Below are 112,754 nucleotides of genomic sequence, written 5' to 3' on the forward strand. Positions count from 1 at the left end.
TAGCTTGCCCCCACAGGACCACCACAGAGCAGGTATTATTTAGGTGGTGGATCATTCTCAGCACTGCAGTGACACTGACATGGTGGAGGTGTGTTAGTGTGTGTTGTGCTGGTATGAGTGGATCAGACACAGCAGCGCTGCTGGAGTTTTGAAATACCGTGTCCACTCACTGTCCACTCTGTTAGACACTCCTACCTAGTTGGTCCACCTTGTAGATGTAAAGTCAGAGACGATCGCTCATCTATTGCTGCTGTTTGAGTTGGTCATCTTCTAGACCTTCATCAGTGGACACAGGACACTGCCCATGGGGTGCTGTTGGCTGGATATTTTTGGTTGGTGGACTATTGTCAGTCCAGCAGTGACAGTGAGGAGCGATTGTCTCTGACTCTACATGGTGGACCTAGGTAGGAGTGTCTAATAGAGTGGACAGTGAGTGGACACGGTATTTAAAAACTCCAGCAGAACACACCACCACCATGTCAGTGTTACTGCAGTGCTGAGAATGATCTACCACCTAAATAATACCTGCTCTGTAGTGGTACTGTGGGGGTCCTGATCATTGAAGAACAGGGTGAAAGCAGGTTAAAACAGTATGCAGAGAAACATGTGGACTACAGTCAGTAATTGTAGAATTACAAAGTGCTTCTATATGGTAAGTGGAGCTGATAAAATGGACAGTAAGTGTAGAAACAAGGAGGTGGTTTTAATGTTATGGCTGATCGGTGTATTGCTCAATCAATTATGACAAGTTGTCCAGGTCCAGTGGAAGCAAAGCTGCCCCACACCATCACGTTACCACATCACGATGTTCTTAAGGAGAATGCCGTGTTGGGTCTACGCCAGATGTAATGGGACACGTCTTGAATAAGGTAAGGTCAAAGCCCTTGGATTGGATTGGCGTCCTTGTTCAGTGCTTACCAATAAATTGCTGCCTTGCCAAGTTATTCCTGGACCTGGAACTTGTGGAACTGGAAATGATAAAAGTAGTAAACCGTGGGAGAGGCAGTGCTATTTAGGCATGCTAGAGCAGCTAGGCACCAAGCTCCTTCTCAAGCAAGGAACCTTTTGAAGGGGTGTGTCCAGAAACAAAGCTCTAACTGCTATAAGCTCTAACCTATGCATATCTCCTGAGCTTTAGGTCACAAACTGACTGATGGACTTTTTCCTTCAGGATTTTCCCAAAAGTCTTGTGGGTCATCTAGATGTCAAGCCTTTGTGTTCTTTTTGGTCAGCAGTTGTTTGCACCTTGGCTGCCCAGTGTCTTTCTTAGTTTAGAATTGTGTACATTGACCCTAACTGAGGCAACTGAGGCACGCAGTTTTTTATATGTTCGTCAGGGTTCTTGTGTGAGTTGTTGATGAGTTCTTGGTGAAATTTTGGTAGACCAGTGACTCCAGCATTGATAAGCATTGGTGGTTCACCACTTTTCCTAGTTGTTTCCATTTGTGGATAATTCATTAGCTAAAGGAGCAATTACGTACTTGCTGTTGGAGGATCTTAAGGATAAGTTGGTGACCAGAGATCCACCAACCTTAATGGAGTACCTCCAAGAAACCATCATCAGCTTAAATAACTGATGGGTAATGGAAGGCATTGGAAGGAGGGTCCAGCAGGACAATAACTACCAAAATGTCTGCTTCCATCATCCTTTTCTTCTCAAACTATCCTAATTGATACAGAGGAGACCAAGCAGCTTATCTTCTCCACCACTACGCCCAGCCCAACTTGATGTGCAACCTCCCAGCCACCAAAACAGAGCCTAATTTAAAAGTAAGGGGGTCCGTCCAATGTAGAGGGACCTGTGACAGACCAGAAACCCACCCCCTGAACCTCAGGAGTGTTTTTAAAGCCCAGCTGGGTAACCACGTTGAGAAGATATCCTTCTTTCTCAGTAGGGTTTCGGCCTACTGTTGATCCTGGGGTTTCCCTGGCTTCAACAACATAACCCCAGGATCAACTGGTGCACCTGCTCTGTCTTCCTATGGGCACCTATCTGTCAGAGAACTTGACTCAGGTGGACCTGAAATTTGTTGATGCCCCCCCTGGAGTATACACTGATCAGCCATAACATTAAAACCACATCCTTGTTTCTACACTTACTGTCCATTTTATCAGCCCCACTTACCATATAGAAGCACTTTGAAGTTCTACAACTACTGACTGTTGTCCATCTGTTTCTCTACATACCTTTTTTAATCTGCTTAACCCTGTTCGTCAATGGTTAGGACCCCCCACAGGACCACTACAGAGCAGGTATTATTTAGGTGGTGGATCATTCTCAGCACTGCACTGACACTGACATGGTGGTGGTGTGTTAGTGTGTGTTGTGCTGGTATGAGTGGATCAGACACAGCAGCGCTGCTGGAGTTTTTAAATACCGTGTCCACTCCCTGTCCACTCTATTAGACACTCCTACCTAGTTGGTCCACCTTGTCGATGTAAAGTCAGAGACGATCGCTCATCTATTGTAGCTGTTTGAGTTGTTCATCTTCTAGACCTTCATCAGTGGTCACAGGACGCTGCCCAGGGGGCGCTGTTGTCTGGATGTTTTTGGTTGGTGGACTGTTGTCAGTCCAGCAGTGACAGTGATCCACTCATACCAGCACAACACACACTAACACACCACCACCATGTTAGTGTTACTGCAGTGCTGAGAATGATACCACCTAAATAATACCTGCTCTGTGGTGGTCCTGTGGGGGTCCTGAATATTGAAGAACAACATGAAAGGGGGGTAAGGTAAAAGGCTATTTTATAAATGTGGAACATCATTAACTGCACGAGCTGTAATTTATAACCAGGTCAAGTTTAATGCATTATAAATGACCGCAGATGAAGCATAGCCTGCACAGCTGTTTAAAAGCTCTGGATCCCGGTCCGGTCTCCACGTCGAAGCCTGCTGAAAACGAATGCAGTACAGGGGAACGAATTTATTTAAAGAATTTCTGCCCGCGATCAGCACCTCTAACGATTCAGAATGAAAGCTGGAATGTATGACGTCCGTTTGGCTGGCCTTTAAATCATATGGAAAAGTTGTGTTTTCCTTCAAAATGCCAGCGCTCATGTGTAAAATAACTGTCCCGAAGACTTGATCTGACACATCCTTCCCAATCAAGTCGAGGCACGAAGACTTTTGCAACACTGATATTCTGACTAACAGGCCTAAGGCTGATACACTGTAACCAGGGTTGAGGTTTGGGAATAGCGACTGTACCGAGAAAGAAAATCGTCCTGACTGTAAAAAAAAAAAAAAAAAAAAGAGAGGTTTGGAATTTCACACGGGATTAAATTAGATACTGTAAAAATGTTTTGATGTGGAGATTTAAAAGTGCGAGCATGTATGTCAGCCAAACGCACACCAGTCAATCTTGTTGAGAGGTTTTAATTACCGCACGTCATGAACTTGTGTTTCTTTTTGTGGAAGAGTTACAGCTATGCTGTCTGTTTCATCTGCACACCGCACACATCACACACAAGTCAACGTGCAGCCAAGACCAACACCTCCAGGCTAAGAAATACAAATTATTCTGCACGACTACTACATTGTGCATCAACAAACATCTACACTACTCTCTCTCTCTCTCTGGCATTTGCAAGCTTTTACCTTAGTGCACATATTCCACACAATGAAACTGCATGTGTATTCTTAGTTCTGAGCCAAAATTGCTTGGTGAATCTCGTCCAGAAGATTAAGGAGATCATATAAAAAATGAGATGTGATGTGAGCGTACTGTATAATGGAATATGCAGTTCCTTATCCAGTGCGACTTACGGAGGAGCTTCCAACATGCTACCATAGTCAGACATCCTAAGTTGCAAAAACTCATTTTAGGGAGGTACCCCCGGACCCGGACCTCGACCCCCCAAAAAAAAAAAAAAAAAAAAAAAAAAACCTCTCGCACACACCAAAGTATGTGGGAGATAATAGAACTTTTAGGAGCTGCTAACTGAGCGACTAAGCTAACTGTTCGCGTCACAAACACATTAATGTGTACTACATAGTGCACTAGATAGTGTGAAAGATAATAGATTTATGTTCCCTACATAGTGTACTAGATGTGGGCCAGTGATAGCTCAGTGGTTAAGGTACTGGGCTTGTAAACAGAAGGTTGCCGGTTCAAGCCCCGCCACCACCAAGTTGCCACTGTTGGGTCCCTGAGCAAGGCCCTTAACCCTCAATTGCTCATTGTGTAAGTCGCTTTGGATAAAAGCGTCTGCTAAATGCTGAAAATGTAAATGTAAATGTACTAGATTGTATATTAGAAAATAATTTATGTTCCTTACTTAGTGCACTAGATAGTGTACTAGATAATAGACTTATGTTTCTTACATAATGCTTTAGGTAGTGTATTAGTTAACGGATTTAGGTTCCCTACATAGTGCACAAAATTTTATATCAGATAATGGATTTATGTTCCCTACATAGTGCACTAGATAACATTTTAGATATGAATTTATGTTCCCTACGTAGTGCACTAGATAGTGAATTAGACAATTGGTTTGTTTCCTACACAGTGCATTAAATTGTATATCAGATCACGGATTTATGTTCCCTACATAGTGCACTAGATAGTATTTTAGATATGAATATGTTGCCTATGTAGTGCACTAGATAGTGAATTAGACAATTGGTTTATGTTCCCTACACAGTGCACTAGATTGAATATAAGATCACGGATTTATGTTCCCTACATAGTGCACTAGACAGTATATTAGACAATTGATTTATGTTCCCTACACAGTGCGCTAGATTGTATATCAGATAACGGATTTAATACGCGTGCGCGTTTGTGTGCGCTCTTGGCCGCTCGTTCTAGATTCCGGGAGATTTTATCTGACTTGCGGGCATCAGGGAGCCGCTATGTATATGCGGGAGACTACCGGAACTTCCGGGACACTTGGGATGTCTGCATACTCTAGTTTAAGTAGACAACAGTCCAAGAACACAAATCTGCTGCTTTTTTTTTTGCAATAAATGAATAAGAGCGTTAGTATGTAAGTAAGTAAGTACAAGTCAGCTTAAGTGCTTAATAAAGAGGTGGGTATTTAAAGACAGCGGACAGACAAGGGAAGTTCGTTCCACCACTTGGCTTGGGTGCAAGAGCCTTGATGCTTGTCTTCCTTGAGTCCTGGGTGGAGGATCAAGTCGAGCAAGACTAGTGGCTCGGAGGTTGTGTGGTACAGCGCATGGTTTGATTAGACCTCAAAGGTAGCTTGGGGCTGCTCCATTTTTGGCTTTGTACGTGAGCATCAGTGTTTTAAACTGAATGTGTGCAGCTACAGGAAGCCAGTGAAGAGAACCCAGCAGTGGGGTGATGTGGCAGTGTTTAGGTTGGTTAAAAACCAGACGGGCAGCTGTATTTTGAATGAGTTGGGTTTAATAGTGGACATAGGAGCACCTACCAGGAGGGAGTTGCAGTAGTCCAGCTGTGAGATTACAAGTGACTGGACAAGAATCTGAGTGGCTTCCATGGAGAGAAATGTCCAAATCGTCTTGATTTTGTAGAGGCAGAACCGTCACGATCTTGTCATGTTGGCTACATGAGAAGAGAAGGTCAACAGGATCTAAAGCTTTGAGTGTCCACACTGGCCTCAATAACCTTGAAACCGAATACACTTGGCACAATCATGAGCCTGCTTAGAGCATCTGGACATGGTAGACATGGTAGGAAAGGTCCGAATCACTTTATAAGAGCTTTAAAATGGATTGACCATCTCTGTAGGACTCAACAAATCAGGTCTTTATGGCAGAGTAACATGATGGTAGCCACTGTAAAAGACTTATGATAGGCATTACTGTATTATTACCATGTTAGTGTTGTTGCAAAATGGTTCGTGGTGGTCTTATGTGCTACAGTGGGTGACTAGGATGGACTACAGTTAGTAAATCTATACCCAATGTTTATGCGTGCAAGGTGTAGCTTATAAAATACCCAATGGTATACGTAATAAAATGCTCAGAGTGTATATAGTACAAACACATCTCAGGTATCAGCTAACTAACAATAAATGATGCTGTTTAAAGGGGATGAGTAATTTAACTGAAGGTCTTTTCTTCTCCACAGTTATTCAAAAATGTCAGACAGATGTTCCTTTTTCCATACTGTACATATTTTATTTCATATGCATAACACTGGATTACATTAGCAGCTGTCCGTATATCTTTGCACAACTAATGGATGTCTATTATGCTCCGCTGCTCATTTTTCCACACATAAATACCTGTGTGGGTCCAATCGCTCTTACATCCAGGGGATTTACCGCGGTCTAAGACTATCAGTGGAATATTTTCGGGAAATTCGCTCCGCATTGGGCCAAGAGGCCCCAGAAGAAGGAAGGCAAATAGGAGCTGAGGTAGAAAGTCAGTCCAAAAGGAGAGACCGTGAAGGGAGATGGATCTCTCCGGTGCTCATTTAGAACCGGTGCAGAGGAGTCTAAAGGCAGCAATGAGGGATCGTGAGGAACTGAAGAAAGCCATCGAGCAGAGTGACCGGCTGCTGTCCCGTGTACACCAGCTGGAGGAGGAGAACGCCGAGCTACGCGAGGAAAAGAATGAAGCTTTCATTAGGATTCGTTCTGTAAGTCTACTGGGATTCTAGCATCTTCTGTACCTGAGGATATGTCACTCAGGTTTCCTAATTTTGGCTTCAGCTGAACATCACTCTTATTTTCTTAAGCTTTGCATTGCCAAGATCTCTAATAACGTTACGCTACAGTTTATTAATTGTTCAGTTATACTAAAATCCACAGTTAAGCATCTTGGCATAATACTGATCATTATGATTATTAATACACATCAAGGCAAGATGTGAGGATAAGGCTCACCTCAGCATTTAAAGTCAGTAGGAGAGATGTGAAATCTAACCCTAGTTTAGATTTAATACCACATGTAACTGTAAACTGTGAATATTCAGGAACAAAGCATAACAATATGGTTCTATATGTAAAAAAAACCATTCATTTTAGCCTTATAAATGACTTTTTTTTTGTTTTACGAACCACATAATCCTGATCAATGGATCAGTTGCGATGGGTCCAACCCCCCGAACACTACTGTAGTACTGTAACACATTCACTCTCAAACATTTACTCAATTAGGAGCAATTTTAGGATCAATAATGTAATAATGACATTGTACTAAATGTAATCAAATTAATAAATTATTTATCCTATGAGGACGGTGGTACTGTAGGTCCACACAAAATACTGGGTGTAACGTGGTGGCTGAGGAATGAATTCAGCATCGAGCCACGTTGGGAGTCGTTTCCTTCTGAGTTGACACTTTTGGCCGTCAGAGGGGGCACAGAGGTGCAGATGATGGATGTGTCGGTTTCTTTTGATTGACCTTTCAAGTGGAAGTCTTTTAGTATGTCACACTTTCCTCTTTAGCAAACCTGCTTTTCTCTGGAACCTTGATACCAAACTGCTTGGTACAGTCCGTTTTTTCACTGGGTCTGATGCCAGCACACTTGGCTCTTTTACTACAGTACTTTTAGTGGTACTTCAATGGAACCACCCTAGGAGAGCAGATTGCCCTCATGTAAATCCATGTTATGCATGGGTTGCACCTTTTGGTGTGGTCGGGGTTCTGCTCATGCATTGCCAGACCCAGCTGATTCTGCAAGTTCCTTTCTTTCAGCTGGACAGACAAGGCAAGCTGCTGTGTTGTGGCAGCCGGTTCTCAGTTCTGCACCGTCCCTGTTCTATCCACTTTTTCCATTGCGGGCTGCAGATTTTTTTACTTTGTTTACTATATTTATTGTGATCGCCCCCTTTTTGTCAGTATTATTCTACCGTCTTGCGCTTGGATTTATTTTCTATTCTTGCAGGTTTGGGGGAACGACCCCGCCCCATTACAGAGAGAACTAGCCAGTACATGAATCTAGCAGTGTTATTCATATCAAAAAGATACCAATATGAGCTGCTCGCTTGCCATCTGGGTGCGAGTTATCGTGCCATATGAGCGGCTTTCTTCTCTTCTAAAATGAAACAAACAAACAAAAGTGAGAAAGAAACATAAAAGAATGGACAAACTCAAATAGTTTACCAGCCATTACAAAAATCCTGAAGGTTTAATGGCATTACTGGGGTTGCAAATGAGAGCTGACTGTCTGAGCAGGTCTTTGTTGTCTGTGCTGTCTGTGGGTGTAATATTCAGCTTCATGAACAGCCGGCTGAAATATTAGAGAGGAGAATAAAATAGATGGCATTGTTGATGGCATGAACATTCAGTAGATGGACGTACGCCATTGCTTAGTGTAGGATTAATGATGACGGTTATTTATTAAATATAATACTGCTTAGTTCATGCTCGGTTCTTTACTTGCTTTGATCTTTATCAGATTTTACCCCTTTTATCTGAATTTTGATCGATTTTAACTGACCAGAAATAACAAGGCGTGACATGTTATGACTGGTAATGCGTTCGAACAAAAGGACACATTCAAACGCATGTTCAATCTGCTTTGTTTTCCCTTCAGAGATGAATAGCATGACATTTCTTTCACGCCTGATGTAGACAAGAATTCTTTTCTTGTTCTTTTTTTCTAAGAGGGCAGAGCCTGTACTTCTGGCTAATTTATTTTGATGACACCGGCCTTGAATGCTTTTATAATCTAAGCCTGGCTGTTAATGATGAAAAGCTGAACATTTAAAGTGTGAAAGAAACGGTTCATCCTGCACCTCCCTTTTGAGAAAGCTTTTGGATACAAGACAACACCTGTTTTTCAGCAGGAAGGAACCATCAACTCGAACAAAAAGAGGGAACCGCGAGGTGTCATCCGTGCCATAAATTTACAGACGTTTGTATCATTGTCTTAGCATGAACGCAGAACTTGAAGGGCTGAGAGAAGAAGAGTGGTGAGCCTACACTAGAAAGTGTGTGGACAAAACCAAAGGAAGGAAGGAACAATTTGGCACCAAGGCTTTGGGAGGTCCAGGAACTGTGTACAGGTGTATTCTGGGAAATGGAGGCTGTATGTCTTAGTCAGACTGAAGCTTTACCTTTAAGCCGTCGGAGCCGTCATTCTTTCTCGGATGATTCGGAGGGAGGTTGTGAAGCCCAGGAAGAGCCAGAGCAAGAGGAACTGGACTGGGATAACTTTAGTACATCCATGCAGCATCGCCAGGTCTGTGAGTTTGTACAGTTTAAGAAGGTCAGAAGAGGTTGAGCTAAACGAGGGCTGTTTGAGTAATTATTATCCTGCATTGTGTTTATATTATGTGTCACATTTACAGTGATATTTAGCACTTTTAATGTATTTTAGTGGCGCACAGCCACAGCAAGAAGGCCCTGAGTTAGGTTCCCAGGGTCCTTTCTGTGTGGAGTTTGCATGTTCTTTCTGCAGTCCAAAGACTTGCAGTCAGGCCAACTGGAGCTGTTGGCAACTTGTTGGGAATAGAATTGGACTGGCAACCTGTTGGGGGTGGTTCCTACCTTTCATTCAATAAATCAGACCCACTGTGATGCTGACCAGGATGAAGTGCTGATAGACAGTGAATAAATTAATAAATTAACCTATTTGTATTTAAAAGCGTAGCATATTATTACAAATAATTAACAGGTTCATGATTTGTGAACGTCAAAAAATAAATAACTAATAAAATAAACTGTATAAGCGTTTAAGCCTAAGATGATGTATAAAATTCAATTAATTTTTAACATATACAAAACCCTAATTTAAAACTGTTTACAGTCATAAAGACAGTCATACATAACACAAAAACAAAAATAATTACCTGTTTCTAGGATCTTTTTGTATATATGAGCAATATTTAATATTTAATATTTAATTAAATATATATATTGAAATTTATAATTTTAGATTTATATGTATATAAATATTTAATATTTAAATAAATATATTTAATATTATATTTAATATTTAGTTTTTATATAAATATTTCTATTGAAATATATAATTTTAGATTTATATTTATATAAATATTTAATATTTAAATAAATACATTTAATATTATATTTAATATTTAGTATTTATATAAATATTTATATTGAAATATATAATTTTATATTTATATTTATATAAATATTTAATATTTAAATAAATATATTTAATATTATATTTAATATTTCTATTAAAATATGTACTCCAAAAATGCTGTTTGGTGGGTAATGAATATAAAACTGTTTCAATTTGAAGTGGGCTATATAAGAGTTGGTGATTGGGAGGGGAGCTAGAGCCTATCCCAGCTTTTCAATGGGCGCAAGGCACAAAGTAACACCCTGGACGGGGGTGCCAGTCCATCGCAGGGCAGACACACACCCACCCATTCACTTATAGGGCGATCCAATTAACCTGACTGCATGTTTTTGGACTGTGGGAGGAAACCAGAGCTCCCGGAGGAAACCCACGCAGACAGGGGGAGAACATGTAAACTCCACCCAGATTGAATCCATCCTGCATTGTTTTTGGTGTACCACTGTCCTGCTATCTTATATTTGTCTCCAAAAGCTTTAACACAATGTCATAGTTGTCATATGGTCAATTACCATGTACCATGTGGTCCCATGTTATAGGATAGATAAATAACTTTATGGTTGATAGATCTTCTGTGTTAATGTGTAGGATACATTTAGTTTTATATGTCACAATTCTATCAGTTTTTGGTTCATTTAAATTGAAGTATATTTGACTGATCAGGCTAAAGCTTTACTGAGTTCAAAACGTCAAGACAAAGTAACTCCATCTGCATCCAGTTCGACTAGTTTTATTAAAAGATTAGCGTCTTTGTACAACTGGATTAGGTTCATTATATTCTACTTCTGTCATAACATGCTACAGCGTTATTATCAACAATGAGGGCCAAGAACTCAGCACTGGAGTGTTCTGTTCTAATCCTCAGGTTCTATTTATCATACGGCCATGTTGTGTTCAGTTCACAAAACATATCTTATGATTTATGGGAATGTTTATTTAAAACACACAGTAAATGATCATCTGCATTGTCATATTGTTCATTTATTTACCCTTGAAAGAGGGTTGCTGATCGCTGTGTTGATGTACTTTACATGTTAGCTAGTTACCTTGATAGTGTGTTAACCTTCTTTCTCATTTTAATCACACAGTACAGTGGTTAGCCTAATGTTAGCTAGCTTGATATTTTGTTTACCTTCTTATTTTAATCACACAATACAATTGTGAGCCCCATATCGCTACTTTGATAGTGTGTTTACAATATCAATTACACAGTACAGTGGTTATCCTCATGTTATCTAGCTTGCTGGTATGTTTACCTTCTCAATTACACAGTACAATAGTTAGCCTCGTGTTATCTAGCTTGATCAATTACACAGTACAGTGGTTATCCTCATGTTAGCTAGCTTGATATTGTGTTTAACTTCTTATATTAATTACCCAGTACAATTGTTACCCTCACATTAGCTAGCGTGACAGTATTTTTATCTTTTCATTTAAATCACCCAGTACAATGTCAGCCCTGTATCAGCTATGTTAATGTATTTACCTTCACAGTACAATTGTTAGCCTCATTTCGCTACCAACCCAATTACACAGTACATTTGTCAGCCTCGGGTTAGCTAGCTTAGCACCAGCGAAGTTCCCTGAAAGACACAAAGTCAAGTGAAAGGCAGGTTTCCTAACAGAGGAGCTGGCAAATCTGTGAGGAAGAAACCATGATAAATAGAAACACTTCCACCTGAGGTGATGCTCATTGAGGTGCAGAGGAACTAATACACTATTCATCTGCACCTCCATGCCCCCTCTGCCAGCCATATTTGGGAAGGCTTGTTACAATCTTGTCTGTCCTTTTCTCATCTGTCATTCTGTTTATTATTTTTGTCTTTGTTCATCCCCCCTTTTTTGGTTTTCCTTCCCTACCTTTCTCCTGTCTTATCTCCATGACTAACTGACTGACTAAATATCCCCATTTCCCAGCTTGTCTTGATTTTCTTTTCCTTCTATTGAACTTCATCCATTTAGTCTTTTTTTAATTTTTTCTCTTTATCTACTTTTCCTTTCTCACTTTCTTCACATCTGTATTCAACTTACTATATCTGTCTGCCTTCTTTTCTCTTTATTGACCTATTTTTCTCCTCTTCACTCTTGCATTCTATGTACCTCTTTTATTTTTTCTTGCCCCCCCCTTCACCTCTGCTGTTTTTCATCCTCATTCCTTTCCCTTTGCTTTTTTATTCAGTCTTTTCTTTCTCCTGTATATCCTTTTTAATACCTTGTCTTATTATCCTTCCACCCTCCTCTTCTTCTTGAACCCTTTTCTTTTCCTGATGCCCTCGTTTTGCCTCTGACTCCATTTGTTTTGTCCTCCTTTAGTACTTAATTTACTTCTTTTCACTTCCTCCCCTTTGCATTCTAATTTTTTTTTATCTCCTCCTCCTGCAGGAACAGGAGGCCCTGCATCAGGCCGAGCAACGTTGTGCACAGCTGGCTCAGGCCAGGCATGACTTGGAGGCTCAGGTAGCACAGCTGGAATTGCGGGTGGAGCAGGAGGAGGACGTTAACTCTCAGCTTACTTTGCAGCACCATTCGCTGGAGGCCGAGTGCTGCAGCCTACGCCAGGACCTGGACGAGCTGGAGAACACACTGAATGCAGTGGAGAGGGGCAAGCAGGTGATTCAGCACCACATAATACCTTCTTACACATGTATGTTGTCATGTTTTAGCAGTAAAGACATGTGCTGATTTTATTTACAACATATAATGGGCGCACCAGCCATGGAGATTGGCAGGGGGCATAATTTACAGAATCATGCCTATCTGCCATACCATTTATAGCCAGATAACTGACGTGCTGGTTTCCCTTAACTCGCAGTCACTTGCTTTTCATCGAGGGTTAATTCGCTCCAGGTGGAGGGATGTAAATTTAAATCATGCTTTCTGTGTTAAGCAGTGTTGGTTACTAAGTTGGCAGCCTGACTTTCTTTCTAAAACTGTGATGCCGGGCTGAGTCTGGTCCGGTTCTCTGCCAGCTTACATATGTAACAAAATACTTGGCATGACAGTAAGAAAGTACATACTGATTTGTGATTTGTCTGGTCCGGTTTCTTCCCACAGTCCAAAGACATGCAGTCTTGGAGACTGTATAACTGGAGATACAAAATTACCCTAGGTGTGAGTGTTTTTGCCCTGTGATGGACTGGCAACCTGTCCGAGGTGTTTCCTACCCTATGCCAAGTAAACTGGACCCACCATGAAATAGAATAAAGCAATGGTAAAACAGGCAATGAGTGAATGAGTTAATGTAGCATGTTGTCTGTTCTGTTTAGCTACAGTAGCTACCTGAAGTCTACTGCAATTACTATATTGCAGTCAAAGACTTTTTGAACCTTGCTGCTCCACCCTCAAATTATTTTCTACTCACGTTCACATTTTATGGTTTCTTTGATCAAATTACTATAATAAAAATAATAATTTAATTTTTTTTGTTGTTTTCATGCAGCAGTTAAAGTCAGGTTTAACATTTAAGGGTTTAAAAATGCTTTGATGTCAAATTGGAGGAAAATGACTTCTAATTGTAGGATGGAAGTACCGGTGAGGCTTCTTCTCTGCCCACTTTTTTCAAAGATTTAACATAAACATATACATCCACACAAACACATGCACATGCTGTGTCTGATCCACTCATACCAGCACAACACACACTAACACACCACCACCATGTCAGTGTCACTGCAGTGCTGAGAATGATCCACCATCTAAATAATACCTGCTCTGTGGTGGTCCTGTGGTGGTCCTGACCATTAGGGTGAAAGCAGGCTAAAAAAGCATGCAGAGAAACAGATGGACTACAGTCAGTAATTGTAGAACTACAAAGTGCTCCTATATGGTAAGTGGAGCTGATAAAATGGACAGTGTACACTCGTATAGATAGTCTGATTAATATTAGATTGACTATGTTTGATATGTGATGCCATGTTTGGCTTAAAACATTGGGTTGGTGGATAGCACTGCCACCTCACAGCAAGAAGGTCCCGGGTTCGATTCCAAGATGAAGCAATCCGGGTCCTTTCTGTGTGAGTTTTTTCTGGGTGCTCTGGTTTCCTCCCACAGTCCAAAGACATGCAGTCGGGTCAATTGGTCCTACTAAAAAGGTGACTTGTAACTGCTCCATCTTAAATTATAATAAGTCGTTGACACAAAGTGCTTGTAATTCGAATTGTCACTTCATTCTGTCCATTCCTTAATGTTGACATGAATATTCACTACTCCTTCTAGAATTCTGATTTAGCTGTGAGGAAGCTGACGGAGGAGCTCTCGCAGGGAGAATTACAGGTACAGAACTATCAGAAAGACAAGGAGCACTGGGTGGAGCTTGGCCAGGTATGAGCCTTCTTCTTAATCTATAAACTCTCTATGTACTGTATATAACTCATAACACCTACAAAAAACATACAGTAATATTTACTAACAACGTCTGCTGAGGAGGCTTTGTTTTGTCTGGTTTGGATGTTTTACTTAATAGATGCTATTTTTAGACATTGTTTTTGCTAGCTCAGCAGTTATAAGTCAAGTCTAGTTATCTGTAGGTCACAGGTTCAAGCCCTGCCAAAAGCAGACTGCCACAGATCAGACCCCTGATCACAGCCCTTAACCCATCACTTCTTGGAATGGCTTCAGTCACAGTGGCAAGTTATAGGGACAGTGGTAGCCTAGTGGGTAGAGCTTTGGGCTATCAACCGGAAGATTGGCGGTTCAAATCCAGGCTCTGCTATGCAGCCACTGTTGGGTCCTTGAGCAAGGCCCTTAACCCTGTCCCGTACGATGGCTGACCCTGCGCTCTGACCCCAGCTTCCAATATATGTATATATGACAAATAAAGTATATCTTCTTCTTCTTCTAAGTTGTTAAATGCCTGATACATTGATACACACCCCTACTCACTAACACAAGAACTCTACCTCAGCTGTCTGGTAATAAGACTCGGTTCACTTCAAATCTAGCATATTTGTGCATCTGCTGCTAACTGTACTAAATTGCACCACTATTGTACCTGTTGCTATTGGACAGCTGGACTGTCCAGGTACACCTTATATGCTGCTTCTCTAAGAATGATGTATTATTGCACTGCAAAAAGAATTGCGCTTGCCACGTTGCACATTGGTCAAATAATAAATGTTCTCTTATTCTATATAGTCCATGTTTCTACCATAGCAACATTCTACGTATATTTCTATATTTTCTTGTTTGTATTAAGGTGAGAGAGAAACGATATCTCAGTTCTACTGTATGTCTTGGACATGTAGTGAACTGACAATAAAAAAATCTTGAATCTTGAACATTCATTCAGCATCCGCTACTGTATATTAATGACCAAATCTGGAAGTTGTTTGAAGGCTGGAAATTATTTGTGAAAATTTACAAGCCCTGTCCCATTATGACTGTGTCCCTGTACACAACAGAAGGGCTATAAAGACATTGTAGACTTGATGAGTTTGGTGTGGAGGAACTCCAAAAATCTGCACAGAACCCTGAAACCCCATCAAACACCCTGAATAACATCCTACATTAATGGATCCTATATATCATTGCCTGATCTCAAGTCTCAAGTCCCACAGATATACTTAATTATCTTGGGCAAAGCACAAACATTTGGACATATAATTGAGGAGAACTGGTACACATTAACATTATTAATAAAGCTCTTTGATGTACATATTTAAACTCATCGTGGCTATTGTGAACAGCACAGATGGGCTTATAAAATCGTTCTTAATACAAACCAAATTGTAAGTCTGCTAAATGCTGACCATAAATAAAGCCTGTTTGTTTGAACCAGTGAGGACGCAGCACACAAAATAAAATTGGCTTCCTGTAGTGGGTAATTTAGCTTAATTCTGAGTTTATCCAAGTTTATCTCACAAAATTGGCCATTAGTCTGCTGAGTGGGAATAGACCGGATTAAAGGGGGGTGAGGTCTTTAACGCTGGCTAAAGATAGTAGCCTGAGACACCTGAACAGAAATGGAGGAACGCGGCGATCAGTGTGTGTACACGAGACTGGGTTCACACACCAATCCAAAGTATGCAGAATAATAATGGGTCAGTAGGCTGGGCACGTGTATACCCTCCATACTAATGCTAATTGGCTACCCTAAACTGGGACAGAAAGGAAGAAAATGGCACTAAACCATCTCACAGGGACATTGTAGCCTAGTGGTTAAGATATTGGACTTGTAATCAGAAGGTGGCTGGTTCAAGCTCCACCACTGCCAGGTTGCTGCTGTTGGGTCCTTGAGCAAGGCCCTTAACCCTCAATTGCTTAGACCAGTGTTTCCCAACCTTTTGGAGCCACGGCACATATTTCACATTCGAAAAATCACAAGGCACACCACCAAGAAGTTGTACTGCCCTCTAGTGGAAGAGAATGTAACTGTTCTGCCTGTCACTACACACCAGAGTACCAATCAGGTGAAATTGGATAATCTTCCACGGCAAACCTGATGATTTCTCACGGCACACTTAAGTGCCGCGGCACAGTGGTTGGGAAACACTGGCTTAGACTGTATACTGTCACAGTACTGTAAGTCGCTTTGAATAAAGGCGTCTGCTAAATGCCGTAAATGTAAATGCATCCCTGTAAAGACCTTTTATCCCTGGATCTAAGAAATGAAGAATCGATTTGGTCCAATTTGACGTTTATTTCTTCAAGCCTGGTTTGCTCAGATGTTTTAATTTAGACCTAGACTTGGAATTTGCAATAAAAGGATTCGATTATTCTATCAAGCTGTAAACTTCCTCAGACAAAATCCATAGCTTAGATGAAGACACACAATCCAGCTGTGGATCAAAGATAGTTGGTTTGAGAGTCGCAGATGAGATTTTACTGCTTCATATGCTTTGCAGACCCTCAACCGGGTTTTATTTCGCAGAAAGCCACCGAGGACCTGCGCTTCGAGGAGGAGAAAGTAAACCTCCTGACTAAAGACAAAGCAAAGCTGCAGGTACACGTCGAGCAGGTGAGTACAACCACGTATATTAAAATTAAGCTACAATTGTCTGCCAGCTGTCCGTCAGTGTGTGTGCTGAGTGAATGAATCACTCATTACTCACATGTCATGTCATGTCTTTCTTATTGATTGCAGACGGTTGAGTAATTAGGTTATTCTTTCCAGCCTTGTAGCCTGTGTCTTGCATTACAGCGTAACGACCGCACTGGGACCGAAACATATGCTGGAGTTGCATGAAGGCTGGCAGGGCTGAATGTGTCATGTGTGGCCTTTCTGTGTGTATTAGCTGGAGTACCAGCTAGAGCAGGAGAGGAAGCAGTGCACAGAGCTGGAGAGAAGCAGGAGGAAACTGGAGGGAGACAGTAAGAGCAACATGGAGAACCTTAAAGAGTTGGGAAGTATGAGGGCCAATCTGCAGGAGCTCATTAAGAAGTGAGTCTTTTAGCTGCTTCTTTTTTTAACCAGATCAATACTTATACCAACCACGACTGAATAGTACTAGCTATTACAGTAGAATGTATAAAATAGGCCTATGCAGGGATTATTAACTACCCTTTTTGCTTTATATATTCATATTTTGTGTTTTTAGGTGAGATAAATGGGGGGGGGGGGGGGGGGGGGGGACTTTAATACCACTGTACTAAGAGCTACCATGTGGATGAACAGCTATAACACTTGCAAAATGGCTGGGCAAAACTTGGCTATACACAGATCAGCCATAACATCAAAACCACCTCCTTCTTTCTACACTCATTGTCCATTTTATCAGCTCCACTTACCATATAGAAGCACTTTGTCATTCTACAATTACTGACTGTAATCCATCTGTTCCTCTGCATGCTACAGGTATTATGTAGGTGGTGGATCATTCTCAGCACTGCACCAGTGTGTGTTGTTCCGTGTCCACTCACTGTCCACTCTATTAGACACTCCTACCTAGTTGGTCCACCTTGTAGACGTAAAGTCAGAGACGATCGCTCATCTATTGCTGCTGTTTGAGTCGGTCGTCTTCTAGACCTTCATCAGTGGTCACAGGGCGCCGCCCACGGGGCTGGATATTTTTGGTTGGTGGACTATTCTCAATCCAGCAGTGACAGTGAGGTTTTTATCCACTCATACCAGATGAGAATGATCCACCACCTAAATAATACCTGCTCTGTGGTGGTCCTGACCATTGAAAAACAGGGTGAAAGCGGGCTATCAAAGCATGCAGAGGAACAGATGGACTACAGTCAGTAATTGTAGAAGTACAAAGTGCTTCTATGTGGTAAGTGGAGCTGAGAAAATGGACAGTGAGTGTAGAAACAAGGAGGTGGTTTTAATGTTATGGCTGATTGGTCTGTATTTTAAAGAAGCATTGATTGTTATGACAAATGAGACTTGAAATGAGATTTCTTGTATAAATCCAATACTGTGGTGACTAATACTAAAAGCACACAGACCTACAAATCTTACTGGCATGACGTTCCAAAGTAAACAGACCTGCAGTGTCCAAACCTGTTGCTCTGACTTGAGCGTTATGTGAAACTGATATGGAAATAAATGAAAGTGACCTTTATGGCAGGTAATGCCTGTTGCATTAAGCTCTTGTGGATGTTTATCTAGGTTTATGTTAGTGCTCAGGTGGGGCTTATGTAGCCCTATAAGTACTATGAATAGGTAACATGTTAGAATGTAATAATTGTAGTTAGTTTTTAACTCAAAGCTTATTGCAGTTTCCTATAGTAAACCTAAAAAAAAAGGAATCTTTGTGCACAAACAGATGTTGGATGTCGATGTCTCAGTTGTACAAAGAAACAGATGTTGGGATGCCTTGTAGTCACTATAACATGATCACTGCTCAGAGCGCCGCTATCTAAGCTTTGATGAGTTGAAGGCCTTTAGGCTCTCAGATCTGTTCAGGCTTGTTAGTATTCACTTCCCAAAGCAATAAAAAGCCCCACAATGCTCTGTACATACCAAGAATGCAAAAGCAGGGAACTAAATCCAGTGGGAAATGTGATGTTACACATTATAATCAATGGTTATGCTAAAATACTGTCACAGATATTACACAATGTACTTTAATATAAGGTGTCTTGTTTCTACACTAACTGTCCATTTTATCAGCTTCACTTACCATATAGGAGCACTTTGTAGTTCTACAATTACTGACTGTAGTCCACCTGTTTCTCTACATACTTTGTTAGCCACCTTTCACCCTATTCTTCAATGGACCACCACAGGACCACCACAGAGCAGGTATTATTTAGGTGGTGGATCATTCTCAGCACTGCAGTGACACTGACATGGTGGTGGTGTGTTAGTGTGTTTTGTGCTGGTATGAGTGGAGTTTTTAAATACCGTGTCCACTCACTGTCCACTCTGTTAGACACTCCTACCTAGTTGGTCCACCTTGTAGGTGTAAAGTCAGAGATGATCGCTCATCTATTGCTGCTGTTTGAGTTGGTCATCTTCTAGACCTTCATCTATGGTCAGTTGCGCTGCTGTGTCTGATCCACTTATACCAGCACAACACACACTAACACACCACCACCATGTCATGTCAGTGCAGTGCTGAGAATGACCCACCACCTACATAATACCTGCTCTGTGGTGGTCCTGGGAGAGTCCTGACCATTGAAGAACAGCATGAAAGGGGGGTAACAAAGCATGCAGAGAAACAGATAGACTACAGTTAGTAATTGTAGAAGTACAAAGTGCTTTTACATGGTAAGTGGAGCTGATAAAATGGACAGTGACCTAGCATTATCTGGTATTCTTTCATTTAGATCATATCATATTATCATTCTCTTTGTCCCGGTTTCTCTCCCCGTCTGCGCGTCCTGTCAGGAGAGATGTGGAGATTACTGCCACCAGCAGCCGGCTGGAGGCCGAGGAGGCACTGAGTGCAGGCCTTCAGAAGAAGAATAAGGATTTGCAGGTGAGGAGTGTGGGGGATAAGCGAGCATTCCAGTCTTTCAGCACCGCTAGAGTCACGAACTCTGATTTGTGAGGCTTAATCTCTCAATGCTCCCCTACTGCTCTGAAATGGCAAAAACATCCCCACGATCTTTCAGATGTAAACCCCAAGACCCCTAATCTGCCTAGCTTTACTAGACCTACAAAATAGACAGGTCAAATATTTATTTCAGAAATAAAATATAAAAACACACTCTTTTTATATTTTGTAGATGTAAGAATGGACTTACGTTTACAGAATGAACTGATATCTGAAGGAAAAAAATAGATTTTGGCTTGCTAGGTTTAAGCCGTTTCTCATTTTCAGCAACAGCTGGTTTGCATCTGGTTTGGTTTGACTATTCATGTAGTTTAATCATATATTAAAAGACTAATTAGCAGTCATGCGAGATGTCTCCTCTTATTCATTCAAGTTTAGGAACTTTTTAGTTCACATGTTTATTTTATCAGAGTAAAACCAGTTGCACTAAATGCTGTGTCAGGTTTATTAGCATTTCATTGCCTGTGCATCATTTATTTGTTCCAATTTGAGTGTTTTGTGATTAAATATTACTAAATTTATTTAGATTTTCATATTCATACGCTTTATATTCAACCATTTTCACCATTTGTCAGCATCTATTAAACTCAAAAGCTCATCCGATGCTAATAAGTTGGCGGTGATACAGCTACACCTTTAGTAAATGTCATGCTAACCCTGGACCTCAGTTCTGAGGTCTTTACACAGATGTTTAATGGGGTTGGGATCAGAACTGGAAGGCACGGTGGCTAAGTGGATAGCACTGTCGCCTCACAGCAAGAAGGTCCTGGGTTCGATCCACAGGTAGGGCGGTCCTGGTCCTTACTGTGCGGAGTTTGCATGTTCTCGAGTCAGGTTAATTGGAGATACTGAATGAGTGTGTGTATGTGTGTGTCTGCCCTGCGATGGACTGGTGTCCCGACCAGGGTGTTACTGTGTGCCTTGCGACCCTGATTGAATAAGCGGTTAAGACAGTGAGTGAGTGGGGGCCTGCCGGCTAGGCTGAGCGGCCACATGAACAACGATTGGCCTGTTGTTTAGATATGGGTGGGACTAAGCCGGATGGGGTCTCTCTCTCATGACCGGTGCAATTACGACCTCTGCTGGCTGATTGATGGCGCCTGCACAGCGATGAGAAAAGAGTGCTCTCAGGGTGTGTCTCTCCGTACACAACGCTGAGCTGCACTGCACTCGTCAAAGTGTTGGTGATAAGATGCATACGGCTGCTGCCCACGTGTCAGAGGTGGGCGTGGGTTAGCTTCGTTCTCCTCAATCAGAGCAGGGATCGGCATCGGTGGAGAGGAAGCGTGACGCAATCGGGCAATTGGACGAACTAAAAGGGAGAAAAGGGGGGGGGGGGTAAATAAAAAAAGAAAGTAAGTGAGTGAGCGGGATCAGAACTTTGACTTGGCCACTGAATAACATAATTATTACCACAATTTACTGTTGCTCTGACTGTGGTTTAGGTCATTGTCTTGCTAAAGGACAAACCAATTATACAATTTAGGCTTTTTTGCAATTGGGCAGCAGGTTGTTTGGGTCAAAATGCCCCTTAATTGCTAGGATACACCATATTTTACAGTGGTAATGGTATAACCTGGCTGCCTTGTTAGGCTTTCTAGGGAGTCTTGGCACTCGCTAAGATCTGGAGGCCTTAAGTCCAAAATTTCAGCTCTGTTAGCTATCACTGGACCAGACGCCTACTTAGACATGATTGGCTATGTCTTAGGGTGGGAGGACTGAAGGGATTCCTCACAGCTGATGCAATTATGTCCTATGCTGGCTGGTCGAAGGTGCCTGGACGGACGTGGGGAATAATGGAGATCAGTGCGTGACTTTCAGTACACGATACTGATCCCTGTTTCAACCTGTCTCATGCAGGTGAAAAGAAGCGGTTCTACAGCAGTAGAGCTAAGTAAAGATATAACTGTGTAATTAGATATGACCAGATTGGGAGATAAAGGGTAAAATGCATAAATAGAATACAAATCGGGGAGACTTCAAAGCATTATATGGGGGGTTTTGATTTGGTTGATTGATAAATATGGCCTTTGCTGATATTCCGTCCAACTGAGCGCAATCGGTGTATTTCTACACCTGAGGACAAGATAGACACCGAGATCGAGAAAGGAACATCCCACGTGGCTGGATGTGTACGATACCTTTCCTGATCAGGAGGATTTTCCCCCGACTCTAAACACAGAGCCTCTTTGTCTGCGAGCGCAGAGCCGAAACGGGATCCCAGCGTCAGCTAAGGTGGACGTGTTTTCACGTTTAGCCCGGGCATTATCCTCATCACACAATGCAGGCTTTATGGACTGCTCTCGATTAATCACGGTTTAGGGTGGACCTAGAGGGCTCAACAGGTAAGCTGGTTTGACAGGAGCCCCACCACTGTGTTTTGTTAGTGGATGGAACGATCACACCCGTTCAGGTGGAGTTTTTTTTTTTGTTGCCGTGTCAATACAATAAAGCTACTTATTTTCTGCACTTACGTTTGGCGGCTGTTCAGATTAAAGTTGAAGTTCAAGAGGCTTTATTGTCATTTCAGTTCAGTATACAATGTTCCTCCAGGACCGGGGTGCAACCCAGAAAACAAAGGCAAACGACACAATATAAACAGTACATTAATAAAAGAGGCAATAAGACACGCCAGAACCTAAGACAAGTGTACTGTTACCAAACATGAGCCATGATATTCCAAAACAAGAAGTAATTATGTTATCGTGGAGAAGATATTTATCTCGTTATGGACCGCTGCGCCATCCGAGCGCCCATCTGCGATTTGTTAATTCTCTTTATTCTATTTATTTGACTGAAGCAAGCAAGATGAACCTGAGATATTTCATGTTTTATCTGCTCAGCTTCATTTTATTTTTTAAGACTTGTGCATTTTATACTTAAATTATAGGCACAATGTCTTTTAGCCAATGATTTTAGACATTTCCTATTATTTCCTAATCATAAATGCAAGAGCGGTTTAAGGATAATGTGAGGTATCTGTCCAGGGATGATAATAGTAACGATATTTGTGCGTTCTTTATCTTTTTACTGGAGGATCTCAAAGCCAGTTGTACTGACGGTGGTGTTTAAGTTGTTTACTCTGTCAGATTTGGTTGTAAGCGGCATTCAGTGGCTTTAGTTTGTAGTTTTATACTACTTTTGAGTTGCTTTGGCTGTATGGTATTAGTAAGTGAGTATTTTTAGGGTGCTGTTGATTATTTTAACACTCTATTGGACCTATTGGACATTCTTGAGGTACTTCAGGAGCAGCAGTTTGTGTATGGTGGGTTAAGAGTAGCAGGAGTACAGACTCAGAGGGGGTGTGGAGTTCTTTGCAGTGGAATGAAGCGAGTTGTGTGAATGTGCCTCTGAGTTGATTCCTGCTCGGCCATGGCTGTGCTCTCTGCTGAGGTTCTGCGCTGGCATGTGAGTTTCCACTGATTTTTTTTACTTAATGGCATATAATAATTCATGCTCTGTGGGTTGTACATGGAGCTTGCAGGCATTAAGTATTCTGGTTTGATTAAGTTGTTCTGCTGCAAATGAGTCAAGCTTGATTGTTGAATGTGTGTGTGTACTGTATATTGGTGCATGTATGTGTGTATTTATGTGTTTGCATGGGTGGATCCATATGTCTGTGCATGTATGCACATGCATCCTCGTTGCTCACTGTAGGTTTTCAGGATCCATGTTATGGAATAAACATCCTTCAGCTACACAGATTTACACAATATTTCCTACATAGATGCAAGATGATAACACAAGTCACAGTGTGCCACAGGGCAAAAATTGTTCACCACTTTAATTACATAACAGGTATTACCCTAGAGCATACCTCCCATACTGAACATCTGTAATGTATTTTCAGTATTACAGGAACTATTCAGGTAAATTAGGCTATACGATACAGGTAGTTTTGGGAGCTGGTTGTTCCAAATTGTTACAGCACATTATCTACAGTGTATTCAGAAAGTATTCATACCCCTTGATTGGGTTGTGGATTTAATTTTAAATGGACATCGGTGCTATTTTTACTCATCATTTTATAACCCATAAAGTTCTTTGAAAATTAATTTAAATTATCTTATTAAATATGTACCTTTTTAAGGTACATAGGTAATTTTAAACTCTCTCTCTCTATATATAGTATGAATATTTTACGTTTTTTTAGCTGTTTGTTGGTTTGGTATTCATGGCAATAATTAATTAATATGCTGTTTTATGTTCTGTTGTTGTATAGTGTCCTTCAGTATCTTTGAAGGTGCTTATTATTATTACTATTATTATTACTATTATTATTATTATTATTACTATTGTTATTATTATTATTTTTACTATTATTATTATTATTATTATTATTATTATTATTACTATTATTATTATTATTAGTAGTAGTAGTAGTAGTAGTATTCATAGCTCGATGGCAGCAGTTACAGCTGCCAGTTTTCTTGTATACCTCTCTACAAGCTTTGCACACTCGTATTTAGTCAGTTTATCCCATTCATCAAAGCAGATCCTCTCAAGCTCTGTCAGGATGGGTGGCGAGCATCTCTGAACTAAAGTCCTACAGTCATCCCTTAGTTCTTCCCAATCAGCTTTTCAGAAGCACCCCTATCGCATGATGTAGCCACCACCAGGATGGTATCAGCCATCATCTATTCATCTCACAGACCAAAGAATCTTTGTTATGTTGCCATGAGTCTTTTACATACCCTTTAGCAAACTCTAAAAGCATTTTAAAGCAATTCTGTTCAAAAATGTCTGTTCAAAGCTCCGGTCATCCCGCCCTAGCAGACATGGTGGCCGATTAGTAACTGCTAGAGAATGTATATCCCTTGCAACAAGTGCAGTCCAATTGATTTGTAGTCACATTTCATGATTAAGTGTACAGTATATTAATGGGTAAAAATGACAATTATTAAACCTTAATTAATTCTCCATGACTTATTAGACAAGAATTGTTGTTGTATTTTTTTAAATATCATTAGCAAATTAACATCAAACTTACTCCAAACAAATTACTCCATGGTGTAGCCACTGGCATGCAGAACTAAGATTACATCTACAAGAATACCTAACCACAACACTGTCACCATCATGTAGAAAGCTGTTCAAACTGTGTAAGACACAATACACTACAAATGTTTGGCAAAGACTAAACATTTATGCTAAAACAGAAAATAGTTTCCTACCAGACTTTCATTCTGAAGTAAGATAAACTGAAGCAGATGTAGTAAACTCACAAATCAGAACAGTATGTGTTAGACTGCGTTGTCTCGCACTAGCGCTGATTGACTTTTTGGTCGATGACGTGTCATTGTTTAATTTGATTGGGTGTTTTGAGAATTCTAAGGGAATATCTTGCTTGAAATATCTATAATATTTGTTTCTAATCTGTAGGTGCGTATTGAGGAACTGGAGGAAGAGCTGGAGGCAGAAAGAGCCATGAGAGCGAAGGTAACTGTACTTGTTCGGTTTGTTGTATTCCATTCCGTCTATATCCCTGATGACACGACATATTCATGTAGGGTATTGATTAATTATATAGGATTATATAGGCTCAGGCGTCTCTTCCGCCAGTCAGGGTCCTTACACAGCGTATGAAGACCCACCCACCCACACATAGTCCGGCCCCCACCCTGCAGATACAGTGGCCAAATAGTATCTGCTGCAGGCACTGCCAATTATGCCCGCCGGATGGTGCCCAGCCGACCGGTAGCAACACCGAGTTTCGAACCGAGGAGTTCACAATCTCGGTACTGGTGTGCTAGCGGAATATCCCTCTGCGCCACCTGGGCGCTGGGTTTTCTAATATTTTGATGATATTGGGTTGCCCAGTACAGCTCAGACCGAAAGTACAAACCAAATACCCCCCCCCCCCCCCCCCCCCCCGCCCTTCAAAAAAAAGATCACTTGATTGCATCACCTAAGCAAAAAATAGAAAACAAAAGGTACAAGTCATTGCTGTTAAGATGGTGCAAGCAGGTCTTGGGTTCCATTCACAAGTGGAGCGGTTTGGGTCCCTTCTGTATGGAGTTTGCATGTTCTTCCAGTGTCTGCATGTGTGGGTTTCCTTTGAGAGCTCCGGTGTCCAAAGACCAAGTCCAAAGGGGGTGTTTGCCATGTGATGGACTGGCAACCTGTCTGGGGTGTTTCCTTATGCCATATCGTACCCAAGGGTTTGTTGAGTTGACCTGTTTTAGGCACACCCATTGCTAACAGCTGGATAAGATCAATGGTATGGCCACTCAGGTACGCTAGCACACCAGAGTTGGGGTTTCGAATACATCGTATCGAATCTCAGCTCTGCCCTTCCGACTGGGCTGGGCGGCTGCATGAACAACGATTGCCTGTTGTTCACAGGGTTAGAGGGTAGAAAGTCGGATCATAGGTCCTCATAACTGGTGCGATTGCGGCCCCTGCTGGCTGACTGATGGCGCCTGCACAGGGCTGAGGAATAATGCTGATGGAGGTGTGGCCCTCCGTACACAGTGCCGGTCAAGTGTATGAACTCGACTCGTACGGGTGAAAAATGCAGTCTGTACTGACTGCGTGCCGGAGGGGGCGCAAGTCAGTTGAGAGGCGTCCTCAGTCAGCGGTGAAGGGTCGATAAATAGAAGAAAAAAAAAAGATCAATGGTATGAAATAATGTAAATGCTTTCAATTTTGTGGCATCAGTATGGGGAAGGTACTTTCCAGTTTATTAAAAAAAAGGCAAGATTTAACAAGCTTATGTTTAAAAGCTCACACAAAGCCCTTAAAACACTTGGGATTACTTGGAATTCGGTAGTAATTGGAATGACAAAAATATATACATAAATATCTACAAATAAAACGTTTCTCTTGACTCTCTTGTTGCAAGGACATGTTTTTTGACAGACGCTTGATGTGCGTTAAGTAGAAGAGTTGCATGCCTCTGGGCTGCCTGACATGTCTCCTCACTAGGTGGTATTTTTAAGTAAAGCAGTGCTCTGCTGTTCCTCCAAAGTGTGAACTGTCATGCACAGACATGCACACCTTTATCTCTTCATGACTAGCTTTGCCTCCACAGACCCCTTCAGACTCTCTCAGGACCTCCCTTAGCACATATTTACACAGTCCTGGCATTGTTCTCCGTTCACTGATAAAATCACAAGGGGCAGACATCATCGGAGTCCAAAGATTTTTGGAAAAGCGATTCCTGTTCCACACGTACGCACACGGGCAAGATAGAGATTCATCCCACTGTCGACGTGTATAGAATTACAGCCTTAAATCTGCTTTTTGATTCACTGTAAAATATACACTGATCAGCCATAACATTAAAACCACCTCCTTGTTTCTACACTTACTGTCCATTTTATCAGCTCCACTTACCATATAGAAGCACTTTGTAGTTCTACAATTACTGACTGTAGTCCATCTGTTTCTCTACATGCTTTGTTACCCCCCGTTCATGCTGTTCTTCAATGGTCAGGACCTCCACAGGACCACTACAGAGCAGGTATTATTTAGGTGGTGGATCATTCTCAGCACTGCAGTGACACTGACATTGTGGTGGTGTGTTAGTGTGTGTTGTGCTGGTATGAGTGTCCACTCACTGTCCACTCTATTAGACACTCCTACCTAGTCGGTCCACCTTGTAAATGTAAAGTCAGAGACGATCGCTCATCTATTGCTGCTGTTTGAGTTGGTCATCTTCTAGACCTTCATCAGTGCTGCTGGCTGGATATTTTTGATTGGTGGACTATTCTCAGTCCAGCAGTGACAGCGCTGCTGTGTCTGATCCACTCATACCAGCACAACACACACTAACACACCACCACCATGTCAGTGTCACTGCAGTTCTGAGAATGACCCACCACCCAAATAATACCTGCTCTGTGGTGGTCCTGTGGGGGTCCTGATCATTGAAGAACAGGGTGAAAGCAGGCTAACAAAGCATGCAGAGAAACAGATGGACTACAGTCAGTAATTGTAGAACTACAAAGTGCTTCTATATGGTAAGTGGAGCTGATAAAATGGACAGTGTTTTTATCTCCCAACCCATTTTACATACAAATAAAAGTCATAAGCTAGAATCATTTCTATTCGTTTTTAGTAACTACCTCATCCTAGTCTTACATCCGAGTCGTTTTGGGTCTAGCACCAGACACCCCAGACAATCCATTGTGCACAACTTGGGATTTATATTTGACAGGGAGCTATATATTTAGAAATACGTCTTTAATTTTGTCATTAAAGACCATTAAAAAGGAATCTGTGTTCACTTAAAATGAATCAAAAACACAAATGCCAACAATTTACGATTATTCATCCTTCTTGTCGAGTACCATGTTAAGTCGCAGATGGCAGCAATTACTGTCTTTTAAAATCAATCTTAATACAGATGTGAGATGGGTTTTAGATTAGGACTCTTGACTGGGCTGCTCAAGGGCACACGTGTTGTTCATTTTGACCAACTTAAATTGTGTACTGTATTGTAATCCAAACCCTGACCAGGTTTCCAGTCCCTGTTACTAAAGAAAAAAACAGTTATGATTGTGGCTCCCTCACTCAAGTTCAACTCTAGACTTCCAAGTTGTTGTAAAGAGGCTTCTACAGTATATTGTAACACTTAGGTCAGTTATAGCCACTGACATGGTGTAAACATGGTTATTCACAGTAATAATTACTGTCAGTAGCCATTTAAGTTGCAGTGTAAGCAATGTGACATAGGCAGTGAGGTTGTACTTTCATATTTTCTCTATATCATCATGCTATACTGAACTATATGTTTAATAAATGTGAGTCTAGATGCTTTTTAGGTGCTTCTTTATGATTATATTTCCAACTAGTCCCACCACTGTTGTCACAGTGAGTCTGATTCATTGGGCAAAAGGTAGGAAACATCCCAGACAGATCACTAGTCCATTACCAGACAGACACACACACACACACACACACACACACACACACATACATACGCACACCTAGGGCAATTTTTAGTAGCTCAAACTAACATGACTGCACATCTTTGGACTTGTGAGAGTCCATGTGGACTGTTGCAAACCCACATGGACACAGAGGACATACAAACTTCACACAGAAAGGACCCTGACCACCACAGGGAATTGAACCATATAGAAGCACTTTGTAGTTCTACAATTACTGACTGTAGCCCATCTGTTTCTCTGCATGCTTTGTTAGCCCCCTTTCATGCTGTTCTTCAATGGTCAGGACCCCCACAGGACCACCACAGAGCAGGTATTATTTGGGTGGTGGTATCATTCTCAGCGCCGCAGTGACACTGACATGGTGGTGGTGTGTTAGTGTGTGTTGTGCTGGTATGAGTAGATAAGACACCTCACTGTCACTGCTGGACTGAGAAAAGTCCACCAACCAAAAATATCCAGCCAACAGCGCCCCATGAGCAGCGTCCTGTGACCACTGATGAAAGTCTAGAAGATTCAAACAGCAGTAATAGATGAGCGATCGTCTCTGACTTTACATCTACAAGGTGGACCAAGTAGCTAGGAGTGTCTAATGGACAGTGGACAGTGAGTGAACACGGTATTTGAAAACTGCAGCACATACCAGCACAACACACACTAACACACCACCACCATGTCAACATGTCTGTAATGGTCCTGTGGGGGTCCTGACCATTGAAGAACAGGATCAGATGGACTACAGTCAGTAATTGTAGAACTAAAAAGTGCTTCTATATGGTAAGTGGAGCTGAAAATGGACAGTGAGTAATAATGCTAACAGGTATATAAAATCAGGTTTGTGTTCGAATATTGTGTCATCAGTTTGGGAAAGGACCTTTCCTGTTCCACTATAACTGTATACACAAGCAAAGTCCAGAGACTCACAACCCCATATCAATGCCAGAATAGGATGTCCAACAAGCTGGTGTCCACATACTGTTGGTTTCATGTGAGTTGTATCATATTATATACGTGTTAGGGTCTTATTTCTGCACTAAACATGCACGCTGAATATGGGACACCCCACATTTGCATTTTGAAGTGCACTTAATCTATTTGGAAGCACAATAAGTGTCATTCTGTGGTTTTAAACAGTGTCATGTGGTTTCTAATACTGCTCGTAATGAGTAATAATCCTTACTTCTATCACCAGCAACATTTCTACCTAAGGTTGTCTGTACAATCATAATCCCTAATGTCTCACATGTACACACATGGAAACCAGATGTCATTAACATAATATCTAAGACATGTCTGTCTTAAAATTTCATGCTGAGCCGCACACGCCCCTGTACTGTTCTCCACATGTTACACTTAATCCATTAACGACAAGCACAGCCTTTTATTGTTCTGTCACATAAAGCTGAGTGGTCTGAAGAAATCAAACAGAGGAGTAAAAAATGTGTGTAAACAAGACAAAATAGCTCTATATGTGTACGTCTGTGGTACGTTTACTGAGGAAATAACAAAGCGTATGTTCACACTTTCAGGTGGAAAAGCAGCGGGCTGACCTGGCCCGAGAGCTGGACGATGTGACGGATCGACTAGAGGAAGCAGGAGGCGCAACAGCCTCTCAGGTGCACTTATAAATCAATATACATATACATATACATATACGCTATGGTATTCATTGCATGAATTGACTTTTTTTCACTCACCCGGTCTGTTGTAGATGGACACGATTAAAAAGCGTGAGACGGAGCTCCAGAGGCTGAAGCGAGAGCTGGACGAGTGCTCCACGCAGGCCGACGCCATGGCGGCTACTCTGCGGAAGAGGCACGGCGACGCTCTGGCTGAGCTGAGCGAGCAGTGTGAGGGTCTGCAGAGGACCCGGGCCAAGCTGGAGAAGGAAAAGCAGAACCTGTTACTGGAGGTGGACGACCTAGCGGCTTCATTGGACACCCTGCAGAAGGCCAAGGTAGAAAACCAGAACACAACCTATGTTTTTTATGTATTATATCAGGATTTTTAAGGCTTAATATTTACATTTACATATATGGCGGATGCTTTTATCCAAAGTGACTTACAATTATGACTGAACATGATTTGAGAAATTGAGGGTTCAGGACCTTACTCAAAGGCCCAACAGTGGCAACTTGGCGGTGATGGGGCTTGAACCGGCAAGCTTACTTCTGATTACTAGTACAATACCTTAACCACTGAACTACAATTGCCCAATATGAGTTAAGCCTGCTAATTGGGTAAGGTGGTATGATTAGAGAACTTGTTTTTTCAGACTGGGGCCATCAGTTTACCATAACGTGTCCAATTACCCTGATTGTGTCCTCTATACTGATTCGACCCTTCACCGCTGACTGAGGACGCCTCTCAACTGACATACGCCCCCCTCCACAGTCAGTACAGACTGCATTTTTACACCTGCACGAGTCGAGTTCATACACCGACGGGCACTGTGTACGGAGGGCCACACCCCCATCAGCATTATTCCTCAGCCCTGTGCAGGCGCCATCAGTCAGTCAGCAGGGGCCGCAGTTGCACCAGTTATGAGGATCTATGACATCTACAACAGCCAATCGTTGTCCATGCAGCCGCCCAGCCCAGTCGGAAGGCAGAGCTGGGAAACCCCAACTGTGGTGCGCTAGCGTACTTTACCGCTGCGCCACCTGAGCGGCTAGGTGGACATAATCTTAATGCAGATTCAATGCTAATATTGTTGCCGCACTAATTGTAAGGATACACCGTGACCCTAAGTAGGATAAAGCGATACTAAAACAGACAATAAATGAATGAAAATAATATAAAATATAATTAAAAACTTAAGTCATAAACTACTGCTCAAATGTTTTGGAACACCCCAATTCTTTCTGTTTTATTGATATTTTTATTAAAGTTTATTCTTATATACTTGCAAAGGGTTGTGTCATATGTCAAAGACATTCAAGCAAAAATAATTAGTCCTTTATAATTTATAATTACTGATCTGTACAGTTTAAGATATTAATTTGTAGGTCATGGTGGTTTAACTGGTTTATTATTTTTTGAAATGCTAAACATCATCTGCTTGTCCTGTCTTATTTTGGTCGGTTTTTCATGCATTTTGGCGGATTTTGAAAAGGTTTTTGGCTGGAAACCACTGTTGCAATCTGGCAACCCTGGTGCTAACGGCAGTAACCCTGCATTTAATGTTACTTTTAATAAACTAAAATGCAAATGTGTAAAAAGTGTGGTTTAACTTTCCACCACTAAGTAGCAGCATTCGATTTAAGAAGGAATTTCTCATAAAAAACCTTGTCTACTTCTTAAGAGGCTGTTTTTGTTTAAGGTTATTGGTGTAAAGTGAGAAATGTACTATGATATCAATATTAGCTTAAGTACACTCCAGTTTGCACACAACAAATCAACTTCTTACCATGAATACCCCTCCATTATTTAAATCATAATACTAAAGTCTCTCTGTTTTTCTTTTGGGTTGCCGTTGAACTCTTCTCTATTACAAACCTGTGTGGATAAAAGTGTGGATACTTGTGTATGATTAGCCTAGCCCTTTTATTAACCTAGTGCAGCCTGAGCCACACAGACAGCCTCAGTAATGCAGACCGGGTGAACTCCAGGCTCTCTGATCAAAGCTTACACCATGCTTTGTGATCTTGTGTAATACCAGGCGTCCACTGACACGCAGCTGAAGAAAGTGGAGGACTTGCTGTCGGAGTCCAACCTGAGGAATGAGGATCTGCAGAAGGCCCTGACCGAGGTCACTGTGGCCAAGAACAGATTCACAGGTGGGTGAATAATGAGGAAAAGCTTCTGCATTTGGTGAAAATCTGAATTGTTCTGTGCTTATAAGTGTCGTATGTTAATATGAGACTAATAAGTCTATATTCAAATACACTGTTAGGTGTTAAGTTAAAATGTATGTTATGTTACCCATCTATATACACCGTTCAGTCATAACATTAAAACCACCTCCTTGTTTCTACACTCTGTAGTCCATCTGTTTCTCTGCATGCTTTGTTAGCCCCCTTTCATGCTGTTCTTCAATGATCAGGACCCCCACAGGACCACCACAGAGCAGGTATTATATAGGTGGTGGATCATTCTCAGAACTGCAGTGACACTGACATGGTGGTGGTGTGTTAGTATGAGTGGATCGGACACAGCAGCACTGCTGGAGTTTTTAAACACCTCACTGTCACTGCTGGACTGAGAATAGTCCACCAATCAAAAACATCCAGCCAACTCAAACAGTAGCAACAGATGAGCGATCGTCTCTGACTGTACATCTACAAGGTGGCCCGACTAGGTAGGAGTGTCTAATAGAGTGGACAGTGAGTGGACACGGTATTTTAAAACTCCAGCAGCACAACACACACTAACACACCACCACCATGTCAGTATCACTGCAGTGCTGAGAATACCTGCTCTGTAGTGGTCCTGACCATTGAAGAACAGCATGAAAGGGGGGTAACAAAGCAGGCAGAGAAACAGATGGACTACAGTCAGTAATTGTAGAACTTCAAAGTGCTTCTATATGGTAAGTGGAGCTGATAAAATGGATTTAATGTTATGGTTGATCAGTGTATAGTCTCATACCCTAAAATCAGTTGAAGATATGAACCGGCAGTCACATTTTCTTAAGCCTTACCTTATTGTAACAATATATTATAAGAGGGTGGTGGTCTTTATTAGCATATAAGGCAGACTACTAGTATATCCTTGCACTCTATGACAGTAGTAAAGGTTTATAGATGTTCATTAGCCATTTTAGCCATTGCTTTAACAATTTAAACAATTTAAATTATTATTATCCAACATAACCGTTCCATAATGATCCATAACTACATAATGTAGTTCTGCTAATGGCACATTTGGTGGTACTGCTCATGTTTAGTTTTCTTTAAAAATGGTACAGTACTGTGTTCTTTATTTGTGTCAGCTGTATTAAAGATTCACTGAAAAGAGTCAGTAACAGGAGCTTTTTGCTGTCATAATTCAGCGGACAATAATGAGCTGAGCAGACAAATGGAAGAGACAGAAACCAGATTCAGCCAGACAAACCGTGTGAAAAGTCTGCTGACGGTCCAGCACGAGGAGCTGAAGAAACAGTACGAGGAAGAGGTCAAGGTGGGTTCTTTTACCTACTTATATACTGTATTGAGATTTAGCAAGGATAAAGTCTATAATATTGTTTATACTTTGCAAATAATAGGCTCAGATATGGACAAATTAAATATTTTAGTGATGTACTTTTCAGACAGACAGACAAACAGTGTGTGATGCTTCTATTTAGCATTTTGATGAATTGAATACAAATGGTTTTCTATTACAAATGATCAAAAAGGCATCTCTTAATATCTTTTTAGGTCTTTAATTTGTACGTTTATGGTGTGTTTTGGGTCTGCACTATAAATCCTTCTCCACTAAGATAACGCATGTCTCTAAAGAATGGATAAGTACTTTGTCATGTTATAGTTGATTTTGAAAACATCAAAACATCACCAGTCATAAATATACCCACTACCGTCCTTCACTGTGGTATCAATTACCGTGATCTCCTTACATAAACATTTCTGTTATTGCTATAAATCTTAAACTTGGATTCCTCAATAAATAAGACTTTTTCCAGTCATGTATATGATCCCATGCAGAGCATTTATCCTAGACCCTACTACTTGTCCTTTGAGACTCCTACTGTGCTGCCTTCTGTTGATAAGTGTATTGCTGATTGCAGTTATTCTATACTTGTGCAGAAATTGCTGCTCTGTCTCTCAAGGAATAAAGCTTTACGTATTGGTTTTGCAATTTTGTGGTCATTGTTAGAACTTCGGATCTTCAGCAGTAAAGTTTTATTAACACATACAGACGTAAGGGTGCAGGCATATTTTTTGGGAAAACTTTATCTATCCCAAAAATAAGGAAATGAGAGATTTTGGAAGGGTTGGGGGTCATTAGGAAATTGGGAATTGGGAATAGAGAATAGGGAATTGTCTGATGAACAAACTTTGAGTGGGATGGAGACAAAAGGATGTTTGTGATTTTAGAGAATAATTTCCGTATCCAAAAGGTGTGAGGAGGAGAAGGGTAACACAGGATACAGGATGAAGGGTTCAATCAGAAAGGGTCATTTTAATACCCCAAAAAATTTGAGGAGATGAGGGGCATGTAGGAGAGAGAGTCAGTTTTGGTCTGACTAATTTTGCTTTGCTTTGCATTCCTGACACAATCACCCACAATGCAACTGTTGTGCTTAAATCCTGAAGTAAGGCCCTAGTTAAATTGGTAAAAATGGCTATAAATGTATTAAACATTTGTCATCTGAGCTTGTTTAACAAAAGCAAACCACACAACAGGCTAAGTGAATGCTAGTCACCAAGTCTGGATTTGATCACCAAGTCAATTCTGTTGTTAGGAGCAGCTTTTACCAGCTCAGAGTAATCTCAAAAATCAAGGCATTTTTACCAGCTAAAGCCCTGAAACAGGTCATCCATGCTTTTATATCTTCTAGAATTGATTATTGTAATTCATTGTATCTGGGTATATGCAAGAAATCATTGTCACGTCTGCAGCTTGTACAAAATGCTGCTGCTAGAATGTAAGGGACCACATTACTCCGGTTCTGGCTTCTCTTCACTGGCTTCCTGTTTCCTGCAGGATCCAATTTAAAATTCTTTTGTTTGTTTTTAAGGCATTACATGGGCAAGCTCCATCATATGTTTCAGAGTTACTTAGTTCTTACTCGGGATCTAGGTCTCTGAGATCTTCAGACCAGTTACTGCTGGCTGTTCTTCGGTCACGACTGAAGCTGAAGGGTGATCGTGCCTTCTCAGTTGCTGCTCCTAAGTTATGGAATAGCCTACCACTGAATATTAGGTCTGCTCCCTCTCTTACAGTCTTTAAATCAAGACTGAAAACACACTTTTTTAAATTGTCATTTGATTCTTAAGTGTTGTGCAATCTTGTTAAGTATTTATTTATGTTTTAATTTTTTACATTGCTCTGTATTTTATGTTTGTATTGTACAGCACTTTGGTTGACTCTGTCGTTTTAAATGTGCTTTATAAATAAATTTTACTTACTTACTAGTCCAAAGTATTTACCTATAAGATGGCGAAGTACAAAAAACACTAGCATTCACTACTACAACACTACTATAGAATAATAGAGACACTATGAAAGGTAATGCTGAGGATAATTCACTATAAATAAACCAAACATCTAATAACCCACAAAACAGACATGGAACTAAATCCTGGTCTAAATGCTAAGCTAATAGAATAATAAACCCTGTGCATAAAGCTAACAGAACCTCTACATATAGACTAATGGAAGACGTGTAATGTGAAAAGAGTCTACTGGAGTGGAGGGTATTATAAAGTAAAGGTCTTCTTTATAGTCGCTTCTGTTAGTCGCTCTGGATAAGAGCGTCTGCTAAATGCAGAAAATGTAAATGTAAAGGTAATCAGGTCTGGGATGAGCTTCAGGTAAGGATGATCAGGTGATATAGGGATGGTCATGTGACATGTTGCACAGGTGATATGACATGCAGGGCCTGATGGGACTTGTAGTTTTACACTTGTGCTTTAATATAAAGGATAAAACTCCCTCTGATCTTGGCACAAATTAATCAACATGGTCCATTTTACACGTGTGCTTTATTTAACTTAACATACATTTATAAAAATGCAGTATTTCACTCAAATTATGCTGTTTATATGGTTTGTAATGAAAACATGACATTAAAATAGGAGTATTTTCACTATTGCTCCCGACTGTAGTTTTAAAGGATTGGGTATTTATTAACAAGAAAACATAATAATACAAATTAATTGCATTATTATAGTTATGTTGGCATAGCAATTTGATATTAGGTAATAAATCCCAGTTGTGTCTATGCAAGACAAATAGGGACCAGTTCACAAGCAATTAACCAGCATGCATATTGTTGTATTTAACATCATAGTATGGTAAAGGTTATATAGTAGAATAAACCGAGTACTGGGGAGTCCTGGAATCATGATGACAGCAAGACATTTAGGTGTACCATACAGTACAGATCTGTGCATAGTCATTTATACCTAAAGCCATAATTAATTAATGTATTTCTTTTTACCTTTGTGTGTTTGTGAATGTATAGAACAAAGCAGCTCTGAGCAGCAGTTTGTTGGCAGCCCGGCAGGAATGCGAGTCGTTAAAGGAGCATCTGGAGGAGGAACAGGAGAGCAAAGTGGAGCTTCAGCGTCTCGTCTCCAAGCTTAACAGTGATGTTACGCACTGGAGGAGCCGCCACGAGGCCGACGTCATTCAGCACGGCGATGAACTAGAGGAGGCCAAGTACAGAACCGACACAAACACTCAAACATACAAAATACTGTACTGTGTACAAAGCAAGTCAGGTCAAGTCAGAATTATTTACATAGCGCTTTTTACAATAGACATTGTCTCAAAGCAACTTTACAGAATCCAGGACCAACAGACCAAAGACACCTACTGAGCAAGCCAAGGGCAACAGTGACAAGGAAAAACTCCCTTAAAATTACAGGAAGAAACCCTGAGAGGAACCAGACTCAGCAAGGACCCATCTTCCTTGGGTGGTCTGGAGGATACTTTAAATAAATATGATTTACACAAATCATACAGACACAAAATGAAATTGAACTGAAAGTTATAACTAGCAAAAAATAATAGGAGTTCTTCATTGTTCAGTCCAGTCTGTCATGAAATCCGTTGTAAGTTCTGGACATTTTTGGTGCAAACACGGCAGGACCCGTCACATCTAGTAGGAGCAGCATTGTTGACACTGCAGTCTCGACTTGCAGTCTTTAATCTCGAGAGGGTAAACAGGTTTACGAACGACAGTAACCCAACATCCCTGATCACCATAAGTTTCTATGACCAAGAACCCCCAAGCTCCAAGAACCCCCAAGCTCTGCACCTTTGTCTGTATTTGGGGTGGGAACAAAGCAATGTTTGTAAAACATGGTTTGAGGTGGAGGAACTTTACAGACCCCTGACCTTAACTTTATCAAACCTTTAGGACATTTCGGAGCATTGGTTTCTTGTACTTGTACTTGTGGAATGCTCTTCTAAAATTAAGAAGAAGAAATTTATAGCTACAAAATAAGAGTTTGGGGTGCAAGGGTTTTGGAAGGGGACCACATACTTTGGTCATATAGTGTAGTTAATAAACAGACCTAAATATACTAAAACAAAGGGCTCAGCAATGTGTTTTGGTCCTTATTCATAGTATTGAAAGAACCTATTGAAAGATTTATTAAAACTAGTCAAACAGGCTGTAGATGAACACAACATGAATAGGGCTACACCATAAACTGTATTATAATCTCCATCACAGTTGTGTTCTTGTCGTCTTTTTCAACATGCTGGTGTGTTTTTTTGCAGGAAAAAACTCTTAACCCGGCTGCAGGAGGCTGAAGAAGCAGTTGAAGCCACCCAGACCAAGTGCTCAGGCCTGGAAAAGACCAAACAAAGGCTGCAGTGTGAGGTGGAGGAGCTCTGTGCTGACCTAGAGAAGGTAAATAAGTACACCACGATTATCTGAATGTTATCTAAATGCTGACAGAATGTTGTAACGTTACGTATTTTTCATTGAAGGAAATGTCCTTTCATCAGTTACCCTTAGTATTACCTGACTTTACTCTTTAATGCCTCATGTATGAGTGTAGTGCAGTGGTAAAACAATGGAGTCAAGCAGTTAGACCCAAAAGTTGATGTTCGGATCTCGACTGTGCCATCGATCTTGCTCGGCATCCAACAGAAACAGTTGGCGGTGTCTTTGGGAGGGAGGGCAGACAGGGGGTTTCCTGTCTGCCACTGCCAAAGATTAGCGGTACTCTCTGGGCGCAGTAAAGCTTTTTGTGTGGCATTACCGCCAACTGGTGGATAAAAAGAGGCGGTCCGGGTCCTTTCTCAGAGGAGTTTGCATGTTCTCCGCGTGTCTGTGTGGGTTTCCTCCGGGAGCTCTGGTTTCCTCCCACAGTCCAAAAACATGCAGTCAGGTTAATTGGAGACACTGAATTGCCCCATAGGTGAATGGGTGTGTGTACGTGTGTCATGCACCCCGTCTAAAGTGTTACTGTGTGCCTTGCGCCCATTGAAAAGCTGGGATAGGCCGCTCAGGTGGCGCAGCGGTAAAAACACAAGCTGGAACCAGAGCTGGGATCTCAAATACATCATATTGAATCTCAGCTCTGCCTGCCCGGCTAAGGCTGAGCGGCCAGATGAACAACGATTGGCCTGTTGTTCAGAAATGGGCGGGACTAAGCCGGATGGGGTCTCTCTCTCTCGTAACTGGTGCAATTGCGACCTCTGCTGGCTGATTGATGGCGCCTGCACAGAGATGAGAAAAGAGTGCTCTCAGGGTGCGTCTCTCTGTACACAACGCTGAGCTGCACTGCACTCGTCAAAGTGTAGGTGATAAGATGAATACGGCATGCTGCCCACGTGTCGGAGGGGGTGTGGGTTAGCTTCGTTCTCCTCAATCAGAGCAGGGATTGGCATTGGTGGAGAGGAAGCATGACGCAATCGGGCAATTGGACGCGCTAAAAAGGGAGAAAAAAGGATATATATATATACCCCTCCGCAACCCTAACTAAATAAGCGGTTAAGACAGTGAGTGAGTGGGTGAGTGAGTGACTTATGGCACCATATTTTGCATCGCATTCTTTTTGGCGACCTTTACCCTCCCTCAGACACAGCCATTAGTGTTTGTCGAGTGGCCAAATTAATTTGAGTCTTGAGTCTGTCACACCTTCACATAAATGTCTTGTTGAGTACCTGTATGTTTTGCATTACGACACTTCAGGCCAACAATGCAGCAGCGTCGCTGGATAAAAAGCAGCGCATGCTGGACAAGCAGCTGGGAGACTGGAGACAGAAATGCGAGGAGCTCTTGGCCGAGGTAGAAAGCTGTCAGAAAGAGGGCAGGCAGCATGCTGCGGAGCTCTTTAAACTCAAAACGGCCTACGAAGAGTCTGTGGAGCAGAACGAGGCGCTGCGCAGGGAGAACAAGGCCTTCCAAGGTAACACAGATAGCGACTAAGACTAATCAGACAACGCTCAATACAGGCTGTGGTTTGGCCCTGATACCTCACACTAGCCTGTGGAGACAAACAGGCATAAATACAAACACATAACAAGACACAAGTGCAACAAATGAACATAATCAGGGGGAACTGAAAATGGGTGTTTAAACAAGCAGTTGTATCCTAGCGGTTAAGGTAGTGGACTAATAATCAGAAGGTTGCCAGTTCAAGTCCCACCACTGCCAGGTTGTCACTGTTGCTCCCTTGAGGAGCAAGGCCCTTAACCCTCAATTGCTTAGATTGTACAGTATACTGTCACAGTACTGTTGGTCCCTTTGGATAAAAGTGTCTGCTAGGCGCCCAGGTGGTGCAGCGGAATATTCCTCGGTTCAAAACTCGGCATTGCCACCATCTGGCAGCGGGCATAATTGGCAGTTCCTGCAGAGACAAAAATTGGCCACTGTGTCTGCTGGGTGGGGAAATGACCGGACTATGGGGGTGGGGTCTTCAAAACGCTGTGCAAGGACAGACAGATGCAGCGGGATGTTCCGCTAGCACACCAGCGCCGAGATTCTGAACTCCTCTGTCCGAAACTCGGCATTGCCACCGGTCGGCTGGGCGCCATCTAGCGGGCATAATTGGCAGTACCTGCAGCAGACAAAAATTGGCCACCGTGTCTGCTGGGTGGGGAAATGACCGGACTATGGGGGTGGGTTCTTCAAACGCTGTGCAAGGACAGATAGTCGCAACGGGATATTTCGCTAGCACACCAGCACCGAGATTCTGGACTCCTCGGTTCGAAACTCGGCATTGCCACCGGTCGGCTGGGCTCCATCTAGCGGGCATAATTGGGAGTGCCTGCAGCAGACAAAAATTGGCCACCGTGTCTGCTGGGTGGGGAAATGACCGGACTATGGGGGTGGGGTCTTCATACGCTGTGCAAGGAAGGACAAATAGAGAGGCACCTGTGCAGAAGCACAGGCGTAAAGAAGGGCTCTGCTAGGACTGCACACTAGTCGGAGGGCACATGAGCAGCAATATACCCTCCTCAAACGCAATCATGATACCCCTGATACCGCTCACTGGTCTGTGGAGACAAACAGGCTTAAATACAAACACATAACAAGACACAAAAGCAACAAATTAACATAATCAAGAGGAACTGAAAACAGGTGTATAAAGACAAACAGGTGGGAAACACAAAAAAACAGGACTAAGACCAGTGCAAGGTACTGACAAGTGTTTCCTATCCGTGGCTCAGTGACCCTGAACAGGATGGAGCGGTGGTAAAACAGACAATTTGGAAGGGATTTCAACCATACCATACCACATCATATCATATCTGTTTTATGAAGTAGAAATTCAGTGTTCAATCGTACAAAATGCAGAAAATAAGACGACTGGATAACATGACTCCGTAAGTGAAGTGTGAGGTATTATGTATCATTGCTCTTCAGAGGAAATGGCTGATCTCACTGACCAACTTTCTGACGGCGGAAAGAGCGTTCACGAGCTCCAGAAAATGAAAAAAAAGATCGAGATGGAAAAAGAGGAACTGCAGGCCTCGCTGGAGGAGTCAGAGGCAGCTTTAGAGGTAAAATAATGAATACTGGCCTTTTAAATACTGTTTACACTTTGGTTACATTCATGACAGGAACGGTAGTTACTCATTACACAAGGTTCATCAGTTCTCAAGGTTATATCAAACGCAAGGTCTCCAATTCATCTCACTTGCACGTCTTTGGACTGTGGGAGGAATCCGGAGCACCCGGAGGAAACCCGCGCAGACACGGGGAGAACATGCAAACTCCACACAGAAAGGACCAGGACCGCCCCACTTGGGGATCGAACCCAGGACCTTCTTGCTGTGAGGCGACAGTGCTACCCACTTAGCCATCATGCCATGTACTGTAAATACTAAACAGGTAAATAGAATAAAGATGGCTTTAGATAACATCATAATGTGTGGGAAAGGTTGCTGTTGTTAAAGAGCACTAAAATAGCAATGTTGTCATGTTTATACACCAATGAGGCATAACATTATGACCACCTTTCTAATATTGTATTGGTCCCCCTTTTGCTGCAACAAACTGTGATGCACTGTGTATTCTGACACCTTTCTATCAGAACCAGCATTAACTTCAATCTGAGCTACAGTAGCTCGTCTGTTGGATCGGATCACATGGGCCAGCCGTCGCTCCCCACGTGCATCAATGAGCCCTGGCCGCCCATGATCCTGTCGCCGGTTTACCACTGATACTGACGACTGCAGATCGGGAACACCCCACAAGAGCTGCGGTTTTGGAGATGCTCTGACCAAGTCGTCTAGCCAAACTCGCCCAAATCCTCACGCTCGCCCATTTTTCCTGCTCTTAACACATTAACTTTGAGGATAAAATGTTCACTTGCTGCCTAATATATCCCACCTACTAACAGGTGCCGTGATGAAGAGATAATCAGTGTTATTCACTTCACCTCAGAGGTCAGTGGTCATTATGTTATGCCTGGTTGGTGTATGTGTTTATATATTTAAAAAATCACGGCAGTGTTGGGATACAGACTAGATACCTGAGCAGAGCTTGGAACGTCAGAGCCTTAAACTGTTCACTCACCCATGTTTACATGAGTTTAAGCCTTTGATCCCAAACTATTACAATCAACTGAATCAAATTAATAATTATGTTTGTCTTCCAAACCTGCATAAAATCAGACAATCAGACACAGAGGAATACATGCATCACATATTTACCTATTTACATCAATGTTTAGGTACATTTTTAATGAGAGGAAGAACATTGAAGTACCCATGACAATTGAAAGCACTTCCTCGACCAGGCTTGTAAATCACTGCTGGTTAGCAGACAGATGTTTCTGAACACTAAGACAGATTGTGTCTGGACTCGTCACATTCTTGTTTATCTTACTGATACTCTGGCAGGCTGAGGAGACTAAGGTGCTTCGGCTGCAGCTGGAAGTCTCTCAGGCCAAAGCAGATATTGAACGCAGACTGCAAGAGAAGGAGGAGGAAATGGAGGCAGCCAGGTAGAACATTTATATTATTATTAATGCTGCAGTATATTTGGGGAATTTGGAAACCTCTGTACTTAAAGAGGTTACGATGTTACCTGAAGATGAACCTTTTATTACACCACTTGGTGCTGGGTGGTGCAGCAGTAAATTACTGCTGGAACCCAGAGCCTCAATCCCTCAGCGGTGCTATCGGCCAGCCAGGTGTATACATTGGCCATGTCTTGTCCCAGAAATGTACAAGCACTCAAAAGGGTACAAGACTATCTCCAAATATCTTGGCATCCCGGCTCCAACAGTTCACAATGTCATCGTGAAGTTTGCTACTCATGGAACCAGTCAAGAACCTTCCGGACTTCTGCCGCTCAGGTGGTGCGGCGGTAAAACACGCGCTGAACACCAGAGCTGGGTTCTCGAATACGTCGTGTCGTATCGAATCTCAGCTCTGCCTGCCGGCTGGGCTGAGGAACCACGTGAACTACGATTGGCCTGTTGTTCAGATAGGGGTGGGATATTAAAGCCGGAGAGGGTCTTTCTCATAGCTGATTGATGGCGCCTGCACAGAGATGGGAAAAGAGTGCTGTCAGGGTGTGTCTCTCTGTACACAGTGCTGATCCGCACTGCACTCGTCAAAGTGTAGCTGACGAGATGCATACGGCGGCTGCCCATGTGTCGGAGGGGGCGTGGGTTAGCTTTGTTCTCCTCGATCAGAGCGGGGATCGGCATTGGTAAAGAGGAAGCATGACGCAATCGGGCAATTGGACGCGCTAAAAGGGAGAAAAACCTTCCAGACTTCCAACATGGTGGAAAGAGGAACCGTACAAAAGGTGGTTCTAAATGTGGCAATGAAACCACTTAGGGCGTATAAAGAACAAAACAACCTTCTATGGGTGAAGGTGTGGTTAGTGTGGGTAGACTGGGACATGATGCAAAATATCCACATCATCAAAACATGCAGCAAAACTATAATGTCTGATGTTGTTATGCAAACCTTTGCTATTACCTGTATCTAAGAGACATGCTCTATACTTAGGAAGAGCCACCAGCGGGCGCTGGAGTCGCTGCAGGCCAGCCTGGACGTGGAGGTCAAGGGTCGAATGGACGGAGCTCGTATAAAGAAAAAGATGGAAAGTGATTTAAGTGATCTGGAGTTACAGGTGGACGTACTGAACAAGAACAACGCCGAACTGACGAAAACGGTCAAAAAAATGCAGCAACAAATTAAGGTAGGACATTGTCTGGTCAGGGTCACGGTGGGTCTGACTCACTGGGCGAAACCCAGGAAACGTCCTGGACAGGTCACCAGTCCATCACCGGCCACACAAACACACATTCGCACTAAGGGCAGTTTAGGAGCTCAGTTTGGCTGCATGTCTTTGGACCTGTGGAGGGAAACCGGAGCACTTGGAGGAAACCAACACACACACACAGAACATGCAAACTCCACAAAGAAAGCACCCGGGGAATCGAACCCAGATCCTTCTTGCAGTGAGGCGATAGCGCTACCCACAGCACCATTATGCCACCCAATTCTAGAATTAAACCAGCCAGGCCGCTCAGGTGGCGCAGCGGTAAAAACACACGCTGCAACCAGACTGGGATCTCGAATACATCGTATCGTATCGAATCTCAGCTCTGCCTTGCCGGCTGAAGAACGATTGGTCGGTTGTTCAGGGGGGGCGGGACTAAGGCGGATATGGGTCTCTCTCTGTCAGAAGGGTGCAGTTACGACCTCTGCCGGCTGATTAGAGGCGCCTGCACAGAGATGGGGAATGAGTGCTCTTAGGGTGTGTCTCTCCATACACTTTTTATGTTGTTAGCTTTATAGTTAAGTCTGGAGAGCTAGCTGTCTAATCTGGCACGGTGCCACAGCAGGTAGTGTGGGTGCTGTAGTGCACCAAAGTTCCTGGGTTCAAACCTCGTCTCAAATCACTATCAGTAAAGACTGGCATACTCTCCTCTTGTTCACCTCGGTGTTCAAAAACATGCAGAACATTAATAATTTGCTCTAAATTACCCCTAGACATGGGTGCAATGCAGTTCAAAGGATTGCTCCCTTGTCGGTGGTGTATTTATGCCATGTGTCCACCTTAATTAAGATGAAGCGGTCAGTGGGGCTGCTCAGGTGGCGCAGCGGTAAAAACACGTGCTGCGACCAGAGCTGGATTCCGGATACATGGTATCGAATCCAGCTCTGCCTTACCGGCTCGAGACCGAGTGCCTACATGAACAACGATTGGCCGGTTGTTCAGTTGGGGGGCGGGACAAGGGGCCGGAAGTGTTCTCTCTGTCAGAATGGTGCAGTTACGACCTTTGCCGGCTGATTAGAGGCGCCTGCACAAGAGATGAGGTAGGAGTGCTCTTAGGGTGTGTCTCTCCGCATGCAACGCTTAGGTGGCGCAACACTCGTCAATGTGTGGGTGAAAAAAATGCAGGCGGCCGCTGCTCACGTTTCGGAAGGGGATGTGGGTTAGCTTCGATCTCCTCGGTCAGGGCAGGGTTCGGCACAGACAGAGAGGAGGCACGATGCAAATTGGATAATTGGACGCGGGGAGAAAAGGGGAGAAAATGCTATGATATGAGATCCACTGCTTAACTTCGACCCCTTGACAGCGATATGACGTTCCACTCTCTGAGGACTGGTGTCTCCTCAGGACCTGCAGGTGCAGCTGGAGGAGGAGGCGCGGGTGCAGGAGGAGCTGAGAGAGGAGCAGGCTCTGCTCGAGCGACGCTGCACTCTGCTGGTCACCGAGAGCGAGGAAAGCCGCACCGGACTCGAGACGGCGGAGAGGGCACGCAAGACACTGGAGACCGAACTGCACGATGCCACTGAGAAATACAATGATATTAACAACCAGGTGGAGTTCCAAACCTTCGGTCTGGAAAATTGAATAAAAGAACGCAACGCTTTACCACGTTTTCACTTCATATGTTTATGTTTTTGCACATTACAGTTACAGTCAGCCTGCACGGGGAAGCGTAAACTGGAGGTGGATCTACAGCAGCTTACACAAGAGCATGAAGAGCTACAGAATGAACTGAGAGGAGGCAACGATAAGATGAAGAAAGCTGTGTGTGAGGTATTGTGTTGCAGAATCTCAAACTCGGATGACATTGGTATTGCTCTGTACGTTTTATCAACCCCCTTTACCCCATATATACCATATATACCCCCTTTCACCATATATATTTAAAAGGGACCATAAAGGACCCCAAAAACTAGGTGTTCTTGGGTGGAGAAACATTGCTGGAACATTAATTAAGACCAGAACAATACAAAATATCATATCATGTCATTGCACTGCTGGTCATCTGGTCATTCGGGGTCTGGTCAAATGAGGTATGGGGGTGTGACAAAGTGACTTGGCCTCCAAATTCCCCAGATCTCAATTCAATCGAGCATCTGTGGGACGTGCTGGACACACAAGTCCGATCCATGGAGGCCCCACGTCACAACTTACAGGAGTTCAAGGATCTGCTGCTGACATCTTGGTGCCAGATACCACAGCACACCTTCAGGGGTCTGGTGGAGTCCATGCCTCGACGGGTCAGGGCTGTTTTGGCAGCATAATGTTAGGAAGGTGGTCATAATGTTATGCCTAACAGTATGTGCACCTGAAACAGGCTGTCCTGCATAAACCTTCGACCCATTTCACTGATGGATAGGAGGAGATCAGCAGGTTTAATTTCCTTTCTTCGTGTAGACGGCGCGTGTGGCGGAGGAGCTGAGGGTGGAGCAGGAGCACAGCATGCATCTGGAGCGGGTGAAGAAAGGCCTGGAGGCTCAGCTCAAAGACATGACCGTCAGACTGGACGAGGCCGAACAGCTGGCCATGAAAGGCGGCAAGAAGATCATCCAGAAACTAGAGGGCCGGGTAAATCACGGATATCCATCCTGAAATCTGTCTCCGTTCCTGCTCTTTTTGTCACAGTCGAGTTGATACCTGGTGGGTCCTTCCTCTGTGTTTTGATCCCGCAGGCGAAGGAGCTGGAGCTGGATTTGGAATCGGAGCAGAAGAAGTACGCCGAGGCGGTGAAGACGCTCAGGAAAAATGAACGCCGCTTGAAGGAACTCCTCTTCCAGTCTGAGGAGGACCAGAAAAACCAGCTGAGGATGCAGGAGCTGATGGAACGGCTGCAGGTCAAAATGAAAACCTACAAGCGACAAGTGGAAGAGGCGGTATGGACCCACCTACTATTCAAATTATTTTGAAGGTTTTGGAGTGTCTAATGGCATTGTGCTGTGATCTGCTCCAATCTATCAAAAAGCCATTACTGAGTTCCAAAAGCCTTAAAGACCGAGAACCATGTGATCACCATGTCATCAGCTTAGTGCAAACAATACAATTCTAAAGCTCTGATTGGTTGAAAAGGCCATCAACTTCCATGAATGGCACATACCAAAACTCTCAAGAACTCTGAACCCTCTGATTCATTCATTCAGAGAGTCATTTGTTCAAAAAGAGTCATTACAGCTGAGTCGACTGATTGGTTAAAAAACGCCATCTTTCAACTTTCAAAAACCCTGAACCCTCTGATTCAGTCAGAAAGAGAGTCATTTGTTCAAAAAGAGTCATTCAAGAGTCATTACAGCCGAGTCGACTGACTGGTTAAAAACGCCTTCTTTCAACTTCCAAAAAGCCTTTGATTCAGTCAGAAAGAGAGTCATTTGTTCAAAAAGAGTCATTTAAAAGTCATTACAGCTGAGTCGATTGATTGCTTAAAAATGCCATCTTTCAACTTCCAAAAACCCTGAACCCTCTGATTCAGTCAGAAAGAGAGTCATTTGTTCAAAAAGAGTCATTCAAGAGTCATTACAGCTGAGTCGACTGCTTAAAAATGCCATCTTTCAACTTCCAAAAACCCCTAACCCTCTGATTCTGCGAGGGTGTCCAAAGAATGCAGGCTTGTGAGTTGATAAAAAACACTGAACCCTCTGATTCATTCATTCAAAGAGTCATTCGTTCAAAAAGAGTCATTCAAGAGTCATTACAGCCGAGTCGACTGATTGGTTAAAAACGCCATCTTTCAACTTCCAAAACCCTGAACCCTCTGATTCATTTATTCAGAGAGTCATTTGTTCAAAAAGAGTCATTCAAGAGTCATTACAGCCGAGTCGACTGATTGGTTAAAAACGCCATCTTTCAACTTCCAAAAACCCTGAACCCTCTGATTCATTCAGACAGAGAGTAATTTGTTCAAAAAGCGTCATTACAGCTGAGTCGACTGATTGGTTAAAAAATGCCATCTTTCAACTTCCATGAATGGCACATACCAAAACTCTTAAGAATGCAGGCTTGTGGGGCCGCACGGTGGCTAAGTGGCAGTCGCCTCACAGCAAGGTGGTCCTGGGTTCGACCCCTCAGGTGGGGCGGCCCGGGTCCTTTCTGTGTGGAGTTTGCATTCTCCCCGTGTCTGCGTGGGTTTCCTCCGGGTGCTCCGGTTTCCTCCTACAGTCCAAAGAATGCAGGCTTGTGAGTTGATAAAAAACACTGAACCCTCTGATTCATTCAGAAACAGAGTCATTTGTTCAAAAAGAGTCATTTCTGAGTCATCACAGCCGAGTCGACTGATTGGTTGAAAAACGGCATCTTTCAACTTCCAAAAACCATGAACGCTCTGATTCATTCATTCAGAGAGTCATTCGTTCAAAAAGAGTCATTCAAGAGTCATTACAGCCGAGTCGACTGATTGGTTAAAAACGCCATCTTTCAACTTCCAAAACCCATGAACGCTCTGATTCACTCATTTAGAGAGTCATTTGTTCAAAAAGAGTCATTCAAGAGTCATCACAGCAGAGTCGACTGATTGGTTGAAAAACGGCATCTTTCAACTTCCAAAAACCCTGAACCATCTGATTCAGTCAGAAAGAGAGTCATTCGTTCAAAAAGAGTCATTTAAGAGTCATTACAGCCGAGTCGACTGATTGGTTAAATAAACGCCATCTTTCAACTTCCAAAACGCCTGAACGCTCTGATTCACTCATTTAGAGAGTCATTTGTTTAAAAAGAGTCATTCAAGAGTCATTACAGCTGAGTCGACTGATTGGTTAAAAAAATGCCATCTTTCAACTTCCAAAACCCATGAACGCTCTGATTCACTCATTTAGAGAGTCATTTGTTTAAAAAGAGTCATTCAAGAGTCATTACAGCTGATTCGACTGATTGGTTAAAAAACGCCATCTTTCAACTTCCAAAAACCCTGAACGCTCTGATTCACTCATTTAGAGAGTCATTTGTTTAAAAAGAGTAATTCAAGAGTCATTACAGCTGATTCGACTGATTGGTTAAAAAATGCCATCTTTCAACTTCCAAAAACCCTGAACGCTCTGATTCACTCATTTAGAGAGTCATTTGTTTAAAAAGAGTCATTCAAGAGTCATTACAGCCGAGTCGACTGATTGGTTAAAAACGCCATCTTTCAACTTCCAAAACCCATGAACGCTCTGATTCACTCATTTAGAGAGTCATTTGTTTAAAAAGAGTAATTCAAGAGTCATTACAGCCGAGTCGACTGATTGGTTAAAAAACGCCATCTTTCAACTTCCAAAACCCATGAACGCTCTGATTCACTCATTTAGAGAGTCATTTGTTTAAAAAGAGTCATTCAAGAGTCATTACAGCTGATTCGACTGATTGGTTAAAAAACGCCATCTTTCAACTTCCAAAACCCATGAACGCTCTGATTCACTCATTTAGAGAGTCATTTGTTTAAAAAGAGTCATTCAAGAGTCATTACAGCTGATTCGACTGATTGGTTAAAAAACGCCATCTTTCAACTTCCAAAACCCATGAACGCTCTGATTCACTCATTTAGAGAGTCATTCGTTCAAAAAGAGTCATTCAAGAGTCATTACAGCTGAGTCGACTGATTGGTTAAAAAATGCCATCTTTCAACTTTCAAAAACCCTGAACGCTCTGATTCACTCATTTAGAGAGTCATTTGTTTAAAAAGAGTCATTCAAGAGTCATTACAGCTGATTCGACTGATTGGTTAAAAAATGCCATCTTTCAACTTCCAAAAACCCTGAACCCTCTGATTCACTCATTTAGAGAGTCATTTGTTTAAAAAGAGTCATTCAAGAGTCATTACAGCTGATTCGACTGATTGGTTAAAAAACGCCATCTTTCAACTTCCAAAACCCATGAACGCTCTGATTCACTCATTTAGAGAGTCATTTGTTTAAAAAGAGTCATTCAAGAGTCATTACAGCTGATTCGACTGATTGGTTAAAAAACGCCATCTTTCAACTTCCAAAAACCCTGAACGCTCTGATTCACTCATTTAGAGAGTCATTTGTTTAAAAAGAGTCATTCAAGAGTCATTACAGCCGAGTCGACTGATTGGTTAAAAACGCCATCTTTCAACTTCCAAAAACCCTCTGATTCAGTCAGAAAGAGAGTCATTTGTTCAAAAAGAGTCATTCAAGAGTCATTACAGCCGAGTCGACTGATTGGTTAAAAACGCCATCTTTCAACTTCCAAAAACCCTCTGATTCAGTCAGAAAGAGAGTCATTGGTCAAAAAGAGCCATTTAAGAGTCATTACAGCTGAGTTGACTGCGCTCTGAATCATTGCTTTGTGTGTAAAGATGGATTAAGCGTAGTATATTGTGTATTCATCATCAGGCGTCAGTAATTGAGACCATAAAAAGCAACGTTACACATATCTGTGCAGGAGGAGCAGTCCAACACGAACCTGGCGAAGTACAGGAAGACGGTGCACGAGCTGGACGACGCAGAGGAACGAGCCGATATAGCCGAGACCGCTCTTACTAAATTCAGGACCAAAAACAGAGGAAGCACCAAGGGCTACTCTTCAGTACGTCTGATCGTATCAATCATTTCTTGGCACACGTCTTGTAGACTTTACTTATACCACACTGACCTGTTTTTTAAAAATATTTCCTGCAGGGTTATAGCACTCCGTACGCTGGGGTGGTGAGGTCCCCCAGCTCTGTGGGTTCCGAGGGTCGAGGAGAAAAGATCCTCACTGACGATGACGAATCTGTTACTTCTCTTATCCCCACCTATCTCAACTCGCTTAAGAAACTTATGATTGATTAGGATCTTTTTTGAACCAACAATTGATGTTTATTATAATGTTTATATTTCCAGTATTATTTTTTTACATTATGGTGGCATTTTGAAATATATGATGAAGTCCTTAAGTAATGGGACAGTGATTGTCAGGTCTTGCTGTTTGCTTTGTACTCTTGCTGACTGGGTAAAAAAATAAAACATTCCACAATGCCATTCTTACATCTGTATTTATTTCTGTATTTATCATGTAGAAATACACACATCAGGCATAACATTATGACCACCTTCCTGATATTGTATTGCTGCAACCTGTGATGCACTGTGTATTCTGACACCTTTCTATCAGAACCAGCATTCACCTCTTCAGCAATCTGAGCTACAGTAGCTCGTCTGTTGGATCCCTTCGCTCCCTACGTGCATCAATGCCCCTGTCGCTGGTTTACCACTGTTCCTTCCTTGGATCACTTTTGATAGATACTGACCACTGAACACCCCACAAGAGCTGCAGTTTTGGAGATGCTCTGACCCAGTCGTCTAGCCATCACAATTTGGCCCTCGTCAAACTCGCTCAGATCCTCACGCTCGCCCATTTTTCCTGCTTCTAACATCAACTTTGAGGATAAATTGTTCACGTACGGCCTAATATACCCCCCCCCCCCCCCCCCACTACCAGGTGTCATGATGAGATAATCAGTGTTATTCACTTCACCTGTCAGTGGTCATAATGTTATGCCTGGTCGGTGTAATAGCCAAGTTACTTGTGCATCATTAATCAAATGCCTTATCATTGTATAATATATATTTTTTTAAATGATCATTCCATTTATTGAAGATAGAGACTATTTTAAAACCTGTATCATCCAGGTGAGAAAGTAATAACTGGTTGTGCCACCCTTTGGCAACCCTTTTAACAACTGCCATCAACAGTTTGTATTAACATACAATGAGCCTTTGACATCACAGTGAAGGTTTTTTTTATCCCGACCTTCTTTGCAGAATTGTTTTAATTTAATAAAGCTACATAGATATTAATAACTTGAGTTTTGAGTTAAAACGTGGCATCAAGTGCTGCTTTTTGGAACCTTCCAGTCACTCAGACCTTCTGAAACCTCCAAGTGTCAGTAATCACTAATCATGCCAATCATTGGATAATTTTGTAGCAAGTACTCTGAACAACATTCTTCTTTCAACAGTTTTATGGTGTTACTTGGGTCTTTTTAATGTTAAAAGTAGTTTGATAATCTGACACATACATGTGATCTTGAATGCTGGCATCTTAGATCCAACTTCAGTTTTTCAAATGGGAAGGTAGGTGTGTTACATCAGACTGGTAGAGAATTTCACCAGCAACACACAGGACAACACTGGACTTCATGTTAACTTGTGTGGAAATGCCACTTTCATGTAACAGATTTAAAATTTTTCTAACTACAGTAAATTATTGAAAGGCTTTGGCTTTATTCTTTTGACATAATGCATACTGTATTATGAGCCAAAAAAATGGGACGCAGAGAAAATAATAATAATAATATATTAATATAATATAATATAATATAATAATGTAATATAATATAATATAATTAATATAATGTAATGTACTATAAAATAATATAATATAATATAATATAATTAATATAATATAATAGGGCAAGCCATAGCCTAGTGGTTAGGGTACTGGACTAGTAATCAAAAGGTTGCTGGTTCAAGCCTCACCACTGGCAGGTTGCTGCTGTTGGGCCCTTGAGCAAGGCCCTTAACCCTCAATTGCAGTACAGTAATGCTGTATACTGTAACTGTACTGTAAGTCACTGTAAATGTAAACGTAATAATTCAATAAACTTTTACGCAAACGCCCCCTTGTGGAGGCTTTATGTCACATCTTATATACAATTTAAAAAGGCATTAAAGTATTCAAATAATCCAATAGAAATCCAAGTAGAAAATAACAAAACCCTGTACAATTACTTTATTATTATTATTATTATTATTATTATAAACATTTAATTAACCTTTTATACCTTTAATTTATCTTTTATACAGTATTTTTAATTAATTAATTTCTGGAATAATAAAGAATAAGAATTCATTAAAATAGTACAAAAATATGTATTGTTTTATAAATGTAAAAGTATATCTTCCTTAATTCTACATATGCAGTCTTATTAACAGAATTTATTGCAGATAGTAAAGTGTATTTTTAATATTACATTTAATACATTGTAAAGTAAAATTAAATGTAAAGCATCGTTTAAAACATATATCAGGTATTATATTATATTATATTTACAGTATTAAATACAGTTGATTTTGTAGTAAATGTTACATTTTATACATAAGCAGGAATGTACAGTACACAAAAATTACAGTGCAAGTTAGGAAACAAACAGAATAAAGGTCGTTAAGAAAATTAAGACGTTTGGTATAAAACTATACACATAGATTACTATCTGTACCCTTTTACTTTCTACACAATGCATTCATGTCTTTTTCATTTAACAGAAGTCAATGGAATTATTTAAAAATAATAGTCATTTACTAGAAAGATGGAAACCAGATCAGAAAATCAACAAACGAAGAAAGGTGTTGAGTCTTTGTAATTTGACATATTAAGACTGATGTAAGCAGCGGAAGCTCAGCACACAGTTACATTTGTGTGTCCAAAACGTTCTGAATCTTAATGTAAGGACTGATACAGGCCGTTTATCCCCAGTCAGTTTAAAATACTTTACTGTTATGAATTACCTTACCCTGAGATTATAAAAGATGACAGATAAACTACACGACCAAAAGTATTTGGACACCTGACCATGACGTTGCTGGACATCTAATTTCAAAACCAAATGGTCTATAACCCCTGACCTTTTGAATGATCGGGAACATCCATTAGGGCAACATCAGTGCCCAGCCATACTAATGCTCTTTTGACTGAATGGGCACAAATTCCCATGGACGTACTTCAGCCTTGTGAGAAGCCTCTTCAGAACAGTTGCTGTTATTATAGCTGAAAAGATGACATACTTTAATAGCATTTATTTTTGAAATGCGATGTCTAACAGGTTCATGGTCAGGTGTCCAAATATTTTGGGCCATATGGTGTGTATATAAAATGACACAAACTGGTTTGCTTAAGGTCTTAACATGTTTAAAAGCATTTCTTCAACCTATGTATAACCTAAACTAGGCAGAAACTTTGTAATACATTAAATACAAAGTAATCATAAAACTTTAATCATCATACTGTTTTAATTAAAGGTCTGATGATGAGAAGTTTTGTATTATTAATGTGTAATCAGATCATCCAGTACTTTTTATTTGTAGAAATATAAAGTAGTTCAGTTAAAGTTATGAATCGTATATTTATAGCTAAAATTACAAACACCCTGGAAAGAAATATGAATAAAAACATACTACAAATATGTATTTTGCAAATACGTTTGCTCCAACAACTGGCCTTAGACCTCCAGTGAGATCAAGTGAGTTCATACAGATGTGGTGACCCCTGACTGTTAGGCTCAGTGTATATAATAAGTAGTATATTATGTCCTGAGTAAAATTCTATACATAATTATTAGGGTTGTACAAATTCATTGTGACACATTGTGTTACTATTAAAATATTTGATCGTGAATTTTCACTATTATTGAGTGCATTATCTATGGCAGGTATTTTATAATGCAACTGCACTGTTTGGACACTAGATGTCGCACTTTACTAGGACTTATTTAAACATACACTTAAATAACGGCCCCCGCACCCTATCTAGCATCCCTATCAAGTGTAGAAGATTTTTGAGATTCAGCCTTTGGTCTTAAATTGTAAACAACAGTGCCTGCATTTGTTATGAAGTACGTTGTGTTATTTTTTAGTTATATTCGTTACTTAATATTTAACTTTCAGCCACATAATGCAGCAATGCACAAACACATCGCATTATTAAATTCACTTATTCGTACCAAAACTTTAATTATGCTGAATAATATATGTATATTTGTATGTTCTATTTGATTCCTTAGCTATTTAAAAAAATATATACTTTCATGTTTCATTTTAACCGCTGCTTCATCCTGGTCAGGGCGTGATGCAGTAACACACCTCGGACAGGATGCTAATTCTCCCCCACCCCTTCCCAGCAGCAGAGGGAAAATGTAATTTACCACAGAGCCACCCGTGAGCCCAATGTATAATTTTTTATAATTAAATACGTACATTAATCACACCAGAGCTGGGATTTAGAATGCATCGTATAGAATCCCAGCTCTGTCATCCGGCTGGCCAACGATTTGCTGTTGTTCACGGTTCCTCATAACTGGTGCAATTACGACCTCTGCTGGCTGACTGATGGGCACCTGCTCGAGGCTGATCCGCATATGAACTCGCCTCGCGCAGATGAAAAGAAGCAGTCGGTACTGCATGCGTGTCGGAGGGGGCGTGCGTCCCTCAGTCAGCAGTGGAGGGTTGTATCGATAGAGGTGAAGCGTACCGCAATCGGGGTTATATGATACGACTAGATTAGGGGAGAAAATTGGGGTAAAAAATGGGAGAAAAAGAGAAAATATATATATATATATATATATATATATATATATATATATATATATATATATATATATATATATATATATATATATATATATATATATATATACACTAATAATGGTATTGTTTATTCTCACTCACTCACTCACTTTCTTAACCGCTTATCCAATCAGGGTAGCGGGGGGGTGCTGGAGCCTATCCCAGCTTTTCAATAGGCGCAAGGCACACAGTAACACCCTGGACGGGGCGCCAGTCCATCACATGGCAGACACACATACACACACACACACACCCATTTACCTATAGGGCAATTCAGTGTCTCCAATTAACCTGACTGCATGTTTCTGGACTGTGCGAGGAATACCGGAGCTCCCGGAGGAAACCCACACAGACACGGGGAGAACATGCAAACTCCAAACAAAAGGGACCCGGACCGCTCCATCTCGGAATCAAAACCAGGTTCTTTTTGATATAAGGCAACAGTGCTACCCCACTTTTTTTCCCTCTTAATCTAGTCCTATCCAATTACCCAACTGCATTATGCTTACTCTCTACTGATGCTGATCTCCACTTCTGATTGAGGGGAGCGAGACTCACACGCGCCCTCCGACACGTGCCGCCCTATTGTTTATCCTGTAGAATTCAATTAAAATAAACTCGATATGTGACCTAATTGTATCATAACACCCCTAATATGTAAGTATAAATGATTAGTAGTAAATTAAAGTGCCATAGCCTGTGGTATTAAAACGTTTCTCAGTCATCTGTGGACTTAGTTCTGCTAAATAGAATTAATCTACTGATAAGGTTCTAGAAATGCATAGGAAAAGACTTCTTACGCAACATATAACACGTCCAGTTATCTTAACTCGCTAATATTAAACATGGATGATTAAATGCTATTAAGATCATTTGTGCATCCATGTTTCTGAAAGTGAGATGAAGAAACATTTTTAGCATGTCAGCATCCAATCACAGCCATCGTTGGTTAAAGATCTTCTTTGGGTAGAAGAGTTTCATCTTTTTAAAGAAAGCAGTCCAGTTTACTCACTCCCCTTCCATGGTGATTTACCTTCATGTTCCTTGCATGTCCACCTCTTGTCCATGCCAGAATCTGTATCAGATATCCATGTTCACTGGTCTCAGTTCTCCAGTCTTGTTCTCCTCGACCCACAGCTCTATGTCTTTGGTCGGATCCACAATCTGAAGCAGTTTGTCGACAGGCTCTATGGTCTGGACATAAAAGGCGTAATTGATATACAGTGACTTTCAGAATAATTGCCCAGCATCCCCCCACGACACCTTTTCTCCTCTACTTTGCCCCCTCTACTTTTTTATACTCTATTTAAAATAAATTACATCACTTTTATACAGTCACCTTCCATTGATGCAGCGCTGCTTTCGCATCATCATCACATGAAAATCTTCCTCCCCTTAAAGCTTCTTTGATCGTCCAAAAAGGTGAAAATCAGATGGAGCTAAATCCGGACTATGAGCATCTCTCATAGTCTCTCTTAGACTCAATTTATAAGAAACTAAAAGCTATTTTTCCCCCAAACTTAATAGTGGTGTAAAAACGGGACTGGAATGCTTATGGAATTCCCCAAAAGTATGTAGACACGACATAAGCTTGTTAGCTTGTTGAAGACCCCATTCAAAAACCACAGTCATTAATACAGACGTAACTCCCTCCCCTTTGTGGCTATGGCAGCCTCCATATTACTGGAAAGTCCACTAGACACTTTCAGATTCAGACAAATAAGCATTTGTGAGGTCACGGCTCACGATTGGCATTCCAATTCATACCAGAGTTGAGGTCCAGGTTCTTTGCAGGCCACTAAAGTTCCTCTACGACAAGCTTATCGAACATTGTCTTTACGGGTTGTGCCTTGTGCACTGGGGTACAGTTATGCTGGAAGAGGTTGCTAAACTTAAGGGCCAGTAATAGCTCAGTGGTTAAGGTACTGGACTAGTAAACAGAAGGTTGCCGGTTCAAGCCCCGCCACCACCAAGTTGCCACTGTTGGGTCCCTGAGCAAGGCCCTTGACCCTCAATTGCTCATCGTGTAAGTCGCTTTGGATAAAAGCGTCTGCTAAATGCTGAAAATGTAAATGTAAATGTAAACTCAACAACTATAAGGGGTGTCCACATACTTTGGGTCATATAAAATATGTTGTGGATCAATGGTTTCATTAAAGTTTTATCCTTTTGGCAAAGGTGGGCTTATGTTTATTTAAATTATCCAGGTACTTCATGGAGTCCATTATGCCATGTATCCTAACAAGGGTCCCAAAGCCTTTGGAGTAAAACATTCCCAAAATCTGCACAACGGAGCCGAGTTGAGGTCCAGGTCCTTTGCAGGCCACTAAAGTTCCTCCACAACAAGCTTATCAAATATTGTCTTGTGCACAGAGGTACAGTTATGCTGGAAGAGGAACAGACCTTGCTAAAATATGTTTATTTAAATTATCCAGGTACTTCATGGAGTCCATTACGCCATGTGTCCTAACAAGGGTCCCAAAGCCTTGCACAATGGAGGTGAGTTGAGGTCCGGGTTCTTTGCAGGCCACTGAAGTTCCTCCACAACAAACTTACTCCCTTGTGCACCGGGGTACAGTTATGCTGGAAGAGGAACAGACCTTGCCCAAACTATAAGTTATGTTAGCAATGACTGCAGTGGGAATTGTGGCTGAAATCAATAACTATATGGGGTGTCCACATACTTTGGGTCATATAAAATATGTTGTGGTTTCATTAAAGTTGTATCCTTTTGGTAAAGGTGGACTTATCCAGGTACTTCATGGAGTCCATAATGCCATGTATCCTAACAAGGGTCTCGAAGCCTTTAAAGTAAAGACTTTTCCAAAATCCATCCAGAATGCATCCCAGTGCAGATATGGTTCTTTCCATATAGGGCGAAGTTGATCTAATTAACCAGACTGAGCTAGTGGAAGCTTTGGGCTATTATTCAGAGAGTTTGAACCCCAGCTCTGCCATGAAGCCACTGTTGGACACTTGAGCAAGACCCTTATCCCTCTCGGCTCCTGGGGTGGCGAATAATGGCAGACCCAGCGCTCTGACCGCTCTGGGATATGTGAAAACAGAAATTCTGTTGTACTGTATATATGACAAATAAAAGCATTCTATATACTAAGGTTGGCATTAATCATGTGATACGTTTTCATTACATTTATGACAAATTGACAATCGCATCTTCAAGATGCTTCGAGACTTACACTTTGATTGAACATGTCTGTCTCGTGCCGCAGCGTCGTGTACTGGCAAAGGTGTTTTCTGATCATCTCGATGCGCTCCATCTCCAGTCTCTCCAGCTCCTGCACATTCAGCCCATCCACAGATAATCACTAATACAGTGTAATACAGACATCCCAAGTCTCCCAGAAGTTCCGGGGGTCTGCCGCATATACACAGCGGCTCCCTGATGCCCGCAAGTCAGATCAAATCTCCCGGAATCTAGAACGAGCGGCCGAGAGCGGGCACACACACACGCAGGCGACACAGACTTTTTCCCCCATCGCGTATTAAATCCGTTATCTGATATACAATCTAGCGCACTGTGTAGGGAACATAAATCAATTGTCTAATATACTGTCTAGTGCACTATGTAGGGAACATAAATCCGTTATCTGATACAGTGTATCACAAAAGTGAGTACACACCTCACATTTCTGCAGATATTTAAGTATATCTTTTCATGGGACAACACTGACAAAATGACACTTTGACACAATGAAAAGTAGTCTGTGTGCAGCTTATATAACAGTGTAAATTTATTCTTCCCTCAAAATAACTCAATATACAGCCATTAATGTCTAAACCACCGGCAACAAAAGTGAGTACACCCCTTAGTGAAAGTTCCTGAAGTGTCAATATTTTGTGTGGCCACCATTATTTCCCAGAACTTCCTTAACTCTCCTGGGCATGGAGTTTACCAGAGCTTCACAGGTTGCCACTGGAATGCTTTTCCACTCCTCCATGACGACATCACAGAGCTGGCGGATATTCGAGACTTTGCGCTCCTCCACCTTCCGCTTGAGGATGCCCCAAAGATGTTCTATTGGGTTTAGGTCTGGAGACATGCTTGGCCAGTCCATCACCTTTACCCTCAGCCTCTTCAATAAAGCAGTGGTCGTCTTAGAGGTGTGTTTGGGGTCATTATCATGCTGGAACACTGCCCTGCGACCCAGTTTCCGAAGGGAGGGGATCATGCTCTGCTTCAGTATTTCACAGTACATATTGGAGTTCATGTGTCCCTCAATGAAATGTAACTCCCCAACACCTGCTGCACTCATGCAGCCCCACACCATGGCATTCCCACCACCATGCTTGACTGTAGGCATGACACACTTATCTTTGTACTCCTCACCTGATTGCCGCCACACATGCTTGAGACCATCTGAACCAAACAAATTAATCTTGGTCTCATCAGACCATAGGACATGGTTCCAGTAATCCATGTCCTTTGTTGACATGTCTTCAGCAAACTGTTTGCGGGCTTTCTTGTGTAGAGACTTCAGAAGAGGCTTCCTTCTGGGGTGACAGCCATGCAGACCAATTTGATGTAGTGTGCGGCGTATGGTCTGAGCACTGACAGGCTGACCCCCCACCTTTTCAATCTCTGCAGCAATGCTGACAGCACTCCTGCGCCTATCTTTCAAAGACAGCAGTTGGATGTGACGCTGAGCACGTGCACTCAGCTTCTTTGGACGACCAACACGAGGTCTGTTCTGAGTGGACCCTGCTCTTTTAAAACGCTGGATGATCTTGGCCACTGTGCTGCAGCTCAGTTTCAGGGTGTTGGCAATCTTCTTGTAGCCTTGGCCATCTTCATGTAGCGCAACAATTCGTCTTTTAAGATCCTCAGAGAGTTCTTTGCCATGAGGTGCCATGTTGGAACTTTCAGTGACCAGTATGAGAGAGTGTGAGAGCTGTACTACTAAATTGAACACACCTGCTCCCTATGCACACCTGAGACCTAGTAACACTAACGAGTCACATGACATTTTGGAAGGAAAATGACAAGCAGTGCTCAATTTGGACATTTAGGGGTGTAGTCTCTTAGGGGTGTACTCACTTTTGTTGCCGGTGGTTTAGACATTAATGGCTGTATATTGAGTTATTTTGAGGGAAGAATAAATTTACACTGTTATATAAGCTGCACACAGACTACTTTTCATTGTGTCAAAGTGTCATTTTGTCAGTGTTGTCCCATGAAAAGATATACTTAAATATCTGCAGAAATGTGAGGGGTGTACTCACTTTTGTGATACACTGTATACAATCTAGCGCACTATGTAGGGAACATAATTACTTATGTAAAACACTATCTAGTGCACTATGTGAGGAACACAAATCATCACCTAGATATACTTTCTAGTGCACTATGTAGTGAACATGAATGTGTTATCTAATACACTATCTAGGGAACATAAATCCGTGATCTGATATCCAATCTAGTGCACTGTGTAGGGAACATGAACCAATTGTCTAATTCACTATCTAGTGCACTACGTAGGGAACATAAATTCATATCTAAAATACTATCGAGTGCACTATGTAGGGAACATAAATCCGTTATCTGATATACAATTTAGTGCACTATGTAGGGAACCTAAATCCGTTAACTAACACCCTACCTAAAGCATTATGTAAGAAACATAAGTCTATTATCTAGTACACTATGTAGTGCACTAAGTAAGGAACATAAATTCTTTTCTAATATACAATCTAGTGCACTATGTAGGGAACATAAATCTATTATCTTTCACACTATCTAGTGCACTATGTAGTACACATTCATGTGTTTGTGACGCGAACAGTTAGTTTAGTAGCTCAGTTAGCAGCTCCTAAATGTTCTGTTATCACCCATATCCTTTGGTGTGTGCGAGAGGTTTATAGCTTTTTTTGGGGGGGCTTGGGGAACTTGGGGGGTCGGGGTCCGGGGGTACCGCCCTGAAATGAGTTTTTGCAACTTGGGATGTCTGGTAATTATGTTTCATAATCAATAACGTTGTAGGTGAGGAGTCTTACCAGACTTGTAGTGACCATTTCTTCAAACCATTTTGACTGAGACTGATTACACAGGTCAACACATCGCACCAGATCATCACCTGTGGTAAGAAAACATCCAACCAGTCATATTATATTTACGGCATTTAGCAGACGCTTTTATCCAAAGTGACTTTCAATTTTCACAATCTAAGCAATTGAGGGTTGAGGCTTGCTCAAGGGCCCAACAGTGGCAACTTGGTGATGGTGGGGTTTGAACTGGCAACCTTATTACTAGTCCAGTACCTTAACCACTGAGCTAGCTCTTATATAAATAATGACTTTCCAAGAACCACCATTATTTCAGACATTAAATTTAATACCATATAGCAGCGATCCCCAACCTTTTTTGCACCACAGACCGGTGGTGGCAGGAGGATTTAAAATAGAATAACAATACTACTCACAAGTGATGTAAAATCAGTGGGAACCCTGAGTATTTTTCACTGAACGGGATGCTCCCACCTAGGGGTGATAGGAGACAATAACACCCGAAGTGTGTTGGAAAAGGAAGCAGTGTTTATATTGCACACTGACGGTACCGGTCCGTGCCCGGGTGGTTGGGGACCACTGCCATAAAGGCCTACCCTTTTCAATTATAATATAAAACACCTTAAAACCACCGATCTAGATCATCACTACATACAAGAATATACAGGCAGTTCATGAAGATCACAATTGTAGTTTGAATTGCTTAGTTTGTTTAGATGGGCTTTGGATCTTTCTCCAAAGCCCATTTTGAAAGATCTTGAAGATCTAACCAAGGCCCGGATTAAGCTTCCTGTCAGATTCCCTGAATCTTTTTACAATATTATGTATGGTAGATGGTAAAACCCCTTACTTATTTGCAATCTTGTGTTGATAAACGTTTTTTTTTTTTTAACTAAATGACAATTCTCTCATTAAACCTAACACAAAGTGGTAAGCTGGGACCAATTTTTGCTTCTAAGGACTGAGCTTTTTGTGGAACCTCCTTTTATACTCGATCAATTCGCCGTATTATATTCGTATATTTGTTACGTATAACTGGAAAGTAGTTTGATTTGTTTTGCACAGGCTTTACATAGGCTACATTATCAAACAGATGTGTCTAAAGATGACCGGTACTTGACATTTTGTAGATAGCACGCACATATCTAACTTTATATGTGTTAAATCTTATCAGGTGACAAAACACACACCCTCGACTTGACCGTAACTGACCTGCTTGTGTGGATTTCCTGCGGGCCTTTTTTATGTCCTCCTCGGTCTTAGTGTTCAGTTTGGTCTCCAGCTGTTGAGTTTTGACCTCCAGGTCCTTCTGCCGCTCTGCAAGTGCTTTACGTGCCTTTCGGGACACGCAGGAAATAAGTTTGGTTTACTGCGTATGCTTATTCACCAGTCAATTGAACACTTATGGCTCTTATTGAGTTATTTGGATTCGCAATGCTCGATTTACATGCATGTCAGTGCTTTCCTGGGTTGTTTGTGTAATGACCACCAATGTTAGATTGATTTGTCAGTGTTGGTTTGTTTACAGATGTTAACTATTCTGGCACAGATACTTGTGTACTCTGTCTCATGGTCATGCATGGAGGGCAGGGGTGTAGGTTTATTTTTAGAGATTGGATCAGCTCCAGGGCCATAAAGCAGTCTAATGCTCTGGGAAACAGAGTGAAACTTTGTTAAAGCATGAGAATTCCAGAAATTCTAGAAGACTCCTGACTTTGACAAACAGGACAGACTTTTCCAGGGCTGGCAAATTAATACAACTGTACCTTTTCCACGGCGGCATATCGACTGGCCAGTTGCTTCCTGAGATCTGAAATCTTGTGGTCAAACTTCTTTATGTCCTTCTTAAAGTTCTCTCGATATGTAACGATGGGTTTTTCCACCTCACTCTGAAGCTGTAAAGTAAAAAGCAACAGATAGTCCACGTTAACATCTACAGTATCGTTTTATGACCGTAGCATTAGGCCAGAGGTCTTCTTAATAGCAACCCTCTTATGGGGAGTCTAACAGGATTCACAATCTGAAGCAGCAGGGAGCTTTATTGAACCGCTATGGCCAAGGCCCAAGGTATACCTACCATACATCTGGAGGTCTAATTGCCCCTCAGACCATCCCTGTTACTTCAAGGCTGAGTAACCTAGAGAGAATATGTTTCTTCTTACCTACTCCATACCTGCAACTAATCCTGGGTTCATTTTCCTGGGCGCAATCCACAGATTGATAGGTGCACCCCTTTTCCCAAAGAACTTGCCTTAATGGGGGCTAAACCTGGCTTTTTCTGATGTAATCAACCTTACGATGGTTCTTCTGGAGTACCATCACCCCCAGGCTGTCTCCTAAAGGCACAGGGTCCAAGCTCTCTCACCACACAGGGGAGGTTGTTCTCAATGTTTACCCCAAGCAGAAGACCATGGACAAATAGGACAAGTACATCCAGGATTCTTTAGCCCTTGGTCATTTTCATGGCTTCAGCAGCACAACCCACAGATTGACACCCCTTTTGGTCTTCCTTTGCCAAAGAACTTAAGGGGCAATACATGCCTTTTCGGGCATGATCAACCTTACGATGGTTCTTCTGGAGTATCATCACCTCCAGGCTGTCTCCTAAAGGCACAGTGTCCAAGCTCTTTCACCACACAGTCCACACAGCTATCAACCTGATCCTAGGCTCTACACCAAGCCAGGGGAGGTTGTTCTCGCTGTTCACTCCCAAGCAGAAGACCATAGACAAATAGGACAAGTTCATCCAGGATTCTTTAGCCCTTGGTCATTTTTATGGCTTCATCAGCACAACCCACAGATTGACTGGTGCACCTTCGGTTTCCCTCAGGAGGCTCCTTTGCCAAATAACTTGCTACAGAGAGGGGCAAAACACCACTTTTTGGGTGTTAGGAACATTATGATGGTTCTTCTGGAGTATCATCACCTCCAGGCTGTCTCCTAAAGGCACAGGGTCCAAGCTCTTTCACCACACAGTCCACACAGCTATCAACCTGATCCTAGGCTCTACACCAAGCCAGGGGAGGTCGTTCTCCATGTTTACCCCCAAGCAGAAGACCATGGACAAATAGGACAAGTACATCCAGGATTCTTTTGCCCTTGGTCATTCTCATAGCTTCATCAGCACAACCCACAGATTGATTGGTGCACCTTCGGTTTCCTTCAGGAGGCTCCTTTGCCAAAGAACTTGCTATAAAGAGGGGCAAAACACCGCTTTTTGGGTGTAATCAACCTTACAATGGTTCTTCTGGAGTACTATCACCTCCAGACTGTCTCCTAAAGGCACAGGGTCCAAGCTCTCTCACCAAACAGTCCATACAGTTTTCAACCTGGTCCTGATCCTGGGCTCTACACCAAGCCAGGGGAGGTTGTTCTCGCTGTTCACTCCCAAGCAGAAGACCATAGACAAATAGGACAAGTTCATCCAGGATTATTTAGCCCTTGGTCATTTTTATGGCTTCATCAGCACAACCCACAGATTGACTGGTGCACCTTCGGTTTCCCTCAGGAGGCTCCTTTGCCAAAGAACTTGCTATAAAAAGGGGCAAAACACCGCTTTTTGGGTGTAATCAACCTTACAATGGTTCTTCTGGAGTACCACCATAGAACCACACGGTCCATACAGCTATCGACCTGCTCATGGGCTCTACACCAAGCCAGAAGAGGTTGTTCTCGATGTTTACCCCCAAGCAGTGGGCAGTAGACAAGTAGGACAAGTACATCCAGGACGCTTTAGCCCTCTGCCACATCTGTCTTTACTCATCACACACCGAGGCAGGAGTTTTCTTCGTGGGGGGGTTCAGCGGATGCCGGAAGCCCTTGTTGTAGAACACTACTGACCATTAGTTACTACACAGTACACATACCTTAGCTTTAACTTGCTGATTATTTTTTTCTTATATCAGCTTTTAAAACGTAAGCTTAGTGTAATACAGGATTAGCAGTAAATAAGTGTAGCAGCTGGCAAAAGGATCCTGTTTTGTCTCTTAGCAAAAAATACCTTTGAAGAGAACTTTAGATGAACATCTGCCTCATCTGCCAGGCTTTTCTTTAACTGAACCCAGGCCTCTCCCAATGTCCTGTCGACAGATTACAAATGAAAATGAGGTTAGCAAAGTAGGGTGAACTGCTTAGCGTAGAGAGAACACTGTTAAGCCGTGCAATAACAGATCAAGACAGGTCAAGTTAAAACATGATGCAGTGGTGGTCTGTGTTAAGTGATAATGGTACTTCCTAGCCTAAATTCATTCAGGTTCTCATACAATGCTGTCTCAGGATAGGAAGGTCCGAGTCAAGTCACGAGTCTTTAGGCTAGAGTCCGAGTCAAGTCACGAGTCTTTAGGCTAGAGTCTGAGTCAAGTCACGAGTCAATATAATATACATAAAACATATATTGAAAATGTAGCGCAGAAATAAACAAATAATATGTAAGTTCAGATAAAAAACAACAACAGATTAGCAGCTGTATTTAGCCGTTTTACTTAGTGCCTTTACTTTCCTAGTCATTGTGCAAATGAATGTAATTTCCATAACATGAAGGTACCAGTTAAAAGCTTAAATTGATATGTTTTGTTTTCATTGCAAAACAAAAGTGCGCGATAAATCCCGGCACAGCGGCCAAAATCCAAAACACAGCAAAACAAATCATAACCACTGCTCACCTTAGCTTATGTTCTTCTAGATGCTATTACATTTATAACCGTGTGTCCCATTAGGAATATAATCCGTTATTTTGTAAATGTGCTTATAATTAAAAACCTCCAAACTTTTCCCGGTTGTGAAGTAAAACACGGACTCGTTAGAAAGCCAATCAAGCGTTTCATCGACTCGTCATCTGTGTGACGCAAACTGAATAAATGCAAATAACAAACAGCATTTCTTTCAACCATTAGCACAAATTCTGTAGGAGCGTTCCATTCACCCCGGTTGTTCCTGTGAAGTGCACTACATAGGGTATATCACCATATTCAGTGAGATTTTAATCCAAAGGTAATGAAAATGTTCAAATGAAGTGAACTTCAAACTGTGTAGGGAGTAGGGAGCAACGCTTCATCACTACGCCGGAAGCTGGCTGGAACATTTACCCATTGCATGCGTTGTGGGTTAAGACGGCCGGAGCGTTATTATAGAGCAGAATATTAATAATAATAATAATTTTATATACAGTATATATACAGTATATATATATATATATATATATAATAATTGTCACACTTAACTAATGTTAACACATGCTGACACTAGGGACTCTCGTTGTTTACGAGTTATTTTTTTGTGAGTCATGAGTCGAGTCCGCGTCATTTGAAACGAGTCCGAGTCGAGTCTGAAGTCACTGTGTGTGCGACTTACGTGCGACTCGGACTCGAGTCCCCATCTCTGGGTCACGCACATTTAACAGTGGTTCTTTGTATCCTAAATCTTCCCAAAACATCTTTGATAAATGGTGAAAAACCTAAATATTTTTTCCGAAAAGTGGATATGCAAAAAGTCCAAACAATTTTAAACTAAGTACTTGTATGTACACACTCGTCGACAGTGCGTGTTTTGTATAAAAAACAGCTCATGAATGGTCAGCAAAGTAGCAAAAGGTCAAAGCCTTCACCCCTGCAACAATGGTGTCTACAATGCGGCTTCACAAATGGAAAATTCAGGAAAAACAAGAGGCTGCGAACATGGTTGTAGGAGCCAGCCAGAGAAACAATGGCTATCAGAAGTCACAACAAAACCCAGGCTGAGAGGCAGAATAATGAGGCCATTGTGGCACATGTCTGAAAGTGGCAGCTCGCCACAGCATGATTTGCTCTCTGAATAAAACAATTAGCCTTCTTTATCGAACTGGCATGGCAACTGAAACAGTGCCCTGATCATTCTTTAAATGCTATCGTACGAGTTCTAAATGGTTTGTTGTTGGACGACAGACCATTTCCCTTATTCCTCCGGTTCTCTAGGGCAAGAGGGTTTAAATATACTTCAAACCTTCAATAAACATTCAATAATAATTAAATCTGTAATTTTATTACAGCATCTGGTCTTGTAAAACTGCCCAATATTTGCTGGCTGATATGAGCTAGCCAGGATGCAAGTGGACCGACACCTGGTGACCTGGATCATAGACTACCTCACTGGATAAGGAACTTATAAGGACAGATAGCAGGAATCAGAGACAGTTAGCAGCACAGGAGTGCCACAAGGGACTGTACTTTCCCCGTTTCTGTTTGTGCTTTACAAATGTGAGATCTTACACATGCAGAAGTTTTTGGACATCACTGTCATTGTGGGATGTGTCAAGGGTGGACAGGAGGAGTACTGGAGCCTGGTGGATGACTTTGTTGTATGGTGCTGGTTGAACCAATTGCAGTCAAACATAACCATGAGCAAGAAGATGGTGATGGACTTAGGACATAGGGTTAATGTGGAGGTGGAGAGCAATTGAATGACAAACTAGACTGGTAAGAGAATACAGACAGTCTATACAAGCTTAGACGGCTCTACTACCTGAGAAGGCTGGGGTTCTTTAATACATGTAGTCTCTGGCATGAATCATGGCTGGACAATCTGGTCAGCCGAGCTGGGGGGTGGTGGTTTGCACAGAGCCTGGAGCTAGAATCTCTGGCACAGTGCAAACTGCTTTATATCATGGACCATCACAGTCACCCATTGCACACAATAATCATCCAGTGGCAGGATGCCGTCACAGAGCTGCTGAACAGACAGACTCAGAAGATCCTTTGTCCTATCTAACTATTTCCTGCGGGGGCGAGGGGTAGCTGAGGACTGAGTGTTGCATATTTGGAAACCCTGGAACTCTTACTACTGACTAGAACACTTACTAATGACTTTTTAAATCAGCAGTACATAAAAAGTACCTTTGGTTTGAGGTAAAATCTCTTTTCATTAAACAGGGATTCCAGTGGAAAGCCTATTCAGAAAGACAGATTGATATATACACCGATCAGCCATAACATTAAAACCACCTCCTTGTTTCTTCCACTTACCATATATGGTCAGGACTCTCCCAGGACCCCTACAGAGCAGGTATTATTTGGGTGGTGGATCATTCTCAGCACTGTACTGACACTGACATGGTGGTGGTGTGTTAGTGTGTGTTGTGCCGGTATGAGTGGATCAGACACAGCAGCGCTGATGGTGTTTGTTTATAAACACCTCACTGTCACTGCTGGACTGAGAATAGTCCACCAACCAAATATATCCATCCCTGTGGGCAGCGTCTTGTGACCACTGATGAAGATCTCAAAGATGACCAACTCAAACAGCAGCAATATGAGCGATCGTCTCTGACTTTACATCTACAAGGTGGACCAACTAGGATAGGAGTGTCTAATATTTAAAAACTCCAGCAGCACTGCTGTGTCTGATCCACTCATACTAGCACAACACACACTAACACACCACCACCATGTGAGTGTCACTGCAGTGCTGAGAATGATCCACCACCTAAATAATACCTGCTCTGTAGTGGTCCTGGGAGAGTCCGGACCATTGAAGAACGGCATGATAGGGGGCTAACAAAGCATGCAGAGACACAGATGGACTACAGTCAGTATTTGTAGAACTACAAAGTGCTTCTATATGGTAAGTGGAGCTGATAAAATGGACAGTGAGTGTAGGAACAAGGAGGTGGTTTTAATGTTATGGGTGAATTAACAAACCCTCACCATTTACCCATGACTGCCACGGTCCGTAAACACTTACCCATCCTCCTGAGCAGCTAGAGGAACCTGAGAGAGCCTCAGCAGGTTCTTGGCATAATCCTCTTCAATCTTGATTCTAAAGGAAGGAAATAGTAGAGACGTTCCTCTTGTCAGAAATACCAGAATTCTTGACTACTGTAGTTCTAAATACATTATGACCATTTTCTTAATATTGTGTTGGTCCCCCTTTTGCTTCCAAAACAGCCCCGTGACTGTGATGCCCTGAGTATTCTGACACCTTTCTATCAGAAAACAGCAATTTGAGTTGTTGGATCGGACCACATGGCCCAGCCTTCGCTCCCCACATGTATCAATGAGCCTTGACCGCCGGTTTACCACTGTTCCTTCTTTGGTCCACTTCTGATACATACTGATCACTGCAGACCGGGAACACCCCACAAGAGCTGCAGTTTTGGAGATGCTCTGACCCAGCCGTCTAGCCATCACGATTTGGCCCTTACGCTCGCCCATTTCTCCTGCTTCTAACTCATCAACTTTGAGGATAAAATGTTCACTTGCTGCTTAATATATCCCACCTACTAACATGAGCCATGTTGAAGAGATAGATAATCAGTGTTATTCACTTCACCTATCAGTCGTCATAATGTTATGCCTGGTTGGTGTATGTATTCTTTTTAACCTATAATGAACAGACAGGCCCACATTCCAAACCTTTAACTATGCTAAGTAGTATGTTACATTCGAGCAATACTAACTGATGATGGGGGTATACATTTTAATGAGAGGTACTGATTTTTAACAGTGTACTACAGCACTATTTGAGTAACTGGCTTACCGTACCAACCTTTTTAAAAGTGCAAGTCTAAAGAATGTAACAGTCGCCGATCATTTCATGATAAACTATAATACTTTATGTAAATGGAATTAGCACATAAGCACAATACATTAGCACATTGGTTCTAAATATACTATCCAGGTTTGAATCTCAGCTGTGGTATCAGCCGGCCAGGCGTCTACACAGACATGATTAGCTATGTCTTAAGGGAGCAATGGCCAAAAATCTGTAATGGACTGACGCCCTGTCAAGGGTGTTCCTGCCTTACGCCCAGTTTTACCCTATATGTGAAGAACCAGCTTCGAAGTTTGCTTTGAAGTTTTGCAATGAGATGCTTCGTTTGAGCCATTATATTTTTATTAGGGCTGTCGTTAATCGCATTAATTAACGCGATTAACGTGTTAAAATTTTAATCGTGATTAAAAAAATTAATCGAGATTAAACATTTTAATCAAACTATTTTTATTGGGCTGTTTGTGCCACGTAAATATGTGTCTCTGTGGTAATTTGCGTTCCTTAAAAGCGCATGAAGCAGAACGCTGATTAACAGAACAAAATAAGCACAGCTGGAGACTGTGTGTCATTTCTGATATCTTCCGTACACACTTGCTCCCTATCCCACTATAGTACACTTAACATTCTTAAAGGGCCAGACAATATATTTGTAATTCACATTACGTGACAGGTGAGACGTTCGAAAACAACTTTCTTTTTCTTAGAATAGCTCTTTTTTAAGGAAAAATAGTTCTTGTGTGAATTACAAGGGCAGGAAAAAACTACGGCAGACACAAAAGTCAGAACAGGGGACGCGGCGTAACGTTATTACTACTTTTTGCTCCGTCTCCTCAACACTTGTGCTTGATTTACACTGAATATATGAAGCAAATATACACGTCAGCGCTTGTGTGTTTATTTCCGGTTGAACTGATAAAAAATTTTAATTTCGGAAGATTAAAATACGAGCTGTTTTTCAGTTTCTGCTTGTTTGTTATACTTTCTAAATTAAATAATTTTATGAATGTTTTTATTGGTAAACATGTTCTTGCAATAAAAATTGTGCATAACTTCGAATTTTGCTTAGTTATTAGTTTGCGATTAAATGCGATTAATCGCGATTAATTTGGATCTTTAATCGCGATTAAAAAAAAATATCGCGTGACAGCCCTATTTTTTATAAATCTAGAATCTACCATCCAGTTAGCTCAAGGCATTTACGGACTGGTTAAGCAGGTATCTGCTCTAAATCAGTGCTAATACATTTAACTTTAGAGGATTGATAACACTGGCTTTGTCGAAAAATATTCATGTTGAGGTCATTTCCTGTTCTGTATGTACTCTGTGACCTCCCCCCTAAGAGAATATGAGAAAATAAGACTAGTATTGACTTCTTACATCATATTCCTACAATGGGTCTTTAACAGCTTTTTCCCCAGAGCCTTTTGTCAGCTGTGCAGTACATAGACCACAATAAATGTTAAAATAAATATTATTGGAAATGACATTAGCTGTAGATCATTTAGCTCTTTCTTCATTCTACACTCTGCTACAGTTACATGTCCGTGCAGAAGTAGTTGATCTATTTGGACTTACCAGTAAAAGTAGTTTTCAGGTGTTTAAACATATTATTCATTCCCAATCCAGGCTGATAATTTATGTGAACCAATGTATTTACACTGGTTCACACACTAATCAGCCATAACAATAAAATTAAGCACTTTGTAGTTCTACAATTACTGACTGTAGTCCATCTGTTTCTCTGCATGCTTTGTTAGCCTGCTTCCACCCTGTTCTTCAATGGTCAGGACTCTCCCAGGGCCACCACAGAGCAGGTATTATTTAGGTGGTGGGTCATTCTCAGCGTTGCAGTGACACTGACATGGTGGTGGTGTGTTAGTGTGTGTTGTGCTGGTATGAGTGGATCAGACACAGCGACGCTGCTGGAGTTTATAAACACCTCACTGTCACTGCTGGACTGAGAACAGTCCACCAACCAAAAATATATCTCTATATGCTCTGTGGTCAGCGTCCTGTGACCACTGATGAAGGTCTACAAGATGACCGACTCAAACAGCAGCAATAGATGAGCGATCGTCTCTGACTTTACATCTACAAGGTGGACCGACTAGGTAGGAGTGTCTAATAGAGTGGACAGTGAGTGGACACGGTATTTAAAAACTCCAGCAGTGCTGCGGTGTCTGATCCACTCATACCAGCACAACACACACTAACACACCACCACCATGTCAGTGTCACTGCAGTGCTGAGAATGAATAATACCTGCTCTGTAGTGATCCTGGGGGGGTCCTGACCATTGAAGAACAGCATGAAAGGGGGCTAACAAAGCGTGCAGAGAAACAGATGGACTACAGTCAGTAATTGTAGAACTACAAAGTGCTTCTATGTGGTAAGTGGAGCTGATAAAATGGACAGTGAGTGTAGAAACAAGGAGGTGGTTTTAATGTTATGGCTGATCAGTGTATATATACAACTCTAATTAAAGGACCATGGTACATACAGTGGTTTGTTTAGGACCTTTCTTTAATTCGGGTTATTTTTGTACTTTGTTTACCATGGTTGTGCTCTTGGTGTGACCTTTTCAAGACACAGACTCATAAGAAGAGTTGCAATAATACAAAACTTGTAGACAATTTGTCGTACTGTGGATTAAAACACTCACAGGTCTTTAATTGGAAACACTTCTGTAGACTTTGTATCTTTTACAAGCTACACAAAAGTGTGTTTTTGCAAAAAAGTTTGCAGAACGTGAAGGTCCAACATTAACGAAAGAGGAAACTGGCCAAAAAAAATATGCTGTTTGTGTCAGTTGTGGTTTGGTATGGTGACAAAAAGCAGAACTATAAAACTTATGTAAAATCCTGCTAAGTTTCTTTTTATACCTACTAAAAAAATGTAGTTAGTTACTTGAGACTAAATCTACCTTTCACTTATAAAATCAGCCATTTCTTTCTGCATCTGTTTCCCCTTTAGCTGCTTCTGTAGTAGGACCTCAAAGCCTGTGATGCTACCGTTCCCCTGCTGGTCCTTTCTGTCTGCCTGCAACACAAGACAAAACAGAAGAGCTGGTTCACATGCTGAAACAACCACACTGTCAAATTACATCTGTAGAAAAGTAAGGATCAGTAAGGCTTCTGGATGTAGTGACTTAAATATTAATGGTTTGTGTGTTAAATTCATACACACACAATATAATACCAGTTGACCAGTATATAGACCGGCTAATATATAACAATATTTTTAAACACCCACACAATAACCTAAAAATGATACAGCCCCTATTTAGAAAAAGTTGGGAAAATGTAAACAAGAAAAAAATGCAGTTTCTTACATTTACTTCGACTTTTATTTCATTGCAGACATTATGAACACAAGACATTGTTATATATGTTATATTAACCTCATTTCGATTGTTTATATCCATCCATTTCTGCATTTAAGGTCTGCAACACATCCCAAAAAAGTTGCGACAGTAAAGCATTTACCACTTTGCAATGTTGCCATTCTTTGTCACCACACTTGTAATACGTTTTGGCACCAAGGATACCAAGCAATGAAGTGTTTGAGGTGTTGTTTTGTTCCACTGTTCCTGCAAACACGTCTTAAATTGTGCAACAGTACAGGGTTGTCTTCACAAATTCTGTATTGGAGACAGATCAGGACTGCAGGCAGGCTATTCCAGTACCCGTACCCTTTTCAGCATGTGGTTTGGCATTGCCTTGTTAAAAAAAAAATGCATAGCCGCTCAGGTGGCGCAGCGGTAAAAAGAAACGCGCTGCAACCAGGGCTGGATTCTGAGAAGCGTGGTATCGAATCCAGCCTTGCTTTACCGGTTCGAAGCTGAGTGGCTATATGAGCAACGATTGGCCGGTTGCTCATATGGGGGGTGGGACAAAGAACCGGATGTGGGTCTCTCTCTGTCAGAATGCGATTGCGTTCTCTGCCGGCTGATTGGAGGCGCTTACACAGAGATGGGAGAGGGTGCCCTTAGGGTGTGTCTCTCCGCATGCAACGCTAGGTGGCACCAAACTCGTCAATGTGTGGGTGGCAAAGATGCATCTGGCTGCTGCTCGTGTTTCGGAGGGGATACGGGTTAGCTTCAATCACCTCCGTCAGGGCAGGGTTCGGCATAGACAGAGAGGAAGCACGATGCTAATTGAACAATTGGATGCGCTAAAAAGGGGAGAAAAAGGGGTAAAAAAAAAAAAATAAAATAAATAAATAAATTTAAAAAAAAAATTTAAAAAAAAATGCATAGACGTCCCTGGAAAAGATGCTGTCTTGAAGACAGCATACACCGACTAGGTGTAACATTATGACCACTGACAGGTGAAGTGAATAACACTGATCATCTCTTCATCACGGCACCTGTTAGTGGGGGGGTTATTAAGCAGCAAGTGAACATTTTATCCTCAAAGTTGATGTTAGAAGCAGGAAAAACGATCAAGCGTGAGGATTTGTGACGGCTAGACGACTGGGTCAGGGCATCTCCAAAACTGCAGCTCTCGTGGGGTGTCCTCGGTCTGCAGTGGTCAGCATCTATCAAAACAGTGGTAAACCGGCGACAGGGTCATGGGCGGCCAAGGCTCATTGATGCACGTGGAGAGCGATGGCTGGGCCGTGTGGTCCGACCTAACAGACGAGCTACTGTAGCTCAATTTGCTGAAGAAGTTAATGCCGGTTCTGATACACAGTGCATCACAGATTGTTGCATATGGGGCTGCCAAGGGGGGACCAACACAATATTAAGAAGGTGGTTATAATGTTGTGCTTGATCGGTGTATGTTGCTCTAAAATAAAGAACTTTTCTGCATCATTTGTTAGTTTTTCACCTAATTGGGTTGTTGAATGACATATTTTAAAATTGACGACACCCACTGTTATTGTAGTTTTAATAACATGATTTAGAAAGCGATTCTAAAAAAAAAACTGATCCCCTCTTTCTAACGACGCAGTGCTTATAGACAGAAAGTCAAGTTTTGTAAATGTAAGACGTTGTTACCATGGTAACGCAGCTTTGTTGTGTCTGCTGCTGCTCTTACCCAAAAATAATCACAGTAGCTCCACTCGTCTGGTTTGAGCAGCTGCTGTTCGGCTGTGAGCGCTGAAAGGGGGAACGTCACACAATTGATCTGGTGAAACACAGTTAACATCATCTTAGATCAAAACAGACGCCTGTTTGTATGAAATGAATTCCATTTCCAAGTACATACTGTATACACCGATCAGCCATAACATTAAAACCACCTCCTCGTTTCTACACTCACTATCCATTTTATCAGCTCCATTTATCATATAGGAGCACTTTGTAGTTCTACAATTACTGACTGTAGTCCATCTGTTTCTCTGCATGCTTTGTTAGCCCCCTTTTATGCTGTTCTTTAATGATCAGGACCCCCACAGAACTATTACTTAGGTGGTGGATCATTCTCAGCACTGCAGTGACACTGATATGGTGGTGGTGTGTTTGTGTGTGTTGTGCTGGTATGAGTGGATCAGACACAGCACCTCGCTGTCACTGCTGGACTGAGAACAGTCCACCAACAACCAAAAATATCCAGCCAACAGCGCCCCGTGGGCAGCGTCCTGTGACCACTGATGAAGGTCTAGAAGATGACCGACTCAAACAGCACCAATAGATGAGCGATCGTCTCTGACTTTACGTCTACAAGGTGGACCGACTAGGTAGGAGTGTCTAATAGAGTGGACAGTGAGTGGACACGGTATTTAAAAACTCCAGCAGCGCTGCCGTGTCTGATCCACTCATGCCAGCACAACACACACTAACACACCACCACCATGTCAGTGTCAGTGCAGTGCTGAGAATGATCCACCACCTAAATAATACCTGCTCTGTTGGGGTCCTGTGGGGGTCCTGACCACTGAAGAACAGGGTGAAAGCAGGGTAACAAAGCATGCAGAGAAAAAGATGGACTACAGTCAGTAATTGTAGAACTACAAAGTGCTCCTATATGGTGAGTGGAGCTGATAAAATGGACAGTGAGTGTAGAAACAAGGAGGTGGTTTTAATGTTATGGCTGATCGGTGTATACAGTATATGCCTGATGCTGATCTCCACTGCTTATGAGGAATCCCTGTCTGGCTCCCACCCTGTATGAATAACAGCCAATCGTTGATCACGTAGCCGCCCAGCCCAGCCGGATGGCAGAGCTGAGTTTCGAACCAATGAAAGCAGTTTTTGTTTGAATATTCAGATACTATTTTATTTAATTATGCAGATATTTAAATAGCAAAAAAGAAAGGGCAATTAAAATGTCATTTCTTCTTAGTACTCCTGGTACGCTTGCAAAAATACCACATTTTAGTACTTTTACTTACTTGTTTGTTACATTTTGTGCAGTACTGTGCAGTACAAAGTGCTTTGCATTACAGAATTCTAATAAAGTAAGTTTAAATGACTGCATGTCAGGCAGCAGATGGACTCGCTCAGCATGATATCTGTTTGGCAGTTGTCAGTGTCTGTGCTGTGTGGGGTGTCATGGGAGTGCGGTGCAAACCTCCAGCTGCTGTTTTATTTTATTTATTTATTTTTAATACTTACTGTGACTAATTTCTTGTGCTCTTTCTTTCTGGATGAAGTGGACACGAGACTCTGAAAGAGGAAACAGCAAGCACACACACAGATTTTAACACCCCTTTAGCAATTCGGATGTTTGAAGTCTTGCCACATATGTTTTGTTTGTTGTACTGCCATGATAACCACGAGTCAAAGAGGAAGCTATGGGTATACTTCATGTGGGTAATATTTTTACATTTGGCATTTCAGGGTTGCATTTATTATAGAGATAGCAGATTTCATTCCTAATTCGTTACCTCTTTGCCTAAATCTGTATGAACAATACTTATTAGTCATAACAATTATTATATAATTCATGATAATTATTGCACTTCTATTTTATGTAGATCACACTAGCAAGCATTAGGGATTAGTAGGGATGCCGCTCAGGTGGCACAGCGGTAAAGTACGCTAGCGCACCAGAGTTGGGGTTTCGAATACATCATATCGAATCTCGGCTCTGCCTTCCGACCGGGCTGGGCGGCTGCCTGAACAACGATTGGCTGTTGTTTATAGGGTTGGGGTAAAAAGTCGGATCACAGATCCTCATGACTGGTGCGACTGCGGCCCCTGCTGGCCGACCGATGGCGCCCGCACAGGGCTGAGGAATAATGCTGATGGGGGTGTGGCCCTACGTACACAGTGCACGTCGATGTATCGATATATGAACTCGACTCGTGCGGGCGAAAAATGCAGTCTGTACTGACTGTACGGCATGTACAGGAGGGGGCGCATGTCAGCTGAGAGGCGTCGTCAGTCAGCGGTGAAGGGTCGAATCGGTATAGAGGACGCGTTCAGGGTAATCGGACACGACTAGGGGAGAAAATTGGGGGAAAAAAGTGGGGAAAAAAAAAAAGTAGGGATGTAACGAAACGCTCTACCCACGATGCGATGCGATTCACGACACTGGGTTAACGATACGATTTTTTCCCCGATTTTTTTAACTGAAATTGAAGACAAATTATGACAAAGTTTCCTTTGATTATTTCACTTTAAAAAAGAAAAGAAAATACTGTATTTGTGCTTATCTTTTATTTATTTATCTAAATAATGAATGCTTTTATTTCTGAGGTAGGTACAAACTATGCAAAACAATTCTGAATTAAGCCCAATTTGGCAACCAGGCGTCTAGCGCCAGTGACGTCAACCAGGCGAGGTGAATAGCGCCAGCGCCCTCTGCTGATTAAACTAAATATCGATTCATTTTACACGTCAAATTCATTTGAATCGTGGAGTTTTTGAATCGGTTATTAACTGTCTTGTGGTGCATCGTTACATCCCTATTAAAAAGACTGGTACCTTTATATGATAATGTGTTGCAAACACAACATTTTACCATTAAAATTGCGTTATAAAACGTACCAAAATGCTGGAATGTTCTTCTCTTCCAGTCACTGTTTCTTCATACAGTTTTAGGAGATTGGAAAGGCCATGCAAGCTTGACTTATGAAACCAGGCTTAAATTTTTGGCTGTTTTTAATAAAACACCTAATGTAATAAAACCTTTTTGGTAACCCAGCACAAGAATTTTACATTTATGGCATTTAGCAGACCAGCTTTTATCCAATTGACTTACAGTAGCCTTGCTCAAGGGCCCAACAGTGGTAGCCTGGCAGTGATGGGACCATTTGCTGCAAGAAGCAGCTCCATATCATGATGCTTCCACTTCCACTTTCATAGAATTAGACATGCAACACTTCTTTTCACAAACAACACAAACAACTTACATACTGTACTGTACATACTGTTCGTCCGGCGACCATTACAGAAAGCTCTGTGGTTCATTTATTCTCAGTTAATGGGTGGTTAAAAAAAACCCTGTCTACTTTGCTGTAACACACATGTGGTCTATATTTGTTGATTGACCGTGAGTACATAATTAGCTGATGTTTCTGAGGACGGACGTAAGACCACGTGTCTAAAAAAGCAGATTGATTCTGTATTATGGATCAGTCTTACCAGTTGATCTGCGCTAGGCTTCGGCGGTGGTCCATGCGACTGCTCCGTGTGATGCAATGTGCTGCTGCTGCCATGAAATCCATTTACTGTAAAGAGACATGGACACACGTGGTGGTTTATATTCACTGTCCAAAGCAAGTATCAAGATATCAAGACATTGTGAAGGAGCAAATACTTTTTCACATCACTGTAGAGCTGTTATTGGGTAGCTAAAAGCCGAGTCTATGCTATGAGGTTCTCGGCGTATAAAAAGCCATTGTTTGTAGATCACACAGCTCGGTCATGACTTTGCCACTCCTGTCTAAGTCACCGAGGCTTTGAGCTGCCAGGAATTGACCTGCAACCTGACAAAGAGCAGCGTGACGCACCATCGATAAAAGTAAGACCTGGAAAACGTGAAATTTAGAGCAGCATATTTAGATGGAAATCATTTTCATACGCTGCAGATTGCAGATCTTTGAAGCTGTGAGGTGAACATTTGAGGGTATCAAGTCTTTTTTACTGTGTCACATGACTAGCTTTGTACATTTTAAAGCTGACCATCATTCAACACATTTTATTGAGTAGAATTAAAAAATTTCAACATTAAATAATACGTTTTATTAGGGCAAAACGGCTTACCCGCTGGCAAAGACTTGTGTTGAACAAATGTGCTGGGACTTCCAGGTACACTGGATGGCCTTTCCCACGTAGTCTCTGAAACAGAAAGCGTGTTAAGACTACGATTATGGACCTGTGCGCTATTCTGGTGGAGATACTGCACAATGCGAGTCAAAAGAGGGACCACTTTCCCATAACACGGGCAAATGTTGATCAACTTTCAAAATTCTTTCGCTGTTAGACACAACAACGAGGTCATTTGACTTATTTATAGCATCGGTTACCATAACAACCATATGTGTTACCGCCAAACGGCAGCGGGCGACAACACAGGAACACAAGATAAAATCGTGTTATACCACTGAGGACTTGTATCCGATTAACTGGCTGGTAAAATAGGACTGAGTAACATCTGTGAAACTGGTAGCTACAGAAGACGTAAAGCGTGCGTACTTATGACAGCGTAGCACAAGTTCAACCTAAGACTCATCGACGATCAACTAGGGCTGGGCGATTTTGCAAAAAAAAAAAAAAAATCTCGATTATTTTGATATTATTACCGATTGTCGATTACGATTTCGGTTTTTTTGTTCTTGTATAATGCAATTGAAAAAAATTTCTCAAATTTTTTTTTTTTTTTTGCATTTTAATTTAAGGCTGCGGAAGTGAAAAATAGTAACAGCACCACCTATAATTATCATTTCAAGAGACTCAAACTTTATAACGATAATGATATAACAATAATTAAAACAAAATAGAAATCTTAATTAGCTATATCTTTTATAACAATAGCTCACAAACAACCCTTACTTTAAATATTGTGCAGCAGAACCTCCTTACATTAGGAAAAGTGCAAAACTACAAAAAGTTCTTCACAGGTTTCTTAAAAGCACATGTCCCCGGTCAGTCAATCCTGATCGCGCTCATCGGCTCCGGAGTTGTGATCCAGTTCGGCTGTGTTTGATTCAGTGACTCTTATTTGAACTCTGTTTGTGTGTCTCGTTTTGCCGATCGTGTTTGCGCTCCTTATTTCTGAAACTAACCGTTACCGTGTATAATCCTTGTTGGCTTCCGTTTACTGTTTTAGTTTTCGCTGGTTTTTGACATTAAACTTCCCTTGATTTATATTCCGCGAGCATCTGGTCAGTTTCTGCCTCGTGACATGTTAGTATTTTAATTAAAAGATAAAGTATGCGAACAATCGCGATTGTCACATTTCTAACATCGGGTGAAAACGTTCATGCGAATTAACCGAATTAATCGTGAAAATCACCCAGCCCTGCGATCGACACGTCAAATTTCTAAGAAAAAGTGGACTTAGCCAATCGTCGGTCTGAATTATTCACCGTAATCTGGCGTAACAAGAGTTGTCGGGCAGTTGGGCAATTGTAGGGCAGTTGTAGACTAGTGTGTAAGGTACTGAAGTGGTAATCGAAAGGCCCTTAACACTCAATTGCTTAGACAGAATTTGTCCCATTACTGTAAGTTGCTAAATGCCGTAAATGTAATTGTAGAATGCCGTACTAGTAACTAGCAACAGTAATTTATGCTGATCAAATTTATGGGCAAAGTACTGAACTCGTCGGTTCGGAACTCGGCTCTGCCATCCGGCTGGGCTGGGCGGCTACATGAACAACGATTTGCTTGCTGTTCATACAGGGTGGGAGCCGGAGGGGACCTCATGGCTTGTTTTTGTTGTAACACATTTAAACTTCCACTTAATAACAGCGCAAATGTGTCATTCATGTTTTCCACCAGTGACTAAGGTTTCCACCACTAGAATCAATTCCTATTTAATTCTACTTCCACTAACTGTGTGCCTAATTCAGTGTTCAGTGTCACACAGATTTTCGATAGGACTGAGGTCCAAAAATGTTACCCAGGCACATCCATTAGTCATTATCCTAACTATTAATGCTTGGACATCAAACACAAAAGGTAACGTGTGCAACAGGCAACATATTTAAAGTTAAGACACTCCCAGAACATTAGCAACTCACTTTATGCCATTAGTAGGGATGTAACGATGCACCACAAGACAGTTAAAAATCGATTCACACGTGTAACGATTCAAATCGGTTTACATGTATAATGAATATCGATATTCACTTTAAACAGCAGAGGGCACTGGTGCTATTCACCTCGCCTGGTTGACGTCACTACAGGGTTGCCAGGTTCGGAATTTTCCAGCCAAATTTATTTATGTGAGGATACTTTCTTTATTTGTATTATTCATTCATTTATTTAATGTGGGATTTAATGTAGTGTAATGTAATGTTTGTTTAAAAAAATCAGGGGAAAATCGTACCCAGTATCGTGAATCGCATCGGTAGAGTGAATCAACTCTGTTCTGTTTTTCTTGTTTATTTTAAATGGGTAAAATGTGGCAGCACGACAAGGCGTTTAGCAATAGTATTCGTCTGTCGTGAGTTCTTTTAGTCAGTCCCTGTCAATTTGAAAGTTGGCCATTGTTTTTTGATCTGTCAGAACACAATGGCTTCTCGAATGACTTTGTAAAGTTGTGTTTCATTTATAAAAGAGAAGGGAACTAGAATCAGAGATGGGGACTCGGGACGCAAGTCGCACACACAGCGACTTCAGACTCGACTCGGACTCGTTTCAAATGACTCGCAAAAAATGACGTAAACAACAAGAGTCCCTAGTTTTTATTAAAGATGAATTAAATGGCGATCCGACATCATTCTGATTGTGTCATTTTCTGCTCTCTAATAACGCTCCGGCCGTCTTAACCCGCAACGCAGGCTATGGGTAAATGTTACAGCCAGCTTGCGGCGTAGTGATACAGCGTCGCTCCCTACTCCCTAAACAGTTTGAAGTTCACTTCATTTCAACACTTTTGTTACCTTTGGATTGAAATCCCCTTAAAATGGTGGAATACCCTACGTAGTGCACTTCACAGGAACAACCGGGGTGAATGGAACGCTCCTACAGAATTGGTGCTAATGCTTGAAAGAACGCTTTTTTTTTTACTTTTAACTTTTTTTTTGCTGTGTTTTGGATTTTGGCCGCTGTGCCGTGATTTATTTTGCTCTTTTGTTTTGCAATGAAAACAAAACGTATCAGTTTATACAGTCGCTAATCTGTTGTTGTTTTTATCTGAACTTACATATTATTTGTTTATTTCTACACTACATTTCCAATATATGTTTTGTGTAGATTATATTGACTCGTGACTTGACTCGGACTCGTATTTTGTGACTTGTGAACATCTCTACAACTTAGTCACCTGCTTGTTGGTCACTACAGTTTATAGTCTAACTATAGATGTTTATTTAATGTAAAACATTACTACATTACATTATTATGCCTCTCATTATGTAGAAGTTCACCAAGTAGGGAACCAGTAACAAGAAATGATTACAGGATGAAGTTCACTGTATTTTTGTTGGAATGGGGCAATCATCATCATGAAACAAAATCAGCTAAACCAGTGATGATAATGTAATTGCTGGCATTCTGCTGGAGTACTGTTTCCTTCTCCTAAAAGTCAGTAGTAATTAGAAAAAACTGTAATTAGCGTCTTGCGGATGCTTTCCTGATTAGGTTTATTCTATTAGCTAATCCAGAACGAATCCCAACTTATTTCCTCCGTCACTCCCCTATGTGTGACTCGAATATCCGTCGGTTACTTTAAATACTCTGGTTCTTCATCATCATAAGGTCCAAAGCACAACAATCAGAGCCTATACAGAATCCATCAGGGTCTATGGAAATGTAATGAAAGACTGAAAAAAGTTCTCGTGGATCATTTATTAAGCTGCGACTCTGTAACTGTAACCAAGCAACAAGCATCCGAGCTAACGCATTAATTACATTATTTTTTTCCAAACATCCTGCAATAAGCAGCAGGGCTGAGATAACACTTCCCTGCTATTGTCCAGTCCTTTATTTACTACAGTACACACTGATTTTCTCCAAGAACACAAAGAGTATCATGTACTTTAATATGTGATTTAATATCATAAAGAATAGAATATAAATATTGGCTGTGCATAATATCATTAAACCATTCAAGGAATCAGGAGGAATTTCAGTGCGTTAAGGCCAAGGGCGCAAGCTTAAGCTGAACGCTTGTGATCTTCCATCCCTCAGTCGGCACCGCATCAAGAACCGCCACTCAACAACAGCTGATATAACCACATGGGCGAGGGATTACTTTTGCAAACCTTAGTCAAGCACTACAATACAGTAACATGCACAAATACCACTTAAAACATTACAGTGCAAAAAAGAAGTCTTATGTTAACCATGTCCAGAAGCGGCGTCGACTTCTCTGGGCTCGGAGGCATCTAGGATGGACCATCACACACGAGTGGAAACAAGTGTTATCAGCAACAAGTCCTGACCTGTCCCCAATAGAGAATTGGGGAGAGTTTTAAAACGAAAAATGCGACCCTGTACTGTTGCACATCTTAAGACGTGTTTGCAGGAAGAATGGGACAAAATACATTTCTTACCTTGACATCTTGAAACCATATGCTTCATTTTTGGTTCCTTTATAAATGTTCCTACTAGAAATAAAAGCGGTGTAACACTTCCGCAAATAGACGCCAGCAATAGACGGTAAATGCAGTTGGCTTGTTATATTGACTGCACAGACAGTGATAGACTACACAGAAATTACATTTAGAGACGCGCAATTCCCCTCAAGGAGTTTCATTTTGAGCATCGATTTTTTTTTGTCTATACGCTCTGTAGATACTAGCCAGTAAAGTAGCATACTGCCATGCAATTGCTTTAATCCTTGGAATCAGTTAAACTGGGTTGCAACAGCGCCAGATACTCAATCCACCAGTGAGTTACAACCCAGAGGTTCTACAAGATACCAAAAGACGAAAATTCAGCTGTGGAAGTAAAAGCACAAAAACGCAGCTGGTGTCTCCACTGGATTACCACTTGCATTCAGGACAGGTCTCATGACAGCAAGAATAAGAGATGTTCCCAAGTCACAAAACATGAGTCCGAGTCAAGTCACGAGTCTTTAGGCTAGAGTCCGAGTCAAGTCACAAGTCTTTAGACTAGAGTCCGAGTCAAGTCACAAGTCTTTAGGCTAGAGTCAAGTCACGAGTCTTTAGGCTAGAGTCCGAGTCAAGTCATGAGTCTTTAGGCTAGAGTCAGAGTCAAGTCACAAGTCTTTAGGCTAGAGTCCGAGTCAAGTCACGAGTCTTTAGGCTAGAGTCCGAGTCAAGTCACAAGTCTTTAGGCTAGAGTCCAAGTCAAGTCACGTGTTTTTAGGCGAGTCCGAGTCAAGTCACGAGTCTTTGGTTAGAGTCCGAGTCAAGTCACAAGTCTTTAAACTAGAGTCCGAGTCGAGTCACAAGTCTTTAGGCTAGAGTCCAAGTCCAAGTCTTTCGGCTAGAGTCCGAGTCAAGTCACAAGTCTTTAGGCTAGAGTCCAAGTCAAGTCACAAGTCTTTAGACTAGAGTCTGAGTCAAGTCACGAGTCTTTGGTTTGAGTCCGAGTCAAGTCACAAGTCTTTAGACTAGAGTCTGAGTCAAGTCACGAGTCTTTAGGCTAGAGTCCAAGTCCAAGTCTTTAGGCTAGAGTCCGAGTCAAGTCACGAGTCTTTAGGCTAGAGTCCGAGTCAAGTCACGAGTCTTTAGGCTAGAGCCTGAGTCAAGTCACGAGTCTTTAGGCTAGAGTCTGAGTCAAGTCACGAGTCTTTAGACTAGAGTCCGAGTCAAGTCACAAGTCTTTCGGCTAGAGTCCAAGTCAAGTCACGAGTCTTTGGTTAGAGTCCGAGTCAAGTCACGAGTCTTTAGACTAGAGTCTAAGTCAAGTCACGAGTCTTTGGTAAGAGTCCGAGTCAAGTCACGAGTCTTTAGGCTAGAGTCCAAGTCAAGTCACGAGTCTTTAGGCTAGAGTCCGAGTCAAGTCTCGAGTCTTTAGGCTAGAGTCCGAGTCAAGTCTCGAGTATTTAGGTTAGAGTCCGAGTCAAGTCTCGAGTCTTTAGGCTAGAGTCCGAGTCAAGTCACGAGTCTTTAGGCTAGAGTCCGAGTCAAGTCACGAGTCTTTAGGCTAGAGTCCAAGTCAAGTCACGCTTCTTTAGGCTAGAGTCCGGGTCAAGTCATGAGTCTTTAGGCTAGAGTCCAAGTCCAAGTCTTTAGGCTAGAGTCCGAGTCAAGTCACAAGTCTTTAGGCTAGAGTCTGAGTCAAGTAACGAGTCTTTAGGCTAGAGTCCAAGTCCAAGTCTTTAGGCTAGAGTCCGAGTCAAGTCACGAGTCAATATAATCTACGCAAAACATATATTGGAATGTAGCATAGAAATAAACACATAATATGTACGTTCAGATAAAAAACAGCAACAGATTAGCGACAGTATTTTGCTGTTTTACTTCGTGCCTTTACTTTCCTAGTCATTGTGCAAATAAATGTAATTTCCGTAACAAGAAGGTTCCAGTTAAAAGCTTAAATTGATACGTTTTGTTTTCATTGCAAAACAAAAGCGCGTGATAAATCACGGCACAGCGGGCAAAATCCAAAACACAGCAAAAAATCATAACCACTGCCTACCTGAGCTTCTGTTCTTCTAGATGCTATTAAATTTATAACCGTGTGTCCCATTCGGAATATAATCCGTTATTTTGTAAATGTGCTTATAATTAAAAACCTCCAAACTTTTCCCGGTTGTGAAGTAAAACACGGACTCGTTAGAAAGCCAATCGAGCGTTTCATTAACACATCATCTGTGTGACGCAAACTGAATAAATGCAAATTACAGCATTTCTTACTGATTGGTTCAGAAAGCGTTCTTTCAAGCGTTAGCGCCAATTCTGTAGGAGCGTTCCATTCACCCCAGTTGTTCCTGTGAAGTGCACTACGTGGGGTATTCCATCATATATATGTATACTAATGTTAACACAAGCTGACGCTAGGGACTCGTGTTGTTTACGAGTCATTTTTTTGCGAATCATGAGTCGAATCCGAGTCATTTGAATCACAGACTCGAGTCCCCATCTCTGGCAAGAATACAAAAGCTGTCATGCCACCACTGGACACAATTTGAACTAAGGATGGGTCTCTTGTGACATCTACACTAAAAAGCTGCCATGCCCAGTGTATCAGTTCCACGAAACCAGTACATAGAAACGCTGTTAAAAATAAAAGGGCCGACCTTCAGCTCTAATAAAAAACAAGGTGCAGCAAATTTACCTTCTGCATGTTACTGGGAAGTAGGGGAAACTGGAATCCCTACAGAAAACCACACGGTCAATTTCAATTAGTCTAATACGTTACGTATTTTCCCAAAAACAATGTTAACCTTTCATGTTGTTAAATTTAGAGAGTCTATTCTTGCTCCTGCATTGTTGACTAGCAGAGATTTTAATCTATGTGCACTGAATCGTGCGTACGCCTTTAGGAGCGTGTTACGGTATTTTGGGTAAAACCAGCAGAGCGAACGAGAACCGCTGAACCACAAAGTTGCAACCCAGAAGAGGAAGGAAACCACACAACACTCCCCCCCCGCACACTACGCTCACCAGGTCACCATGGCAATCAAACAACTATTTTTTTTTCCAAACTAACACGAAACCCCTGAAAACCACAACAGCTTCCAAAAATATGCTCTGTTTGGTATAGGATGGCCTGTTGTCAACATCTGCTGAATGTGTTGCATCTGGAAGTTCAGCCATAACATTAAAACCACCTCCTTGTTTCTACACTCACTGTCCATTGTATCAGCTCCACTTACCACATAGGAGCACTTTGTGGTTCTACAATTACTGACTGTAGTCCATCTGTTTCTCTGCATGCTTTGTTAGCCCCCTTTCATGCTGTTCTTCAATGGTCAGGACTCTCCCAGGACCACCACAGAGCAGGTATTATTTAGGTGGTGGATCATTCTCAGCACTGCAGTGACACTGACAATGGTGGTGGTGTGTTAGTGTGTGTTGGGTTGGTATGAGTGGATCAGACACAGCAGCGCTGCTGGAGTTTTTAAACACCGTGTCCACTCACCGTCCACTCTATTAGACACTCCTACCTAGTCGGTCCACCTTGTAGATGTGAAGTCGGAGACGATCGCTCATCTATTGGTGCTGTTTGAGTCGGTCATCTTCTAGACCTTCATCAGTGGTCACAGGACGCTGCCCACAGGGCGCTGTTGGCTGTATATTTTGGTTGGTGGACTATTCTCAGTCCAGGAGTGACAGTGATGTGTTTAAAAACTCATATTGAAGCACTTTGTAGTTCTACAATTACTGACTGTACAGTAGTCCATCTGTTTCTCCTGTCAGGACCCCCACAGGACCACTACAGAGCAGGTATTATTTAGGTGGTGGATCATTCTCAGCACTGCACTGACACTGACATGGTGGTGGTGTGTTAGTGTGTGTTGTGCTGGTATGAATGGATCAGACACAGCAGCGCTGCTGGAGTTTTTAAACACCGTGTCCACTCACTGTCCACTCTATTAGACACTCCTACCTAGTCGGTCCACCTTGTAGATGTAAAGTCAGAGACGATCGCTCATCTATTGCTGCTGTCTATTTTTGGTTGGTGGACTATTCTCAGTCCAGCGGTGACAGTGAGGTGTTTAAAAACTCCAGCAGAGCTGCTGTGTCTGATCCACTCATACCAGCACAACACACACTAACACACCACCACCATGTCAGTGTCAGTGCAGTGCTGAGAATGATCCACCACCCAAATAATACCTGCTCTGTGGTGGTCCTGTGGGGGTCCTGACCATTGAAGAACAGCAGGAAAGGGGGCTAACAAAGCATGCAGAGAAACAGATGGACTACAGTCAGTAATTGTAGAACTACAAAGTGCTTCTATATGGTAAGTGGAGCTGATTAAATGGACAGTGAGTGTAGAAACAAGGAGGTGGTTTTAATGTTATGTCTGATCGGTGTATACAGTTCCTAAACACACAGATCTGGCTTTAGAAGGAAAAACCAAGACGGAATCCAGATTATAACTTCATTACATTCAGTCATCTCAGGAATGCACAGATGGACGTCTTGTGGGTGGAGAAACGCAAGTTGCACGTCCGCTGAGGAACAGATACGCTGCTGACTGTTGAGAGTAAGTGTGAAGACGCCATGGTGTACCAGCCTAACACGTTCACGCTGCCATACGAAGCTGCCACGTTAACAATAGCAGCGAATCTATTGGTAATTATTCCTGTCAGCGAATGCAGCTAGACCTTAATATAGCACAGCTAAATCCAGGAGAGATATACTCTTAAATAGCTTGACTGATTTTATAACATTCAAACCACCTCCTTGTTTCTACACACACTGTCCATTTTATCAAAGAAGCACTTTGTAGTTCTACAATTACTGACTGTGGTCCATCTGTTTCTCTGCACGCTTTGTTAGCCCTCTTTAATGCGGCTGCTCAATGGTCAGGACTCTCCCAGGACCACCACAGAGCAGGTATTATTTAGGTGGTGGATCATTCTCAGCACTGCAGTGACACTGACATGGTGGTGGTGTGTTAGTGTGTGTTGTGCTGGTATGAGTGGATCAGACACAGCAGCCCTGCTGGAGTTTTTTAACACCTCACCTCACTGTCACTGCTGGACTGAGAACAGTCCACCAACCAAAAATATCCAGACAACAGCACCCCGTGCAGTGTTAATTTTGACAGCAAATTTTGATTTAGTTTTAGTCATAAATAAGTCATCGTTTTAGTTTTAGTCTAGTTTTAGTCGACTAATTATCATAAGAATATAGTCGACTAAATCTACAGTCGATTCAGTCGACTAAAATACATATTTGTTTGTTTATTAGGATTTTAACGTCATGTTTTCACACATTGGTTACATTCATGACAGGAACGGTAGTTACTCATTACACAAGGTTATATCGAACACAGTCATGGACAAATTTAGTATCTCCAATTCACCTCACTTGCACGTCTTTGGACCGTGGGAGGAAACCGGAGCACCTCATGCAACATGCAAACTCCACACAGAAAGGACCCGGACCGCCCCACCTGGGGTTCGAACCCAGGACCTTCTTGCTGTGAGGCGACAGCGCTACCCACTTAGCCACCGTGCCGCACTAAAATACATATAAAGGGTGTAAAATGTAAATGCTTTTCCATCAGTTCCCTTAAATTATTTAAGTCATTATATACACTTACACAAAATGAAACATTTTTAATCAGGTATGGAATATCATTAATGTTTGAATGTGCAATACACACAAAACCAGATTTAACTTATTTCAAACATCTTTATTTACCTGACCTTGCTTATTAAGCATAACAATAACAAAATATTAATGACCAGTAGGCCTGCTCTGCCTGAAACATATATGCATTGTTCATAACAAATTGCATATTACATTCTTTATAAGACTGGGTACCATAAAAGCAGCTGTGACATTATACTGCCAGCGGTGCCAGATGTTTCAGATCTGTTGTGTTTTTACCCGAGATCGTCGTTCCACATGGTTTACACACATCGTCTTGTTTTTCACGACGTCAAATGAGAAACGTGTCCATATATATCGGCTCTCCTATTCCTCCCTGTTGACATTGTGGAATTAACCTGGTTCCATGAGTAAAGCCAGTTCACAGGCTAGTCTGGTCTTCCCGGGTTTAGATCAAATTTGTGCGAGTGTGGTCTTACCGCGGTACCGTGCTATCTCTATCTACGGCTCTGCCGCGGTACTGCAAAAGATTAGTACTGATTGGATGGCTACTCGGCTTGTCCCGCCCCTCCACATACGCTAAAGTAGTTCTGATTGGATCTCTTCCTAACTTGTCCCTACCTTCCACAAAACTAAATCAGTTCTGATTGGATGTCGTCCCTGCCAAACATTCTCGTCTCGTTTTTATTCGTTGACGAAAGTGTCGATTCATTTCGTCATAGTTTTTATCTTTTTTTGTAGTGTGTCATCGTCTCGTTTTCGTCATGAAAAAAAGGTTCGTTGACGAAAACTATGACGAAAATCATTCGTCAACGAAATTAACACTGGCCCCGTGGGCAGCGTCCTGTGACCACTGATGAAGGTCTGGAAGATGACCGACTCAAACAGCAGCAATAGATGAGCGATCGTCTCTGACTTTACATCTACAAGGTGGACCAACTCCAGCAGCGCTGCTGTGTCTGATCCACTCATACCAGGACAACACACACTAACACACCACCACCATGTCATTATTAGTGCAGTGCTGAGAATCATCCACCACCCAAATAATACCTGCTCTGTAGTGGTCCTGACAGGAGAAACAGATGGACTACAGTCAGTAATTGTAGATCTACAACTACAGGAGAACTACAGGAGGCGGTTTTAATATTATGGCTGATCGGTGTATAAGAAAAAGCCATTAAGATGAGCTCACCATTGCTTACAGAGTTGACGTAGTATTTCCGCCCCTGTGGTGACATGTAGCACTTCCAGTCTTTGGGTAACGGGCTTTGGCAAGCCTCTTCACCAGGCAGTACACTCATGGAGGCAGATTTCTACAAGACACACAGGAGTCATATTTCGTACGACATTTAAGACCAGATTTGACAGAAACAGACAAAAAATTGCTTTAGGTGACAAAATCTGTGAACCCCTTTTACTCCGTTTCCGACAAGGATGCAGAATGGACGTGCCTATCCTGATAATCGCTATTTATCTACAGAAAGGACACATGGTTCCCACACTCGACGCTGGAAAATACATATTTCAAGTGCCTTTCCTCACATACCACTGGCATCCTGCTGGGAAAATCAGCAACAAGCTGTCAAAGAAAAAATGCTTTAAATACCTGAGCCTATTAAAGGGGTACAATGAGCTCTTAAATAATCTCTCTCAAGTCTTTGATCTCTACATTCTTTGAGAGAAGGATACACAAAAGCTTGGTTATTATTTATTAACTACTAAGGAAAAATTATGGATTCAAAAATTCAAAGACACAACAGTGTTCGTGGTTACTGAGACGAAATAAATAACGTCACACACCAAGTCCAGTGGATGGACAAAAAATCGTAAACCTTGGAGTATACTAATATTAAGAGCCTCATCAGCCTTCCTGTTGGCTGAATACTGCCTGAAATGCTGTCATAAAGGTCCTAAAAGGTCCAAATGGCTGTTTATACTATATTCTACGCCGATTTACCATATAACCACTTACCATATAGAAGCACTTTGTAGTTCTGCAATTACTGACTGTCCATCTGTTTCTCTACATACTTTTTAGCCTGCTTTCACCATTCTTCAATGGTCAGGACCGCCACAGAGCAGGTATTATTTAGGTGGTGGATCATTCTCAGCACTGCACTGACATTGACATGGTGGTGGCGTGTTCACTGTTACGGCTGGACTGAGAATTGTCCACCAACCAAAAATATCCAGACAACAGCGCCCCCTGGGCAGCGTCCTGTGACCACTGATGAAGGTCTAGAAGATGACCGACTCAAACAGAGCAATAGATGAGCGATCGTCTCTGACTTCACATCTACAAGGTGGACCGACTAGGTAGGAGTGTCTAATAGAGTGGACAGTGAGTGGACACGGTATTTAAAAACTCCAACAGCGCTGCTGTGTCTGATCCACTCATACCAGCACAACACACACTAACACACCACCACCATGTCAGTGTCAGTGCAGTGCTGAGAATGATCCACCACCTAAATAATACCTGCTCTGTGGTGGTCCTGGGAGAGTCCTGACCATTGAAGAACAGGGTGAAAGCAGGTTAAAAAAGCATGCAGAGAAACAGATGGACTACAGTCAGTAATTGTAGAACTACAAAGTGCTTCTATATGGTAAGCAGGTAGTTTTAATGTTATGGCTGATTGCTGTATGTGTACAATAGAATTATTGCCTATCCAAGAAAAATGTGCCCTCTGAGAAACAATTGCACTTAAACTATTAGAGATAATCCTTGAATGAATGGCTCTTTTATTAAGAAATTCACTCTCAGCACTTTAACTACGTCTCATAGTCATACCGAAATCCAGGGTTGCACTAAGCTAATCCAAAGTTTCGACATATAATCACAAAAAACTGTATTCAGGGTGGTAAGTTTCCTCATGCCTACATGAGTCAGTCTTTCTTTCCTGTGCCTGAGTTCTGAGTTCTGTTAACGTGACCCATGTGCTCATGACCATGACTTCAACATCTGCACAGTTCAGGTAGGGGTCAACTAGGATGAGGCACCTAAACTTTACACATCCTGAGATTTAAACCTATCAAACTATCAACTCTTATGAATCAGATGCTGTTTTCCCAGTAGAGAAATGTGTTGAAACCAATTGGCAGCAATTACAGCCAGAAGTCTTTCTAAAACAATTGTCCCTAATTTTTAAGAGATTGGTGGTAAGATTGACCAAAAAACTGTATCTCAGAACCAGCAAGCCATTGCTAGTGGGTTGACCAATGAGTTAATTACAAGGCTATACAATATTACCTCACAAATCTATTTTAAAATACTCAACATTTATCAAAAGCTGAGATTTTAAATATTAAGTACCTACCAACAGTGGTCCAAGAAGGGACAAACCAAAAGCTGACAGGGTGTCGATTATAAAATTAATAATATTCATCACAAGATGGGATTTTAAATATGAAGTACCTACCAACAGTGGTCCAAGAAGGGACGAACCAAAAACTGACAGGGTGTCTACTAAAAAATTTATAATATTTATCACAAGATGGGATTTTAAATATGAAGTACCTACCAACAGTGGTCCAAGAAGGGACGAACCAAAAACAGCACAGGGTGTCTATTATAAAATACATACTATTTATCACAAGCTAGGATTTTAAATATGAAGTACCTACCAACAGTGGTCCAAGAAGGGACAAACCAAAAACTGACAGGGTGTCTATTATAAAATTAATAATATTTATCAAAAGCTGAGATTTTAAATATTAAGTACCTACCAACAGTGGTCCAAGAAGGGACAAACCAAAGACTGACAGGGTGTTTATTATAAAATACATAATATTCATCACAAGATGGGATTTTAAATATGAAGTACCTACCAACAGTGGTCCAAGAAGGGACGAACCAAAAACAGCACAGGGTGTCTATTATAAAATACATACTATTTATCACAAGCTAGGATTTTAAATATGAAGTACCTACCAACAGTGGTCCAAGAAGGGACAAACCAAAAACTGACAGGGTGTCTATTATAAAATTAATAATATTTATCAAAAGCTGAGATTTTAAATATGATGTACCTACCAACAGTGGTCCAAGAAGGGACAAACCAAAGACTGACAGGGTGTTTATTATAAAATACATAATATTCATCACAAGATGGGATTTTAAATATGAAGTACCTACCAACAGTGGTCTAAGAAGGGACAAACCAAAAACATGACAGGGTGTCTATTATAAAATTAATAATATTCATCACAAGATGGGATTTTAAATATTAAGTACCTACCAACAGTGGTCCAAGATGGGACGAACCAAAACTGACAGGGTGTCTATTATAAAATATATAATATTTATCACAAGATGGGATTTTAAATATGAAGTACCTACCAACAGTGGTCCAAGAAGGGACGAACCAAAAACTGACAGGGTGTCTACTAAAAAATTAATAATATTTATCACAAGATGGGATTTTAAATATGAAGTACCTACCAACAGTGGTCCAAGAAGGGACGAACCAAAAACAGCACAGGGTGTCTATTATAAAATTAATAATATTTATCAAAAGCTGAGATTTTAAATATGATGTACCTACCAACAGTGGTCCAAGAAGGGACAAACCAAAGACTGACAGGGTGTTTATTATAAAATACATAATATTCATCACAAGATGGGATTTTAAATATGAAGTACCTACCAACAGTGGTCTAAGAAGGGACGAACCAAAAACTGACAGGGTGTCGATTATAAAATTAATAATATTTATCACAAGATGGGATTTTAAATATTAAGTACCTACCAACAGTGGTCCTACCAACAGGGACAAACCAAAGACTGACAGGGTGTCTATTATAAAATATATATTATTTATCACAAGGTGGGATTTTAAATATTAAGTACCTACCAACAGTGGTCTAAGAAGGGACGAACCAAAAACTGACAGGGTGTCGATTATAAAATTAATAATATTTATCACAAGATGGGATTTTAAATATGAAGTACCTACCAACAGTGGTCCAAGATGGGACAAACCAAAAGCTGACAGGGTGTCGATTATAAAATTATTAATATTCATCACAAGCTGGGATTTTAAATATTAAGTACCTACCAACAGTGGTCCTACCAACAGGGACAAACCAAAGACTGACAGGGTGTCTATTATAAAATATATAATATTTATCACAAGGTGGGATTTTAAATATTAAGTACCTACCAACAGTGGTCCAAGAAGGGACAAACCAAAGACTGACAGGGTGTTTATTATAAAATACATAATATTCATCACAAGATGGGATTTTAAATATGAAGTACCTACCAACAGTGGTCTAAGAAGGGACGAACCAAAAACTGACAGGGTGTTTATTATAAAATTAATAATATTCATCACAAGCTGGGATTTTAAATATTAAGTACCTACCAACAGTGGTCCAAGAAGGGACGAACCAAAGACTGACAGGGCGTTTATTATAAAATATACAGTATATTATTTATCACAAGGTGGGATTTTAAATATTAAGTACCTACCAACAGTGGTCCAAGGATGGACAAACCAAAAACTGACAGGGTGTCTATTATAAAATATATAATATTTATCACAAGCTGGGATTTTAAATATTAAGTACCTACCAACAGTGGTCCAAGAAGGGACAAACCAAAGACTGACAGGGCGTTTATTATAAAATATACAGTATATTATTTATCACAAGGTGGGATTTTAAATATTAAGTACCTACCAACAGTGGTCCAAGGATGGACAAACCAAAAACTGACAGGGTGTCTATTATAAAATATATAATATTTATCACAAGGTGGGATTTTAAATATTAAGTACCTACCAACAGTGGTCCAAGAAGAGACAAACCAAAAACTGCTGACAAGGTGTTGGGCAGCCAACACTCATTTATGCCAGAGAACAACATCTATTTTAATACTGGTGATGCGGGAGCTGTGTCACAACACACAGTGCACCAAACCCTTTGGTCCATGAAGCTGCCAACCCTAAGCCTGTGCAGATCTGACAAGCAGGCATTGAAACTGAACATTTTCTTTTAGATAATGTAGACATGGCTAGAGATGGCATGCACTGGATGTTCTACCTCACAATATACAGGTCTTGTAGAGTCCATGCTTTCAGGGGACCATCAAGTATTTACATTCAGTCCTCTAAATGAGTGCTTAAGTGGTTGTGAAAGTCAACCCAAGTTCCCCCACTGTGACAACTTCTAACCACAATCTCACCAAGTTTCCTTTCTAATAATACGTCTGGTAATATCATGATCGGCTGTCAAAACAAACAAACAAACGTAGCTTAGCACCGAGCTACTGCCCAAGCCGTAAGCTAAAAACAGAACCGCCGCTCATGTTAACAGGACCGTGTGAGGGACAAGCTCTGCACATCTAGGGTTGTGAGGAGTCAATTACCAGAATAACATGATCATAATGTATATGAGACGTAATCACCACAGAATCCATGATTTGCATTAAAAGAATGGACAGAATACGAGGGACGTGTTTGTTTTCCGGCCTGCGACATGCATGAAGAAAAATCAGTTCGTTTTGACGTGGTGTGACTGACCACCAGATGTTCCGAGTTATCCCACTATCCCACTATCCCAGGTCCCTGAGGACTTTTGTTCTGCAGTGTTTGTGATAGTTCTTCCATGTACATTGCAGTAGGCATTTTGTACATCCACTATATTGCCAAAAGTATTCACTCACCCATCCAAATCATTGAATTCAGGTGTTCCAATCACTTCCATGGCCACAGGTGTATAAAACCGAGCACCTAGGCGTGCAGACTGCTTCTACAAACATTAGTGAAAGAATGGGTCACTCTCAGAGCTCAGGTTGCCACCTGTGCAACAAGTCCAGTCGTGAAATTTCCTCGCTACTAAATATTCCACACTCGACTGTCAGTGCTATTATAACAAAGTGGAAAGTACGTCGGACACAGTGGTGTAAAGCACGCCGCCACTGGACTCTAGAGCAGTGCAGACGTGTTCTCTGAAGTGACGAATCACGGTGGTTGGCGGTTGCTTGTCCGACTGCATTGTGCCGAGTGTAAAGTTTGGTGGAGGGGGGATTGTGGTGTGGGGTTGTTTTTCAGGAGTTGGGCTCGGCCCCTTAGTTCCAAGAGATTTTGGACAATTCCATGCTCCCAACTTTGTGGGAACAGTTTGGGGATGGCCCCTGCCTGTTCCAACATGACTGCGCACCAGTGCACAAAGCAAGGTCCATAAAGACGTGGATGAGCGAGTCTGGTGTGGAAGAACTTGACTGGCCTGCACAGAGTCCTTCTCGTCAAACCAATCAAACCAAAATGAGTAATAAAAACCTACGTATGACGCACATATGATGTATTTTCCAGGCCAGTCATCAGATCGATGCCCCACGCAGGGCTTATTAGGATTCTGTAGACCTGCTGGTATTTTTACCGACTGGAAATATATCAAGAGGTGAGAAATTGTGTGACATCATGTCCTGTGGTTCGTATTCTGTTCATACCGGAAACGAATGGCACCAGACTTCTTGAGAAACAGGGCAAGACCCCCCTGCTAAGGTGGTTTCAGTCCGTGGTTTCACCACGGATGTTCAATGAGCTACTGGTTTGCACTGGGTCTGATTCACTGGACAGTCCATCATAAGGCACACACATCACACTCAGGGAAATTTTGGTAGCTCCAATTGACCTGAATGCAGGTTTTTGTACCTCCATCCAGAACTCCACATAGAAAGGACGCTCCACCTGAGAATCAAACCCAGGACCTTCTTGCTGTGAGGTGACAGAGCTACCCATGAGCCACCCATGAGCCACCATTGGGGCATTGTGTGTAAACAACCTTTAAGTTTAAGTTTTAAGCGTGCTGGAACTTTGGGCAAGATCTTTCAGTGCTGCGCCCTATACCAGTTTAATATTTACCAGCACTGGTGGTGTTACCTGTTTTTTAACACCACACACACTGCTTTCGAAACTGTCTCCTCAGACCACAATAAGCCCTTAGTTGCTTCACCTTTTTTTTTTTTTTTTTTTTTACATCTATGTATTTTTGTAACCAAGACCAAGTGATGTCATGGTAGCCAAGTTCACCAATTTGCAATTTCAGCCCATTTTAACCAGTTTAACCAACCAATACGAATAAATAAAGTAAAACCTAATACGAAATATTAGCACCAGAGCTGCAGAACAAAACATCGCGTGTTTGTAAATACAAAACAATAAATGAATCTGATTTAATCTGGCAAAGCATTGGGCCTCGTGGTAGTTACCATAGATTGCCAGAAGGTTTCCGTCAGACTGATTGCGGCAAGCCGTCAGACCTGGGCATTGAGACATCCCCAACCGGCCCGCATGAGGTTCGTGGCAATTAAAAATTAGATGTAAATAAATGTACATCACGCATGCAATATAACAGGATTGTTTTTGACGCGAGCTCTGTTTCTTTACATTTCTGTAAGTTTCGATTCGTGTGTGCGACGGTGGAGTTTTTAACAAGACATGAACTTCTGAAGTATTTATTTACTTAAGTCAGATGTAAAGCCGTTTAACGATCACCATTTAGGCTCTAAATCGCGGTACTAAACTGAGAAATACAGCAACATGAATGATGCGGAGCGTCACATCTGAAGCTTAACTAACTAAACTGCAAAACTAAATAGTGTAAAGTTTAAAAACCTGCACATTTTGTTCACATTTGTTTTATTTTTTGCATTTGTTTGTTTAAATAGTAAAATAACGTTGATGTTTTTACCCCGCGTACTTCTAATTTTCTGATTGTAACATCAAAACATTAACAGCTTATTAGAACTGCACAATGTACTGCTTTTCATAAAGATTGGGCAGTTGTAGCCTAGTGCTTAAGGTACTGGACTAGTAATTAGAAGGGTGCTGGTTCAAGCCCCGCCACTGCCAGGTTGCTGCCGTTGGGCCCTTGAGCAAGGCCCTTAATCCTCAATTGCTCAGACTGTACACTGTAACTGTAATGTAAGTCGCTTTGGATAAAGACGTCAACGCTAAATGCTGTAAACGTAATGTAAATGTAAATAAAGAGATCAAATCAATACTGAGCAGAATTAAGTTCACCTTATTGGTCCGGCCCTCCACAACAGTCCCAGTTTCTTATGTGGCCCCTTGGAAAATTTAATTGCCCACCCCTGCTCTATGTAGTCTTAACATCTAATACAATAAATAAACATTTATTCCAACTAGAATTCCAACTAAGTAATGTGATTGGGGCCATTGTTCTGACAAATACAGGAATCAAAGCCATCCGAAAGCAGACAGACGTATGCATAGATTGTTTCTGGCTCTGGACTGAGTCATTCAGAGAGTAACGTGTACTGGGTTTGTTCTCGTTTTTGTTCCTTCTCCTGACAAACGTTGTTGGAAACGATGCTAAAAAAAATACTATACAGCAGTTCCTCTAAATTTCCTTTAAATTGAACTAAACAGCATTTATTTCCTCTTATATGTCAAGATTGAGGACAGTTTCCTTTTTTCTAACATGCAAGAATGGCATGATTACATTTGATAAATTATAAATAGTATAAATTAGGAGTAATTCCTAAACCCATTTCTTCCATTAATATGAAAACATTGGGTTGGGGGTTGAACCTGGGACTTAATCCGTCTTGATTAGGAAATTTAGAGACAGGTAGTTGTCTCAAGTAAACTGCGATTGACAATGATGTTGACTTTATGCCTCTCGTATATTTCTACATCATACTGTGTTATATGGTTAACATTATGTTGTTTCGTTTGTGATATTATTTTCAAGACAACCACCAAAAAGGAAATGGTTTTGCAGGTGGTAGCCACAGACTGCTACCCCCTGTAACTACTGGAGGATTAAACAGCACCTGCAGCCCATGGATGCTTGGTCTCCCAGTACAGTCTCAAGACGTGGACGAGATACCAGGACATGGACTGTAACACAAGCCAACCATTAATGCTTATGACCACCTCAGCTCAGCTCCACTAACCATATAGAAGCACTTTGTAATTCTACAATTACTGACTGTAGTCCATCTGTGTATTTGGATACTTTTTAACCTGCTTTCACTCTGTTCTTCAATGGTCAGGACCCCCACAGGACCACTACAGATTAGGTACTATTTAAGTGGTGTATCATTCTCAGCACTGCAGTGACACTGACATGGTGTTGGTGTGTTAGTGTGTGTCCACTCACTGTCCACTCTGTTAGACACTCCTACCTGGTTAGTCCACCTTGTAGATGTAAAGTCAGAGACGATCGCTCATCTTTTGCTGCTGTTTGAGTCGGTCATCTTCTAGACCTTCATCGGTGGTCACAGGACGCTGCCCACGGGGCGCTGTTGGCTGGATGTTTTGGGTTGGTGGACTATTCTCAGTCCAGCAGTGACAGCGAGGTGTTAAAAACTGAGAATGATCCACCACCTAAATAATACCTGGTCCTGGGAGAGTCCTGACCATAGAGGTCTAGTAATGAAAGTGTCAGCAGGGAAAACACGTGGAACATCTTAATTACACAACTATGACATTTTCAAATTGTGTCAAAAGATCAGTTGCATTATAAAGTAAACCCCGATGGAATGCCCAGCGTTAAAGTAAATGCTGATGCCAACACAGGATTTGTTTCTAATGCTTTCACCCTACTGCTATTGCTAAGAAAAGGAAACATGCCATTCTACAACTTCCCCATTTTACTAGTACTGTAGTATAAATCATTAAACAAGAGGGCTGTATGATTAGGTGATATGTGGATGATTGTATATCATGGCAGTTTATGCAGCTGTGACCAGGGAGGATCAAAGTTGTACAAGTGAAAAGTAAAGACAACAAAGCAAGGTGTATTTACTTAGCATATGGTGCAGAGACCCATGCAAGCAAGGCAGGCTGTAATTATTTATTATATTCATGTTTTTACTGCTTTATCCTGGTCATAGTTGCTTCCCGGAATCACTGGGCTCAATCCACTAACACAGCCTGGACAGGACAATTGTAATTGAATAAATCAGTAAACACTTTGGTGGTTTTTATAATGTATGGGTAAAACGTATGGGTTTATTGGACGTGAATTATTGAAGCTTGACGATCTCCATCCGATCAGATCCTTCCAACAATACGTTTGGCTGGAAAATCCCCTACCTGGCAACTCTGTGACGTGCCGTCAACAAGGCGAGGTGAACAGCGCCAGTGCCCTCTGCTGTTTAAAGTGAATATCGATTCATCTTTAATGAATAACCGATTCGAATCGTGGCACGTGTGCACCGATTTTTAACTGTCTTGTGGTGCATCGTTACATCCATAGTGTTAATAAATAATAGCAACTGTTAGAAAAAAGTCACTTATGGCCATGAACTGAGTATTGGGGGGGGTCCTGCCATTCTACAACATTCCTGGCATATCAACAATTGATGAGAACACTGACGGATCCTAAAATTAGGCAAAGCTGGTGAGATGAATGGATGGATGGATGGATGGATGGATAGATATCATGAATAGTAGCCAACAATCTCATATCTATGATTAATAGAGCGCCACTGGGATGTAGGGAGGTGGCAGATGACAAATCTGCAGCATTGACAACATCATACATCATACGACTTGGACCAAAATCCCAACGGAACGTTCTAACACTTAGTGGAATCCTAGCAAGGAATTAAATCTGTCCTGCTACCAGATGACCATGTGTCGTATTATAATGGTGTAAATGACCAGTCAGAGTGTATGGATGTATAGAAATGTATAAAACATCAGTGTTTGATGCCATATTTGCAAAATGCCAAGCTGCAGAAGTTACTCAGAATCCTAACATTAAGAGATGGATGGATGATGGATGGTAAATAGAGCACCACTGGGATGTTTTTAACACCTAGTGGGATCCTAGCAAGGAACTGGATCTGTCCTGCTACCAGATGACCCTGTCTATACTATTATGATGGTGTAAATGACCAGTCCGAGTGTATGGATGTATAGAAATGTATAAAACATCAGTGTTTGATGCCATATTTGCAAAATGCCAAGCTGCAAAAGTTACTCAGAATCCTAACATTGGATGGATGGATGGATGGATGGCCAACAATCTCAGATCTATCCTTGCAAGGAATTGAATCTGTCCTGCTACCAGATGACCCTGTCTATACTATTATTATGGCGTAAATGACCAGTCAGTATGGTTATATAGAAATGTATAAAACATCAGTGCTTGATGCCATTTTTGCAAAATGCCAAGCTGCAAAAGTTACTCAGAATCCTAACATTAAGGGATGGATGGATGGATGGATGGATGGATGATGGATGGATGGATGGATGGATGGATGGATGGATGGATGATGGATGGATGGATGATAGAGCACCACTGAGATGTTTTTCACACCTAGTGGAATCCTAGCAAGGAATTGGATCTGTTCTGCTATCAGATGACCCTGTGTAGTATTATAATGTTGTAAATGACCAGTCAGAGTGTATGGATGTATAGAAATGTATAGAACATCAGTGTTTAATGCCATTTGATGCCATTTTTGCAAAATACCAAGTTGCAAAAGTTACTCAGAATCCTTGGATGGATGGATGGATGGATGGATGGATGGATGGATGGATGGATAAATGGATGGATGGATGAGCACCACTGGGATGTTTTTAACACCTAGTGGAATCCTTGCAAGGAATTGGATTTGTTCTGCTATCAGATGACCCTGTCTAGCATTATATTGGTGTAAATGACCAGTCAAAGTGTATGGATGTATGGAAATGTATAAAACATCAGTGCCTGATGCCATTTTTGCAAAATGCCAAGCTGCAAAAGTTGCTCAGAATCCTTGGATGGATGGATGGATGGATGAGCACCACTGGGATGTTTTTAACACCTAGTGGAATCCTAGCAAGGAATTGGATCTGTTCTGCTATCAGATGACCCTGTGTAGTATTATAATGGTGTAAATGACCAGTCAGAGTGTATGGATGTATAGAAATGTATAAAACATCAGTGTTTGATGCCATTTGATGCCATTTTTGCAAAATGCCCATCTGCAAAAGTTACTAAGAAACCAAACACAACAGTAAAATGCACCACAGTAACACCAGAGTAATGAATTATATGCAGAATGTTTGTTAAAAGTTAGATATTTTTAGTTCAAGTAACACAGAGTAATATCACACAGTCTTACCTCGACTATTTGAACATAACTGGAAGGAAACCAGCCGGTCAGTCCGTCCTTCTCTCCTTCCCACCAGCCTCCGGGCATAGCGCGGGTGACGCGGATCAGCTCCCCGGGCTGGAAGCACAGTCCGCGCTCATGCTGCTCCCCGCTGAACGCGTATAAACTCCTGCACAGCGAGCCCGACATGTTTATCTGCTGGTGCAAATACTTCCACTTGATTATACGGTATTCCACTTAGGCTTCCTCCGCACTCAGACTCCGCGAACTACCGCTGATGCCATGAGTGGAAACTATCCACAGTAAACAGAAGTCAGCCAACGTGCTGCCCTCACTGTTAGATGTGTTGTTCGTGAACGAGTCGACTCTTTGAGCCGGCTCAAGTCGACTCTTTGAGTCAAAGAAATAAATAGTAAATGATAGTGACATACTATGAAACAAACATTCATTCATTCGTTGTTTGAGCCGGCTCAAGTCAACTCTTTGAGCCGACTCCTCTCATTTCAAAGGTTTGAAATGTCATTTAAACGCAGTTCACATATCTAAGTGATGAAATATATATAAAAATTACAAAGAAATAAATAATAAATGACAGTGACATACTATAATATAAACATTCATTTATTTATTCGTTGAGTCAGCCAACGTGCGCCCTCGCTGTTAGATGTATTGTCCGTGAACGAGTCGACTCTTTGAGCCGACTCCTGACTCCTCTAAAAAGGTTTGATGCTATTTTAACGCTAATTGTGACGCCATAAAACGATTACAACACAGTTCACATCTCTAAGTGATTTCTAAATGATAGTGACATACTATGAAACAAACATTCATTCATTCGTTGAGTCAACAAACGTGCTGCCCTCACTATTAGATGTATCGTCCGTGAACGAGTCGACTCTTTGAGCCGGTTTCAAGTCGACTCTTTGAGCCGACTCCTCTACAAAGGTTTGAAATGTCATTTAAACGCAGTTCACATCTCTAAGTGATAAAATATAAATACAGTACATTTCACAAATAAATGAATAATAAATGATAGTGACATACTATGAAACAAACATTCATTTATTTATTCGTTGAGTCAGCAAACGTGCTGCCCTCACTGTTAGATGTGTCGTTCGACTCTTTGAGCCGACTCCTCCAAACAGGTTTGAAATGTCATTTTAACGCTCATTGTGACATGTAAAACAATAACACAAAGTTCACATCTCTAAGTGATTATATATATATAGAAGGTCTGGGTCCTTTCTGTGTGGAAAAGTGTGGAGTTAAGATGTTCTCCCCGTGTCCGCGTGGGTTTCCTCCGGGTACTCCGGTTTCCTCCCACAGTCCAAAAACATGCAGTCAGGTTAATTGGAGACACTGAATTGCCCTATAGGTGAATGTGTGTGTGTGTGTGTGTGTCTGCCCTGGGATAGGTTTCAGCACCCAATGCAACCAAAAAGTGTAAAACATGATGTTAAAATCCTAATAAACAAAGAGTGAAGTACAAACTCCAGATCCAGAAGGGGGCAGTAATGCAACTGTTGATTGTTGATGCCAAACGTGTGTTATTCAGAAGAAGAAACAAGAAGTTTCGTTTTGAAATGAAAGTATCTGTATGTTCTGTATGTCGATTGAGCGTTATAAGATGTAGTTCTTTATATTTGTAGTTTATTAAGTGTATTTAAGATGTATTTACATTCATGTTTAAAGGATACAGTGCTTAGACTGTGTACTGTAATGTAAGTCAGTGGGGCAGTTGTAGCCTCGTGGTTACTGTAATCAAAAGGTTGCTGGTTCAGGCCTCACCATTGCCAGCTGCTGTTGGGCCCTTGAGCAAGGCCCTTAACTCTCAATTGCTTAGACTGTATACAGCAACTGTAATGTCAGTCGTTGGGGCAGTCGTAGCCTAGTGTTTAAGGTACTGGACTAGTAATCAAAAGGTTGCTAATTCAAGCCCCACCACTGCCAGGTTGCTGCTGTTGGGCCCTCGAGCAAGGCCCTTAACCCTCAATTGCTCAAACTGTATACTGTAACTGTAATGTAAGTCGCTGGATAAAGGCGTCTGCTAAATGCTGTAAATGTAAAATGTAAATGTAGCCCTGATGTGTATTTTACTGTCTGTTTCTTTATCACTGTCTCTAAAGTTATGCAGAAAACACAAGACAGACCCCGAATGGACCAGCCTCTGTTCAGTTTTGGTGTGATCGCTGATATTCAGTACGCAGATCAGCCAGACGGATACAATTACCACCACACAAGGAAGCGCTATTACAGGAACAGCTTACACCTGCTCAGAAACGCCATCAGACACTGGGAGGATGAGGAGGAAGATCTCAAGCCCAGCTTCATCCTCCAGCTCGGAGACATCATCGACGGCTTAAACAAGACTCAGAACGCTTCAGATCGGGCTCTTCAGACTGTCCTCGACGAGTTCAACAAATGTCCCCTTAAAGTCCATCATGTCTGGGGTAACCACGAGTTTTATAACTTCAGCAGGAGCGCCCTGTTCTCCTCAGCTCTCAACAGTGAGGAGAAAGGAGATCCCGAGCAGAAGGATCCCGGCATGGATGAGGTCTACGCCTATCATTTCAGCCCCGCTCCCAAGTTCAGATTCGTAGTCCTGGATGCTTATGATATGAGTATAATCGGTCAGGAGGAATCATCTGAGAAGTACAAGCAATCTTATAAGATCATTACGGAGCACAACCCTAATGAGGAACTTAACCAAGTTCCAGGTATGGCTATTGGTCCTTGATGTTCTTGTTCCCTAAGGGACCCTTAAGGATTTGTCGACTTATGGATGGATGGATGGATGGATGGATGGATGGATGGATGGATGGATGGATGGATGGATGGATGGATGGATGGATGGATGGATGGATAGATAGATAGATAGATAGATAGATAGATAGATAGATAGATAGATAGATAGATAGATAGATAGGACACACTATAAAGATTCACATTATACAAACAAGTACCTGCATAATCACAACAACACACCTTAACAACAGGACCTGTGGGTACATATGGAAGTGTTGTTTATGTATACATCTTAGAGCTGGTATACAACTATAAAGTATAAATTATAAAGTGTACTACAGATAAAAATGTGTGGATGGATGTGCAAAGATGCCGGCATCCCTCCTAATGATTCTCGTTCTAGGGTTTCACCCACACCCTTCGACAACAGGTGTAAAAATGTATTAAGTGTATAAATAATTTGCATCCACTGCTGGACAAGCTGGATTGCACAGAGCCCTGACACCAACCCCTCTGAATGTCTTTAAGTTGAATTAAACATCAAGTCAGGCTGTTCCATCCAAGATCAGTGTCAGACCTCACAAATGCTTATTTCACTTTTGGAGGGGGTGGTCAACTTCATATTTTGCCCATGGTTTTGGAACAAATGCCCAAGCTTAAAAAGAGTAAAGGAATACTTGAGTACAGTGTGTTCCCCAGTATGTGTTACGGCTCTATGTGGGAGTTTATTGTTGGCTGGAGACAAGAACAGCCCAATAGCTACTTGTCAACCAATGGCACTTGGAGCTGGCTAAAAGTAGATGGATGGATGGATAGATAGACAGATAGATAGATAGTACACACTATAAAGATTCACATTATACAAACAAGTACCTGCATAACCACAACAACACACTTGGGTACATATAGAGGTGTTATTTATATATACAATACATCTTAGAGCTGGTATACAACTATAAAGTATAAACTATGAAGTGTACTACAGATAAAAAAATGTGTGGATGGATGTGCAAAGATGTCGGCATCCCTCCTAATGACTCTCGTTCCAGGGTTTCACCCACACCCTTCGACAACAGGTGTAAAAATGTATTAAGTGTATAAATAATAGCCGCTCAGGTGGCGCAGCAGAGTTGAGGTTTCGAATACATCGTATCGAATCTCTGCTCTGCGTTCCGACCAGGCTGGACGGCTGCATGAACAACGATTGGCTGTTGTTTATAGGGTTGGGGGTAAAAAGTCGGATCATGGGTCCTCATAACTGGTGCGACTGCGGCCCCTGATGGCTGACTGATGGCGCATGCACAGGGCTGAGGAATAATGCTGATGGGGGTGTGGCCCTCCGTACACAGTGCCCGTCGGTGTGTGAACTCGACTCGTGCGGGTGAAAAATGTATGTCAGTTTAGAGGCGTCAGCGGTGAGGGGTCGAATCAGTATAGAGGACGCATTCAGGGTAATTGGACACGACTAGATTAGGAGAGAAAATGGGGGGGGGGGAGCCCTGACATCAACCCCTTTGAATGTGTTTAAGTTGAATTGGAACATCAAGTCAATCTGTTCCAACAACACAACTGTGTGGTGGGGGGTCAACTTCATATTTTGCTCATGGATTTGGAATAGAATGTCCAAGCTTATGGAGTGAAGGAATGCTTGAGTACAGTGTGTTCCCCAGTGTGTGTTACGGCTCTATGTGGGAGTTTGTTGCTGGCTGGAGACAAGAAGAGTCTGACAGCTTGACAGATGTCATGGTCTGAAGTCTGAAGTGATTAAATTGTATTCAAATGTATTAAAATGTGATTTTTGTGCTTTGGTTTTAGGTAGAGTTTCAATGGATGCAATGTTTGTGAAGTTCAATGGGGGATTCAGCCAAGATCAGCTTGACTGGCTGGACAATGTTTTGACTAGTGCTGATGAAAAAGAGGAAAAGGTCACCATTCTTAGTAAGTAGATCTGATTTTATTACTATTATTTACTATTGCTATTACTATTGTCCTGCTGTGTAACCCAAATGCGCTTCAGGATTTTCTGATAGAGAAGATACAGAATGTATGGTTCCAAGTCATCTAGGTCTTGCATAAGCGAAGCGGCCCCAGATTATCACACTCCCACCACCATAATTGACTGTTGGTTTGATGACCAGATGTAACAGGACCCATGTCTTCTGCAAAAATCCACCTTTGACTTATCAGTCCACAGAATATTATCCCAAAATTCTTGGGGATCATCTAGATGAGCAGTGATTAATAACCTGGTGTATGAATTTAATTACAGTGTGTTTAATTACATTAGGATTTACCACACTGTCAGGACTGTAATCCTGTAATCCACCCAGATGCTATGGTGTTTGGGAATAAACATCACAACCAGTCTGGATACAAAACATTCTAAATGCATTCTTTTGGGAACACTGTAAGCTAATTCATAATCTCTCTTATTCACAGGTCATATCGCTGTCCATCCCTACTCCTCCGACCTTGTATGTCTTGCGTGGAACTACGACAAGCTGCTGTCTGTCCTGTACTCCCACAAGAGCGTAGTGTGCTTCTTGGCTGGGCACAACCACGATGGAGGTTATTACTTAGATCTTGCGGGTGTTCATCACATTACACTTGAGGGGGTTATTGAGACGCCCCCGGACAGTAACGCGTTCGGGACTGTGTACGTGTATGAGGAGAAGATGGTTCTCAGAGGCCATGGAAGGATACCAGACAGAGTGCTCATGTATCAGTGAGGCAGGTAGCATACAGGGCTGCACGGGTGCCGTACTGTGACATTGGTTTCACTGGGTTTGATCCTTTGTTTGGTCACTATGTGAATCTTAAATCTTGTCCATAAGTGTGTTCTTGCCTTGTGCCAGGGGTTCCCTGGTTGTTCTGGATTCACTGCAGCCTGGGCCAGGATAAAGAAGTTAAGATTAAATAAATCAATGATGTGCAATACTGCAGGGTTTTTCATGCACCGGCCACAATGCATGATTATTATTGTGAAGTTTTTCTTTTTTTTTTTTTTTTTTTTGGAAAAGTCTATTTTAATATTACATAAAATTTTAGTTTTGTTATTTACAGAGTGAGAATTTATAATCTAATTTTATCTTTTTTGTTTAGATGATATTATATGTGGTTCTCACTACAGTACAATTATTGGCACTACTGGTAAAGATGAGTAAAAAAGGTTATATAAGAAAATTGCTACAATTATTGGAACTGAAGAGGTCAAGAACTCTTCCTCACCCTGACATAAATACAATAGAACACACTATTCAAATTTGGGAAAAGTCTGCTGACCTTCATAGGTCAGGAAATGGCTAAAAGTACCCTCAAATGTCCATTATCTATAGTTAGCTCAATGATTAAAAACTTGCAATCAAATAGAACTTTGGCGAACTTGCCTCAACGAGACCACTATTGGAGAGCTACAAAAAATACTATTTTGTGGTCACCAGTTCTCCAAAACTAGATGCCACATCCATGCCAAGAGATTGTTATAGGCCTGCCAGGAAAAAGCCTTTCCTATTAACCTAACCACAAACTTAAGCGCCTGGACTTTGTCCTGAATTGTGTTCAATGGTCAGATGAAACAAAGATTAAGCTTTTTGGCATCAAACACTTATAATGGATTTAAGTACCTGAAAAGAACCTGATGTCTGTTGTTAAGTATGGTAGAGGTTATGTGATGTCGTGGGAGTTGTTTTCCTCCAAAGGCCCAGAAACTTCGTTATGGTACATGGCATCATCAATGGAAACAATAGCTTTTACTATGACTATCTCAGATCCCCTTGGGACAGTGGTAGCCTAGTGGGAAGAGCTTTGGGCGATCAACCGGAAGATTGGCGGTTCAAATCCAGGCTCTGCTATGCAGCCACTGTTGGGTCCTTGAGCAAGGCCCTTAACCCTGTCTGCTCCAGGGGCGCCGTACGATGGCTGACCCTGCGCTTTGACCCCAGCTTCCAAACAAGCTGGGATATGCAAAGAAAGAATTTCATCGTACTGTACATCTGTATATGTATATATGACAAATAAAGGTTATCTTCTATCTTCTAAAGACTGGGACCTGGGACTCTGGATGATCTGGAGAGATTCTGTAAAGAGTAATAGAGGAATGCTCTCAAATTCTTATCCATCCTTAATATATGATAAAGCAGAAGACAAGATGTTTATTAATGTGTTATATGCAGGGGGTGTAAACAATCGTGTAATGTGTGGTTTATTTCTATATAATATTATGTTGTATATTTTCATAGCTTAAATAAATATTTAATTGCCCTAATTTGTTGTTTGGTTACTGAGATGCCCATGTTTGTGTTTTATTCATTAATTCACATAGCAGTTAGCCACAATGCACATGACACCATGTTTAATTCTACATACAGTGAATTTAGTGGAATGTATGTTTCAATCACTTGAATGTATTAATTTGATCTGTAATATTAACCAGACCGTCTATATGACTTTAAGTCTCATCCAGAACCGTAATGTCAGGGCTCTGTGCAGGCCCATTGGAGTTCCACTACACAACATTTGTCAAAACATGCCTTTATAAATCTAACTTTAAGCGCAAATGTGCAGTCATACTGGAGCAGAAAAGACCCTTCCCTAAACTGTTGCCACAAAATCGAAGGCATGTCATATATTGTATGTAACTGAATTTATACACTTGATAGCGATGAATGTTCCTGAAACTGAAGGGGTGTCCACATACCAAAACTGAGAGGTGAGATTTGTTTTAAGCACAGCTGGGTTCAATCCTTGCCTTCAATGAAGTCTGGGAGGAGTTTCACATGTTCTCCATATATCTGTGTGGGCTACTTTCAAGTACTATGGTTCCATCCAATCTCTAAAAACATGCTGTTTATTAAAATATCTGGCTTTCTAGTTTAATTTCCAAAACGTTTATGAATGAGGTAGATAAAAAGTATTAACACGCCTCAGTTTATACACTTGGATGTTATAAATAAATTAGACTGTGGTATTAATACATTACAATGTACTGTAGTATAAATACACTGTAATTATAAATTACAATGTAGTAATTACTATATTGTCTATGTGGGAACATCTGTTCATTACAAGGGTGGCACGTAGGGTTGGTGGGTAGCACTCTCAAGAAGGTCCTCACAGCAAGAAGGTCCCAGGTTTGATTCCCAACTGGGACGGTCCTGTCTGCGAGAGTTTCCTCTGGGAACTCCGGTTTCCTTCGACAGTTCAAAGACATGCAAGTTAGATGAATTGGAGATACAACGTTTGCATAACAGTGGTTGACATCAAACTCGATCTGGACAGTGGTAGCTCAGCGGTTAAGGTACAGGACTAGTAATCAGAAGCTCTCTGGTTCAAGTCCTACATCTAGGGTGGCCACATTCATAGTCACAAAAAGGAGGACATTACACCCCAAAAGGAGGACGTCACACCAGGAACAGGGGGACATGATGGTGCAACACACAGAATGAAACCATAACCCATATAACAGAGTTTTTGACCAATTTAAGCAAGAATTCTATAACAAATTACTGTTTTACTCACCATGTTGCGTCTACTTTTGATATTTAAGTCTGTTCCTCGCTGCCTCTAAAAGTTTACTAATTGACTCAAGTAGAGGTGTATGCAGAACAGAGCGAGCGAGCGAGCGAAATTCAACCACCCAATCACAGACCAGCATTTAGAGGGCGGGTCTTCCGCGATTGGCCAGTGGTGGGCGAGCATTTGTTTTGAAATGTACCTGAGCCAATGACAGATAATGGGTGTGTTCGAAAACCTAGTGAGCTGCCTTGCTGTCTTACTGCCTACACAGGCAGCTGCCTCAGTAGAGAGGATTCTAATAAGTCATCGACTTATAAGTCAGGTTATTCGAATGCGCTACTAGACAGCGACAACATCGGGTTTCGCATTTAGCATTTAGCACCTTGCCATTCAAACCAATGGGATGGGGCGGCACAGCGCGCTAGCATGTCGACTAACATCTCCCTTCGTGTGCCGAATTTGCAAATGAAAACACTTGTGCAAGTTTATACAAATTAAAAATCAATAATAATTTATTTGCGTTTGAAAATAATTACATTCGTTTCTCCGCACCTTCTTTTTTTTTTCTCTGTGAGAGAAGAGCTGCCGCATTGAATGCTGGGATTGCCTTGATCACTAAGGACGCTTCCGATGCTCACTCGTTCTTGAGTCAAAATAACATTGAAATTTTAAGATGCCTTATGCCTACTACACGATTTTTGCCCTGATTTTCGCTCGGCGACTGCTCGGCGCTAGATTTGCCGGCTCGGGAGCAACTCGGCGTGCGCTCGGTGACCGGATCGAGATTTCTAGCATGTCAGATATCTGATCTGAGTTGCACGACTGGCAATGAGTGCTATGTCGAACAGCCAATGAGAACGCAAGACACGGTGTGAGGGGAAACACAGGAGAGGAGTGTAAACAGGTGGGACAGGGGCTTAATTAATATAGTTTATATCAGAATACACCGGCACACACACGTTTTACAGTATTTCTGACCTGATCGTTCTCAACAAAACACCCACACTGCATTGCAAAAATATTAATTAACCTCCAACCTACTATAGAACAATCCGTGCTGTTCGTGTTGCCAAATCCACTCAGATTCATTTCTTTTCCCTCCTTGATTTTACGCCGCACATCAGCGCACAAACAACTTTTATCACTCGCTACTTGTTGACGTGCATTTTTGGACGTGGTATCATTAAACCCCTCGTCACTTCTCACGTTTGTTTTCGTGACAGAACGTAGTTTGGGAGACCGGAGAAGCTCGCCTGCGGTTTCCAGTCGGTGATAGAACGTGTAGTGTGAAACCCCCTGTCGCCGATCAGTCGTGTAGTGTGAGATACACACCGACTGAAAGACTCCCGAGTGCAAAAGATTCAGTCGTGTAGTGTGAACTGTACAGCGACCCCGACAAATCAGAAAGTCGTGTAGTGTGAACTTGGCATTACTAGACAGCTTATTAAGGCATCTAGGATTTCGAACAGCCTCATTCTCGGGAGCGGTAAAATGATGTAAAATGCTGTCTATGTAGAGAGCGCACTGGGTTTTCGAACACACCCAATATTGATCAAAAATGTAACCAGTTCATTCCAAAATAAAGCAATAAGCCACGAGAGGCCGTGCATTACTGTGATTTTAGCACGGGGAAAACTTCTTTCCCCGTGCTAAAATCGTAACAGTAACGTACGGTCTTGAGTGGCTTATTGCTTTTATAAAACGGCGGTCAACATAAAATATAATAAATACAACAATGTTTAATTCATAAATGCATTTATCGTGTATGAACTTACAATAAAGCATTCTTCCGCGACGCAAAATAGTTCGATTAACAGTGTTGCTAGGCAACATGAGGGCGAAAATAACATTAACTTTTTCTATTCAGTGGCGTATTAATATGGAATGATGTGAGGTGGTCCTAGGTGTGCGTTTATCGGGGATTTTACAACGGCTTCGAACGCGGCTCAGCCAATCAGATTTTAGGACCGGAACTATCCGTTTTATAAGGAGGATTTTTAAGTGTCCGTCCTAGCGTTGCATGGGCGGAGGACTGGCAGCTGAAAAACCGGACTGTCCGATCTAAAGCCGGACGGCTTGC

At 41.6% G+C, this 112,754-nt stretch overlaps 3 protein-coding genes across 3 annotated transcripts; 2 read left to right on the forward strand and 1 right to left on the reverse strand.

Annotated features, from left to right (window-relative positions):
- The first annotated feature begins 6,413 nt into the window (after nt 1-6,413).
- Nucleotides 6,414-51,036, forward strand: LOC134321591 (myosin-16). The gene is made up of 23 exons (XM_063003397.1): nt 6,414-6,578; nt 12,381-12,608; nt 14,214-14,318; nt 16,867-16,953; nt 17,231-17,376; nt 19,777-19,867; nt 25,328-25,384; nt 30,369-30,455; nt 30,551-30,796; nt 32,501-32,618; nt 33,833-33,960; nt 36,971-37,167; nt 38,236-38,368; nt 39,659-39,875; nt 41,336-41,472; nt 42,817-42,920; nt 43,939-44,131; nt 45,560-45,763; nt 45,860-45,985; nt 46,610-46,780; nt 46,885-47,085; nt 50,582-50,725; nt 50,818-51,036. The coding sequence occupies exons 1-23, from the start codon at nt 6,447-6,449 to the stop codon at nt 50,968-50,970; spliced, it is 3,405 nt and encodes a 1,134-aa protein (XP_062859467.1). The 5' UTR covers nt 6,414-6,446; the 3' UTR covers nt 50,971-51,036.
- Nucleotides 51,037-53,103: 2,067 nt separating this feature from the next.
- gas7b (growth arrest-specific 7b) lies at nt 53,104-102,701 on the reverse strand. Its single transcript, XM_063002783.1, has 15 exons — nt 102,425-102,701; nt 90,524-90,644; nt 79,223-79,297; nt 78,602-78,687; nt 76,628-76,678; nt 75,108-75,197; nt 72,989-73,104; nt 69,256-69,330; nt 65,543-65,621; nt 63,309-63,437; nt 62,755-62,878; nt 61,534-61,613; nt 58,719-58,817; nt 56,555-56,715; nt 53,104-55,450 (listed from the first exon to the last, which is right to left on the reverse strand). Exons 1-14 carry the CDS (start codon nt 102,602-102,604, stop codon nt 56,602-56,604), a joined length of 1,419 nt encoding a protein of 472 aa, XP_062858853.1. The 5' UTR covers nt 102,605-102,701; the 3' UTR covers nt 53,104-55,450; nt 56,555-56,601.
- A 1,628-nt stretch (nt 102,702-104,329) lies between these two features.
- On the forward strand, nt 104,330-108,177 carry adprm (ADP-ribose/CDP-alcohol diphosphatase, manganese-dependent). The gene is made up of 3 exons (XM_063003555.1): nt 104,330-105,132; nt 106,976-107,098; nt 107,600-108,177. Exons 1-3 carry the CDS (start codon nt 104,544-104,546, stop codon nt 107,887-107,889), a joined length of 1,002 nt encoding a protein of 333 aa, XP_062859625.1. The 5' UTR covers nt 104,330-104,543; the 3' UTR covers nt 107,890-108,177.
- Nucleotides 108,178-112,754: the final 4,577 nt, after the last annotated feature.

The sequence above is a fragment of the Trichomycterus rosablanca genome, chromosome 10 (genome assembly GCF_030014385.1).
Source record: "Trichomycterus rosablanca isolate fTriRos1 chromosome 10, fTriRos1.hap1, whole genome shotgun sequence".
NCBI classification, from domain to species: domain Eukaryota; kingdom Metazoa; phylum Chordata; class Actinopteri; order Siluriformes; family Trichomycteridae; genus Trichomycterus; species Trichomycterus rosablanca.

What these genes read in the sequence shown, in the direction of transcription:
- gas7b (XM_063002783.1), bottom strand. Translation starts at nt 102,604, where the DNA reads ATGTCGGGCTCGCTGTGCAGGAGTTTATACGCGTTCAGCGGGGAGCAG. An exon ending in CTAGCTGCTCAGGAGGATGG is followed by an intron (nt 65,622 to 69,255) that starts GTAAGTGTTTAC and finishes ATCTGTCGACAG; the next exon opens with GACATTGGGAGAGGCCTGGG. An exon ending in CAGGAAATCCACACAAGCAG is followed by an intron (nt 61,614 to 62,754) that starts GTCAGTTACGGT and finishes TTCTTACCACAG; the next exon opens with GTGATGATCTGGTGCGATGT.
- adprm (XM_063003555.1), top strand. Translation starts at nt 104,544, where the DNA reads ATGCAGAAAACACAAGACAGACCCCGAATGGACCAGCCTCTGTTCAGT. An exon ending in GGAACTTAACCAAGTTCCAG is followed by an intron (nt 105,133 to 106,975) that starts GTATGGCTATTG and finishes CTTTGGTTTTAG; the next exon opens with GTAGAGTTTCAATGGATGCA. An exon ending in GGAAAAGGTCACCATTCTTA is followed by an intron (nt 107,099 to 107,599) that starts GTAAGTAGATCT and finishes TCTTATTCACAG; the next exon opens with GTCATATCGCTGTCCATCCC.
- LOC134321591 (XM_063003397.1), top strand. Translation starts at nt 6,447, where the DNA reads ATGAGGGATCGTGAGGAACTGAAGAAAGCCATCGAGCAGAGTGACCGG. An exon ending in GAGGCGCAACAGCCTCTCAG is followed by an intron (nt 30,456 to 30,550) that starts GTGCACTTATAA and finishes GGTCTGTTGTAG; the next exon opens with ATGGACACGATTAAAAAGCG. An exon ending in GGCCAAGAACAGATTCACAG is followed by an intron (nt 32,619 to 33,832) that starts GTGGGTGAATAA and finishes GTCATAATTCAG; the next exon opens with CGGACAATAATGAGCTGAGC.